The sequence below is a fragment of the Ptychodera flava genome, unplaced genomic scaffold, assembly GCF_041260155.1.
Source record: "Ptychodera flava strain L36383 unplaced genomic scaffold, AS_Pfla_20210202 Scaffold_33__1_contigs__length_2856901_pilon, whole genome shotgun sequence".
Lineage (NCBI taxonomy): Eukaryota > Metazoa > Hemichordata > Enteropneusta > Ptychoderidae > Ptychodera > Ptychodera flava.
The window spans coordinates 1649286-1793464 of NW_027248355.1; the positions used below are offsets into that span (position 1 = coordinate 1649286).

At 38.0% G+C, this 144179-nt stretch overlaps 3 protein-coding genes and 2 long non-coding RNA genes across 6 annotated transcripts in view; 2 read left to right on the plus strand and 3 right to left on the minus strand.

The window, feature by feature from the left end:
• The window catches only part of LOC139127562 (death-associated protein kinase 1-like), a 5383-nt gene extending 5348 nt beyond the window's left edge, over positions 1-35 (minus strand). Inside the window, exon 1 of the mRNA XM_070693467.1 lies at positions 1-35. This exon is cut by the window's left edge and continues 101 nt beyond it. The gene's annotated coding sequence lies outside the window, so the exon portion shown is untranslated.
• Positions 36-16698: 16663 nt separating this feature from the next.
• Positions 16699-79615, plus strand: LOC139127572 (uncharacterized). 2 transcript variants are annotated; one of them, XR_011551052.1, is made up of 6 exons: positions 16699-16797; positions 39356-39551; positions 55336-55470; positions 57888-58085; positions 65853-65959; positions 78831-79615. It is a non-coding gene; the product is annotated as an uncharacterized lncRNA (long non-coding RNA). The 2 variants fall into 2 exon arrangements; XR_011551051.1 differs by lacking the exons at positions 65853-65959; positions 78831-79615 and having other exon boundaries at positions 16701-16797; positions 57888-59632.
• LOC139127571 (uncharacterized) lies at positions 40594-43748 on the minus strand. The gene is made up of 2 exons (XR_011551050.1): positions 43358-43748; positions 40594-42238 (listed from the first exon to the last, which is right to left on the minus strand). It is a non-coding gene; the product is annotated as an uncharacterized lncRNA (long non-coding RNA).
• Positions 79616-136796: 57181 nt separating the features above from the next.
• On the minus strand, positions 136797-137666 carry LOC139127541 (uncharacterized). Its single transcript, XM_070693448.1, has one exon. It carries the CDS (start codon positions 137664-137666, stop codon positions 136797-136799), a length of 870 nt encoding a protein of 289 aa, XP_070549549.1.
• Positions 137667-138071: 405 nt separating this feature from the next.
• On the plus strand, positions 138072-138689 carry LOC139127543 (uncharacterized). Its single transcript, XM_070693449.1, has one exon. The coding sequence runs from the start codon at positions 138072-138074 to the stop codon at positions 138687-138689; it is 618 nt and encodes a 205-aa protein (XP_070549550.1).
• Positions 138690-144179: the final 5490 nt, after the last annotated feature.

Below are 144179 nucleotides of genomic sequence, written 5' to 3' on the forward strand. Positions count from 1 at the left end.
CGTAGTATTCTGGTTGTCCTGCAAAATCCCAAGCGATGTATATTAGGGATATACATCTGAATTGACTCGACTGAAGTTGATGATCTTGCAACATCTATTGAAGATACTATAAAACAAAATTATTGAAAGTCATTAAACTTTTTTTACTTCAGCCAATTCCTAATTTGCATATTTAATGAACTTTCCTAATTAGTGATATTTATCTTTCTTGACTAGACCAAAGTTGACGAATTGCTTTTTACATTAAAGATACTATGATACGACATTATTGAAAGTCATTTAACATCTTTACTTCAGCCAATTCCTAATTTCCATATTTAATGAGAACATTTCAGTCAATTCCTAATTTGCATATTTTAATAAACTTTCCTGATTGGGGATATATACTTGGATTTAGAATTAATCTGTGCTGAATATTATTCATTATGTTGATCATAACACTTTCAATGAAGTTGCAAACATGTGGCAAAGGTTCAAATTTACACATAACTGCAATGTAATGAAACACGTGAGCATTTTCAGTTCATATCTGGTTATCTGTTACGTTACGGTGATTGTTTATTTGTATTTAATGTTGTGTTTCAGTTGTTTGTTATGTGTACGATTTTTGTTATTTCTTTTAAGTGTTTGTGTGTTCTATGTCATTTATGGGGTTTTTTGGGTAGTTCTCTTTTGGAGTATTTGAAAAGGGCCGCTTGGTATGGGTTTTTGTAAGGGCTTGGCGCGTTTGTTTTGGCGATGAGCCTAGCTTTTTTATGCTTCTTTTCGCCGATTTGATGTGCTTGGTGAGTAGGTGTTTGCCGCCTTCTTGTCAATGTGTGTGCGTACATGGATAGTCTGCATAGCCCTTGAATGTGGTCTCAATTTTGATCAAACTTACAATTTAGGAGTATATGTCAAAACTGATAAATGATTTATGTTTTTACATGGTTTCACAAAAAGTTTCGTCCCGGTGTTCATTTTTGGCCCAGGAATTCCATCTACCACCCTTTGCAGAGTAGTAAGCTTATGGGGCAAGTAAACATGGATGCGCCGGTGCGATTCAACGATCAGCCTGTATATCGGATCGAAAGTCAAAAATTTTACGGCTCGTACTATGATTTTATAAGTTTATATAAATAGTATAAGGCGCGGGGTATTATATATTGACTGATTACTGTAGCTATAGATAGGCTACATTCAGGACGGGCTGTGACGTGCAGTAATTAGTAGGCAAATCAGGTGGTTTTCACCGTGGGCAGAGCTCGGTGCCGGCATGATACTGAACTTTAATAGTAAGCCTGTCACCTTGAAGGTAATACTGTAGGTTAAACGAGGACTTCAAACGAACGATGGTACAAACAATACCACAAGTGAAACGTACACATAGAACTACACGCGTTCCTACGTTGTGCCCGCCTGGGCCACGCGATTAAAATATGACTGATACTGCTGGATAGTGTTAACTGGATCGGGAAACAGTCAATTAATAATTTAATTGACTACCTTGGTGATTGGCAACTCCTGTCCAACGACGTCATACGCAAAGCAGGCCAAAAGACAAAAGCCCCCAAAGATATTGACAGCTGGCCAGGGGTCACCATGAATACGTAATGAAGCTTCACTACGCAGAAATCGCGGTGTCAAGCCCTTCTTAACCGGTCAAATCCTCTTGGCATTTCCTCTCATGGAAAATATGGAGAGGAAGAAAGGGGATTACTCAATTTTTTGTACGAAATAAATTGAAAAACCTCTCAGATTGCGCCAACGCACACATCAATTTCTCAACATTTTCTCATGCTCTCCCCCTTGCGAGGAAAAACTGAAATTTTGTGAATTCATTTTTTGTTATCACAGAAACATAGTGCCCCTTTGGGGGAGCGAGTCGAGCGCCCTCAAAGGGAGTAATTAAGTTTTTCAGAGTTGTGACCTTTGACATCAAACTTTCAGTCGAGTTAGCCTGTGTTTGCAGCTCGTCTGAGTTTTGGCAATCTTTGAACCTACCCGTTTTGTCTTTTTTCGGACATTACCACCGAGACACAGTTTGGTGGCCATTCCTCTAGCTACCGATCAAGATCAATACTCATCTTAGTTCTTACAACCACAACATCGACATTTTCCTCAACATGCTGAGCTGAGTCGCGTAGCCGCAGCTAAGAAGCCAACATCACGTGGCAGGCCGAGAGGTAGAAAAGCTTCGAATCCACCTCCTGACGGACTGGATCAGCTTGTTTCATCGGACATTGCTTCCGAATTTTTGTCAGAGTTCCGAGCATTAAGAGAAGAAGTGAATAGCATCAAGACCGACATTCATTCAAGTCGGAATTTATCCACAGACGCTGGGACTGAAACTCAAACTACCACGCCAAATCAAGACGGGAACAGTCATGTTGCAAATGCTACAAACTTGCAACATTCTGGCGCCAATGAACCTGCCGCGCCAAACATCGATCAGCTGAGAAGCATGATGGCAGCAGACACCCAACTTCACCGTGAATTGCGAGAGGCACAGCACAGCTATGTTCCCAATTTTCTCAACACAACGCAGGACATTGGTTCTAATTTTAAGTTGGGTAAGTCTCAACGTTTTCTCACGAGAAAAGACAAAGCTACTGTGTCGGTTTCACGGCCCATATTACGGCACAACCACGACCATTCGGGGCCGGCAAGGAAATCAGTTACGATTCTATGACTATGAACGAATTCGTTGAGGGCTGTACATCGATTTTGCTTTCGGACACGATCTCAGACACCGAGAAGCCGGTACGCTTACGACATTTGAACATGCTCATGCGGTTTGCATCAGTCTATCCATGGGACGCAGTCTTGAAGTTCCACGGCGCCTTTTTACAAGATATCGAGTGTGGCCATCGGAGTTGGGATAGCGATGGCCACGACCTAAAAGAACTGTACCTGTACCCCAGGGCATCTGAGGTCAAACATAAGTCCCACACATTAACGAAATCAGGCGACCTAATCCAGTTTTGTTGGGCATTCAATCAGGAAGGTCGATGCAACGATGGTAATTCATGCAAGTATAAACATATCTGCAGTGCTTGCCACAAGTTCAGAAAGTCGCAGGAGACTCACCCTAAGCTAAAATGCCCGTACAATGACCCTAAGTTCAGAGAAGAGCGGTCAAAGCAGCAGCCCGAAAAGAAAACCAGGTTAGAAACAGAAGTATTTTTAGCCAGAGACACGACTGCTTGTCACAAGTTAATCCACAGGTCGTTTATTTCTGTGAGTTGTGTATCTTGTTGATTTTGTGGCCATTTTGCGGGTCACCTACAATAAATGAGGTGTTCCCGCCTCAGACTGCCAAGCTCCCTGTTGTCTCATTTGTTCTACAAGTAATTAATTCATGTTAATTGACTTGAGGTCAATACACATTTTGACAATTAACCATACCATATCCAGGCTCTTTAGAAGGTGGCAGCTGAAAAAAATGACACAAGAAGATCACTGATTTTCTGTTCCTGCATATTCTTTGGTCTTCAATATCTGGCAAACTGAGAATTGTTTTCACAAATTGTATTCTCATTGTTTGGTTGTTGAATATTGTGACTCTAACAATGATCATGCAAAAATGTAATTAAAATATCAGTGATAAATGTCATTTTCAAACGCTTTACTGAGTTTAAAATAAATTAAAACATCTTTCATATTGCACCATTACACACAAACACCGATTTCTCAAAGGTTTTGATATGAGTGATAACCCTCACGCTTGCTTTCCCCTTGGGGTCTTCTACTAAATGTAGCTAGTAAGAAAACAAATTAAAAACACTTCTCAGATTTTACCAGACTGCAGCATTGCACACATCAATTTCAGGACAAAGGTCATACCTTTGATTTGGAATACTGGCATTTATTTCGTTCATATGGAGAATAAAATCATGATAAATTATCAAAAGATACAGTTGTTGTCCCTTAAATATTGACATAAATCCATGTCCAACAATTTCGGACAAGTGTTTATGCAGACAAAGTGTGAAATACATTTGCACATAAACAATATATAAAAGGGAAAACTGTTTTCTTAAAAACGTTACTCCTAGACACTGTGAACATCAGATTTGCCTTAAACTTATACAGATAGCCTCCTAGGCTGGTAAAGAAACGTATTGGAACCAAACAAACGATTTCTTTTCTTAGCTCTTACCATTGTTTTTGTCAGGACGTGACCTGCTTAAATGATACAGATAGTGAGAGTTTCCTTTATTTCGAATGCAATTAGGAACATCAAGGCGGAACAATTCAAAATCAATACTTAAGAAGCCGCTACAAGGACAACGTTTTTCTTGTTCCAGAAAACAGAAATTATGCCTAGTCACTGAAAATACACTTGAGAGAGTGAGAGAGTACAGTGCGGCTCTGTTTTCAAACACCCTCACATCGTATATCACTAGAATTCAGTGTTTGGTTTTCTTAGACCATAATACAGCTCACGAGAACTTGGTACGGTAATACCGTTTTATCCTCATTCATCTCTTCATAGAAGGTGGCATATGGCGGGACAAAGATGTATAACCATTAAAGTGCGCATATCGACAATGCTCTATGATGATTGGCTCGTGACGGACATGTTTTTGTGATCTTAGTTGTACGTGTACACATCAAGCCTGTTACAACGGGAGATGTTCATGTAAACTAGTGAAATTTTCTAATTCGAAAGACTCGGTTCAATTATCAGAATTATTTGCTCCGATTTTTTAAAATCAGATTAAATCGCATTTCTTATTAACACTGGCCATTTTCATCTGTATGTGATACCTTAATAAAGGTAATTTCAGAAAAGTTTTTTTCAGTGTACACGACTTTGCATGTTTCAGTTCCTGAGATACAAGTGAGAAGTCAATGACTGAGAGGAGTTGAATTCTTAACACTAAATCTACAGATAATAGTTTAAATTACAGTAAATTCTTATCGGTAGAGCGATAAAAAGAGTCGTAACAATGCGACAAAAATCTGTGGACATGAAAACACACTCCTTCCAATGGGGTCATGCTAGGGCACCCTTTTGTTCGAGTTGTCATTGGAATGTGAATTGCTGTCGTTTTTCAAAGCTTAGATGAGTTAGTTCAAACCAAAATTCAAAATGTGTTTTAGGGTGATACTTGTTTCGTCGAGGGTCTTGTTTCTTACTTTTATTATCAAACACACAAATATCGTCTAACTTTAAATGCATAAACCGTGCAGAAGTCCGACCATTGAATGCATGTCAAGTCCTGGTTAGGTCAGGTCGAGTAGGCAGCTTTGTTTGAGCTTTCAACAGAATTATTCATTACAAGTCTTTTCTATTTCGTTATTCAGTGCCTGGGTGTGGACCTGTCAGGTTAAATTCAATGCATGCTGTCTGAAACAACCTGGCAGTACAGTAAAAAAATTCAAGGCCGACTAGCGGGAAATACAACACTCGTTAAAATAAAGACTGCAAAGTTAAAACAAAAACATAAAAAACTAACCGACCAGCGGGAAATACAACACTTGCAAAGCAGAGACTAAAATGCGCAGACGTTTCGGGTGCAACCCTTCGTCACTACTAAAACTCGCTAGAGAAACGTGAAGACACTAGAAAGAAAAAACAGCCAATCAAAGCCAATCCAAGCGTTAATTCATACCGGCTGGTGCCAGAGTATCGAGTTTGAAAATAGTGGCCTATTCGAGTTTATGGCGGGTAGAGTCGGTGGTGGAAATTATAGCAGACACTGCCATGTCAGACCGACCGCGGTGGGGTGGTTGTAAAAAAAATGCTTGGCCACCGGGTATGCGAGCTTGTTGTCGGTGACAGTGCGAAGGTGCTCAGCAAAGCGATCACCTAGGCGACGCTTTGTTTCGCCAATATATAGCATGCTGCAGCGTCTGCATTTGATGCAATAGATGATATTAGCCGACGTGCATGTGAACACGCCGGAAACATTGACTCTACCACGCGGGCCCTGAATGAAATTGGTTGAAAAGTATACGGGCAGGTGTTACACACTCGACGGCCAAATGATTATGTTCCATTAGCGCTGTCGCGATTAGGTAAAGTGGCACGCACCAGCCGGTCTTTGATGTTCGTGTCACGTCGAAATACCATGACGGAAGGTGCGGAAAAATATGCTGTGTATTTAGGGAGTTGGTTAAGATGGCAAAACCCCTCAAAGATGATTTTACTGATTCTATATGGTTAAAAGGATGGTATGTAAATACAAGAGAAATGCGATCGCATTGAGGAAGAGTGGTTGACTTAACGGCATCGGGGTCCAGACACTTCGCACCAAAACCAGTTCGCCCCACACAACTTCGTCCCAAAACCATTTCGTACCAAAACCACCTCGTCCCAAGTACTACTTCGCCCAACCCCACTTCGCCCTAAGTACCACATCGTACTAAAACCACTTCGCCCAAAGTATGGTACCGTCAACTCGTCCTGAAACAACGATGTTACGACGTATCATAAGGTTGTTTTTACCTGCAACTTGGAAGCATTAATGTGTTAGGACATTTTGGCTACCACGAACCATTTATTGTTGCATGAAACCATAAACGATAGAATAAGAAAATAGAAACACGCAAATGCTACAACTCAGGTGCCTTGCGCGGAATTGCACGGTGTCAATTTCGCGAAATGCGTACACTTTCAAGATTTCAGTCCCAGGATGACAGAAAGGTGGTTATTTGCAGCTTTACCAGTGGCGATAAGTTTCGGGCAAAGTGGTTTGGGGACATGACTTTTGGGGCGAAGTGGTTTTGGTACGAGGTTGTTTTGGTGCGAAGTGGTTTTGGTGCGAAATGGTATGGGACGAGATGGTATGGTGCGAAGTGGTTTTGGTGCGAAGTGTCTGGGAACCAACGCATCTCCTGTGTTAGTGGTTCGACGCGCTGTTTAGCCTGTCCACTACCGAGCGGGGATAACCCCGAGCCGAGAACTAATGATAATATTTTTCCTTTCAGTAAATTCTTATCGGTAGAGCGATAAAAAGAGTCGTCACAATGCCACAAAAATCTGTGGACATGAAAACACACTCCTTCCAATGGGGTCATGCTAAGGCACCCTTTTGTTCGAGTTGTCATCGTAATGTAAATTGCTGTCGTTTTTCAAAGCTTAGGGACTGGTCAGTTTCTTCGGCCTGGGGGGGGCCGGTGGATTATTTTTTGCCGACGTCAAAAAGTGGCTGACCCCCCCTATTCCAAATTTTGAAAACAGGGTGACCCCCCCTATTCCAAATTTCGAAAACAGGGTGACCCCCCCCCCTGGGGCGCGACATAGGTAAAATAAAAGGTGGACATAACGTCATATATATATATATATAGGTAAAATAAAAGGTGGACATGTCGTCATATATATATATATATATATATATATATATATATATATATATATATATATATATATATATGTATTATATTTTACATTTTACATACCGGTATATTTATATTTTAAATAGTCATTCTATGTTTTAATGAAATTGTTGACATGTCAGTTGTAAGATAGGACTTTCAAAGTGTCAATCTTAAAGTTTGAATACAGTACATTTGAATGAGCTGTATTTTGAATGAGCTGTGAATGTATTTCACACTTTCTATGCTTAACCAGATGTCCTGAACTGTTGTACAGAAAAGGATGTCAATCATTAATATCAAAGAGGAAAAAGCAGTGAATCAAAAACTTTGATGGGTGTTAAGACTTGCCAACCATCCAATTAGATTTCCTGAGGAGCCATAGAGAGCTTTTTTAGCCAAATCTGATGTGTACAGTGTCTGAGAGGACCTTTTCTTGTAACATTGAAACCATAAAAGCACAGCTAATAATGACAAAAACTGCCTTTTTTAACTGTTATTTTGTTCATAAAAAAGCATCTTTCTACAGAAAACCTGTGAAACAAAGGAAATAATTGTATCAATGAGAAGGAAAGATATCTTGTCATTTTTGTATCTCTAAAATAAGTCACTGTATCAAATATATATATTGTGGAAATATTTGTGCAAGTTGCTTTCTCATACTGAATTCTCATAGAGAGAACAGAATTTGTCATCCTTTTCATATGAAATGCAGATTTCATAATGGTACACTTTCACTTAGCAAACATCAAGATATCTCTGATTTATTCAAGTATGGCGCCCGAAGGGCGCGCCGAAAAATATGAAACATCCTGATATCTCTGATATATATGCCTGGTATATTAAAGTCATGCACCTGAAGGGCATGCTGAAAAATGTCTGATATATTAAAGTAATGCGCTTGAAGAGCACGCTGAAAAATATTGAACATACAGATATCTCTGATGTATGTATGCTTGATATGTTAAAGTTGGGCGTGCTGAAAAATATGACTGATTATTATAGTTACGCGCCCGAAGGGCGCGCCGAAAAATACAACTGAATGATGAAATTTGTGGCTGACACTAGCATTTTAGGCAATGATGAGCCTGTGTCAAATTCAAAAACACACTGACCCCCCCTATTGGGCATTTCAAAAACATGGTGACCCCCCCTATCACCAAAGTCAAAAACAGGGTGACCCCCCCCCCCATGAATCCACCGCCCCCCCCCAGGCTGAAGAAACTGACCAGTCCCTTAGATGAGTTACTTCAAACCAAAATTCAAAATGTGTTTTAGGCTGAATCTTGTTTCTTACTTTCATTCTGAAACACACAAATATCGTCTAACTTTAAATGCATAAGCCGTGCAGACGTCCGACCATTGAATGCATGTCACGTCCTGGTTATGTCATGTCGAGTAGGCAGCTTTGTTTGAGCTTTCAACAGAATTATTCATTACAAGTCTTTTCTATTTCGTTATTCAGTGCCTGGGTGTGGACCTGTCTGGTTGAATTCAATATATGCTGTCTGAAACAACCTGGCAGTACAGTAGAAAAATTGGCCGACAAGCGGGAAATACAATACTCGTTAAAATAAAGACTGCAAAGTTAAAACAAATACAGTAAAAAACTAACCGACCAGCGGGAAATACAACACTTCCAAAGCAGAGACTAAAATGTGCAGACGTTTCGGGTACAACCCTTCGTCACTACTAAAACTCGCTAGAGAAACGTGAAGACACTAGAAAGAAAAACAGCCAATCAAAGCCAATGCAAGCGTTAATTCATACCGGCTGGTGCCAGAGTATCGAGTTTGAAAATAGTGGCCTATTCGAGTTTATGGCGGGTAGAGTCGGTGGTGGAAATTATAGCAGACATTGCCATGTCAGACCGACCGCGTAGGGTGGTGTGAAAAAAAAAAAAGCTTGGCCACCGGGTATGTGAGCTTGTTGTCGGTGACAGTGCGAAGGTGTTCAGCAAAGCGATCACCTAGGCGACGCTTTGTTTCGCCAATATATAGCATGATGCAGCGTTTAGCTTTGTCCATTACAGGGCGGAGATAACCCCGAGCCGAGAACCAAGTTCTAATAGTGTTTAGCTGCTGCTCAAAATCCTTTTGGCCATAGCAATGCGCCTAGCGCGTAGAAACTGAAGATGGAATGGATTCCTTGCACGACGGGGTGAGATGAGCTGAATAGAACGTAGGTATGAGAGTCTGTGGATTTATAATGTATGGAGGTAGACAGCGAGTCCCCATTGATCTAAACTGATATGTCGAGAAATGCAACCGATATGTCTGAAACGGTGGAAGTAAATTCCAGTGCGGGGTGAAAACATGAAACAAAATCTACACAATTATCCAATTCTGTAAGTAAACAAGATGCTGCACCACAGCAGTCATCAATATACCGTATAAAGAGCTCAGGAATGTGACCAGTATATGTTTGTATTATCTGTTTTTCGATGTAACCAACAAAGTCAACCACTCGTTCTCAATGCGATCGCATTCCTCTTCTATTAACATACCACCCTTTTAACCATAGAATCCGCAAAAACCCTCTTTGAGTTTTCCTGTCTAAGTGACTCACCTAATACCCAGCATATTTTCTCTGTATTCCCATCATGACTGTTCGACGTGACTCAAATATCAAAGACCGGCCTGTGAGTTCTAGTTTACCTAATCGCGACCGCGCAACAGGAACGTTATCCGTTGGCCGTCGAGTGTGTAACACCTGCCCGTATACTTTTACATCCAATTACATTCAGGGCCCGCGTGGTAGAGTCAATGTTTCCGGCGTGTTCACATGCACGTCGGCTAATATCATCTATTGCATCAAATGCGTACGCTGCAGCATGCTATAGATTGGCGAAACAAAGTGTCGCCTAAGCGATCGCTTTGCTGAGCACCTTCGCACTGTGACCGACAACAAGCTCGCATACCCGGTGGCCAAGCATTTTTTTACACCACCCGACCGCGGTCGGTCTGACATGGCAATGTCTGCTATAATTTCCACCACCGACTCTACCCGCCATAAACTCGAACAGGCCACTATTTTCAAATTCGATACTCTGGCACCAGCCGGTATGAATGCATATTTTAACGCTTCGATTGACTTTGATTGGCTGTTTTTCTTTCTTGTGTCTTCACGTTTCTCAAACGAGTTTTAGTAGTGACGAAGGGTTGCACCCAAAACGTCTGCGGATTTTAGTCTCTGCTTTGCAAGTGTTGTATTTCCCGTCGGTCGGTTAGTATTTTACTGTATTTGTTTTAACTTTGCAGTCTTTATTTTAACTACTATTGTATTTCCCGCTAGTCGGCCAATTTTTTACTGCATTCAGTTACACTTGCTGCAGTTTTATTCCTCTTTTGAGGTAGTTTGTAACTTTTAACCTGGCAGTAATTGTTTGCGGTCAGTTGTGGTCAACTCTTGTGAGAGAATATAGGGCGGGTCTGTTTGCAAAACCCCGTAATATCGTCTATCACCAAGTACAAGCCTTTGTTTTTCTATTAACCATAATACAGCTCACGAGAACTTGGTACGGTAATACCGTTTTATCCTCATTCATCTCTTCATAGAAGGTGGCATATGGCGGGACAAAGATGTATAACCATTAAAGTGCGCATATCGACAATGCTCTATGAAGATCGGCCCTTGACCGACATATAATTGTGACCTTGGATGTCTATGTACACATCTAGCCTGTTGCAACGGAATATGTTCGCGTTAAATAGTGTAAATTTCTAATTCGAAAGACTCGGTTCAATTATCAGAATTATTTGCTCCGATTTTTAAAATCAGATTAAATCGCATTTCTTATTAACACTGGCCATTTTCATCTGTATGTGATACCTTAATAAAGGTAATTTCAGAAATGTTTTTTAGTGTACACGACTTTGCACGTTTCAGTTCCTGAGAAACAAGTCAAAAAGAGTCGTAAAAATGCGACAAAATCTGTGGACATGAAAAACACACTCCTTCCAATGGGGTCATGCTAGGGCACCCTTTTGTTCGAGTTGTCATTGGAATGTAAATTGCTGTTGTTTTTTAAATCTTAGATGAGTCAGTTCATACCAAAATTCAAAATGTGTTGTAGGGTGATACTTGTTTCGTCGAGGGTCTTGTTTTTTACTTTTATTATCAAACACACAAATATCGTCTAACTTTAATGCATAAACCGTGCAGACGTCCGACCATTGAATGCATGTCACGTCCTGGTTACGTCATGTCGCGTAGGCAGCTTTGTTTGAGCTTTCAACAGAATTATCATTACAAGTCTTTTCTATTTCGTTATTCAGTGCCTGGGTGTGGACCTGTCTGGTTGAATTCAAATCCTGCTGTCTGAAACAACCTGGCAGTACAGTAGAAATATTGGCCGACAAGCGGCAAATACAATACTCGTTAAAATAAAGACTGCAAAGTTAAAACAAATACATTAAAAAACTAACCGACCAGCGGGAAATACAACACTTGCAAAGCAGAGACTAAAATGCGCAGACGTTTCGGGTGCAACCCTTCGTCACTACTAAAACTCGCTAGAGAAACGTGAAGACACTAGAAAGAAAAAACAGCCAATCAAAGCCAATCCAAGCGTTAATTCATACCGGCTGGTGCCAGAGTATCGAGTTTGAAATAGTGGCCTGTTCGAGTTTATGGCGGGTAGAGTCGGTGGTGGAAATTATAGCAGACACTGCCATGTCAGACCGACCGCGGTGGGGTGGTGTAAAAAAAATGCTTGGCCACCGGGTATGCGAGCTTGTTGTCGGTGACAGTGCGAAGGTGCTCAGCAAAGCGATCGCCTAGGTGACGCTTTGTTTCACCAATATATAGCATGCTGCAGCGTCTGCATTTGATGCAATAGATAATATTAGCTGACGTGCATGTGAACACGCCAGAAACATTGACTCTACCACGCGGGCCCTGAATGAAATTGGTTGTAAAAGTATACGGGCAGGTGTTACACACTCGGCGGCCACATGATGATGTTCCAGTATAGCGCAGTCGCGATTAGGTAAACTGGCATGCACCACCAGCCGGTCTTTGATGTTCGTGTCACGTCGAAATACCATGACGGAAGGTGCGGAAAAATATGCTGTGTATTTGGGGAGTTGGTTAAGATTGCAAAACTCCTCAAAGATGATTTTACTGATTCTATGGTTAAAAGGATGGTATGTAAATACAAGAGAAATGCGATCGCATTGAGGAAGAGTGGTTGACTTAACGCATCCTCCTGTGTTAGTGGTTCGACGCGCTGTTTAGCTTTGTCCGCTACAGAGCGGGGATAACCCCTAGCCGAGAACTAATGATAATATTTTTCCTTTCAGTAAATTCTTATCAGTAGAGCGATAAAAGAGTCGTCACAATGCCACAAAAATCTGTGGACATGAAAACACACTCCTTCCAATGGGGTCATGCTAGGGCACCCTTTTGTTCGAGTTGTCATTGGAATGTAAATTGCTGTTGTCTTTTAAAACTTAGATGAGTTAGTTCAAACCAAAATTCAAAATGTGTTTTAGGCTGAATCTTGTTTCTTACTTTCATTCTGAAACACAACATATCGTCTAACTTTAAATGCACAAGCGTGCGGAGGCCACAGAGATCCAATTAGTCATCAGATATCTTTTTGCCAAACAAAGAAACTAACTAACAAATAAACGAGCCAACACATAGCATGAGCACCTATTCTTTTCAGACGATCAATCAGTGCCAAGACCACATGCGCATGTGTTACTCTCTTGTTGGTGATTGGATGATAGTTGTCAGACTTCTAATTGACTTTGTGAAATAAATTTGCGATATAACCGGTAAAGCTTTTTAGGTAAGAAAGCATCCAATGAAAATACATTTGTACATGTAAACATTATTCCTCCAATCAAGTGTCGGTGAACTGTACAGATGAACAAATACGAGAGAAATGAATAATTTGTTAGAGCTGTCCTTTTTGGCCTGAGAAGTCAGTTAGTGGGGACTGCGAGGGCTTGGCTATGGCTGTGTGTCGCAATCATGAGTCACGCGACCTTTTGTGTATTCAATTCAAATCAAATAAATTTAATTGAATTCAATTCAAATTATTGTATTGTCAGTTAATGAAATACGCACAATGGAAAATTTTCTGTAGGCGCCACAACACTCCCGACTAACATTATGCGCCCTCTGTGTAATTGTTGAAAAGAAGGATATTGCAGATGAGTGGTAATTTTATTTCTTTAAAACCATTCCGGGCTAGTGTTGCGGAACATGTCATAAATGTGCAATTGTCAGATAGGAAATACACATGTACATGATAAGTTAAAAGCATTCTCACAATAGTCTTGTAAATCTATATATAACTACAAATTTGGTTAACTGTCATACCTATGTGCACTGAAGTTTTTTAACCAGTAGTCATAGCTTATGCTTTAATTTTGAACGATCCTTGCATTGTCATGTTGGCAGAGGTACTTTGTTTCCTTTGAAGTCACAGTCTTCGAAACGTTGCAAGGGCATTATACTTTTTTCAAAAATAACTTTGGTGAACTTTGACCTAGGTTTCGAACTTTGACCTACGGTTTCCATGTCTGAGTCCTACTTCATAACAAGGTAGGGATCTACCTTGCTGGCAGTCTTGTGCATGTGTCCTTTCTGAAATTTCTTTCACAGTATTTTGTAACTTCATACAGAAAAAAAATGGTGAAAGGTTTCAAATAAAATAGCTTGCACTAGCTTTAGTCTAAATGTTTCGTTCTCAGTAAATTTTATGAGAAGAGAGTAGTGGCGAGACTGACAGCAAAAGGATTTTATTTTAATACTACTGAGTTGGCAGAAGTAGCAGTTTGTAGATGAGTACACCAATAAGCAAAACTACCGAGAATGATACTGTTTTGCTCCCATTTGATCGAAATTAGTACATACTAGTATTGGTACCAAACATCAAAGATGAATGTTTTTTCTATCTGTTGAGTGAAGTAAATTTTAGATTGAAATTATGACAATGATTTGTACACAGTACAAATCTGCACTTTCTACAAAAAATTTGTACACAGTACAGAATAACAAGAATGACAAGAGAAAATAAGGTATGCAACTTAGGTACTGAAAGTCAACTTTAGAAACATGCATATCAACTTCTATAGCAATGGGACAAGCAGATCCTACATATATTAGCAAATGTCAATAAAGATAATTTGCCAGAGAAGGCTTAACAAAAGAAAAGGTGGGAGAGTGGGAAAAAATAATGTACAAAAGATAAGGTTAAAAAAAATAATGCTACCTCATTAATCTTCTGCATCTCTCCCTCCCCCCCTTGGATATCAAATTTCCACCCCTTGGTATTGACCGTGTTACATAAAGAGATACAATGGCCAGATGGCAGGAAACCTAAAGTTGGTGAGCTATTAACAACCTTGGGGTTTTTTTTTAATGTTATCAGTGCTGTCATTCGAATGTAAACAACACTTAAGTTAGTTTGTAACAGATAGTGAAATGTCTTCCACTTTTCGGGTATTATGTCATCTGGAATTATTCAGCATCCAATTCTTACCATTTCATGTGTGTCTTACATCGAAAATTTGCAAAAATTGATCCGCAATGAAAAAGTTAACATTAGCTTTGCTTTCTGGAACACATTTTACTAGAAATTGATACCGACAATGACAAAATTATGTTCACAGCCTTAACCACTGTCTCACAACATATCCTAGGTTGTTATATGTCATTTACGATCATAGACTGAGAAAATTACCTAAATTTTACAAATTTGGGGTTTCCAAACACTCTCAGAAGAAGGTTTATCTAACTAATAACATCCTCCGGGACTTTTATACTAAAATTACAAAGCTATCATACAAGTAGTGCTGTGAACAATTTTTTCTTGACCAAAAATGGCAAAATTGTCTTAGAAATATGTTTTCTTGGCCGAAAATGACAAAATTTTATTTAAAATACAAATTTACATATTTCAGGACAATTTCCACATATCCAACTATTGTCATCCCTTGGCATCTGTACACCAAATTTAAAAGCTATCTGTCCAGCAGTTGTAAAGAGAAAATATTTTTTACGATTTTTTGACCAAAAATGACAGAAATCGCCCCAAAACGGTAATTTTGCCAATTTTGTCGTAATTTCAATAGATTAGAACCCTAGCAAATATCCAACCCAAATTTGAGGGCAATTGGGCCGGCGGTTTCAGAGAAGATTTTTTACTTATAATGAAAAAAATAACCAAAACATTCAGCAAATATACAAAATTCAAGATATCTTCACGATATACATAAAAATTTATAAGGTCTAGTTAGAGTACTAATTTTCAAAGCATTTAAAAAAGCGCTTCTTGAGTTATTAATTTTTGACCATTTTCACATTTTTAAGTTCATTTGCATAATCTGGGCAATGCAAAAGTATTTTAACATGATCCTATCTATAGCCAAGGATGCATCCGCATACCAAATACGAAGCTAAGTTGTTGATGTTGACGGACATACTCTACATACGTACATAGATACATACACATATACATACAGACACCATCGCCTTCAGCTTATGCGATAACCTCACATTGGTATACTAAATTTGAGCTGAAAAGGGAAATATCGATAAGTTTCTGACATTGGGACAGGCCGTATAATGTTTGAACACTGGTTCTATTCTTATTACCAGATCATTTATCAATGCTGCATTTTAATTTCATTAAATAGTTTAACGGTATTGTGATACATCGCATATCAGCTGTTTGCAATTACTTGACTTATGCATATGATAACTTTTGGGATGACTAAATTAAAATTACTCTGCAATGTTTTTTGATAATGAAAACAACGGTCCGAAGCCTTAATATAAAGCTACTACCATAGTGCAAAATTTACAGAGCCAATATCTACAGATAAATGTCTTTTCAAGAGATAATGCGTATATATATATGAACATTTAGAGGTTATTTTTATATCTTTGAACATCACATTAATTCCTTATATATCTTTTACAGCAATTATTGGCAAACTATGATGCACGCATAAATACTGCTCGTTTCAATATAAATGTACATGTTACAAAGGAACTCAAATATTACCAAACCTTCAAATGTTACTCCAAATATTACCGCTGGTCGAGGGGTCATGCTATTAATTATGTGCTACCAAGGTGACCACAAACTGTTGTTTGGTCCGGGGAGACGGGACCGATGCACGGAAGACTTTGTCGTCCCTTCTTGGCAATGATAACAACGTTCGCTTACATGTCGACTTACCGTATTTGAGCCGTTGCTAATGTACATCAAGGATGGACTATATGCCATGTCACCGTATAGAAAATTGGGTGTAATGGCGTACCTACATTTCAAAACAGATCCAAGCGCTTTTGAAAGTGCACCTCATATTACTTGCTGCGAAACAGTTTAGCGCATACGTGTGCATCGCGATCACTTGGCGCAGAAACCAAGGGAGTGGCCACAGTGCGACATTTGGTTTACAACCACGCCAGGAAACTACATGGTTGTCTGTTTTACACGGGTAGAAGTAATCAGTCATAGCCATATTGGTAAGTTTATTCAGAGTCATAACCTTTATCCTAAAAAAACCGTCATCCTAGTTTGTCCAATGCATACGTTGATAGGTCACCCATAAAACTGACGCTCACTGCCCATAGCATAGCCATTTATAGTAAGGTTGCAAGTTGACGCTAAAATCTGTTAATGGAATGGCAAACTTCCCCGCTCACAGTGGTACTCATGTACGGTTTTTCCTTTTCATTGTTTGTTTGTGAAATGAGTTTTGGTGCAGTTTTGGTGCAATTTTCACCTGATGCTCCAATTCACCAGTAAATACCGACAAGCAACCGGCATCAGTACTGCTAATTATCAAATGAAGCTAACGATGCCATAAAGGCTCACAAATAGTGTTTCCACCTTCATTTTAGTAACTGTATGGGCAACATTTCAACTGGCTTCCATGTGAGCTTGAAAATAATCTTCGACAATTGACCGTCCAGCATTGTGCTCATAGTATCAAGATTGATTGTATGGTTGTATACTTTACTCAAACACAGTAAGACTATTGTTTCTTAGTGAAAAGAAGAAAGATAGCTAGGTTACCGAATATGTCAGCTGAACTTCCACCTTTAAGGTTGACACTGTTGGAAGTGTTCATTACCATGAAGACGGGTATAGCTTGGCATCAATCTCCATTAAGCTAGGGAGTTGTCAGGATTAGGAATTTAATACAAAGCTAGGGGCCATGAGAAAAAGCCATTATAGTGTACTCATTTGTGTGTGTACAAATCACAAATTATGGCCACCCTACAAATATTCCTTTGTAGCAGGTGTCTGATGCTCTTCTAACAATTGTAAAGTTAATGTAACATCACTACGATTAAGGTAAATGAACGACGTAAACATTTGCTCAAACTTTCTCCAGTGAAATTTTAACCGTACTCTTATCAAATCAAGGATAAAAATCACCGGCCACAGTGCAAAGATTGGCACTACAGAATCAAATTACTTAACGTTTATGTGTATTTGAATCTTAATATAGCCACCATCTCAGTGTTAACTCAATGGAGATAATATCTTTTTCGATTTTCGAAATAAATAAGTAAATATTATCTTTATCCAAGATCTTTAAATGAACATGCGGTAGGAAAAAGTACTGTAAACATTAGGTAGTCCGAGTATCTGTCTGTGAGGCGCCTTCTTCCTCAGTATATGAAGAACAATTACTTCAATTGATAAAGAAACCAATATCTAAGATCTAGTCAAAGATCCGGTCTTTACAATTGGTGTATTCATAGGGGGCTGCACAAAATGTCCGTCCCCAGGCAATAGGCTAGCTTAGGTTATATAATTATTTATTTACTCCGATCCTTAAGAAAAGGAGAGGAACTGATAGAGAAAGTAGTGAGGAAAACTCAATACGTCTGGGCTACCTGTGGGGATATGTGGGTAGAGGGTCAAGCACAGCGTTATTTATAAACAAGGACATGACAATCTATGCCTTTCATGTGACGGCGGCCGGTCAACGTTTGAGGGGAATAACTAACAGCTTGTTGCATAAAAACTGACAAGTCGGCAAAAGTACTTTAATGCTCAATATTCCATCCTAGTATGGCTGATAAATACCCTAAGTTAATGTCATTTGTTTCTGACTAACAATTAACCTGCAAGACGTGGCCCATGCACAATGCGAACAGTTGGCGAGATGCTTTGTAAAGCTGTGAAGACACATTTGAAACACAGCCATACCCAAGCATGCCAATCTATGCATTGGGAGATCTTGTCTTGGGGCGATAATGTCTTTTTGAACAAAAATTGGGAAGTTTAGACGATAGACAGTACGTTAAAATCAGTCAAATGAATAAAGCAAAAGTTTTTGGACATTGTATCATTTTTATGTCAGGTTTTGAACCCGCCTGAAACCCTGCGTGACAATATAATAACTATCTATAAACAACTATTTTGGACATATCTTTACATGTCAATGTTTGGACATCCATTAAAATGCATGATATAACAGCTATCTACTGTATCATGTCTGACTATACTGTCAATATATATACTATACTTTCGCCCCCTGTTGATCTCAGTCGCGGTGTATTTCCCTTGCACGCTCGCTTTCTCGAAATGTGTTTTTTGTATAATAACAACTTTACAGTGACAATGTAAAACTTTGAGGGAAATTACTGATACACTTGTCGATTTGATGTGAGAGGACGCACTGTTGACCAGTTATTTTATTAGTTCTCAAAACTAGTCAAAACATTCTGCCACACTCGATTATGTCTCCTCGTCGCAAACGCCACAAGAACTTGAAAGCGACCCCTGCTTGATGCGTTAGGTAATTGAGTATAAGAATTGATAGATTAAATATAGAAATATAGACAGATTCGAGCGACTAAACTATCAAGTTCTTGATAGCTCACTGACATATATTGCCGAGAGGGCGAAACTCTCAGGCCCGAGGGAGCATAAGCAATGCAATACATTGAATACTGTCTGAGAAAGAAACGCCGGTTTCCTTAGCTACCATGCAAAATCCAGCTTGACTAATGTTATAGCCCTGTTTCTGAGAATAACCTTTTAGCTGCGTAGCTAGGAATGTTGAGGTCAAGATATCCGAAATGCTTCTTGATTAGGCCGAAAAAGACATGTTTCTGGTTAGGCCTTTCTTTAATAAATGTGCGGCGACGCGATTTTTTTTTCGCAAGAGAGTTTGCAGGGTCAGTTTTACTTTGAAAAAGTCTGCTGTAAATGGTATGGTGCGGCTGCATTCACATGCAGTAATAGGAATGTCTTTGTCTCTCGCCCTTATTTCCAACTTGCCTCACTCCTGAAAAATAATATGGTCCAATTTTTAAATTCAAAGTGTTTGATGAAATGTCCATATGTCCAAACTGTTAAAATCCCTTCTCTTTTGATCATGAACATTTCATTGTTTGTTTTTAGTCCCCACGGACAACCATCCGGGGGACTTATAGGTTTGGTCATGTCCTTGCGTGCGTGCGTGCGTCCGTTCGTCCGTTCACGCAGATATCTCAGAGATGCCTGGAGCGATTTCATTCAAACTTGGTACAAGGATTACTTAATATGTTATAGAGATGCACTTCGATTTCTTTTCTGATACGATCCAATATGGCCGCTAGGCGGCCATTTTGTAACGATTTTTTCATGTACAGAGCCATAACTCAGACATGTTTCAACCGATTTTATTCAAAGTTGGTACAAGGACATTGACCAATGTCATAGATATGCACGTCAATTTGTTTTGTGATATGATCTAATATGGCCGCCAGGCGGCCATTTTGTTACGATTTTTTCATGTACAGAGCCATAATTCAAGCATATCTCAACCGATTTTATTCAAACTTTGTACAAGGACATTGACCTATGTCATACATATGCACATTGATTTGTTTTGTGATACGATCCAATATGGCCGCCAGGCGGCCATTTTATTACGATTTTTTCATGTACAGAGCCATAACTCAGGCATGTTTCAAACGATTTTATTCAAAGTTGGTACAAGGACATTGACCAATGTCATAGATATGCACGTCAATTTGTTTTGTGATACGATCCAACATGGCCGCCAGGCGGCCATTTTTTTACGAGTTTCCATGTCATGAACCATAACTCAGACATGTATCAAGCAAATTTATTCAAAGTTGGTACAAGGACATTGACTTATAGTGTACATATGTACGTCGATTTGTTTCTCTATATGGTCCGATATATCCACACGGTGGCAATTTTGTTATGGTCTTAACTGATGTTATTCAAAGTTGGTACCTGGACATTGACTTATGTCGTACATATACGTATTGATTTTTTAAACAGTAAGATCAAATATGGCTGCGTTGCGGCGATTTTGTTACGATTTTCTCATGTACTGAGCCATAACTCAGACATATTTCCACCAGTATCATTCAAAGTTGGTACAAGGACATGGAGGTATCTCATACATGCTCATCAATTTGTTTCAAGTCATTTAGCAGTATCATTTTAATTATTGAAGTTTCATAATTAGGCTGAAATGTCAAGAAATACTGCATCAAATTTCATGAAACTTTGTACAGATGTTAAGCTCACATTCAGGGGTTTCATTAAGAGCTGGCAGCCGACGAAATTGACCGGTTACTCTCACGATTTCGCCGGCTACTTTTACGGAAATTTGAACTCTTTCATAACTAAAATATTGTTTAACTTCTGAAATGTTACGCACATGTTTCACAAGCTGTGCAATCAAACTTTTCAACGGCTTTTATGTGAAACAAAGTTTAGAAGACGAGCGGCTACTACGATCGCCTTTTACTACGATGGAGCACGGTCTTGTGTATACTGCCGCAATCAAAATCGGAATTGCAACGGACGATTCTATTGACTACCTGAATTGCTGATTCCTATGTGGTGACTTCTATATACGCCAATGAAAACGGGCATACTACACCTGTCGGCCATCGTTAGCTCGACTCAAAATGGTCGATGAACAAATGAAGACGGAAGCGATCTCAAGGTCAGGCTTCACTGTACGAACCTCGGTTTTAAAGTGGACCAAGAAACAAGAGAAGGATAATTACGTGGATTTAAACTGTTTTCGAAGGCAATGACCTGATTTTTTTCTCACGAAAAAACTTCCCGATTACAGTTCTAATTTAGTAAGCCGACGTGCGTTGCACTGCGGTAGGCTTGAATGTGAAGGTATATAACCAGCTGGACGTATGATATGTACTGTATGTACTGCTTTTCGGTCTATCGACGCCAATAAGAATGTCGCCCAGAGTGGTTAAAATACGATCAAGCCTTTAAATCACTTCAAAAACGGTCGTCAGGTTAATCCAAATGTGAGTTTCTGAACGTACAAATTTTCAGATTCTATATCAAGGTTCTTCTTTGCATGCCCATATAGTCAAATAACCTTGAGGGTCATTGATTCTATTTGCGGAATATGGTAATGATTGTCAGTTTCTTATCATTATCGTTATATAAATTATCCTTTTTACCTCCCCAGTGGTATAAAAGTTCTTCATCTGCAGATTTTCATACCAAACATCATGGTTCTAATTTTAAGCATGACATTATACATTAAAGGGACATTAGCTGTATCAACTACAGAATTTACTATAATCCGACCATCATGCCTAATGCCCGATGTCCTTTTGCCAACACAGTCTGTATACGTGAAATGACTATTGTTACTGTTGATAAATGTATTCTAGTCCGGACCTGAATACAAAATTTAAACAATAACAATGCAGATTATGCTCATATAGGGTATATTTATGAGCTAAATATTAGGAATTTCTCCATGGTTCAGGGATTCAAACCAGAAACTGCAGAAGATACACAGAACAAAGAAAATGAAAAAATGACCAAAAGTTACAGCAAATGGATCTTTAATGAAATGTTTCTCATTTACTGTGCTTAGAATGTGAGTGTTTCATCCAGGATGGCATCACACTGGACAAAATGCTTGATATGCGCTTAACATTCCAATACGTTGATATGCGTAGCGTATTTCTAAGGAGATCATGAGTACACGTAATGCAGATCTTGCACACTAAGTGTACACTGTAGTTTTGCATTTTATTAGAATGCGTATGTGCATACCTAACATATTTGACACATATACAGCATCACTAGTATATGTGTATATAATGTTGTATATCATGCATTTTGCCCAGTGTCAACAAGGGGAATTCCCCTTTACCAGAAAATTCGGGGGCATTTCACTAGTTCATGTGTTCTACTTGTACCTCTAAGGTGTGACTGGCACCATTTCCTTGGGGGAGTGGTCCCCCTTGACAAATAAATGGGGGTGCCAACATTTCAACAGAGGGGAAATTTATATCATTAATAATAGTGAATTATTATAGTTTACCTCCTAAAAGCATAGAGGCTCTAAATACTTCAGTTTTCTTTGTTCAAAGTATTGTCAACATTACCACATTTTATCATTTTTAGCTCACGTGTGTAAACACGTGGGCTATTGTCATAGCGATGTCTGTCTGTCTGTCCGTGTGTGTGTGTGTGTGTGTGTGAGTGTGTGTGTGTGTGTGTGTGTGTGTGTCTGTCTGTCTGTCTGTCTGTCTGTCTGTCTGTCTGTTTACACGATAACTCAAAAACGCCAGAACGGATTCAAGTCAGATTTGGTACACAGGTACAGTATGCTACTTGCAAGAACTGATTAGATTTTGGTTAGTGTGGCTTGCATATTAATGAAGTTATGCAATATCGTTTTTTCCGTACAATGGTTTCCCTATGGAGACAGTAATGACAGTGTAGACATATATCAAGAAATACTGCACAAAATTTCATGAAACTTTTCACAGATGACAATCTCAGAACATTATGATGATACTGTGAGTGTCATGTCAATTATCTTCTCATTTGCATATTTAATGAACTTTTGTTATATGAATATTTGATTGTAGATAGCTCTGAAATTCCTGCACCAATTGTCATTTGCATATTTTATGAAGTTTTGTAATTAGTCATATAACTCCAATATAACTTGACCAAATGTGATGAAATCTGCTGCTGCAGATACTGATCCGACTGATATCTAACTGTAGTGTAAAGCATTAAGTAGTGTGAAATTAATTAAGGGTTCATTTGCATATTTAATGAAATTTATAATTAGGTATATAACTCTGAAATTACGGCACCCAAGTCTTTGAAATTGGGTACAGATATTGTTTTGATAAATATCTAATTGTACTGAGAAGCATTTGGCAGTGTCAAGTTAACAAATAGGTCATTTGCATATTTTATGAAGTTTTGTAATTAGTGATATAACTCCAAAATAACTGCACCAAATGTGATGAAATCTGCTGCAGATACTGATCAGACAGATATCTTATTGTGGTGTAGAGCATTTACTTGTGTGAATTTAATTAAGGGTTTATTTGCATATTTAATGAACTTTGTAATTTGTAATATTACTCCAAAATTACAGCGTTAAATTTGATGAAACTTGCTACAGATTTTGATCTGATAAATATCCAATTGTACTGAGAAGTATTGAACAGTGTCAAGTTAATAATAAGCTCATTTGCAGATTTCATGAAGTTTTATAATAAGTCATATAACTCCGAAATAACTGAATCAAATGTGATGAAAAATGCTGCATATACTGATCTGACAGATATCTAACTGTGTTGTAAAGCATTTAGTAGTGTAAAGTTAATTAAGGGTTCATTTGCATATTTAATAAACTTTGTTATTAGGTATATAACTCTGAAATTACGACACCAAATTTTGTGAAACGTGCTACAGTATTGATTTGATAAATATTTAATTGTGCTATGAATCATTGAATAGTGTCAAGTTAATTTAGGGATTTTTCGCATATTTAATGAACTGTGTAATTAGTGACATTACTCTAAAATTACAGCATTAAATTAAATGAAACGTGCTACAAATGTTGATCTGATGGATATCCAATTGTCCCATGAAGCATTGAGCAGTGTCAAGTCAATTAACAGCTCATTTGCATATTAAATGAAATTTTGTAATTAGCGATTAAACTCTGAGAGTACTGTGCGAAGTTGAAAAAACCTGCTACATATAGTGATAACATATATCTTATTGTTCTGTGAAGCATACTGCTATTAATGAACCTGTTGTAAAACACGTGAGCATATTCAGTTCATATCTGTAATTATGAATTATCATATTTAGGCCTAATCTCCAAGGAAAATGGCTTTTATGATATGAACACAAATTGCCCTGGAATACTACTGACAATTCTCCTGAAAATACCAGAAATTCAAGTGACTGCGAGCTGTGAAAAATGAATTTTAGCTCATTTTTGGGTTTCCTGCCTTCAGCCGGGAGGGAGAACACCCCCTCCCGGACCTCCCCCCAACGACGACCGCTTTGTGGTAATGGCAACTGCAAACTGCCTACTTTGTCATTCTGGCCCCCTACTTCAAAACTTAATGAAACCCCTGACATTGCTTAAACAGTGAAAAAAGACATTTATCAGTGTCATTTTTAGCTCACGTGTGTAAACACGTGGGCTAATGTCATAGCGATGTCTGTCTGTCTGTCCGTGTGTGTGTGTGTGTGTGTGTGTGTCTGTCTGTCTGTCTGTTTACACGATAACTCAAAAACGCCTGAACGGATTCAAGTCAGATTTGGTAGACAGGTACCATATACTACTTGCAAGAACTGATTAGATTTTGGTAAGTATGGCTTGCATATTAATGAAGTTATGCAATATTGGTTTTTTTTTTCCGTACAATGGTTTCCCTATGGAGACGGTAATGACACTGTAGATATATGTTAAGAAACACTGCACGAAATTTCATGAAACTTTTCACAGATGACAACATTATGATGATACTGTGAGTGTCATGTCAATTGTCTGCTCATTTGCATATTTAATGAACTTTTGTTATTAGTGACATAACTCTGAAATTCCTGCACCAAACTTGATGATACTTGCAACAAATATTGATCTGATATATATCTAATTATACTTAGAAGCATTGGGCAGTGTCAAGTTAATAAATAGCTCATTTGCATATTTTATGAAGTTTTGTAATTAGTCATATAACTCCGATATAACTTCACCAAATGTGATGAAATCTGCTGCAGATACTGATCCGACTGATATCTTACAGTAGTGTAAAGCATTTAGTAGTGTAAAATTCATTAAGGGTTCATTTGCATATTTAATGAACTTTGTAATTAGGTATATAACTCTGAAATTACGGCACCAAAGTCAGTGAAATTGGTACATATATTGTTTTGATAAATATATAATTTTACTGAGAAGCATTTGGCAGTGTCAAGTCAACAAATAGGTCATTTGCATGTTTTATGAAGTTTTGTAATTAGTAATATAACTCCAAAATATCTGCATCAAATGTGATAAAATTTGCTGCAGATACTGATCCGACAGACATCTAATTGTGGTGTAGCGCATTTAGTTGTGTGAAGTTAATTAAGGGTTGATTTGCATATTTAATGAACTTTGTAATTAGGGATATTACTCAAAAATTACAGCGTTAAATTTGATGAAACTTGCTACAGATGTTGATCTGATAAATATCCTAATGAACTGAAAAGCATTGAGCAATGTCGAGTTAATAATAATTAGCTCATTTGCATATTTCATGAAGTCTTTTAATTAGTCATATAACTCCGAAATCACTTCACCAAATGTAATGAAAACTGCTGCATATACTGATACGACAGATATCTAACTGTGTTGTAAAGCATTTAGTAGTGTAAAGTTAATTAAGGGTTCATTTGCATATTTAATAAACTTTGTAATTAGGTATATAACTCTGAAATTTCGGCACCAAAATTTTGTGAAACGTGCTACAGATATTGATTTGATAAATATTTAATTGTGCTATGAATCATTGAACAGTGTCAAGTTAATTTAGGTTTATTTGCATATTTAATGAACTTTGTAATTAGTGACATTACTCTAAAATTACAGCATTAAATTAAATAAAACGTTCTACAAATGTTGATCTGATGGATATCTAATTGTTCCATGAAGCATTGAGCAGTGTCTAGTTAATGAACAGCTCATTTGCATATAAAATTAATTTTTGTAATTAGTGATTAAACTCTGAGAGTACTGTGCGAAGTTGAAAAAAACCTGCTACATATAGTGATCATCGGAAAGTTGCTCCCGTCGATTTGAAATTTCATGAACTAGAAATGTTTTTTCCTATGAAGTTTTTTTGTTGATTTGCATTCATACGTGTATCTGAAACAATTTTAGCTTCGTTGCCTAAAATTAATGTTGGGCAACTCTTGTAATTTGCATAATCCAAGATGGCCGCCAAATTATCTTTAAGGTTTAACTTTTGACCTAGAAATGCATTTATTCCTTTGAGGTTTCTTGTTGATTTTCATTCATTTGGGTTGTTAAAACAATTTTAGACTGGTTGCACACAAAATGTAATGTTTGGCAATGCTTTTGATTTGCATAATCCAAGATGGCCGCCAAATCATCACTAAATTTTTATTTCTAACCATTAAATGTTTATCGGTATGAAGATTCTTGTCGATTTGCATTCATTTGGGTATCTGAAACAATTTTAGCTCGATTACCTGAAAGTAAATGTTGGCCAACTATCGTAATTTGCATAATCCAAGATGGCCGCCTACATGACCTCTTAAATTTCACTTTTGGCCCTCATGTCCTTATATGATGTGTAATACCTCTCTTCTAGGGTATTTATTGGTGTAGAAACCATTTTTGATGTTCCTTTGTTAGTCAAAGATCAAGTTCACAGGTTAAAGGTCAGGTCAAGGTTAAATTTGACATTTGGCTCGGCAACAGTAGGAAACAAAAACTTTATGAACGCCCATGATTCTCTTTATCGGATTTTCTTTATGTGAAAACTGTTTTCAGGTCATAAGAACCAATACTCAACATTACATAGGTGTGAGTACACAATAAATGTTATTTTTGGCAATGAATTTGAAATATTTGTGTGCTCCCACGCCTAGTCAGGATCAGAAAAAACAATCCCTTATATTGTCCTGGCTATTAACATCCACTCCGGCATCCTCATTATTCTCTTCTTCAACATTATGTCAACATTATCCTCCTGGTCATCATTTGTAGCCTCCCCAACACCCTCCTTGCCAACATCCTCGTCATTTATTGCTTGATGAACTAATCTGTTCATGAATGGATTGTAGCAGTCATCTTCACCAAAGCAGTAACAGAACGATGTGCATGAGCGATATTTTTGTGGCAGCAAAACACCTCAGTGATAAATTTCTTAGCCTGTGCGTTACATTGACACTGTATCAACTCTGGCAGTGCTGGGTAACCCTTGTAAATGACAGGAACATAAATACTGGCTAGCAATTTCCATCAAAATCTATACCAGTTGACTCTTCTGGTGAAGGTTGATAGCCTGCTGCTATCCACAACATATACTTGTAAATGAACCCCAACACATGCTGCAGCAGGATGGCGAAGCGCAATAACTTTAGGCTTACTTTTAGATGGTGAATAGATAGTCATGGACAGTGCGCTCGATATTTGATTCAGTACTTGTTGGAGATGCATAGATTCCATGCCATAGAGGCTAAGCTGGACCTTGTTGTCATCACCATGACCGGGTTACTTGAATGCTGTCTCTGCTGATCAGTTTGGTGAGCAGACTTCCATTGAGATCGGAAAAGGAGTTCTCAAGGGCATGACACTGTCTGCAGAGCTTGTATGTGACTGGATCGATGCCGCCCCTATCGCTCCACACGTACGAGACTGGATGGACCTTTTGTACTCTGTATAGGGCCTATACACAGGGTCAAAATGCCCAAAGACGGCACAAAGACGAGTTGAAGCAATATGGCATGTATTGGATGCAAAGGATCTGGGTCTAATTGATGCAGAGATGGAGAAGTATGCTCACCTACTTGAAGATTCTTGCCCCCATATGCACAAACCTCATAGCTAGCAATCATACCCATCCATTATCGAACACTAGGTCAAAATTCGTAATATATAGTCAATTGCTATAAACATAGACACAAAACAGCACAGACAGGCAGCAAACCACCTGTGCAGACAACAAAGTCAAATTCGTGAAAGATATATGGACCTCTAGCAAAGACCAAGAAGTGATGTCAGGTAATTCGAAAAAAGTACGCACATCTTGCCCCACATATGACACCCGCCATACTGGTATATCAATCTCAAAGTCAAATAGGTAGTGGTCACCAACTATGGACCAATGCCACTGATGCCATCAGCGATAATGTGTTGAAGAGAAATATCATACTTATCTAGCAGCTTGTGATACCGGCCAAAAGAGTTTAAATGTTAAGACAGGTCTTTCTGTAGTGTACCCTTAATTAACTTGACACTGCTCTGTCTTTCATAGCACAATTAGATATTTATCAGATCAATATCTATAGCAGGTGACACGAAATTTGCTGCCGTAATTTTAGAGTTATATACCTAACTACAAAGTTCATCTAATATTTAAAGGAATCTTTATTAACTTCACACTACTAAATGCTTTTTACCACAGTTAGATATCTGCCGGATGAGTTTCTGCAGCAGATTTCATCAAATTTGGTGCAGTTATTTCGGAGTTATATGAATAATTACAAAAAATCATAAAATAAGCAAATGAGCTATTTATTAATTTGACACTGCCCAATGCTTCTCAGTACAATTTGATATTGATAAGATCAGTATCTGTAGCAGCTTTCACCAAATTTGGTGCCGTAATTTCATGGTTATATACTTAATAACAAAGTTCATTACATATGCAAATGATCGCTTAATTAACTTTACACTACTTAATGCTTTTTACCACTGTTAGATGTATGCCGGATGAGTTTCTGCAGCAGATTTCATCAAATTTGGTGCAGTTATTTCGGAGTTAAAGGACTAATTACAAAAGTTCATAAGATATGCAAATGAGCTATTTATTAACTTGACACAGCCCAATGCGTGTAAGTGCAATTAGATATATATCAGTCAATATTTTTTTCTTGTATCATCAAATTTAGGGGCAGGAATTTTGGAGTTATATCACTAATAACAAAAGTTCGTTGTATATGCAAATGAGCAGAAATTGACATGACTCACTGTATCATCATAATGTTCTGAGATTGTCATCCGTCAAAAGTGTCATGAATTTCGTGCAGAATTTCTTGTTTCTCTCCGATCGTATGGATCTGCTGCAATTTGTATATAAAGCTAAGAGTGGAGTAGAAGATGCTTGCTTAACACTTCTCAACTTAATTACGAGTCACATGGATTCCACTGGAAATTTCGTTCGAATCTTGTTTATGGACATTTCGTCAGCATTTAACACAATACAGCCTCAAGTTCTGTCAAGGCATTCCACTTGTTTAAAACTTTATAGAATCAGAATTAGCTTGCCTTACACATTATCCCCTATCAGTAACCTATACAATGTAGAATATGGAAAGCAGACATTTCTCATTAATGATCAGGCAAGTATATCAATCTTTAATAATATAATAATAATAATCTTTATTCCAAAGCACTATAGGCCACCGGCCCTTAGTACAATAATAACCAATTACACAGAAAACTAGTGAGGTCAGGGGTTCACCTTAAAAGAACAAAACGGTGAACTTTGAACTTAACATCATGCAATATCATACAAAAAGTACCAACAAGAAATTTAGACACATTCCTATTCATTCATAGAGGAAGCCCTCTTTTGAAAAGCATAAAACAGATATCGAGCACAGTTTCTGATGATGTTTGGCTTTGTGTTTATTCATGAGTGCAATAAATTTATACTGTGACAAAGGTTGTTGCGTGTAAAAACTAGGAATGTACTGAGTTCTAAGGTCATTATACAGTGGACAAACAAAAAGAAAATGGAATTCGTCTTCAACAGCATCAAGACATACTGGACATTTTCTCTCATTGAACTGTAAACCAAGGTGTCTACCCTTCTCTACCATCAACGGGTGAGCGGAAACTCTAAATTTGAACAGTGTCAAGCGGAAATGGATTTCATTTCAATCTTAAGATATTGTTCAGCAACTAAACTTGTTTTAAATAATTTATAATTACTCAATTTAGTATACGAATTTATTTCGTCACTCCAATTTTGGAAGTCAATATCTAAGCAACGTTGACGAAAGCTATTAACAAATAAAAGTTCATTTCCAACCCCTTGATTATACCATGCTTCAGCAAACCCGTATGAAAATAGAATTGCTTTCACATGCTTTACCCTACACTCCTTATTTGAATCAGCTAATTTACATTGGAGATGGTAGCAATGAAAAACATAACGATTTGTGATCATCTTTAAGATTCTTAACCAGTATTTGATAACTCTAGTTAAACGGATAGCTCTCAAAGTTGAACGACCCATTTCTCCTCTTATCGAAGCATGAATATATAATGACTGCGATGAAAGCAAAAATTTACAAAACTTAATGTGAACATTTTCTATTGCTGGCGCTTCAATATAACCCCATATCTCACAACCGTAATGTAGAATTGGTAGAATTTTTGTATCAAATAACTTAAAACATAAATTTAAGGGTACATGACCTAATTTCTTTACATTTATCATCAGAGCATGGAGAGCTTTTGTTGCCTGATCGGCTAGCTGTTTCACAGCTCTTGACCAAATACCTCTTGATGAGAGCTTTAAACCAAAATATACATAGTATGGAACGGTTTCAACGACACAACTTCCATAAAACCATTTTTCGTAACTTCTAAGTATACCACCGTTCCTGAAAACTACAACTTTGGTCTTACTTAGATTAACCCTTAATTTATATTTATCACAATAAGACTTTAATTTTGAGAGTAGTCTCTGTAATCCAATAGCGTTATAAGATAGTAAAACAAGATCATCGGCAAATAATAAATAGAAAAGTTTGACAAGACCAATTGAACACCCAACGTCATCACCCAAAATATGATCTGCACGGAGTTCATTATGTAAATCATTGATGAAGAAAGAAAACAGAAAAGGAGACAGGATGCAACCTTGTTTCACATCGACAGGACAATCGAAAAAATCTGTTAAACCAGAGGGGGTTAAAACGCTTGCCTTCACTTCTTGATACATAGAATGTAGTATACGATACATGTTCCTTGTAATACCGGCATTGCCAAGTTTGAAAAACATTGCTATTCTATTTACTCTGTCAAACGCTTTTTCAAAATCTACAAAAGCACAATAAAACGTCCCCTCTTAGTTGTTAAATATTTTTGTATGAGTGTGTTAATTATAAAAATGTTGTCTATTGTACAGTACCCAGCTCTGAAACCTGCTTGTTCTTCCCTTGTATATTGACATGTCGCATCCCATTTACAAAGCCTATTGTACAACATTCTAGCAAAAATTTTGCCTGTTACAGAGAGTAAAGAAATACCACGATAATTACAAGCTGAATCACGTGCCCCCTTTTTGAATATTGGAAAAATAATGCCTTCCCTCCAAGCCCTCGGAAATTTTCCTGAACTGAAAATGCCATTGAAAAGAATACAAAGTAAATTACACAATTCATCACAACAACACTTAAAAAACTCTGGTGGAACACCATCAGAACCGGGTGACTTTCCTGACTTCAAACTTTTAATACTTTTCATCACCTCCTCAATGGTAAACGGTGAATTTAAAATATCATTATACTGGTCCATTGAAACTGATCCAAAATTACCCCGGTTAAAATTGTCAACAGTGATATCAAAATGGTCCCACAATTCAGTATACTCTGAGTTTTCATAAAGGTCATTGGGTGGATTAAACAAAATTTTGAAGTATTCCAACCATTCAGATGAATTAATTGATTTAGGAATGGATACTCTAGATGTACGCATAAAACTCCAGAATTTTTTACTATCATTGTTTTGGGCTGCATTCACAAAATCTGTAATTCTCTTTTGTCTAAAACGTTCCTTTTTCTTTAATAACACTTGTTTATACTCTTTCTTTTGTATCTTTAAATTGATGAGGTCCTGTGCAAGTCTGGTATGCCGAAATTTTCTCAGAGAAGTTTGCAGCTTTGCTCGTTTAATTTACATTCATTATCAAACCAACCATTCTGATTTTTATTGTGTGAAGTGTTACCTGACTGCAACCTTGGCGGTAATAGTGCATAGAAAAGGTCATTGAACTTTGTTACCGCCCCATCTATATTTGTATGATCTAGATCGAGATAAATTTCTCGAAATTGAAAATCATAATGACCAGACAGAAAATTTGTCTTGAAAGCAGTGCCCATTTCATCTGTAAATGTGTATCTCGAATATTGTTGCATTTTCTGTTGTTCATCATCAGCACTTCCGCCATTGTCTGTATGTACCTTTGTTTTTAGTACTGCCTCTAGTGGCATATGGTCGGATTCTATTCTGCAACCAACATTAAGTCTTCAATATCATTGAAAATATCTTGTGAAACTAAAATATAATCTACAACACTAGCGCCATTGTGGGTTATACACGTAAAATTTCCATCTTTATCGGAAGATTTGCGGCCATTTACAATTCGAAAAGACACCGCTTTACACAAGCTAAGTAAATTGTACCCGTACTCATTTGATTCCTTGTCACAATTACAACGATTACCGATATTAAAATCAACGCTATAGTATTCACCAACTGGTACATACATTCCAGTGTCATTGTCAATAAAATCGTTTAACTCTGCAGTGCGGGCGTAAAATCGCCCATTAACATAAATTTAGCATTTGAATATTTCTCTGTCAGGTTCACAATGTCATTCTCGATCTCAGCAAACATGTGTCCACTTGAATAGGGTGAATCAACAGGTGGTATGTATAGAATTCCAATTATCAGTTTCTCTTGACCCGGAAAGTCAAATTTCAGCCAAAGAATATAATCTTTGGATAAACATAAACGCTGAGTAAAATTTGCGAGAGTATTTTTAATATAGACTACTATACCACCTGATTGTCTTCCCTTATTTTAGTACGTTGTCTACTGACTGAATTTACAAAACAACCATCCAGAGGAGGAACTTGCGATTCGTTTGTAAAGGTTTCGATCAGAGATATAACATCAAAACTTCTAATGTACTCAGTAAAATCGTGATTTTTCCATTTAGACAATAACCTCTCACATTCCACGTTAAACAATTAAGAGTCTTAAATACTGGATCAGACTTATCAGTAGTTGTCGCACCCTCGTCATGAATTATATTTGAGCCTCGGCCAAAACCCTATTTATTTATTTTGATTATTTTATCACTTTCCATATCGTACGTGAAAACTTCCCCTCAATTATCAACTTATCGTATGATAGAATGCATTTCTGGTCCCTTTTTCTTGCATCATCAGATACGGTTTAATTTTCTTCTCACCGCTCTTACTCTGTCCGTGTAATTTTCTGATACGCCAATTTGTGAGTCACTCTGAGAGTCCCTTTGCTTCATGTGCCTAGCAGACTGAAGGACCATGTCTCGTTGCTTAAATCTTGAAAATTTAGTGATGATTGGACGAGGTGACGATTTCGTTTTCAGTCTGTGCGCTCTCTCTATTTCTATGTCGTCTTCAATATTCAATTCATCTTTAATATAAGCTTTCACTTTCTCTTCAGATTCTTCCCATGTTTCTCGCCCCGTCTTTTCGGCAAAACCGTAGAAAACAAGATTGTCTCTCCTAGATTGGGCTTCCATGTACTCTGCTCGTTCATCCACCATTTTGAGACGTTTTGACAGAGCGTCATTTTCTTTTCTCAGTCGTTCGTTTTCTTCCTTCAACTCGTGTACTTCATGACCTATATGTTCCATTTTCTCACTAGAATCCTTAAACTGTTGCGACATTGAACTTTTGAGACTTTCGACACAACTGTTAAGTTGCTCAAGTTTCCCATTGACGTCCTGTCGGAGCGCAGAAAGCTGTTCCAAAATTGCAGTAAATTCAGGATTCTGGCTCATATTCGGAATATCAATGCCAAGTTCATTTAGCTTACTTTGTCTTGTAGTTGGTCTGCTGGTTGTAGTGCTTGATTTATTAGGCCCTGGGTTCGCCTCGACATCACCTGCACTCAAGAGCAGCATGCACAGCACCAGTCTCAGTATGAATGACACGTAGCCTCTTCTCATTGTTATGCATGGTACTCTACCCGGCGTTTTCCAGCGCTGCAGGAAACATCCAATTTTAGCTCGCCACTGCTCCAAGGAAACACCCATCTTTTACAATTTCAACAGCACTCTGTACTTAGTGTTGTAAAACTTGTAAGAAAATTTTGTGGCGGAAATCTTGCGCAATTAGGTAGAAAATATCAGACAATTTTCGGAGCTTCTGCAAGGACAATCGACCCCAGCAGGTGACCCTTGAGTAGCCCCCCTTTCTTGTTCTCCACTTTTGAGCAACCCCCCTTGTAGCTTTCGATTTTTTGAGTGACCCCCCCCCCTCAGATTCCTCCGACTCCCCAGGTCAAAAATATGACGGCTCCCTTAGACTGCAAATATATCAAATTCAACTTAAATTATGGGGACACCTGTAAGTTTTTGGACGAATCTATTACTTTGTAGGGGAGACTCTCTAGAGTTGAGCTCACCACCAAGCAAACTCTGCTTGATTATTTCAGATCCGAATGAATCTCTGTTAGTTAACATTAGTTAACTTTATTAGTTTACTTGTGAGAAAACACACCTACTACTGTAAAATGAACGGTGCTAAGGCAAGTTTTGCAGGATTGATGTCTTTCATCGACGGATATATCAGATAGAGAACTTCATTGCAAAAAAGAATAACAAGATGCACTTGGACAAGTGGTCTCCTATATTATTATTTGTGCGATAATTGATGTATTTACAGAGAAAAACTAGTACAACCAGCATAAAGAATTTTAACATTTTAAGGAAAATACCCAATAAAATTCTTTCAATATAAAAAAAGTTCAGGGACACCATAGAGCTCTGAACAATGTCTGCACAGCTTATATGTCGTTTCATCCAATTGTCTTCCGCTTTTCGTCTGTTATGTGTAAATTGTAACAGGCTGGATGTATACACGTACAACAAAGGTCACAATGACATGTTGGTCAAGGACCCATCGCCATAGCGAATTGTCGATTTTCGTAGTTTAATTATTCTATATCTTCGTCTTTTCTTCATATGCCATAACCTATGAAGAGGTGATTCAAGTATAAGTAATATAACCGTGCCAAGTTCAATATGAGTTGTATTATGGCAATTTGAAAACAAACACTTTCCCATGCGATAGATGATCTTATTGGGGTTGTAAATAGCATCGCCCTATACTCTTTTAAATGTGCTGACCAAAGCTCATGCCAAACCAAGCCGGCACAAACATTGTAGGTTCATATCTCGCCTAATCCCCCAAACGGCGGTGAAAAACCGCCGTTTGCCGGATTACAGCCAAAGGTGAGAACGAGTTGATCAACATAACGAACCTCCCGGAGAGAAATTTTGTCATGTACACCCTGATAACGTAACAAAAGATGGTCACACTTGACGATGGCTATGTTGTTAACACCTTGTCATGATTGACATGTTTAATGGGATGCGCGGCATGCGTCACAGAATGATGGTATATTCTACGCGTGCCGACAAAGGGAAAAACGACACAACGATGAATGATACTCGTGAATGGATAAAATTCTGTGGCAAGCAAATGCCTGAAAAAACATTTACAGCACCATACCAACTCTCTCCGTATTTTATCTATCGCACATCGCTGTTTCTTGTGTGTTATGTTTTGCGTGGCCTATTATTTGTTACATTACCCAGGCGCTTGTTTCCAGATACACGCTGGCCAGCCGCGCTGCAGTAAACACTGTTATGCACGCCGGTCGGTTGGCGGCTTTAATGTAGTAAATACGGTGTTTACTTCAGTACGGCTGGCCAGCGTGTTTCGGAAAACATGCGACGGGGCTACTTCACAATTGTGCGAACCCATCATTACTTAATTATTTGGTAAATGTACGTTATTAATTGTTATCAGGCAGTTTTACACTGCTATCCAATTCAGATATTTACTATCACTTTGTATCACTTTGTAATATATTTAATTGGGGTAATGCGTATAAAATCAGCGGAGTCCGGGTGGGTCTCCCTTGCAGGTTCAACCCCGCCAAAGCCAGTGCCTTTGCAATGATTTCTGGAGAGCCTTTCGTCTAGTTTTCTGGCGCTGCAATATATATATTCATGACCAATAGAACTCAGTTCTTATTTACTAACAGATTGTAGTGCAAAGCGTTTAAATGGGCATTCCTTGAAAATGGGAACTCCACAGGAAAAAAGAAATATATTTACATACTTTTTGATAGCTTGATAAATACATAGAACTTTACTTCAAAATGGATCAAAGGCTACGGTGTGAAAGTGTTATTCACATGGAGATCCGGCCACCGGCCGGCATAAGGTATAAAAAGGGAACACCAACAGTTTTTGCCACTTTTCATAATGAATTCACCGTGCGACTCACTTTGCGAAGCTCTCTGCCTAGAATATGGCCGGTGGCTACTTAATCACAAATGACGTGAACACCAAAGTTCATTTCCAAGGTTGGTTATCGAAGAATGATGACTGGGTTCCTTAACCTCGTACGCAACATACAAACAAGAGCCTTACATCGCATCACAAATAAACTGTATCTAACGAAAGTTGTACCTTTTCCAAAGTTTAAGAATTTATATAATTTATATCACATGAGTCAGAAATAGCCCCATTAGAGACTGGATTCTTGTAAATTTGAGTGATTTCTTGACCTAATACAAGAAATAAACCTTTGAACGAGACAGTGCTTTAAGAGTCAGGGGGCATGTGTACCAAGAATAGCCAGACCAACCATTTCACACCTTGAGTAAGTGCACTCTTGTTGTCATTGTAAAGTTACTCTAGCTATCAACACTCTCCTGTACAAGTTTGTAAACATGCTTCTTTATTGACAGAAACACAGAGTGTTTGTTTGATAACAATCACTGTCTAAACTCCTGTATTGTTATAGTAATGAGTGTCTAGCAACAGAGTTTGTGCACAGGGGCTCATAAGTGACTATATAAGTCAATATTACAGCGTTTTTCTTTCTTTTTCAATGTTACAAATAAACTAGCTGAGCCTGAAGAGCTCAACACTTGTGTAGCTGTCTTTTGTGTAGCTTGTATTGGCATGTATAGTGCGCCCTCAATAGGGAGTGTGATCATATGTAAATGCGACCTTTAGTTCCGTGACCTCTAGCCATGCCTACTTCCCTCTCCATATGGCCGGCCATGCGTACAGACGTCGCTGTGTCTACTGACGTCGCTGTGTTTACTGTACTAATTTATTTTACAGTAAGCATAGCGAGGACAGGAAGTAGGAATGGCCAGAGGTCACGGAACTAAAGGTCGCATTTACATATGATCACACTCCCTATTGAGGGTGCACTATACATGCCAATACAAGCTACACAAAAGACAGCTACACAAGTGTTGTGCTCTTCAGGCTCAGCTAGTTTATTTGTAACATTGAAAAAGAAAGAAAAACGCTGTAATATTGACCTATATAGCCACTTATGAGCCCCTGTGGTTTGTGCTAAGGGGTTTCTCATACTCACCACATGCAATAACTGCCGGGTTGTTTCAGACTTCTTGAGTTGATTTCCACCAGACAGGTCCATACCTAAGCACTGAGTAACGAAATAGTAAAGACTTGTGATGAATCATTCTTTTGAAGGCTCAAACAAAACTTCTTTCATAGCTTGACTGACCAATACGTGACATGAATTCATTGCTCGGTCGTTGCCGATTGGTTTGAGAAAGATCAAATGCGCCAGGCAATAAGATCATGGTACAAGTGAATGCATTTGTCAAAAATGACTCTTACAACAGATTGGTACTAAGAACGTCACAAAGTTCTACAACTTCATATCAAGATATCAATAAACAGTTCATTATACTGCCAATCAATCAAGGTCAACTAAACTTATGGGAATACATGTGAGGTCAGAGACACCGTATGGCTCTTAACAGACGTCTGTACAGCTTATATGTCGATTTCTTCCAAATGTCTCCGACTTTTCGTTCCATTATTTGTGAATTGTAATTGATTAAAAAGACCTCAAGTTTATGAGACCAATTGACGTGATTCTATCAAGATAGAAATTGTCACCATTTTACATGATTATCTCCCCTTTATAACAGGCCCGATGTGTACACATACAACCAAGGTCACAAAAACATATCGGTCAAGTACCCATCATCATATACAATTGTCGATGTGCGTACTTAATTATTCTATATCTTCGTCCTGTCCATATGCCTTTTTCTAAGAATAGCTAAAAAGAAGTAAAACAAATATGAAAGTGCCGAGTTCTTGTGAGCTGCATTATGGCCATTAGAAATTCAAACGCTGATCCCTGATGATAGACGTTGTTGAGGGGTTTGTAAGTAGCAACGCCAAATACTCTCTCACAAGAGTTGACCTCAACTGGCCACATACAATAACTGCCCCCACTGCTCCTTCGTGCTCCTTCTACTCCTCACAGCCAAAATCAGCCTGTTATCATGCAATCTATTAATACTTCCTATAGTTCAGACTTAGAGATGAAAAAGAGCATTTTTTTTAAATATCCAATACTTTAAACTGATGCCTTCCATACACCATTACTGTCGCTTGCGTTAACATTAGGTGACCTTCTTATTGTCACCATGCCGACTGCAAGTCAGACAGTGAAGACCTCTTCTAACAAAAATCTAGGTCAAATTGTGCATATGGATCAGACTTGAAAGCAAAGAGTGGAGAAGGAGGCTTTGTCAACAAAACAAATTGACAATTCTTCAAAACTTTAAACCCATTGGACTGTGTGATCACTTGATTTTTTCCGTTGTTTTACTTTTCACTGGGTGATGCTATGCCTCTACCTATTGGCTGTTCAAAAGTTTAACAGCCGTAAAGAGGTTGCTTTGCAACACATAAAACTCAGGCACAATGACAACCAAATGACCACAATGAACTCTAGTACTACTTAGAAGGTTAGATGAATAAAAAACAAAGAATTTTTTGTCTACAAAGGCATTGTTTATTGTGAAGCAGTCCGACTTTTATCAGCACAATTGGTCTCTATTTCTGTTACCAACATTTATTACGTTCTGACATAGACCTTTGCTCCGATATATTGTTTTGTTCTCACTAGGCTTACCTACAATATAGTGGTTGATAGCCTCTGACCTTGAATCTTACCTGACTACAAGCTTTTGTTGCCTATCATAACACTTTCCGTGAGAAAAGTGAACGCTACATGAACGTAAGTTGACACATTTGAACAACTCACTGGCGGGCTCACTGTCAGCTAAAGCACAGAATTTGCCCACTCAGCCTCAGGAAATTAGGTAAAGTGTATTCTATCTTGTTTTCTGTGCATTAATGTTGTCTTCTTTTATGCCACACCCAATGTAACTTCATTTTGCATATCACCAAGTGGCTTTAAGATTTTTATACACCTGGGACAACAACCATCAACAATTTTTTTTCTTCAAGTAATTCTTTCAAATATTATTTTGTAATTCTTTCAAATTTTGACACACCTGATATGTTACTTCAAGGCGTTTTGATCGGATAAGAGGGCCTTCAGAGCGCGATTCCTGCGTAGCGAAGGCTCATTATGCATTCATGGTAAACTTTAGTCGGTGGTCAATTTCTTTGAAAGGTTTTTGTTTTAAGCCTGCTGTGCATATGACATCGATGGAAGCAGCCTGCCAATCACCCACATAGTAAATACATAATCAACTGAATGTTAATTGACCCTATTAATACTATCCAGTATCAGTCACATAGTTTATTTGGCGTGTTTGTTACAGTTTGTCTAGTGCATGGAGCTGTATTCCGTTTCTACTCTATATTGAGTCTAAAGTCACATCGAAGCAAATAGCAACAACTTTTTCAGTGTTACCGATTTCTTTACATTTCTTATTTGAGCGATGGGCAATCAATCCAAATATACTACCATTAACATTAGCAACTACATATGAATCCTGCACTGGGCTACGTATAATTAGGGCTTTTCTGGAATAAAATGCTGCATGCAATAAAATGTGCATGACGGAAAGGCTACATTAAAACTGTGCCTGCTTTTCAGCACTCGGGTATCAGCAAATTATCAGGGGATTATATCTCATATCTTGATAGTGGTCATCTACACTATCTATAGAGTACACAGTTCTCTCAAGGACCGGACTATTTTCAAGTTGATTATCTGTGACTCACTCACATCCTGTACACCGGTGTGCCATTGTGTCACTAGAGATGTGGAGGGACGGTGATCTCCTAAATCAATCTTTTCAGTATGACAAAAGAACTACTGCTTAGGTTCTCCTTTCACAGTGAGAATACCAATCAACACATTCTCCGCGCAACAAAAGACCAAGCATGTGCTTCATTTTAAGCCATGTTTATTTCAATTCATTGAAACATGCAACTTTGAAAATGTTGCAAAATTTGACTTGAGTACTGAAAATCCTGAATCCAAAATAGCGATAGAGTTTTGGTTGTTAAATACTGAATATTCAGAGTACAAAAAATGGCAGTTTGTCAGTTGTTAAATACTGAAAATGCTGAGTAAAAGGTAATTATTTATGTTAACTACTGAAAAACTTGAGTTAAACAAATTAAAGGAACAGGTTGTTGCCTGTTATGTACTGAAAAAGACGAGTACAAAAGACAGCATATCAGTTGTTACATATTAAAAATGCCGAGTTATAAAGGGAGGCATTTTTTAGTGTCAATTAGCATTGAAAATCCTGAGTTGAGAAAGAGGTACCTCATTGTTAAGCACTGAAAATGCTGAGTACAAATTGAGGTGGTTTATCAGCCATTCAGCTGTGAATGTGAATCACTTTAATTGTTCATTCAAAATCTGTAAATTTTACGCAGAAGACGGTGATCAAGTTAAAACATTGGGACTTTGACAATATAGGAAAATATAACTAACTTCTAGACTACAAAAGCCACTAAACTTCAACCAATCTACACCTACATCAGAATTGTTGAAAAGTTAGCAAAATTACAGCAGTCTTTTAGCCTTATTAAAATCAGGAAAATAAATGTAAGAACATGTTTGGTGATGATGATGATGATGTAGAAATACAATGCAAACATGTTAGACAAAATAGTAATGACAATGTTGATCATTAATGTTCAACAAATAATATTAAAAATACATCCTAAAATGGATATGAAAAATAATGAAGTGTTGCAAAATACAACACAACCTGTAGCACTCCCAAAAAGCACACTGAACAATGAACGACAAAACAAAACCTTTGATTTAAAACCTGAGATAAATTGCACAAACAAGAGTAAATAATACTTTGAAATAGAAGCAGACTGCATAGTACAGTTCTATCTTGCTATATTAGGCAACATAACTGGTAAGCACACAAAGCATGCCTTTTATATTGTACAGAAACATGGGCGTGATAAAATTGTCAAATTTTGAAAAGGTGTGTGCTTCCATGTTGCTACCATAACTGAATTGTTCCTTTTTTGCTATACCATATACCACTCAATCATATAATTGGCATACCACTCAATCATTTAAAACTTATATTTGAAATGTTTTTCTTGTACATTAGAGAGCTATCCATATTGTACTTTTTTAAGATGCGTGAACTCCTAACAAATGTGGAGTAGTTTTTATCAGTTTCTACTTGCAAAGCTGCTATTACATTCTTCGATTCATCTTTCTTGATTTCCGCAGCAATATTGTGTTTGCTGTTAGCAGTTGTATGATGATAAAACAACTGTTGACTCTGGAGTTGTGATGGTAGCCGTTATCCAGAACAGGAAGGGTCATCTTTCCCGGTCTTGATACTTTTACATGAAAATGTAATTCCTACCGTAGTGTATAGAGCTTGCCACACTTCATCACTGTGCCATTTTCACTGATTACTGCCTCCAAGATTAGACCATCTTGGATGACCTCTGTGACCTCAGGAGACTGATTTGCAATGTTTTTCCATACAGCTCTGTGCTTGGGAAAACATTGATGCTTTCTTTGGGGTCAGTTGCTCTGCAGCCACTGCAAATTGTAAAGTGTACAGAAATTGTTATTGATCATAAACAATTAGAATTGTACAGTCATACAGTATGTAAGCCAGTATTGCGAGTACTATAGGTGTTTATTTTCATAAATATCAAACACAGAGATTAACATGGAGTGATGTTCTAGGTCATTCTATCAACAAGCAAGTCTAGTACTCTACATGTCGGGTCTGAAAAAATTGCCGCCAGTATATATTGCTCCGACAAGTATGCTCTTCATGTAGTGTACAGGTTTGTTTCATCAAGACAAAAGTTTTAAGGTCAACTTAGCGAGGGCTGGTGCAGTTCCACTAAGATATATAGGTATAGCATATAGGTAAAAATTTATGATGTAATATTGTAATGTTTGATGAGAATGACTAATTATGCAATAATGACGACCCCCTCGAAAGAGAAGACTCAAAGTAATTTATAGTAAATTGAATCATACCAGTTAGAAATAAGCTTATGTGAAATTAAACACATCCCCTCCCAGAAATTTCAACCACCTCCAGCCTCTAAGAAAATGGTACTAGCCCACTGTTGAATGTCAAACTACCATTGAATAAATGAGATTGCCAGCACATTCTTTACATTGTCACTATCGGGGTCACTACACTTACGGCAGTCAATTGGGAATGAAGGTTTTCTACTTAGGTCAAGAATACCGTGATTTAAGTAACCAGTATATGAGTTACAAACTCATTTTGAAAGGCAAACTGCAACCGCTGAGTCAGGCCATGGAGGTAGGAAGAGACCATGGTCAGGCCAATGCCCGGCAGTCAGGCGCAATATTCAACATTGTCACACTGATTACATAACTAGTCAAACATCAATGCTTAGGATCGACACACTAGTCTGTAGGCAATTTTGCATTTCAATACTTTAATACTACATTTACTAACCAGCTAGCCGTGTATCTTTGTCAACATGGGATTAAGAATATGCACAATCCTACCATGCAAGGTTTGATGTGATTACACAGTCACAAAGCAGGCTACTAATACTATTGTCAGGGTCAGCTATAGTCAGCTGGGGTTGAGTGAATGTCCCATCCACATGTCGGTGTCAGATAAATCAACACGAAAATACAAAAAATACGGAAATATGTACTTACTGTCTGAAATACTGCAATGGTTGTTTGTCGAACCATGTCTGGAGAAAGCGCAAGGTTTAACTTGTTGCTCCAGCCAGGAAACGTTACATAAAAATATCTCTTCTGTCATTTAAGGTCCAAAACTCGAGCAACCTGCCATCGATAAGCATGGTCGATTGCCTCGATCATTTCCCCTCGTTGAGTATATGTGAAAGTGGCCATACTGGTATAGTTGACGAAAACACTAGCAATACATGCGTTGTAAGGGAGACTAAACAATATTTTGCAAAGAGTATAAGTGACACACTTGGTAACTGGCTGCCCATGCCGTTGTATTTGAAGCTGAATTACAAGTGGTCAAAGGTCAAATATGTATAACAATGCGCAGTGAAGAGGTCGATCACAAGTCAGTGTGAAGATTATCATACATCAAAATAATCATCATGGTATATTCCCTATAATTGCCATTGATTAATAATACACAATTATTTTAAGAAAGATTACTTATTTTTATATCATTTAGGCCGATTTTCTGTCCAACCCAGGGTGTATAGTTCTATGTGCAAGCTTTTGCATGAGTGATTAGTCACAGGCATGAGTTCGTATCCCACAATATCTTGATTAGGACTGATCAAGTGTACACAGATTAGTAGATCAAACGTCAATATTTAATACCCGAGACCGACAAAGAGCTGGTCGGGTTTAGCAAGCTGTCTGAATTAGCGTAGCCTTTCCGTAATGTAACGTATATCTCATTATTCTGTGAAGTGCACTACTATTAATGAACCTGTTGTAAAACACGTGAGCATATTCAGTTCATATCTGGTAATTCATTTGTAATTGCATGTGTAATGAACTTTCCTAATTAGAGTGATATACCGGTATCTACAAATACAACGTCAAATTTGATGAAACTTGATACAGATGTTGATCTCATAGTGTTGTAAAAACTGTTGTAAAATCACTAGTGAGTTTTAGTACTGACGAAGGGTCGAACCCAAAACGTCTGCGTTTTTTGTTCTCCGCGATTTGCAAGTGTTTTTTATTTCCCGCTGGTCGGTCAGTATTTTACTGTATTTGTTTTCATTGTTGCAGTTTTTATCCTCTGCTTTTTAACAAGTATTTTTTCTCTCGCTGGTCGATCTAACTTTTTACTAATTCCCAGTTGACTCATTTAATGACCTTTAGAATAGTGGCCTACATTGGTTTTTATATTTTCATCACCATGGAACTCATTCTTGGCCATTGAGTGCCAACCGTATCAAATTATTTTTATCACAGATCTGAGAGGACTCTATCCTCTCTTAGGACCTGTTATCAAGTACCATTAACAAGTAGGGACTGTGTCATCAACGATGACTTGTTCCACTATTAACTCATCAGATTGGAATGCTGTTTACGCTGGATATTTGTGCATTTTCCATCGGTATTTGATATATTCGGAATGTCTTCTCATTCATTTTGTAATTTCCTTAAAGTTCAGATGCATCTTATTTGTGTCAGTTAAGCTTTCCATAGGCAGGACATTCGACAAGCATCAGTGTCTTTTTAATTGTAAATGTCTGCCTCTAGATGGCGGGCGTCACAAACCGTGTTTGTTAGTAATTTCCTTCGCCTAAGTTTCTACAGGGAAACGCATGTGTACTCCATTCCAATACATTGGAAAATTGACGGAAATCGATAATGAATAAAAAATCATCAGGTCACGTGATGCTCGGACTTTTTCATAATGCCTCACAGCCTACTTAATTGATAAATTGTTGATCGCTTGCTGTACATTATCAGTGGTTTTCTTGGTAATTTTAAAACTTACGAATCGTGAACTTTAAAACTGTGTATAACCAATTATTCACACTCTGGTTACGTCACCCATACAGCATGTTCTTCACTTGTCTTAGGCCTTAAACTGTTCAGTAACTGCAACCTTACACACTGTTCAGCATTGTCGAGCATACATAAATCATTGGCAACAAATTCTGCAAAACATCCCCTCAATTTAAGAAAATAGTTTCTGATTAAGTACAGCAATTAATCTGAACGGGTTGTTTACCAACAGCACAGCCTCGGCGATCTAAACATGGCGATTTTAATCGCATAATCATAAATTGGGATGAGACAGAATTGTCTAAACATACCCAAACACGAGGCCGCGGGCAGCGCATTAAAGGCAAAATGTCTGGTTTCAGAAACAGGTCCGCGAAATCACTATTTCTGGTATTTTCACTCTAAAACTTAGAGGAATGGCATAGACAATTCAACCCTAGTTGCTGATTGGTTCCCATGTATAACTCACTGGTGCCCGAAATCAGCTAAAATCAGCAGCCCTAAAATGGTTCGCTCACTTCATGTCGTCTGTGCTGTGACTCCCGGATCACTGTATCTCAGAGCAACGTCATCGTGCATATAGGGCTATTACATTCAAATTAGGAGAAACGATAAATTTTCTGAACAAATAAAAGTTATGATGCATCTGATCACTAACAATAATTGAAATTCATTTTAGAGCAGAGATATAATATCACGAATAACTAAACTAATAGTTACTATGGAAATTATTTCGTAACGATTTTCCTGTGCCCGCAAAGTCAATATAAGGGATTTCTCACTCATCGGGTTGCAAGGACGACCTGTATGTAGCGCCAGCTGTAGCGACATAATAAATTTCTGATTTTTATCACCACCGATGACCATAACACACGTGACTATATGTCAAGCCAAAAGACAAAAGTGCTACACAAGTACACATTCAAAGATACAGACAAAAACATACAAGTCAGACGCGGACAGCTAGCCAGACAAGACAGATATAGAAAGACAAACAGACATAGACAGAAAGACATGCAGACAGACACAGATAGATAGATAGATAGATAGATAGATAGATAGATAGATAGATAGATAGTGGGATAGACAGGTAGATAGATAGGTAGGTAGGTTGGTTGGTAGGTAGGTAGATAGATACTGAGGGAGGGAAAGAGAGAGACTTTAGAGGGCGCTGTGTTCTGCAATCTACGGAAGCAGATTTTCGTAACGAGTTTGCACCAAATCTTTATTCATCCGTTACTATAACGCTCCAAGAGCAACCTTTTGGTAACACAGAGATCGTTTTGATCATATTGGAAGCAGAAATCGTTATTTTTGTACCAGTCAACTCAACATGGCCATGGAGAGTCGAGACAAAGCCTTGTACGCACAGGTGGTTGCCAATACACAGAATACCAAAGGCAAAGAAGACAAATGCCAAGTCCTGCCGATCTTTCTCAAACAATCAGACGTTGTACCAAGAGAAAGTGATCACTGGCTACAAGGGGAAGAGGTCCTAGCAGCCATCGCCGAAGTTGTCACGATTGACAGCCTTGGAGGTTTGCAACGTATACGGGGCCTATGGCGGATATATCTGAATGACGAAGCCGATAGAACAATATTGCTTCAACACGGGCTAGCACTTCGGGGTAAGTCTGTTACGCTATGGGGAAGAAACCCATTTCGTAAGGAATTGCATGAAGATCGGTTAAGATTGACCATTCAAGATTTGCCTTTATCGCTTGATGATAGCGCGATCACTGCCACTCTTACCAACATCTGAACATGGGTCTCAAGTTAAAAACAGACATTACTCGTCTGAAGTGGAGGTTCGGTGGCAAACTGACTAACATCTTGAATGGAGATCGCTCTGTTTATGTTGAGAAGCCGAAATCACCATTACCAACTTTCGTCCAAATCGGAACTTTCTCGGCTAAGATTGTATGTAAACAACCCACGGCGAGCTATCAACAACGCTGTGGTAAATGTCTTTGTGAAGGACATACCAGCTCTACTTGCACAAAACCAGTGAAGTGCAGAAAATGTTCGCGAGATGGTCACCTTGCAAGAGACTGCCAAGCGAACAGGAAAGTCGCAGCCGATGATCTTTTGACCAGGCAACTTCAAAACAGGTAGATGCGGGCCGGCAGAGGCAGAGAAGAGAAAACTACAAAAAGTGTAACTCAGAAATCATCCGATGGAAAGGCACAAAGTTTCATACTTGCTTTTCTACGGGAAAGCAAAGAAAATCAGTCGGAAATAGCTTCATCACTGGAAAATCAACAAAACGATCAAGACGAGACAGATATCGATGACGGAGACGCAACAGACGTCAGCGGGGAAGATGAGCGATACAACACGTCAAGAGAAGAAGTCTCAGAATTATCGGCAGAATCGCCGCGGTTAATCACATCAACAGCGGTTAAGACAACAGACAAGAAGAAGAAACGGAAAAGACGACGAAAGTTACGATACTAATGAGTAACTGTTTAAACTTTGTTACCCTGAACGTCAGGGGTTTCAACGAAAAAGTAAGCGACAGCATATTATTCGTTGGCTGAAATTCCAGAAGGCAGATATTGTGGTTGAAGTTCACGGATTGAAAAAAGACACTGAAAAGTGGGAAAAAGAATGGGGCGATAAAATCTTCTTTTCTGAAGGGGACAATTACAGCAGAGGCACAGCAATATTGATCCATCGTAATTTACACTTAGACATTGACACCGTGTGGAATGACAGCAGTGGCCGCATTATCATAATAAACGGCAATCGCAACGGTTTCAAAATGTCAATCTGTGGTATTTATGCCCTAATGTCATGAAACAAAGAAGAGAATTCTTTGTCAAACTCAATGATTACGTCAACGATAACTGTTTGCATGAGAACATAATTTTGGCAGGTGATTTCAACTGTGCGTTGGACAAATCCAAAGATAGAGAATCAACGACACGCCAATCAAATGACAGCTCTACAGTTATTCTACGGAAATTTATTCAACGATTTCAAATGTGCGACGTTTGGAGAAAGTCACACCCGGCAAAACGCCAATTCACGTGGCGCAGACTCGCACCATCGCCAGTTCACACCGCCTGGACTACGTTTTCCTTTCAAAACACCTTATCCATCAAGTCATAAAGAGTGACATCAGACCTGCCGTCCAGACAGACCATATGGCTGTGTTCATGAAAATTCGGTCAAGTACTGATAAGCGGGGCCCGGAACGTGGAATTCAACAATAAACTGTTAGAAAATGATGAATTCGTGGAAATGTAAGAGAAATCATACAGAACTGCAGGCGTAAGAACTTTAGCAGCAACCAAATAAAGTGGGACTATTTAAAGGGTGAGGTGAAAGAATATGCTGTTGAATTTACAAAGAACGCGACAAAGAGATGCAACAAAGAAGTACCAAACCTTGAAAAGCAGCTAGAAGAATATGAAAAATTAATGATAAACAACCCATCGGATGAAAACATACAGAGATACAGTGAAACAAAGCAACGGCTGGAGAAATTATATACACTACTATCGGAAGGCGCACAAATAAGATCACGAGCAGCGTGGATAGAAAAGGCAGAAAGGAGTACGAAATACTTCTTAAGCTTGGAGAAACGCAATGCCGCGAAGAAAGAAATCAGAGAATTGGTAACAAGAGAGGAAAAAGAGTGTCAGATACAGAAGGAATTCTTCGTGAACAACGGGACTTTTACAGGGAACTCTACCAACAAAAGCAAAATGAGCTGACACTAGATACGTTTCTGGCGGACACGATAATATCACAACTATCAGATTCACAACAAGAACAGTGCGAGGGACTTCTTACGGAACATGAATGTTTCAATGCCCTAAAAAGTATGCCAGGGAACAAGTCTCCAGGTTGCGATGGACTTACAGTCGAATTTTATCGTTTCTTTTGGAAAGACATAAAATCTTTTGTTATTTCGTCATTGAATGAAGCCTTTACTACTGGGGAGCTTTCAACCCTACAAAAGCGTGGTATTATATCACTTTTGTTTAAAAAAGGTGACGAAAGTGATTTAAATAATTGGAGGCCTGTGTCTTTGTTGAATCATGATTATAAGATTGCCACGAAAGTATTGTCAAATAGGCTGAAACGGTTTTACCCTTTCTTATTGGTCGAGACCAAACGGGTTACATGAAAGGTCGTTTCATTGGCGAAAATATTCGTCTCATCTCCGATGTCTTACACTTTACGAAAAAGAAAAATACAGGCGGTGCTATTTAGTTCATTGATTATGAAAAAGCCTTCGATAGTGTGAATTGGAATTTTATGTTCGATGTTCTGAAGCGCTTTAATTTTGGTGCTAATTTTCTTCAGTGGGTTAAAGTATTGTATAACAATATTTCGAGCTGCATTAGTTATAAGGGATGGTGTTCTGATTATTTTTCACTTCAGAGGGGAGTTCGACAGGGACGTTCCCTGTCAGCTCTATTATTTCTACTTGTCATTGAAATTCTTGCATGTAAGGTGAGACAACACAAACATATTTCTGGCATTTCTGTTACGAATAATAACTCTGCGAAAATTTCATTACTTGCTGATGATAAAACTGTCTTTGTTAAAGATAAGAATTCTGTTAAAACTGTTCGACAGATTATGTATTGCTTTTATAAGTGCAGTGGATTAAAAATGAGTAGAAGAAGTCAAAAGCAATGTGGGTGGGGAAAAGCAGAAACCGTACTGATAAAGTTGACGGCATTGTGTGGACAATGAGCCAGTGAAAACTCTTGGTGTCTATTTTGGGGATGATGTTGATAAATGCAAAGAATTGAATTGGGCCAATAAGATTGATAAGTTGAATTTTTTTTTAAATGTTTGGAGAAGAAGAAATTTAACATTCTATGGGAGAACAGTTATTGTAAAAGTCTTTGGCATCTCACAGATCATGTTTTTAGCTTCTGTAATCGGGATACCCAATGATATAAAGTCTGTAGTTGAAAAACTTGTCGATGATTTTGTCAAGAAAAAACGCCCAATTAAGCAGGCAGTGCTTGAAAGAGATTATTACAAGGGCGGTGTTAAGTGTCTTAACATCGACAAACAGATTCGTGCCATCAATGCAATTTGGGTGAAAAGGCTGGTTTCGGGTAAAGACAGCACTTGGGCTGCCATACCATGGCATTACTTCAAAATCGATGAGTCATGTGATCTACTTCAACAAAATCTGTGTTGGAATTCATTGCCAAAACAAGTTTTATCATTACTTCCTGTTTTTTACGTCAATATTTTGAATGCTTGGTACACAGCAAGCGACAACACTAATTTAAACAGACATGTAACACAAAAATGGTGTAAGAAATATCACATTTTTTACAAGTCGCCGATTGGCGATAATTCACAATACGGGCTTTGGACAGAAGGGCAATTTATTCCACTGGAAAAACTTACTTGTAAGATCATTTACTGTACCCTCTTACAAAATCAACGTTTAGATGCTGATAACGCTAATAAGCTTGATAAATGGTATACTTCACTTGGTGCAAACCATTTAAAAACCAAAGTCTACAATCAGGCAATCTGGGAAAATATTTACTCGTGCACAAAAGAAACAAAATTGAGAGAATTTCAGTGGAAATTGCTGCACCGGTTATTACCATGTAATAAATATTTGTTTTATTGGAAGAAAATGATTCCATGAACTGTCACCTTTGTCAGGTACCAGAATCTTTAGAACACAAATACCTGGATTGTCAGATTGCTAAAAATCTCTGGAGGAGAATTACAGGGACTATTTGTAATTATTTGAATAGAAATGTAACTTTATCCAATACTGACATTATTTTTAATTGAAACACAAAAAATTTGTTGGCAAAAAGTTTGATGTCGAAATCGAAGTCACAAAGTGTTGATTTTGCTTGGAAAATGGTCAATTCATAAATTTTGGCTCGGTGACAAGAGTGTACCCTTAAATGTACTGTTCCGACACAAGTGTGTTATGAGATGCAAAGTGGAGAAAGTTTCACGAAGAGATGAATTCGTAGAAGCTTTTGAAAAAATAATAGATTTTATTTAGTTTATTTGTATTTCTTGCAAGTGTAGGAGTTGTTGTATAATATGACCGATGTGAAACTTCCTGACAATTTTGAATAAAGATAAAAAAAGAGAGATACTTTTCATGACATGCCCATGTTGCGGCATAGGGAGACAAATGCATAGTTCACATTTAAGCAAGCAAATTTTCGTCACACAAAATTTCGTCCGACAAAAATAATACAACATTATTAGTTGTTTTTTAGTTTTCTGTCTTCTTGCATATTGTTTCTTCTGATAAAAATATTACACAGTAATACAGTCTTATTAATATATACGTGTGTTAAATAACTACTTCAGTTCGACTTTCTGAGAGTGATTAACCCTAACTGCACACATAGACCCTCGAGAAAAACAGGACAGGCAACTGCGGTAAAGATCAAAGGGACTTTGGATTAGCAGAGTACGATCCTTCTTGGAATAATTAAGATGTGTTAATGGGTCGGGGACGGAATGGTGCTTGACGCGATCGACTGCACGACGTCCGGTTCATAGACACTGCATGCGGGTATACGGTAATAATGTTTTCGGATTACAAGTTATTTCGAATTACCCGGACGCCATTTTTTAGAAAGTTATGTGTTACAAATATTTTGAGAAGAATTCATCAAAATGATTTTTTAGTATTTTTTACATATTAGAAGCGAGACTCGATGCAAATAGAAGACTAAAGAGAGTCAGTATGTTGCTGTAAAGTGACAAAGTTTCGAATACAAATCCGAAACACATATCACTGCAGTTCCAGACTTAACAGGAGTTGACATCGCAAAGTTGTTTTCATTCCGTAATCGTCCGTGTATCTCCGAATTTCCCTCGTTTTTGCAGTTTTTTAACCACCGAAATGTTTTCTGTGCGGGGAGTGCTCCATGATTCGGTAAAGTATGTATATTATAGAAATAACGGGCGATCGCGACGCGCTGACTATTAATGTTATTTGTGGGCACGGGCGAGAGGAAATCCAAACCTCGCCCGTTAATTTTCGAGCCCGCGCCCACTTATAAACGTTAATAGTCAGAGCGGAGTCTGTTATTTCCATCATATTATCAGCGAACCCATTAAAACCGTCAAAATCTCCGAAATTTCAGGAGCGTACGACAAGTGGGCCAAAGAAACAGCAATACGCGACGCACTGTCAAGGGCGCTGTGAAAAATGGCAAAACCGGAGATGCTTTGAGAAAAATAGTGTCTCAACTTGACCTACAAGTGCTCCATTTTATTTTGTGATTGATTATGATTTACGTTTGAGCTGTAAAGTTACGATACTCTGAGTTGTTAATCTTATTATTCATATTCACGGGCATGTAAACAAACCATTACTGTGTATTTGTGGTCAGTCACGTGGTTCAGCTCGACAAATCAAAATGCGACGGGCAGGGCATGGTAATATAATAACTAATAAAATGTTGTTGTTTGAAAACTGTGATTTGCGAGGACAGCGTCTAGCTTCGTGTAAATGCCTGTCTACCTTACTGCTTCTTACGCCAGCAACCGCTGTTGAGTACCGATTTATTGCAAGGTTTCGACTGCCAGCGAAAGACAGTGTGAAAAATGTATATTCTAGTACTTTGCGGATGTAAACATGTGTAGCTTATTAGAACGTTGGTGTTTCTTTAGGCTAAAACAGTACCAAAATGTTAGAGGTCGTGTATTTGAGCTCCGATGGAGTAGTCATTTTTAGCTACTATAGACTATAGTCTATAGAAGCTATTGGGATTGGTATCCGTCCGGCGTCCGTCCTCATTCTGTATGTATGTATGTATGTATGTATGTATGTATGTATGTATGTCCGTTTGTGAGGCGTCCGTCCACTCAAATATCTTGAGAACCGCAGTACTTACTGATTCGATATTTGTTGTGTAGATTAAAAATATGATTTTGAGAAACTATTTTTTTTAATTTTTTGATATTGTTGAAAATAGGCAAATTAATGCCAAAAAAGGTGTTTTTGGTAAAAATCTTCTTCTTCATAACCGCTGGTCAGACAGCTTTGTTATTTGGTATACAGGTCCCTAGGGGTAACCCAACTTAGACTTGTTCAAATTGTGATGAAATATACAAATCTGTATTTTTAAGGAATTTTTTTGTCATTTTGGTCAAAATTTGACTTACATTGTATGTAATTCTTGTACTGTATAAACCCTATCAATTCACCCAGAAAAAAATAATTAATATGATTTTAAATAATTAAATTAATTAGGAAATCATCAAAGCCAAAATAATTTTAGTGTAGAATTATCAGAAAGTTCAACTTTTTTTGACAGTTCATAGTGAAATGCTTACCATCTTGGAGGATTAAAACCTGTAAAGGCAACTTTCCTGAATCCCAACTTTGACATATTCTGAACCGTCATTTATTGTGCCCTGTATGTTATCTAAAAGAAATTGCTCAAAATAGTCAATAGAGATAGAGATAGAGATAGAGATAGAGAAAGTTCTAATTTCCATTTATGGTTGACTTGGTAAGGATAAAATAAAATTACTTTTTGAGGAAAAAAATAGAGTGGTCAATTAAAAGAGTGGTCAAAGTGATAGGGTTTTTATGGTAAAGCTGGGCTGTATAAAGATTCCTCATGTGCTATTTATAGCAATTATGCAATCTGTGTAAACAGTGCAATGAAAGTGTAACATGATTCCTTATAATGCTTTTGATGACCTTGAACTTCTTAAGTTTCAAACCTTTGTCTCTTCAGTGTGCTTTCTCTGAGTATGTACAAGTCTCAACTTATTAAACAGAACTCACAATGTTAATCAAAGATATCCACCTTCTTCATCAATACTTGTGTCACAAAAGGTTATTCTCTACATAACTCAACAGAACTCTGTCAACTGTTGAGTTGCTTGTTCTTTCAAAACCGCTGGTCAGACAGCTTTAATATTTAGTTTACTTGTCCGTAGGATGACCTTAGTGAGATAATTTCATACAGTAAGGAAATACTTAATTTTGTATCCATGTCTATAGTAGCTTCAGGGACTTTGGCCCTATGTTTGTATACCCTGATTTGCGTCAAATTTTGCGTGACAGATAAAATCAAGGTTAGATCTTCGTTTCTCAGGACTGGGGAAGTGTAAACTTGTTTACCTTGTAAAGGTTTGTCGTTATCAGAAATTTTCCTGGCAGGGAATGTAAACTTTAAATGTCGATACCTAGCAAGAGTTTTCTGTAGCGTCTATGACTAAATGTACACTTTTTAATCATCTGGTGTTTTCCTGTTGGCTTCGGCTAGAATCGAAAGTCGGATCTTTATCGTTATCAGAACATTCACCGTGACTGGTATAAAACAAAACCGTCAAAAATCTTACTCGGAACGTGCCGTACAAGAGCAAAAGTGTATATATTCACAACCTCAGTTTGATCGTTGATGAGATTAAATGTACGTACGAAGTATTGTTTTCGGGACAGCTTGGCAAATAAACTTAATGTATTCCTAGATAGATCGTACAAAGAAACAACAGCAGTTTCCTCTACCGTTTCCTCTTGGTCTATGCTGCACACAAATGTCTTTTGTCTAGTACTTTGCAAGTGTAAACATGTGTAGCATATCCGAAATTTGGTGTTACTTGAGGCTAAAACAGTACCAAAACGTTAGAGGACGTGTACTTGAGCTCCGATGGAGTAGTCAGTTTTTTGTATACCCTGATTTTCGTCAAATTTTGCGTGACAGATAAATAAAGGTTAGATCTTTAGAAATTTGCCTCTACCGTTTCCCCTTGGTCTATGCTGCACATAAATGTCTTTTGGCTTTTTGCAAACCGAGATACACATGAGGTAATCGATTTCATCAAAATGTCTGGAAAAAGCTATATCTAAGCCTAAATCACATCAAACAGCAACCAGTCGACCATTGTTTCACATTAAGGTTACCTTAATAAATAAAATGATGGGCTTACTGGCGGAAAAAAAATATCACACATAATGAATATTTCGCTCAACTGAAAGAAAGGAAACCAGCTCACGAACAAACGCCCTCACACTGCAGTAATATGGCTCAGCGAACAGCCGCGAATGAAATTGTGCTCAGCTTATTTCTGTGGTCACAGACTTAGAGTAGTAAATGTGACATCTTTATTCGTTACCCTCTCCGTTCGTGCTTGCCTATATTTACTGACAATTCATGGTTATTCCATCTTTTTTCATTTCTTAAAAGAATACCTGAATCAGCATGGCCGTTACAAATCGGAAGGCGTTCCTGGGCTTCACAGTAAACATCACTTTTTGTTATGGCTTTTTGTATTGCTCGATTAAGGTCTTATGCTCCAAAATATGGCACACATCTTGGGAGGTAAGTATTTCTTATGAACTGTGTTAATTGATTGGTCGATGAACTTTATATGTGTTTATATGAATTTAAATCAAACAGCAATGAGTGAATATCAATGATTTAAAATAAGACAGCATTGAGTATCCGTGTGGAGTACAAGTGGGGATCGGAAGCCTCAATATTAGAAAGATTATAGTCAATCGACAATCCTATAGCAGTCTGCAATTTAAGGTCAATTAGATAGATAGATAGATAGATAGATAGATAGATAGATAGATAGATAGATAGATAAGGTCCTTTATTCATGATTGGCCTTGTCTGGCACTGTGCAGTCAGTGTTGTAATGTCATTTAAGCATGCTTGTTTTGATCTGTAGCAAAAGTAAAAAAAGCACTGAGACGCATGATTTTTTGGTTCTCCCATAGCAAAACAGAGTGAAAAATGTCCTGCTACTCCATATGATACACAATATACTTCCGCCGATTCCTCGTTTGCCATCTTAACATTGGATGAAATTTATATATCAGAATGGGAGAATACAACCCTATTTTAATATAAATTGTCCCATCTTCCTGGAATATGTAAAGGAATAAGCAAAACGAAATGTTTATATCACAAGCAATCGCGGAATTAGTTTACTTGAAATGCAGAGCTTGATGACTTAAAGATTTGAAAATTAATCAGGGTACAAAGATAGTAAAGCACGATTAAATTTTTAATAAATATTAAGGCACAAACATGAATAAAACGGTTTATTCAAGTATGCATTGCGTCCAGAATATATTTGTTTCCATAAAGTATTGATAAGTAGCGGTAGAATGATTGCCACTTTGTTGAGGGTTTGTTTGTTTTTTGGGGCGAGAGAATATTGGTGCCTAGATATTCACTGTTAATTCATGGAACAGTTTGTATTCCAAGTAAATACAGATATCATTGCAGCATTACAGGCAATCATATAAATAGAGACTAGGCATTGTGGTGATGACCGCCATGTTAACAAGCATCAAAAGTGGTTAACGTTGCCAAAGGAGTTCCAACATGAATCTATAAAGGACATATTGAAGACAACGGAAAACAGTGAATATCTAAGCACAAATATTCTCTCGCCCCCAAAAACAGCGACAAACGTTGCATTAGGCAACGTTTGTCGCTGTTTATATTGAGACTCAAAACACATTGTGGTCGAGACTAGGACGCTCAATGAGCTAATTAGAGGAAGAAAGGATGGCATTACAAGCTCTAGGTATTCTCATACCTTAATGGCTTATTATAGCTTAGTATAGTTTGCAATTATGAATTAATGTGATACAAAACATCAAAAGAAATACTCACCTACTAGTTTTGATGAAAATCTACCATGTCTAGTAACACACTTTGTTGACCTAGTTGTAGGCTGATTCCAAATATCGAAATAGCTCGAATCCTCAAATAATTAGCTGGGGAATACAGAAAGCTTTAGAAGTAAATGTCATAATTCAATTTTCATAGTTCGCTATGTGATACGAGTTGATGTTGTTTTTGTCACAACAAGTTGCCTACGGTGGTCCCTTCGACAATTTGTCTGCCCTTGTATAAAACCCGCATGTTGACTTTACGGTGGCCCACAGGCTGAAGTGTCGACCACTACCCGTCGACTGTCGACTACTTCGACCAGCTCTCTTGAAAGGTGGATAGTACTTGTAGTTCAGCCTTTGCTTGCATACCTAAGCAAAGATTGGTAAGGACAGCACTGGTTCGTCTGAAATATGACTCTTTTCACACTGACTTTGTACTCTATATAATACAAGAGACGTAGTGACGAAAGTTAAGCCGTTCGGCACTATAAGCGCTCAGTTTCAGTGCTGACAACAGAGACAGTACAGTGATAAAAAACATTGGAATCAAACACCAAAAAGTCATGACACTGTCACTTTGTTATATTGCTCGCAACTTGCTGTAAACAGGCCAGGTCCTCATGTTACATGTATGATGCCATACTTGCAGGTTTGGTGCTCTTTTGTGTCAAGTGTAGAGGTGCCGTTCTAAATTTATGTAGGTCAGAATTTCGCCCATCGTTGATGGCTAGACACAATCAATGTGCAGTATATCAAATATGCTTAGACGAAAACAACTATCTAAATAACAAGTATGATTGCTTTACATTAAACCTTGAAGTAAATGTTCTCTTAAGCAATCAGCAATAAAAATCAAGAAAAACATTGACACATAAAAGCACAATATAAAAAGGGTAAAAGGGTAATAGTGTGCAACACAGCAAATGTGTAAAGGCGAAACCAACTGTCCAGATAACAAGTGCCCTAAATTGCTCACATTTCCCCTAAAATTCAATGTTCTCTTAGCTAAAATTTATTAAAAACACAAAAAAACATTGACACACAAATTTAATCATATAAAGACATTGAAACTGTTTTAAACATTTTTTTTTTCAATTATTGCAGGTTTTTTTCAATAGCGTCCGGAAACTCATCAATCATGCATGGAAGAGAGCAAGCTTCCGTGTAAGGAAATAACCCAAGTAGTATATATTAAGACTCACAAAACAGCCAGTTCTACACCAACTCTGTTGTTCAACGTTTCGGCTACAGTCGTAGTTTGGCATTTGCCTTGCCAAAGCACGGACACAAATTTGATGAAAGGTATCTTTTCTCACGCAAACTTCTACAATATCAAAAACCGCCAATTAATCAGAGCACGCATTTTAACATTATAGCAAGTCACTTTAGATACAACAGACCTGAACTTGATGTAGTTGTTCCTAATGCAACCTTTATCACCATAATACGAAGTCCTGTACAAAGGTTCGAATCAGCATTTGGCTACTATAATTACGCACGTACATTTAAGCTTACTAAACGTAAAATCCTCTTGAAGAGTTCATGAAAAACCCTGACAAATATGTCAAGAAAATAAGAGGAGTATCGCGAAGTCTCCTCAGGAATGGTATGTCCTTCAATTTAGGATTTGATCATCGCTTTGATGACAATGATTCCGCAATTAATGAAATGATCGATAAGTTGGACAAGGAACTTGATTTAGTGTTAATATCAGACTACTTTGAGGAATCACTTGTCTTGTTGAAAAACGTTTTATGCTGGAAATTAGATGATATATTGTACATCAGCAAAGGAATAAGGAGTAAGAGCACACGTTACATGATGTCAAAACCAGTTGCTGATAGAATTTGGAAGTGGAACAAAGCTGACGTCAAGCTGTATGAGCATTTCAATTATACATTTTGGAAAAAAGTAAACAGCTACGGGACAGATTTCTACAAGCAATTACGACAATATCGAACCCGCCTTCACAGTTCCATGAAGAATGTGTCGACGCAAACCATACGAAACTAATTGAGGACCGTGAAGATGAAGCTGTTATGAAGGTTAATGCAAGCATTCAGTGCCAACTGGCTTTCATCCGTACCTCAGAATTTCATGTCATACTACAGAAGGAGGCTGCCGAAAAATATGATAATAGCGCGAAAAAAGTTACAAAGCACGCATGACAAGAGATATATAACGGAGGAAGTATACCGGACAGTGATTTTCCTTGCAAAGAATAACCGTTTAATCTATTTAACATGATATTCGGAATACATGTGTGAAAAAACTCGGTAGAAAGCAATTTTATGTTTCACTCCAATTAACACGTTGATGTGGGTCTCCTCTATTCAATTTTCACAAGAGATACAAGCATTCTAGTTTTATCTGTGGTCCTAAGACCAACAGACACAATACAGCGCCTGGTTCTCTCATGCATTTGCAATCTTCTTACCACCGTCTTCGAAAGACGTAGCTGTCATCTGGGAGAAATAAAGTACAAATATTGCAAGATGTTTGCCGGCGGTAATTTGCCATTACTACAACGTTGAGAGGGCAACGGGTCTACTGTCACAAAACAAATATATTCCGTTTTCATTCTATAAAGTTTGTCATGCATACCTCTCAGCATAAAAAGTTTTCAACTAAAATTTAGAGTCAATCCTTTTTACATGTAGCACAGAATGAGAAAAGTATGTATTTTGCATGGAGTATAATTTCCATTTTTAACCAATGAACCACATTTAGCTATGGTATACGGTGAGACTTTGACCAGTAAACAACATATGTGTGTACGAGCAATAGCGAATGCACAATAAAGTATTCTGCGGTGTATTGCCGTTATAATAACATAATATCAAATTGAAATGTGTATATACATTTGTGTGTTTTTCAAGGAGCCGTACAACTTCGAGCCGAAGGCGAGAAGTTGTGCGGCTCGGCGAAAAACACGAGTATACGATGACTTCAAACAGAGAAAATACCATGGGATTATATATTTATCACATGAACAGTCTTCTTTTTTTTCTTTCATGTAGATGGATCAAAATTATTGTAACAAATTGCATGATTGTATCGCGATTTTGTGTTTTATTTATGCGGATTACTTTCATTTAATGAGTAAAGCGGCCCGTCACAAAGGAGATGTGCATATGTTTACAGGTATACTTTCATTCATAATCCGATTGAGCCTAAATTTTGATACATCGAATGGTATATCCATCAATCAGAAATACGGATTCGGTCACGGACGCGTGTCAATCATTGTCTCGCACTGGACCGATGCCAAGGCAAGTCTGCCATCGGCGGACATAGCTCTCGCCGCGCTACCCGGGCCGCACTAGCGACGGATAACCATGTATTTTGAGTCATTTAGAATATGTATGAAGTTAATGCAATGACACGATCGATACAGTAGTTATCATTCTTAGAGATTCTGTGGCTTTTAAAATATCACAAGTTTATGACCTTTGCGAGCCCTAAAGATTCAAATCAATCAGCCTGAACGGAGGGTACCTAATCCTAATTAGCATATATTTATGAGAATTACGTTTGCATTCTGACAGCGCCCTCTAGTCGGAGATTGACCGTTAGGGACCGAGCACAATTAACGGCGGGGGGGGGGGGCGGAAGAGAAAATGGGGGGGGCCATGAAAAAAAATGAGTGTTCTTGGGGTGGGCCATGAAAATTCCAGGGAAGGTAAGGGGTGGGCCACAAAATTTTTTACACCATGACAGACAGAGAATAATTTTCAGCATTTTCGTTCCTTGTTGAAGCTGGAGTTCCTTGTTAAACTTCTTGTAGCATGATGAAATACCAAGTCTTAAACCTCACAATGCAGTTGTTATGTGTAAAATGAGCAATATTATTATTGAAAATTGACTTCATTTGTCAACAATAATAATGGTTGGTAATGATACAGAGGCTAGGTTGAAACTGGTGATTTCATCATACTATAGGAAGAACTAGAATACGTAGTGGACACACAGGAAAAAAAATCTGAAAAAAGGAGAAAAATGGCATTAATGGGTCTTTTATAGTTAGCCCTATTCCAATGGCAGACTGTCATTACAGTGGAGTAACATTGAATATCTTGGGTAGTCATAGAAAGGCAGACACTGGGATGTGGAAAGTGCATTGAAATCATAATGGTCATGTTATACATTTTTCCCCAACATCTGAAAACATCATACAGATACTCAGTTGAAGTAAAGCATAGACATACCGGTAATATGAAATGCTAAACATGCATACCAGCAAACAGACTCAAAAATAATTATGCAGTTCAGTTCAGTCTTCTCAGTGACAAAATTGTCCTAAAATTCTTACTCTTTGCTGTATCATACTTTGGAAATTAAAAAGACAATGCATTCATTCTATATACCATGGGTAATATGTACATGACCCCTGTGTGACCATTTGTTCGGATGACTTTTGAGTAAAGGGTTAATTTAAAACTATATTAAACTGAATGGGGGAAAGTTGCATAGAATTTTGCTCATAAAACACATATCTTTAGGGTTGTGCAGGAATCTGTCAAAATGTCCTCCACATGTCTTTTGTTTTCAGGTATTCAAACTAAACACACAACACACCGCATAATAACTGAACATTCTTATATAGGGCTGGTTAAAGGTACAGTAGCTAATTTCTTAATTTCCCTGGTATTTAGTCTCGGTATAAATTGACAGTTATTGTTCAACTCCCTAAAACATGTGGCATTGTCCAGTGAATCAGATGAATAAATCTTGATGTACAGACTTCCTGAGAAGTCTAATTTTCAGAAAATTGTCTGTGACCTTAAATAACCTATATGAACCAAGAAAGTGTTTTAAACGGTATCATAGTCATAATGTAGTTGTATTTCCTATCAGTTTGTAATGAAATTTGATCCAGAAAACACAGTTTAGGTTATTTTTGAGACAGCAGACCATTTTCAGCCAATATTTCTAGTATGAGCCACACTAAAACTGTTATTCTGTCATAGTAAACAAAAGACCTTTGTACTTGGTATCTGCTTTTATGCTGTGTACCTCTTCCAGACCATTCATGTTTATATTTGCTTGAGTGACAATTGTTGCTCTTTTTGTTCAAAGTGTGTTCTATTTTGATCTCCTGCCTTGAAGTATGCATCATTTGGAAAGGTATTGAGGGTCAGTAGCTGTACATAATTAGGCTATTTTTTAGTATTTTGTGTTCTGTGTGTTTCACTTGAAGTTCTTATTTTACTCAGAGTATGATGAAATGCACGATATTGAGCTTGTAGACTAACTTGGAGATGTGCAGTGAACACTGTCATCATTAAAAAAAATTCATGTCTAAATCAATGCATCAACTATAACAACTATAACAGCACTGAATGAACTTGCACGCTGTTGCCCGTATGCAGTGATTTGTGTAAATCATGCTCAAATTTGCTGCCTCCGATATCTCCTTCATCATAGACCCCAATTTATTTTCACCAAGTGGTGAGTTTATAGAACAAACGTTGTTTGAATATTCGACATTTGTATTTGGGCGCTGGAACAAGGCAGACTGCATGGGATGAAGTTTCGATATGTATAATTCAAACGCAGCAACTGGGCAATTTTCACAACCGGTTGCGTACATTTTGGCTTGTGATTCATAGCTGTCGTCAGGATGATTTTTTGTTTTCTCTGAGAAAGTACTCTCTACATACTTATGCCCATGATTTTCCCTCACTCTATAACTTTCTCTGGTTAAACTTCGAAAGCCCTCGCGACCTCGTCGGCCGAAATGGAGAGTAAGGTCAAACCAAACTTTACGTACAAGAGACAGTGGATTTTGGGTAGACAGTACACCGCTACTAACCAGTTTCAGTAGATCATTTCGTGAAATTGGAGTTTTGTGATTTACTTTATCCTGTCCATCCGATTTCAGCTGCTTGATCAGTGCCTTGAAAATATTGTTGGCCGCTTGAAACTCTCTATCATGGATGATGTTGATGTTTCGGTGATACGAAGGGGAATTTAGGTGGCGGTTAAGGGCTGCTCGAATGCCGGAGAGAGCGGATTTCCCGTATCGGTGACCATCTGTACTTCTCGCCTCTGCGTAAAATCTCCGTAATGTAGATGCCAAGTCCGTCGTCGACAAAACTTCAAAATCGGGGTCCAGGCCCTTCTCTGACAGCCATGCTGAATGAATGAAATCACATGAAAATATTTCAATAAATGCACAGGAAAGTCGTCAAATTTGTTTTCATTGCAAACAGACTCTGAAATATTGCGTTCTAAATATATCAGCGTGTGACATCGATCGTAAGTCGTAACTCACCTTTGAGAATTTTTACTCCCCACAATGTTTGTTTTATGGTAGATTTCTCATTTTTGTACGCTTCTATCCTGTCGAGGTCAGACTCTGCAAAAGTTGCAAAACGGGTTCCACTAGTTGGGGCGACTAGGTCTGCCGTTTCGTTGAGGAAGTATTCCTCCGTCAGTTCATGCAGGCATTCAGCCATAGCGTCAGGAGATCCGTGAAGCAGACGACAAAAAGTGGCAAGGCAGGCCTCGCTATGGCAAAGTGCCAATTATATTCCCATAGCTTCATAGAGCAGTTCTAAAATAAAACTACCATAAATCCAATAGCTTTTTTATTTTATTTATTTGGTTTAACCCTACATTTTCCCTGTTGTTTAAATGCACTCTCCTTTATTGATTTCCGCATTAACATTTTATGCTAGTTCAGGGGCCCGTTTTAGCACCGCTAGCAGTGCTAAAACAGTATTTTAGCACTGCTGTCGTCCAATCAGAATGGCGCATGGTAGCATGATATATATAATAGTTATTATTGTATGACAACGGAACATTTTGCTTGCCTGAATAGTTACATAAAGTTTGGTTAACTAATTATTCAGATAGCGATATAGTTTGATGCACAACTTAATTGATAAATTGTTAAATGACTGGTAAGTATGCAGACCACATCCACAAAATATATATATACTGTAGATCTCCAATAATGATGCTCTATGCCAAATTGCATGACCCTGGATATAGGCAGTGACATGAACAAAATATTTCTATGGACGGATGAACAGACGGATGGGCATATACACAAAGACAGATATTGTGGCGGCTTTAGAGAATGTTTAGGTCTCCAACCCTAGCTGTCCAAAAATAGGGGCCTACACAACGATTCTGGATTTCGAGGTCGTTCGTCCGACCCTCAGGCCGTTAATAATGACAGCTCCCTTGCTACAATAAAGTCCTCTGCCCTCAAAATCCGAAAGATTGCAAACCAAGTTCACTTAAGTTTGCTCACATAGGTGTAACAGCATACACAGCGCTTAGAGTTCGAACATGGCTGAATGTTGTATTGGTGCTTCATTGGCATCCGGCTATCAAAGCCAGATCTCGTAATGCGCGTATGTATAATTCCATGATGCGTTCATTAAACTCTCTAAGCAAGTGAATAAAACTGACGCACAGTTCGGCCTGGTTTTTCAAGATAACATGCAACGTGAATTAAAAAAAAACACGATAAAAGTGAATGCATTCGTCAAAAACGACTCGAACAACAGACCAGTTGTTAGGACGTTACAACGTTCTACAATTTCATACATACATAGGATAAAATTTAATTAAAACTGCAAGTTCCAACTGTAAATATGGGGACACCTTCGGAGTCAGAGAAACCCTTTAAAGTCTTCGGAGATATCTGCGATTCATGTTTCTTGTTATGCTTAGTTTTTTTTGCCTAGTTTTTTGATCATTTTCTGTTAAGCTGTGAAACGTACAGTACTCAATTTAAAAGTAAATTTACTGTATTTGAGCCAAATCTGCTGCACTTATTACAAAACTCTTCAGTGTGTCAAAATGCCACAGACAGTGGAATAAAACAGCAGATTGGCTTAAATGTTTTAATCAGCTGAAGATGTGCCTTAAAGGTGATTTATACTGAGTTAGGGGACCATAGTACCGGCGCCTGCATCCCCTCACCGCCATCTTTCTATAACTAATCCTAGGGGCCCATTTTTCACTTTAGCTCCAGATAAAGACCGTAGACAGCTAAAGTAATAAATTTGACCCGGTAGGGGGGTCTAAAACAAAACAGCTTGGGGTCCAAAACATCAGCAACTGCTCCTTACTGCAATCACAGCCTTCTCCTCACGGCCACAGGGCTTCACATTGCTCCTCACTGCTCATTGTTATTTCTCACAGCTATTTATTGGTTTTGACTGCGAAAATCTGCCCTTTACGGTGCTACCTGTTCTTTAAGACTCCACAGGGTTCTCTAGGTTTGCCCTACTGCTGATTTTTAGTGAGTTAGGGGGTCTAAGATACCGGCGAATGTGACTCTTCACTGCCGTCTGTTTATAACTATCCCCTGGGACATTTCTCACTGTGTCGCCAGATATAGAGCAATCGACAGACAAACTACCAATTTTGGCCGAGACAGGGATTCAAAACCCATGCAGCTCTGGGTTAAAAACCACACAGTTAGGAAATCCAAAATATCGGTGGCTGCGTCTCCTCAGGTCTCCTCAGGGCTCATCAGTGCTCCCCATGCTCCTCACTGCTCCTCACTGCTCCCCTTCTCCTCACTGCCAAATCCGCCTGTTATGGTGCCATCTATTACTACCTCCGATAGAGCTATTTGGTGAAAAAGACTGTTGATGTCTGTCCTTTGTTCTATTTCCAACTTTGTGATACTTTGCCTAAAATAAATGGCTGTTCAAATGTTTAACATATGTAAAGGTGTTGTGGTGCAAGACGTAAAACTCGGGCACAGTGCCAACAAAACGGCCTCAAATGAACTTTTGATGCAAAGCGAAAGACCTACAGTACTTATGGAGGTTAGATGAATCAAAGACAAAGAGTTTCATGTCTACAAAGACATTGCATATTGTAAAACAGTCCAGCTGAAATATCTGCACAATAGGTCTATTTTTCGGTTACTAACATTTATTACTTTCTAACAGAGACGCTTAGCTGCGATGCATTGCTTTCTTCTCACTGGGATTCCCTACGATAAAATGGTTGATAACCTCTGACATTTGACCTTCCCTAACGACAGGTTGTTGCCTTTTTCTGATCATTTCCTTGTGATTACTGCTATTTCGTTAGAATAGTGGAAGCTACAGGGACGTCTGTTGACACCTTTGGACGACTCACAGCCCGAGTTCACCGCCGGCTAAAGCACGGAATTTGCCAACTCTGCAACAATAAATTCGGTATGTTGGATTCTATCTTGTTTTCTGTGCATTAATATTGTTTTTTGTTATGCTCAATGCAACTGTCAACAATCTATTTTTGGTAGCCCAACATTCTGCGATGCGGATAGCCGTTGTCCGCAATTGTCCACCGTATGTCGGCAGCAACGGCGTTCGTCTACTTTTCTCGTTCCAATATTCTTCTCCAGAGTAGCTTTTAAATTTTATAGTCAGGTATCTTTGGGTGACCTCTGTGGGATTTGTTTATGTCGAAATTTGAATATTTGTATGTGATTGCATTTTTCTGACATAACTTTTCTCATGTACTAAAATTTAGCACAATCTTCTTCAATGTGATCTTTTTCAGATATGTGTAAATTGAATGAAAAGCTGCATATGTGTTTTTGAGGCAATTTTGCCCATTTTTGGTCGAAAGAAGTTCTTATTTCTTCTCTGAAACTTTTTGCCTGTCCTTCTTGCATACAAGTTACAACATGTCTCGAAGACTTTGATATACCAGGGAAACACAGCCATCAACAATATTTTTCTTGTGTAGCTACAGTCATTTACAATTACACATTCCAACGTTTTCCCTTATGCAGAAACTGAACAGGTTTAACCGGTCACATCTCTCTTAATCCTACTGTTTTCATTTTAGTTTATCTCGTACATGTATCTATCACACGCTTTTAGCATCTTTCCGAGATTCTTTGACCTAATTAATCAAAAATAGCTGTTCTGGCCATTCTGGTTGGGTAGATGATTTGGAAAGCAACATTTTAAATGAAAGTCACATTAGCAGTTTCGCGAAACACAGGAAAACACGACACATTACAAGTAAAATAAGGGAACGCGGCTCCACACATTGACTATTAAGTCATGTTGGAGTGGCTGTGGTCTAATGTAGATTATCTTATCATTATACATCTGGATAGCAAGCAATGACAAATAGATCCTCATTCTGCTGTGGCGGCCATTTTAATATGGCAGTCAGTAATCACAGTAACTGTAAAATCCCATAGTAGTTGACGTACAGATGTTTCTCTTGTGAATAGTGGATGCATTTTCCATCATAAATACGTATTAAGATAACTATTTGCAGTTTATCGTTTTGTTATTTCATTTGAATCAAATAGCAGATTCTAATAATACAATTTTCGTCAAAAATGAGAAAACGACCTTAAAAGAGGGGGATAAAATTACAGCAAGTGTAAATGATACAGTGAAATACTAGCCGACCAGTGGGAAATAAAATGCTTTTCAAAAGGAAAAGTATAAAAACTATAACAAATTAAAACCAATACAATAAATACTGACCGACCAGCGGGAAATAAAACACGTTCAAATCGAATAAAACACTTTCAAATCGCAGAGAATAAACACCCAGACGTTCCGGGTGCGACCTTTCGTCAGTACGTAAAGTCACTGGAGAAACAAGGAAACACAAGAAATAAGAGCAGCCAATCAAACAAGAGAACGATCAAGTGCATTACAGTATGTATTTATTCCGGCTAATGCCAGAGATCGAAGTTTAAAAATTGTGGCCTGTTCGAGTTTATGGCGGGTAGAGTCGGTGGTGGAAATAATAGCAGACACTCCCATGTCAGACAGACCGCGATGGGGGGGGGGGGGGGGCGGTATACAGAAATATTTGGCCACCGGGCATGCAAGCTTGTCGGTCACGGTGCGAAGGTGTTCAGCAAAGCGATCGCCTATGTGGCTCTTTGATTCGCCAATATATAACACGCTGCAGCATTTGCATTTGAATCAGAAGTAATATTAGCCGACGTGCATGTGAACACTCCGGAAACATTGACTCCACCACGCGCGCCCTGAATGACATTGATAGTAAAAGTATGCGGGCAGGTGTAACACACTCGACGGCCACATGATGATATTCCGTAGACGCTACCTGGGTGACAGATAAACTCAACATGTTTAGTTAAACTCCTTCAGCTTCCAAATTCGGAAATATTCACAGTGGCTTGTTTTATGCATCTACTGCAGTAGACTCTCTCACAGCCCGTTCGTTGGCTACGCAGTTATGCGCCCTCAACGGTCTTTCTAACAAGCGACGCTAATCGAGCCAGCCGTGCTGTAAGGGTAGCGAAACTTGGGGCTGTTAACACTGTTTTTTTTTGGTTTTTTTTTTTGATTTTTTCTGATAGGCCATATGCTATTACATGTTAGGCGCCGTCGAGGCCCAATCTATGTCTCTGTTTCCACCCCTATCGTAATTGACAGGCTGCGTTATCTATCAAACATCAGTCTGATGCAGCTGCGAAGTTAATTAATTAAAGAAGGACAAACAACTCTGTCCCCTTATCTAAACGTAGGAGCTTTGTACTTGTCAGTCAACGTAGTCACTGTTCACTGTGAACTTGAAGAGCAGCGCATAGTTATACGTTACAGTTACTTCTCCTCAGAGATGGAAATTTTAAATTGGCAATGATGACATGATGTACACGTCTTGTTTCTTCAATGGAAGTCTTTCTATATGAAATCGTCTACTGAACTGTAAGTGTGGGTTATAATACATGATGTTTTTACTGTTTGTCTGTAACCGATGCATAACATTTCCTTGCAAATTTTGACCAGTTACTGAGTGAAACAGGTCCAAGGTTCAATTCTCTTACACAACTTCATACCAGTCCGAAAGTATGCAGTAATTCATGTTAACATTACTATTTCATGAGTCTACAGCCCAGTACTTAACTGTCTAGTCATCAGCAATTACTGTCAGTGCTTGATTACTAAATTAGTATTTCTGTCAAAACTCATTAGATTCTGTATCACATAGTTATGTGCCTAACCAGTCATTCAGTCTTTAGTATCTATTTTGGCAATTGCGTAATACAAGCCTAAGGTATTTGAGCTGTGGGGTATCAACACTGATATCCCTTGTTATCTCATAGGGAACAAGTCTGTCTCGATAGCATGGTCAAATGGCAGGTGAAATGGAAAATATGGGTGGAGTTGTTCTAACCAATCAAAAAACTCGAAAATAAAATCGAAAAAACAATTGTGAACAGCCCCTCGCCGGCTTCGCCGGCTCGCTGAGCCGAGCAAACTGCTGAGGGCGCCAGTATGGTCGAAGGCGTAGCCGGCGAGGGGCTGTGAGAGAGTCTACTACTGCAGTATCTTGTTCTCCTCCCTGAAGCGTCATGAAATGTCAAGTATTTAGCATGTCAAACACAAACCATACAGTGAATAGTCAGGGTTGTTTTTGTTGAAAAGAGATCTCGGATCAAGTCCAGACTAGAATTCATTTGTCAACAATAACAATGGTCATTTATGTTCACACTGGTATGTTGCTAAATATGGCATTGGGTGTTCTATGTAGTGACAGAATAACAAACAAATGCTGATACACAGAGATGAACATTGACAAATGCTAAAAATTACAGCAAATGTCTTTTTAAGGTTGGGTTTACCTTGTAGCTTGAAAGTTGCATGATAAAGAAGTGTTAATTTATGCAAATGTATGCAAATTACCCAATTTCTTGGCTTCTTTTTCCTCCCAATGTCAAAATTTCCAAAGAATTTAACTTCACTTCAGCTTGGTCAAATTTTCTGAAATTTTCACATTATGTTTTTTAAATGCTATATAACAAAACGACTATCAACTGGTTTTGTTTGTCAATAAAGCTCTTACATTTTGAATAAGAGGCATTTTGAATAAGAGGCGTTTTAATTTTGCTGACCATTATTTTAATCAATTATTAGAGTGCCAGTCTTTAAACCCCTATAATTTTAAAATGAGGTTGGATTATGCCAAATAAAGTATCTGTTTTTTTTCTACATATACTCTCTTTTCAAATGAAATATTACATTTCAGAAAATACTTTCAAGTTTTTGACTTAAATAAATTTTTATCATTAATACCAAAATTGAGGATTTTTACCCCAAATATACACCCACTTCATCCTGTTGAGTAAACTACTGCTACCATACTAAACTTAAGAGTCACTGCTTTTTGAAAATATATGGTATGAGGGGATTTTCTTGTCATCTGTGATGAGAAATATTGTTTTGAAAAAAACTGTTGGCAACATGCAGCTCCACCTTAATTCAAAACAAAACGACTTGCTTGTCTGCCACTTCTTAAAGTAACATGATCACGTTGGTTCTCTTGGATTTTGTCAGTGTCAGTGTCTGTGTCACTATCATATTCAGTACCAACACCATCATAATCACTCTCAATGACTCCAATGACAGAGGTTTCCATTAAGAGTCACTGCTATCTGACTCTGACTCATATGTGACCATCAAAATGTAACTGAGCAAACGGGATCGGTAAAAGGGAATCCCGAAACTGCAATACTGCGCTTTCGACTGTCACTTCATGTGGTTATTTTTTTAACACACGGGTGCTGACAGCGGCCTATATAGCAGTTAGCAGTGTGGTCTGATCGCAGGTCAACCTGCCAACTCTGAGGTTAACAGTACCCTCCATAAACCTCAGAACCAAGGTTTTTATTTACAGTCTATGCAAACGGGATGGAAGTTGTCTATGGTCGACCGCTTTTTAGACATCTTTCAGTAAGTCGAATAACATTATCAACTGCTTGTTTGCAACAATATGAGGTCAAAAGATACAAATAATGTCCCTTTAATTGGTCATGTTTTTTAAGTGGTCATGTCATGTTCGGAGCTTAGTATTTTGTCTCTCTCTGCTTACAGATCCCCAAGAGTTTTGCTTGCAAGGGCTAGCTTGTCTTTATAAAGTACTTATTCGGGGTTGAGGTCATCCAATTCAGCAATTCTCTCCTCGATTACCTAAATCTTTCCTGATTGCCACTGGCGTCCTGTTTGAGCCTGGTCAAGTGATCTCGCAACTGGCCTAGTTCATCAGGGGTGAGTCTATTGGCTTCTGTTCCAGATTGAGTAGTTGCCTTTCATTGGGGTAATGGCTAGGAACTCAAGTAAGTCATTGTCGTCAGCTTGGGCCTTTCCCTCGTCAGCTTGGGACTCTCTAAGGTTATCTTTTTAAAAATTCTCATCCACCCACACGTCCCTTTAATGTCGACTCTACATATTGTTTATTTCTTCCATTGTATGTCAGCTAAAACCTCTTTTAGTACAGCTCTCAACTTTTAACCTTTGCATTGAGCTTCAAGCGTACTTCACCTGCTGGGTTGATGCCCATTTGCTTAGCGTAAGCATTTATTGCCTGTTTTTTTTCCCAAAATCTACTCTCTGTCTTGTCAGTCTATCTACCAGAGGAGTAGCCTCAGTGCCGGCAAGGCCTTCCCCCAAAAGCAGTGTCTTCCTCAAACGTCTCGTTCGGATCATTATCATACAGCTCTTCCCAGTTCTTGATTATTCGGCATTTTGGTCTGCCGTTTTGTCATCATATAATATGCGAAAATGTTATACAACACATCTCTGACCCCCCTGCCTAAAGCCACAAGAATCCTCAAGGAACAAAAGCAGTTAGGACTCATCATGTGATCACTCATAATCCCAACAAAGTGCAGCTGAAGGGACAGGAATTTTTTTCCCCAAAATATATTACTGTATCAAATAAATTGGGATTATTAGTGCATGTTGCTTTCTTATGCTGAATTCTCATATGGAAAGAGGAAGAAAATATGGCTTTACTTTTCATTACGCTCAAGGGAGTAGAACAAGAAATCATAAAAAATTAGCCAATGTTGCTATGGCTGATATTGACATCCAAACAAACATTTCATATAAATCAAATACAGTTTTATTTTTAGTCTCCCCTTGAAGACCAAAGGTTCTTTCTCCAACATACCCTATTTCCAAGTCCCCTCCCGTCATTTTCGCCCCCAAGAGGTGTTTTGTGAATGCAGCCTAATGTTGACTTTCGAAATAACTATATTTGAAGGGCTGGTTTCCCTTAGCCTTTTTGCGTGAGTGCTCATGGGTGAATGGGAACAAGCGACCTTACAGCCGATATACCTCCGCTGTGTTTATATGTAGAGAATAAATATTTTGAAACAAGTTGATGAGGGTGGAAGTCTTTGATAGCTTATTTCAGTGGCCAGAAAAAAAGTAACCGCAAAAATACACAATTGAAGATTTCATCATAATTTGAATTTATCACATTGGATCATCCCTAAGAACATGTCAACCAAAGTTATCTGACGAGTAGTTTTTTTGAGAATGAAATTTTCTGACCAAAATTGCAAAAATTGGCCCCAAAATAAAAATTGCAGATTTCACGATAATTTCAATATGTGATATATTAACATAATCCCTTGAATCTGTATACCAAATATCAAAGCTCTCAACTTGCAGTTGTTGAGAAACAAATGTTTTGACCAAAATGGCTAAAATTGCCCCCAAAACACAAAATACAGATTTCATCATTATTTCAAAATATCACATTAAGTTCATCTGTAGGAACCTGAATATCAAATTCCAGGCCAGTACTTTTGAAGAAACACATTTTTTTGGAACAAAAATTGGAAAAAATTGGCCCAAAATGCAAAATGGCAAATTTCATCATTATTTCAATAAATGTTATTCAGGTCATCTTTAAGAACTGATTACCAAATTCCAAAGCTATCAGATGAGTAGTTTTGGAAATACACATATTTACCAAAATGGCAAAAATTGTCCTAACATTACAACGCAGATTTCATCATAATTTCAACAAATATAATTTAGTTATCTGTAGGAACCTGTAAACCAATTTCAAAGCTATCAGATTAGTAGTTTTGAAAATACACATTTTCTGACCAACAATGGCAAAAATTGCCCCAAAAATAGAAAATTACATATTTCATCACAAATTCAATATATATTACTTAGCTCATCTATAGAAACCTGTATACCAAGTTTTAAAGCTATCAGACCAGTACTTTGTGAGAAAAACAATTTTTGACCAAATATGGCAAAAATTGCCTTAAAAATGCAAATTTCCACAACTTGTTCAAATCTAAAAAAGATCATCCCTAGGGACCTATGTTCTAAATATGAAAGCTATCTGACTTGTAGTTTTGAAGAAGAAGATTTTTAAAAACAATTCTACCAAAAACGACAAACATTGCCTTAAAATACGAATATGCAAATTTCACCACGATTTGAAAAAATCTAACGGAAGTCACCCTAATTAAACTACATATCAAATTTCAAAGCAATCGGACACTTGGTTTCAGAGGAGAGGAGAAGATTTTTTTACCAAAAACAGCAAAAAATGCCCAAAAATAGAAATATGCAAATTTCACTACGATTTGAACAAACTTAAGTGAGGTCACCCTAGTGTGAACTGCATGTGGAATTTTAAAGCAATCGGACTTAAGGTTTCAGAGGAAAAGGCAACTGTTGACGGATGACGGATGACGACGGATGACGACGACGATGGACGCCGACGGAAAATCAACCTTTCTGATAAGCTCCACGTCGACGAGATTCACAACGACAGTGGATACGAATGCTTCCCTTACATACAGATAGAAAAGTTGGCTTTGCGTAATTTTCTTATATTTTTATCACTTACATAACAAGGCTATGTTAGTCCCAATTTCGGTAGCCAAGGATGTTCATTTTTGGACACCGTGGTGCGAAGTACCAAAGGTGTCCTTTGTCGCCACAATGTCTGTGTGTGTGTCCGTCTGTCCGTCCGTCCGTTTGTCCGTCTGTCCGTCCGTCCGCCTGTCTGTAGACAGATTTTGTTCCACTCATAACTTTAGAACCCTTAGGTCCAATGTCATGCAATTTGGTATTTGGTATTATCATGATGAGACTTAGATCTCATTAGATTTTGGTGGGTGTGGCTTATTAATTAATTGCTCATTTGCATATTTTATGAATTTTTCGGTCAGGCAGATATCTCAGAGACGCTTGGAGCGATTTCGTTCAAACTTGGTACAAGGATAGTACTCTACCTCATACAGATGCACGTTGATTTGTTTTCACAATGCTAACAAATTTGGCCGTGTAAGAGGACTTTTTAGTTTTCACCTCCATAGACTCCCATGTATAAGGCAGTCCATAGACTCCCATATTTAAGGCAGTCCATAGACTCCCATGTATAAGGCAGTCCATAGACTCCCATGTATAAGGAAGTCCATAGACTCCCATGTATAAGGCCAAGAAAAATAAAAATTTAGTTTCTCATCGTATTCATATTGCAAAAAGGATGCAGTGACACAGTTTTTAGTCCCCACAGATAGAGTCCAGGGGGCTCATAGATTGGGTCATGTCAGTCCGTTAGTCCATCCATGTGAGTCCATCCGTTCACGCAGATATCTCAGACGCTTTGACAAAATGTCACGTGACCTTTGACCTCGAATATACATATTTGTCCATAACTCAGTAACCACAAGTGCTAAACCTTTCATATATGGTATGATGGGACACCCTATGACGCCACATATTGTACCTCATTAATTATGTGCATATCTAATTTTGAGCAAGCCAATAGAGCTAGAGGTCTGATTTTTGGTATATATGGATAACTTAGCAATACAATTTTTTTGACAAAATGTCATGTGACCTCAGTGACCTTTGACCTCAAATATACATATTTGTCCAAACTCAGTAACCACAAGTGCTACACCCTTCATAATTGGTATGATGGGACACCTTATGAGCCACATATTGTTCCTCATTAATTATGCACATATCTAATTTTGAGCAGCCAATAGAGCTAGAGGTCTGATGTTTGGTATATAGGGATAACTTAGCAATACAACTATTTTGACAAAATTTCACGTGACCTCGGTAACCTTTGACCTCAAATATACATATTTGTCCATAATTCAGGAACTACCATGCTACACCCTTCATATATGGTATGATGGGACACCTTACGATGCCACATTTGTACCTCATCAATTATGTGCATAACTAATTTTGAGCAAGCCAATAGAGGTAAATATATGATTTTTAGTATATAGGGATAGACTATAGGATAGAATTTTTTTGACAAAATGTCATGTGACCTCGATAACCTTTTACCTAAAATACACGATTATGTCAATAAATAAGTAACCACAAGTGCTATGTCCTTTATATTTAGTAGGATGGGAGACCTTATGACAACACATGCTTTACCTTGTTAATTATGCCCATATATAATTGTGGGCAAGCCAATAGAGCTAGAGGTCTGAATTTTGGCATATATGGATTAATTAGCAATACAATGTTTTATTTTCAAAATGTCACGTGACCTTGATGACCTTTGACCTTGAATATGCATATATATGCATAACTCAGTAACCACAAGTTCTTTACGCTTCAATTTTGATAGGATAATAGACCTTAAGATGTCACATCTTGTACCTCATTTATTATATATTTCTTGGCTGGCCAATACAGCTAGAGGTCTGATCTTTTTTCCCGATTTAGAACCATAACTTAGACATGCCTCTTGTTTTCAAATTGGGAACAATGACATAGACCTATGTGTCCATAGATCTGAACATATACACTCTAGTGATACTTCTTAATGACCTCATTTCCCTGCCCCGTCAATACTAATACTCCTATTACAAGTGGGGACTATGTCATTGTCAATGACTTGTTACCCTATAGCATAACTATGGTAAAAGTTTAGTAAGTTTGGTTAATTAATTCTAATTTGCATATTTAATGAATTTTTGTAATAAGACTACCAGTATACTCAAGAACTTCTTAAGCAAATGTGATGGCCATACTTTATCAGCTTGTAGAAACATCATAGTTAAGAAACAATTATTTTTAAAATAATGCTACACCATGAATACTGTTTTATGTGTGATTATTTTTTTTCAATAAATAAAAAATGTGTTCAGTGGGTTTTCTCATAGGAGTGTACGTTAGCAGTAAGGGGTTCGTAAAGTTGTGTTTGCGGCGCCATCTAGTGGTCAGAACCAGTAAGGCCTTTCAACCTCGCTCTCATGCATCGAGCAGCCATACTTTCTGTGTGTCGCTACGAGATTCAGTTCCTGCTACGTCTATCTACAGTCACACCAGTGGAGCCAGTACGACATTCGGTAAGAGGTTTATTTTTGTATCCGTATTTAGAGCATGTGTTAACTTTGCGTGTACCGATAATATCTGTGAGTGAATGAGAGTTGAGAAGCTGTGTGCAGAAAGAAACGGCCTCGAAAGTTATCCAAAGCACGTCACTGATAAGTCGTGTCAAAACGTGTGGCAACATCTCACCACACATCGAGTATACAGTATGGGCCCTAATTATGGTCTACTTTAAAAGAGTATCTAAATTTACGAGGGATCGACTGTAATTGTGTTTTCAATATTCACGGAGTTCATTCGAAAAATGTTAGTTGCGTGATGACGACGCCATTGTTTTACAATTAGGGCTTGGGCGTGCATTAAAAACAACCGTTCCCCTGATTTCTACCACACTTGGGATTCTTATATTGGAAACTGAAAGTTCAACCCCGATTTGCGAGAATTTTGGTTGTTTTTGGTTGTTTTTGGGCATCGTAACTTTTGTGGAGTACGAGTCGGGGGCCCCTGTAAGGTTGTGCCGTCACAGACATAGCGGAGTAAGCGAAATGTGGTGTTTACATGGTTCAAACTAGGATGTATTTTCATTTTAGCATACCTAGTCTGAAAACAAATGACCCTCCTGGTTTCACTTTAGTAAATTACTATATCTTGTATTTTCACTGATATCGTGAAACTTGCCAAAATGTCCCGATAGAACTTGTAGACCACGCCGTTTTCCCGTTGAACACAATTCCCCGAATGGCGTCATTTGTTATGCCCAATCAGATTGAGCGTTCTTCCGCACGCTTTCCAATACATTCGACATTACATAGTACAAGATATCGTAAGACGTAATCGTTGCTATGATTGGCGGAAGCGCTTTCATGCCCTTCGCATGTCGATAGGGGCCATTAGGTAAATTTTCTCAGTAAACGCAATATCAAGAGAAATACGAGCGTGCGGAAGTGGGGCAAAGAATATGTAAAGACATTTAACACTTCTAAATAAACAACAATTATCAAACGTTTATAACCCATGTGTTGCAAAATGTAACTGGCGCATTTTCTTTCCGACCATTGTACGGCGGTGCACGGACAGTGGGCTATCGCCACCGGAAATATTCACAATATAGCAAGGCATTTCTGTGTTCAAGATATGACGGTCGATGAATTTCATTCGGTTGTAAAACGAATTTTAAAATTACCCCTCTGTGTCATAGTGTGGCGTTCAAATTATGGCTAAACATTTCAGTTTAAAATGTTGAAAAATAAAGTGTAGTCCACAGTTTGTTTCAACATATGCATATTTATTACTGGTATGTTATTTCATTTCAATAATTTAGCCCATCTTTAGTGTGTATTTTTTATTTCTTTAGTCCATATTTGTTTAGCAGTGTTCTAAAATTTCAGAACAATTTGCAAATTATTCTGATGATATTTCAGATGCATATATTTGTGGTGATGATAACATAGTTGGTACTTTGTACAAAGATTGTAAATTTTGTGCGGTCCTGCTGCAATTAAAACATCAACTGATAATGGTGTATTAGTTTCCTATTGGATTTATATGTCAGAATTGCACAAATCTGTGCTGAATTAGAATAATGACACTGATCAAGAATCCCATCTGATTTCAGTTTTACAGTGGCTATTGGGAGAATGTTGTTCGCAGAGGAAATGCATAATGTGCATTGAATGTAAAATCAAAATATTTAATATGAAATTTAAATCATTTTAGTGAATCATAGCTAGACAACCTATCTCTGACATATTTTTCTTTCTTTTGCAGTACTGGTATTCACTGTGTCTTTACTGCAGCTGCTAATTAAAAAAAGAGCCAAAATAAATCAGAATACACACACTTAGTACACAGACATTTGACAACAACATCCAACAGTGACATTGACAATACATACTAACAAGCAGAGCTTGTTAGTTCTAGAATATACAGAATATTATCTCACATAGTGAGTGTCTGAATATTATTCTGAATTGTATTCCAAAGCACATTCTGAAAGGACTCTTCTGGAATATACAGAATATTATCTCACATAGTGAGTGTCTGAATGTTATTCTGAATTGTATTCCAAAGCACATTCTGAAAGTAACTCTTCTGAAAATTTCACAGTCTTTGCCACTGCACCATCTCCCTAATACATACTGATGACCACGGTGTCCACTCAAGTCTCACTTTGATTGGAAGGAGACTTTACTACAGACATTTGGTCCATGCTAAGTCAACGATGATGACAGATTCCAATGCAACAAGTAACGTAGTTAAGGATTGGCCCCAGTGGTCAAAGTAGACAGTGGCATTGTTAGCAGATGAACTTGGAAACATTGTCTGAACTATGGAAAAAGTGTTGCCGTTACTTTGTTCGGACACATCTAATTGACAATCTATATCGCGATGAAACACAAGAATTCCATGTCTGTTCCGTAATGTTGATATAATCGCGATTTTCTATCAAAATGAAAAACACTTTGTACATTACCCCCGATCATATTTTGCATTTCATGATGTTTGTTTCATGTTGTTTATCTATCTATCTATCTATCTATCTATCTATCTATCTATCTATCTATCTATCTATCTATCTATCTATCTATCTATCTATCTATCTATCTGTCTGTCTGTCTGTCTGTCTGTCTGTCTGTCTGTCTGTCTATCTATCTATCTATCTATCTATCTATCTATCAGTCTGTCTGTCTGTCTGTCTGTCTGTGTCTGTCTGTCTGTCTGTCTGTCTGTCTGTCTGTCTGTCTGTCTGTCTATGTTTTTATCCATCCATTCATCCATCCATCCATCCGTCCGTTCGTCCGTCCATCCAACCATCCATATATCAATCGATAGATCCATCCGTCCATCCATCGATCCATCCCTCCATCCATCCATCCATGCATGCATCTATCTATCTGTCTATTTATCTTTCTAAAAGCTATCTATGTATAACGTTTATAAAAAGAAATGTCTTTTACAGATTTACAGATTTGTCTAAGTTACCATAAAAGCCATTGGTGGGAAGCATCTAACGAACTCCAACTAAAAGGTGGTGATCCATAATGAAAGTCTCACAACGTTTCTTTTTCTACCTGCTTGCATGTTCGTCGTTAACACTGCTGTGCATGTTCACGTTTTGGAAGGGCGTGACAAGCGGGAAACCTGCATGTAACGGTGGTGCTTCAACCCGAGAAATGATATCAAAGCCAACAAAAATCCAAGGAAATTGCCAGAAAACAGAAGTTTCTCAACCTTGCTCCAGATATCTCGATTTGTATGTTCAAGCAGTGAAGCCTAAAAACTGTTCTATTCTCGTGGAGTATTTATATGGATGTCTGAATTTTTCAGATGGCGGAAGAGAACCTCTACACAATTTTTTCTTGACTCGTAACAAGACCTCAGCTGATGCTCTGAGTGCTTACAGGAAGGCTAATGTGGCGTTTGTTCATCTGCCTAAAGTCGGCGGAACATCAGTTGAAAGAGTTTTGTCCAAGATACCCGCTATCAGAAAAAGACCTGTATCTCACTGCTCATCCCTTTATCAACAGGCAATAGATTCCAGGAAGAATAAAAATCAAACCTTTTTCTATTCGAAACGCACTTTCGGTCTCCATAAGTTCGCATATCCACACCGGCCCTTTGCCTATGTCACGTGGTTTCGGGAGCCTATCGCCAGGATGATATCAACTTACTATTACTCAAAGAAAACGAAGTGCGCTGGCATTCACAAAGTATGTATTCAGTACGTTCTTAAGTCTAAAAATCTGACTGATTACTTGATAAACACAGAAGACGTTCATTTCCAAGATATGGACAATTTCTACACCAGACTCTTACAGTTTGGCGATTTTCCAGAGATTGACACAACATTTGAAGACGGTGCTGGTGGAGTGGATCTGAAAGAGGCTAAATGATTCCAAAAATAGAAGAAAAACACTTCCTAGTCGCGCGGAATAACCTTCTCACGAAGATGGCGTTCGTCGGCCTGACAGAAGACTTTAAGACTTCACAAGACATGTTGAGTTTCATCTTTGGTATACCTGCATCTGAAAATGCGACGCATGTGAATGCCAATCCTCACAGTAACAATATAACTGAATATGAGCAGGAAGAGCTGACTCGGAGAAATATTTGGGATTTAAAACTGTACGAAGAGGCTAAGCAGGTATACTATCAGCAGAAAGAAAAATATCTTTGGATGAAAAGAAACTTTAGAAAGACATAGATTTTTCTTAAACTTTGCAATCAGTTGCCGTACCACGTCAGGATTGACTCATATTAATGTTTGTTTTAAATAAAACTAACCTTTTACCTCAATTGTGTTTTGTGAAGGTCAGATTTTAAGCAATAGCAGGGCCACGTTAGCTGTCTGTTCTCTTTTCAGCGTAAAACTGATCCACAAACAAGCATGAAGCTGGCTATTTTTATAGAAGTATTTAACATCTTTGAACGATGACTGACCTATTTTCTTTTCATTTGCTTTGATTGATTACTTGTGCAACATATAAGAGGTCATGATGACTTTTTCACGTAACTCGTGAATGAATATCGTAAAATAGGATATATGCTAGTACGGAGTATTATTTTCAATATCGTTAATTTTTCGGTCTGCTACTTTAAAAAAAAATATCCAATTGCAGAAAGGTTGCAAACCTATGCTAACACTTTCATACTGAAACTTTTCGGCATTCAGAAATCCAGAATACAAACAGGGAATTCCTTGTAATTTTATGTTAGAGAAACAAATTTGTGAATATACCAATATCTTAAATTCAAAGTTGTGGCTAAGCTTGTTAATTCGGTTTTTATACAAAGAATATTTATTAACGCGTTCATTAATGTTAGTCAAAACAAGCGGCACACTGGTAAGCGTATTGTGAAATTTTCACGAGCCTGAAAATTTACGCCAAGACACGTCCCTTAAAGATTTAGATGAGGATTTGCTTGGTGAAATGTATCAAATTAACATTCGTTAAGACGAAATGAAATCAAATGGTGTAACATCTAGCTGGTAAATTAAAAACGCCACTACATTTGCAAAGTGTACAAGACTTTAGGTCAATACCTGATATATTTAAAGTGTCGCCATTCTATTCAGAGTTCTCACACGGCAAGCGTCGTCTAAAAGAAGCTTACCTTTCCTCTGTTAACCGAAAATTTGTCCAGTTGTGTCACCTTGCCATCAACATTTTGCGAAGATGATCATATCATCGTTATTAGAATAAACCTTCCACATTACCCAGGTTTCACCAAAGAAGCTCTTCGTGTATAAGGTGTTTGTGCCCAGAGCAGCGGGTTGGAAAGGCCAGTCTAGCAGTCCGGTAGCTGTACACTGAAACACATATATGCATTTATGCACCAGCGCAACTCACAGTGGGGTTTAAAATTAATGAATTTAATATACATGTGGGAATATGTACATTAGCTGGCAATGGAGAATTTCAGTGGTGAGGAGAGGGCAGTGTGGAACTATAAATTTTTGGTTGGCGGGCAGCGGGCAGACGAGAGATGCTCGAGGGGAGCATGCATTATGATTGAGTGGGAGGATATATTTTTCCCATACGTCAGCGTGAGTGCAACTGCAGAAAGCTCTACTTTTCCCTCAAAATTTACGGCTCTGGTTAAAATATGTGTGACACTTGACAGCAGATGGATAGTAATCTGGATTATCTCTGAGTAGGACACATAAAGTGTTTTTTTCTATTTCACCAGGACTATTCGTTTGTTAACGTGCAAGAACAATATGAGTGGCATCACGGGAAAAGGTACCTATTCGTAAAAAAATATGGATTTTGAGATTTTTACATATCATGAATTCAACATTTTCAGCTCTCAAATGATACCTTGCTTAGTCGGATGTGGACTCCCTAAGTTGCTGAAAGTGTATTAGAAGATGAGACCCCCTAGAACAACATTTCAGCCGTTAGATATTACAGATAATCAGCTGAAAACTATGGAAGACCGGCCACGACCTGCGACATGCGACCTGCGTCTTTAACCTGTGATCTGCGACCTAACCCTAACCCCTAACTCTAACCTTACCCTAACCCTAACCCTAACTAACCCTAACCCTAACCCCTAACCCCTAACCTAACCTTAACCCTAACGCTAACCGTAGATCGCAGTTTCAAAAACTCACATGTCGCATGTCATGACCGGTCTTCCATAGAAAACTGTCACTGATCAAAATAGTGGACTGTATTTTTCTCGGTGTGTGGATTAATGCTATATAAAGTAAAAAAAATACAAACTCATCCATAACACGTTTGTTATTTTAATGGCTTTGAAAGCACAGAAAAATATGGTTTTACCTAAGCTGCTATTCATTTGCATTTCTCCAATACTTTTTATTACTAAAAATCTGCAACATGTTAGTATTTCCTTCCTTCAATTTCAAACATTTTATCCATTGAGTTGGAGAAGTAAAGTCAGAGTTATAATAATGTTGGGGAGTGGGGAAGGTGTGTTTAGTATTGGGAGATTCCATTTTTCTTGGAGGGTGGAAAAAGCTGTAAGATTATCATGCATCCACCCATACCAATACATAGATACATAGATACATAGATACATACATAGCATACATAGATACATAAATACATAGATACATAGACACATATACATACATACATACATACATACATACATACATACATACATACATACATACATACATACATACATACATACATACATACTAAGTACAACGTACGTACATACATCATCCATCCATCCATCCATCCATCCATCCATCCATCCATCCATCCATCCATACATACATACATACATACATACATACATACATACATACATACATACATACATACATACATACATACATACATACATACATACATACATACACACACACACAAACACACACACACATACATACATACATACATACATACATACATACATACATACATACATACATACATACATACATACATACATACACACATAGATACATACATACATACATACATACATACATACATAGACACATAGATACATACATACATACATACATACATACATACATACATACATACATACATACATACATACATACATACATACATACATACATACATACATACATACATACATGCATACATGCATACATACATACATACATACATACACATACATCCACCCATCAATAAACCATTCATTCCTCCAATCCATCCGTACATTATTCCATCCGTCTATTCCCTCCATCCATCCGTCCATTCCTCAATCAATCCATTCCTCAACCATCCATTAATCCAGCTATACATACAAACATACATTCATCCACTTATCCATCCACTCAATACTTTCCCACATACGTCTACCAATCAATGCATCAATCCATTCCAATCCATTCCAATCCATCCATACACTCACAAATACATTTATCCATCAATCAATCATAAATACATACATACATATTACATACATACTCACACACACAGCACCCATCCATCCATACATATATACACACACATCCATCCATCCATCCATATATACATGCATACATTCGTCCATCCGTCCATCCATACACACACATACATCCACCAACCCGTCCATTTCATTCCAGCCATCATTGTTTCTGTCTGTAGGTTTATTCACTACATTCACTACATTGAAATGACCTTGGTAAGAAATGTTCTGATATCAGTAAAATGTGTACACTTTTCATTTGGTCCAATTTCTGTGTGTGCTTGCATTGAAATTCATAATGTGTCTACAAATGATGGTGAAATTTTGCGTCTTTGTGTTTGGGGAGAAAATTCACATTTTTTGGTCTAAAGGTTTCCTTCGTAGAAACTGCTTACCTGACTGTTTTGAAATTTTGGTGTGCGGGTTCTTTGGTTGACCAACTTTTTGAAGTACAGTGTATGCTTAGCACATGCATAATGGAGCTGTTTTGACAACTAGGACTAATGTTAATTTAAAATTTCCCACAAACAGTTACACATGATTACAGATTTTTTGGAATTTTTTTTTGTTCTACACTGCATAATTTGGCACCACACGCTTCAAACCCGAACCTGAGTTAGAACGCGATTGAAAACTAGCCGTATATCTTATCGTATAACATGATAATTTACACTGTAATACTATGTATCACCCAGATAGTGTGGCTAAATGAGAAAGTACATGTATTATATTTGACCTAAATATCAAGTGAATGGGTATTGGAATAATGAGGGTGGAAGAATTTTAGTAACTAAGACCACAGCTATCATTTGTATTCAAAAGAAAAGACATATTTAATTATTTATTTTTAAGTTTGACTTGTATATTGATGAATAAGAGAGTAACTTGTCTGCTCATTGACACAAACATGTGTGTTTTTTAAACAATATAATAGTTCTAATCACAAAAAAACTGGTCTGTGGTATTTCTTTCACTTATCTGTGTTGAATATGTGTATATATACATATATGTATCTATATACATATACATATATATATATATTATGTATTGGATTGGGTGGGTGCGTGTTGAGTTTGTGTGAATTGATGGATGGATGGATGTATGTGTGGGTATGGATGGATGGGAGGATAGACAATTAACCTATCTGATAAAAATTTGCATTTCTGATAGCAGAGCTAAAAAGGAAATGACTAACATTAAAATGGCATTATTGTCAATGATTTCAGCAATCACAATCTGGCCGCACCAGCTAACATCTTTGAAATCATCAGTAATGTATGGTCTGACTAATTTATACAGGTATCGTTTTCTCTGAGCACTCAAACCAGGTAAGCTGAGAACCTTTGGCAATCAAGGGCAACATGACCCCCGCCCCTTCTAAATCAATTCTTACATCATCATCATTTAACTGCTCCTTAACTACTACATCCCATGTTTCTGACTTGAAAATCTAAATAAAATATATTTGGATATTCCTCTCAGAGGCATAAACAACTCATTAAAAAACCCAACCCAATCATACCATTGAAATCTTGGTGCTTCATCTGCTGGTAGTTGATACCCATCAACTGTTTGTATTACATTTGGCAGACTTTCTATGATGTCAACAAGGCCATCAAGAGAATATACATTTGAATGCCTGTACAATTTCTTAATTAAACCAAAACATGTATCATTAATACATTTGGTGTGACCAGTTTCCATGAATGCAAGTGTTACATTTTCATGTAAACCTACTGCACACCACCACAAAATATAATGAATGGTAGATTTGTTTTTATTTTGCCCTGGACAGTTATCACAGCGAAATACAACACCCTTCTCACCAACACTGTATGAACTTAAATAATGATGGAGCATTATAGAAATGACAGCATTTGGCCCATGAGACTTTGCGCCAACCAAACCTATTGTTTGATCTTCATTAATTAGATAATTAACCTGCTTTGACATGCCTTCATTATTGATGCCAAATAAATGGATCTTTCTCAAAGAGAGGAAAAACATGTAAAATGGACTAATATGATTTGAATATGGAACTGATATACTCTGGGCAAAATCAAATGTGTAATGAACTTTATGTAAATCAACAGAACATGGCTGTGCATTAACAGGTAAATTAACATTACTTTCCAGCTCTTCTTTGGCATCTGTCATAAATTGTAAGTAAAAAATCATGTTTATGTTTAGCAGTTTCAAGGTGTCTTGCAAATTGAGTCACTGCTTCAACTTTTTAGTCTCTGTCCCTGCATAAGACACCGTCTGCCTAAAACTCAAATTTATGAGAGGTATCAGTTCTTGGTGTCAAGATTTAATGTGTGGCAAACAATCATTCCAAATATCTTTGAAAAGAGTCAGTCAAACACATGCTTAATTTCAGCCCAACAGGATTGCTTGTAAGTATAGTGTATGTCTTCTTTTGTTGAGCTAGCTGGTAAGTAAATGCATGGCTGGGATTCACATCGACTTATTGCAGCTGCCACAGGGATACATTGATTTAGAATAGCTTTGAATGAACTTCACTGACTTGCGTAAGTCTGGATAGAAAAAGATAAGTTAATTTATTAAAGTTGAATTGTAATATGTTATGGAATGACTGCGCAAATCATTATTTGAGAATTTATATGTAAACAGTAAAATATCAATTCCTTGGAACACTTTCATTTAAAAAAAAACGACAGCGAGATGCATCAACAAAGGAAAACATCGAGATTAATACAGTCTGAATGTAGGAAATGTTGAAACTGAGGGTAATGAATTTTCTGCAGAGCTAATTATTAAATTGTATGAAAGCCAGTAATCATTTGTTGTACTGCAGGTGGATCAACATATACTGACAAATGAAGTCACAAAGTCCATATTTTGCTTTACAGACAGATCGTGAACTGAATGTGAACTAAATAAAAATGACTGAAGTACAAATAAACTGTATCACCCACCTCAAAAGAATATGCATTAGGAAGTCGCCTTCCTTTATTACCGTGTCTCCGAGGAACAACTCCATTTTCACAGTAGTGTTTCTTCAAATTCCGGAAATGTTTATTACCTGCACATCATAGAATAAGTATATTAATTAATCGAATAATACACGTCAAGCTAAATGAAACAATGACAGGAGCAATTTGCTGAGATCAAAGCTGCCTGGGAAGTTTAATAAACCTGACAGCCATCAACCTGCACTCCTCCATCTCACCCCACTCATCCAACCCCAGTCAACATAAAGATATTTCTGTTTCCCTTGTAGCTTTGGCAGCAGATTAAGTGCATCAAAAGCTATGTATAAAACGGTAAGAAACTACAAATAGATTGCAGAACTCGTCACGCTATGACTATCGGACAAACAAATCAATTCGGACTCGACGCAACAGCGCAACTCAGCTAAGAGGTCACCTCAGGTCACTTTTATTTCTCTTATCACATGCCGCACCAGACATATGCAGGTGCGATCGAACAGACGCTGCTAGAATTAGAAAATGGTATTGAACAAACCAAAACGGCACTACCTCTTTCAACTTGGTGATGTAGATGTATCAATTGAGGATGTAGTCTGGGTGCGTTTGAGACGGGCTGTGGTTGCAATAACCACTGCTATCGTAAGCTGAACGTCGACCTTGTTTACGACCACCGCCTTCAGATGCTCGAATTAGAAAAAAGTGAAAAGGAAATATTAGTTCTTTCTAAACTCAAACATATGGGGTATGGATCTGAGGAGACGAGGCGAGGAAAAAGGCAAAAATCAAGATTTCGATATGACTTTGACGGCGCGGAAAATTGCTGGACGGCGTGGCTGTTTGTTTACGTTATTGGTAAGTAGATATATACGAGGGCTAAAAGTAGTATTACGTCAGAGTTTGCTTTGACTTGTAATTCAAGGGTGACAAATCGATGTTTTACAGCCAACTATATGAGTCATAATGGCCATCCAAAGAACACAAGAAATTTTCAACAAGCTCCTGTGAGCTCGATTCGTTGGTATCGATGACATTTTCGCCACCACCTTCGCCATTGTAATCTTCGACCTCTGACACCACAGTGTCACCAGCATTGCTTTCAACATCTCTCTCGATGTCCTGCGACCCCTCCAAAATTTCTTTAGAATACCGATCAACTGTCTCTTGAAAATCTGAATCAACAGTGAAAAACTAGCTACTGTAATTTCAAACATTTAACTGGCCGCAAACAGTGCAAACCCTGCTAGTGCCTTGCGTGCAGTTAATAGCGTAAGATGTCCGTCAAAACAGGAAATCGGCAGTTGAAACATTTGACCTTTTATACTTTGTTTATATATTGGCAAACTTGTAAACACATTTCCCAGGGACAAGTCATATTTTGACTGGGGTAATAGTTCGTGTGTTAAGCATGGTTCTCTCAATCGGTGGTGCTGCTAAGGTTTTGTCTACCATACAGTTTAGCTGTGCGTTCTCGATAATTTTGCTGTATTTTTTCTCAGAAAGATGAGAAATTCGTTCAAATTTTAAGAAAAATTAATTTCTCTTTGAGAGGAATATTCTAGCTCGTATCCTGGAATTAAATCGGCCGATTGTCTGTAATACAGTTATTTATGAAGTTTGGAGAACTCTTTAGGCGGCGTCAGATAACATGTGGAATGAGACAATACATTTCGTTCTTTAAGGAAATCATCATAGCAAGTACTTCTTGCACTGGTGCAAACTCTAAGAAATATTTTGATATCAAAGATATTTGCAATGATAGTTTACAAGGTGTCCTTCTCAATTCGCGGAAATTATCAAGAATATATAAAAAATACTACACGTAATTATGACTACATGTTGTATGTGAAGAGGTGTTGTTTGCCGTTTCCGAACGTCTGGTTATCACGTGAGAAAGACACTACCGTACTGACGATGGAACGTAAATACTTGTAACTAAACTTCTCTATAACGATATGTTACCAGCAGACATGGAGATAATAACAAGTGAACAGAAATAACGGTGACTGGTTTAAAAAAATTCACAGTGCTGGCAAAAATTCTAAAGGCTTTTAACGTAGTGACCGACTTCATCGTGATGTCAGTTTGTGTTTCGAAGTTGCGAGGTCACTGCTCACGTGACTTTAGTGACGGGCTGCACTGAGCCTCGTCCATCGCCAGAAAAAGAACGGTCTGCCAGTAGTCATGTCGGAAAAAAGCTGGAAAACGGCGATAGTTTGGAGCGGATTTCTGGTCGTGGTAGGCCCCTAATAACCAAACTGTCGATGAGTGTTGGCAATTGCAATTTTGGTGAAAACTTTCCGAAATATCGACGAACAAAAATTGCAACAAACGTGCTGTCGTGCAGAACATGGACGTTCTCATGGCTGTGGTGGCGGGGTTAAAAACGTAAAAGTCAGAACCAGCCGTAAAAAGGCAGAAATCCCGCCCGAAAACACAACAGCTATGGACACACAGCTAGCCGAACAGTACAAACGAAGTTTTATAGCCCGTGCGCCGCGCCGCTTCTTTCGGGAAGTGGAGACTAACAGCATAAGGGGCGATTGAAAATCGCTGAATTCCTCAGACTAATAGCGACAAAGGAGCTAGAAACTAGCTCTATGTAGCGATCAATCTCTCTTGTATTAGGCGAAAAAGTAATCGGCGAGATTAACTCTTTGACGCCGTAGAGTCATTCTAGTCATAAGCTTGGTTGCTTCAATATATCAGAAACAACCAACTTTGACGTCAAAGGCCTGTTGCTGGTAAGTAATTTCAAACAGAATATAACGATATGTTACCGACAGACATGGAATTAATAGCGAGTGCAGAGAAATGTCGGTGACTGGTTTAAAGGACTCACAGTGTTGGCAAAAATTCTCCAGTGCGTGCTGCTGCTAATGTGTCACCCGTGCCTTGAATCACAACGCGGTTTTTAAATTATGCTTGGTCTATAAACTTCCAGAAAACGACTACGTGAAACATACATCTATATAATTTTGTTACAAAACTAATAAAAGGCCACTCAGGCGATCTTTTTCTGCTTGGTCGGTCGATACTTTCTGGGTGGCATTTGTTACATGGAGCAGGGCCATGTCTGCTTAGTTATGTTTGAATTTGGCGCTTGGCAACGAAAAAGATGCGCGTTTCTAAAGTTCCTTTCGATCCAACTTACCGTTTATTGTTGAATAATGAGCAGTGTTTGTTTGCGCATATCATGAATATATAAGCATCCCTTAGGTTTACTGACGTCCTCGGGACATGTTTTCTAAGATCTTCCTAACTTCTCCTTTTCATTTACATCTCTATCTTTCCAATGTTGGCCGACACTTGAAAAGTCCACGGATTAGCATAATTAGTTGCGTTGACGAATTAATTACAAGATATACATATGAGAGATAAACGTCCTTTTTACAGGCTGGATGTATACACGTACAACCAAGGTCACAATGACATGTCAGTCAATGACCCATCATCGTAGAGATTTGCGATGTGTGCACTTAAATGAGTGTATATCTTCGTCCTTCAATAAGCCTCTTCTGTGAAGAGGGGATTGAGGTAAAAGTAAAATAACCGTGCCAAGTATTTGTGAGCGATATTATAGCAATTAGAAAATCAAAAGCTTCTCCAATGCAATAGACGATGGTATTGGGTTTGCAAATAGCATCGTCCTATTCTATTATAAGAGTTGACCTAAGCTGACCACATACAATAACTGCCGGGTTGTTTCAGACAGCAGGTGTTGAGTTCGACCAGACAGGTCCACACCAATCACTAAGAAACGACATAATAAAACTTTTAATGAATCATTCTTTGAAAGATCAAACAAAATGCTTTCACAATATGACCAAACCAATACGTGACATAAATTCATGAGTCGGACGTCGCCGATTGTTGGTTTGAGAAAGATCAAATGCGTCTGGCAATGAGAACATGATAAAAGTGTATGCACTTGTCAACCAGATGTGAACTGAATGAGCTCACGTGTTCTACAACAGGTTCATTAACAGTAGTGCGCTACAGAGAACAGTCAGATATCTGTTATATCATTTTATGTAGCAGGTTTCATCAACTTTCGCACAGTACTGTCAGAGTTAAATCACTAATTATATAACTTTATTAAATATGCAAATGAGCTGTTTATTAAATAGACACAGCTCAATGCTTCATGGGACAATTGGATGTCTATCAGATCAACATATGTAGCACGTTTCATCAAATTTTACACTGTAATTTTGGAGTAATATCAATAATTATAAATTCATTCAATGTGCAAATAACCCACAATTAACTTGACACTGCTCTGTCTTTCATGGCACAATTGGATTTTTATTAGATCAATATCTATAGCAGATTACACGAAATTTGGTGCCGTAATTTTAGATTTATAAACCTAACTACAAAGTTCATTAAATATGTAAATGAATCCTTTATTAGCTTTACACTACTAAATGCTTTTTACCACTGTTAGATATTTGTCGGATTAGTTTCTGCAGCAGATTTCGTCAAATTTGGTGCATTTATTTTAGAGTTATATGACTAATTACAAAACTTCATAAGATAAGCAAATGAGCTATTTATTAATTTGACACTGCCAAATGCTTCTCGGTACAATCAGATATTGATCAGATCAGTATCTGTAGCAGCTTTCACCGAATTTGGTGCCGTAATTTCATGGTTAGATACCTAATTACAAAGTTGCCAAATGCTTCTCGGTACAATTAGATATTGATCAGATCAGTATCTGTAGCAGCTTTCACCGAATTTGGTGCCGTAATTTCATGGTTAGATACCTAATTACAAAGTTCATTACATATGCAAATGAACCCTTAATTAACTTCACACTACTAAATGCTTTTTACCACTGTTATATATCTGTCGGATTAGTATCTGCAGCAATTTGGGTGCAGTTGTTTCAAAGTTATATGACTAATTACAAGGCTTCATAAGATATGCAAATGAGCTATTTATTAACTTGACACAGCCCAATGTATTAAGTACATTAAGATATATAACTCAATATTTGTTGCATGTATCATCAAATTCGCAGCAGAATGTCAGATTTATATCACTAAAAACAAAAATTATTAAATATGCAAATGAGCAGAAAATTGACATGACACTCACAGTATCATCGTAATGTTCTGAGATTGTCATCTGTCAAAATATGCAAGACATAGTCACCAAAATCTAATCAGTTCTTACCATTAGCATAGGATATCTTTCTGCAATATCTGATATAAATCCGTTAAGGCGTAATTGATTTATTGTGCACACACACAGACAGACAGACAGACAGACATCGCTATGACATTAGCTCACGTGTGTGAACACGTGAGCTAAAACCACTAAACCAACAGATAGGTACTGTGGACGTTACTAAGTTCTAGAACTTTTACCAAGATATAAATTAACAGTTCATTAGACTGCAAAGATGTCAAGTTCAACTTAACTTATGGGGATACCTGTAAGTTCAGGGACACCATAAAGCACTGAACACATGTCTGCACAGCTTATATGTCGTTTCATCCAATTGTCTTCCATTTTTCATTCTGTTATGTGTGAATTGTAATTTTATTAAAAAATCGAGCTGATGAGGCCAACTGACCTGATTCTATCGAATAAGAACTCTTCACTATTTAACATGATTATCTTCCATTGTTACAGGCTGGATGTATACACGTACAACAAAGGTCACAATGACCTGTCGGTCAAGGACCCATCGCTATAGCGAATTGTCGATGTGCGTACTTTAGTGATTCTGGATCTTCGTCGTTCCATATGCCATAACCTATGAAGAGGTGATTCAAGTAAAAGTAACAAAACCGTGCCAAGTTCATGTGAGTTGTATTATGGCAATTTGAAAACAAAACACTTTTGATAGACGATCTTATGGGGTATGGATATAACATCTGCCTCTACTCTTTTAAAAGTGCTAACCAAAGCTCATACCAAACCAAGGCGGCACAAAAATTGTAGGTTCATATCTCGCCTAATCGCCCAAACGTCGGTGAAAAACCGCCGTTTGAGGGTCATAGCCAAAGGTGAGATCGAGTTGATCAAGACAACGAACCTCCCGAGCGAAATTTTGTCATGTACGGTACACCCTGATAACGTAACAAAAGATGGTCACACTTGACGATGGCTATGTTGTTACCACCTTGTCATGATTGGCATGTTTATGGGAATGAGGCATGCTTCACAGAATGATGGTATATTCTACGCGTGCCGACAAAGGGGAAAACGACGCAGTGATGAATGATACTCGTGAATGGATAAAATTTTGTGGAAAGCAAATGCCGCGAAAAACATGAACAGCACCATACACACTCTTACCGTATTTCATATCGCTGCTTCTTGTGTGTTATGTTATGCTTGGAGTATTACTTGTTACATTACCCAGGCGCTTGTTTTCCGATACGCTGGCCGCCGTGCTGCAGTAAACACCGTTATACACGCCAACCGGTCGGCGGCTTTCATGTAATAAATGCGGTGTTTACTTCAGCACGACTGGCCAGCGTGTTCCGTAAAATAAGCGATGGAGCTACTACACAATTGTGCGAGCCCATCATTACTTAATTATTTGGTAAATGTACGTTATTAATTGTTATCAGGCAGTTTTTACACTTCTATCCTATTTCGATATTTACTATTACTTTGTATCACTTTGGAACAGATTAATTGGGGTAATGCGTATAAAATCAGTGGAGTCCGGGTGGGTCTCCCTTGCAGGTTCCACCCCGAAGCCAGTGCCTTCTTAATAATGCCTGGCGAGCCTTTCGTCTCGTTTTCTGGCGTGCATTAGATATATTCATGACCAATAGAACTCAGTTCTTATTTACTAACAGATTGTAGGGCGAAGCGTTTAAATCGACATTCCTTGATAATGTGAACTCCACAGAAAAAACAGATATATTTACATACTTTTTTGACAGCTTGATAAATACATAGAACTTTACTTCAAAATGTGACCAAAGGCTACGGTGTGAAAGTGTTAATTACATTGTAGATCCGGCCGCCGGCTGGCATAAGGTATAAAAGGGAACATCAGCAGTTTTTCCCACTTTCCATAATGAATTCACCCTGCAACTCACTTTGCGAAGCTCTCTGCCAAGAATATAGCCAGTGACTACTTACCTCAAATTAATCACAAATTACGTGAACACCAAGGTTCATCTCGAAGGTTGGTTATAGAAGCATGATGACTAGTTCCTTAACCTCGTACACAAGATATAAACAAGAGCTTATATCGCATCGCAAATAAACTCTATCTAACGAGTTGTACCTTTTCTAAAGTTTAAGCATTTACATTATATTGATTAGGAATAGCCTCATTAGAGACATGAATCTAGCAAATTTGAGTTATTTTTCGACCTAAGAAATAACCTCTTGAACGAGACTGTGCTTTAAAAGTCAAGGGGCATGTGTACCAAAAATAGCCAAACCAACCATTTCACACCTGATTCAGTGCACTTTTGTTGTCATTGTAAGTTACTCTGGCTGTTACTACTCCCTTGTGCAAGTTTGTAAACATGCTTGTTTATTTACAAACACACAGGGTGTTTAATAGATAACAATCACTGTCTAAACTTCTGTATTGTTATTGTAATGAGTGTCTAGTTACAGAGTTTGTGCTAAGGGGTATTCTCAATCTCACCACACGCAATAACTGCCGGGTTGTTTCAGACTGCCTGAGTTGAGTTCGACCAGACAGGTCCATACATAATCACTGAGTAACGAAATAGTAAAGACTTGCAGTGAATCATTATTTTGAAGGCTCAAACAAAGCTTCCTTCATAGCTTGACCGAACCGATACGTGACATGAATTCATTGGACAGTCGTTGCCGATTGGTTTGAGAAAGATCGAGTGCGCCAAGCAATAAGAACATGAAACAAGTGAATGCATTTGTCAAAAATGACTGCTAACAACAGTACTGAGAACGTTACAAAGTTCTACAACTTCATACCAAGATATCAATAAACAGTTCATTATACTGCCAATCAATCATGTTCAACCAAACTTATAGGGATACTTGTGAGGTCGGGGACACCTTAGGGCTCTTAACAGACGCCCGCACAGCTTATAGTCGATTTCTTCCAAATGTCTCCGACTTTTCGTTCTGTTATTTGTGAATTGTAATTTGATTAAAAATACCTCAAGTTTATGAGACCAACTGAAGTGATTCTATCAAGATAGAAATTGTCATCATTTACATGATCATCTCCCGTTATTACAGGCCTGATGTGTACACATACAACCAAGGTCACAAAAACATATCGGTCAAGTACCAATCATCATATAGAATTGTCGATGTGCATACTTTAATGAATCTGTATCTTCGTCCCGTCCATATGCCTTTTTTAAGAAGAGGTAAAATGAAGTAAAACAAATATGAACGTGCCAAGTTCTTGTAAACTGTATTATGTCAATTAGAAAATCAAACGCTGATCACTGTGCTTGACGTTCTTAAGGGGTTTGTGAGTAGCAACGCCAAATACTCTCTCACAAGAGTTGACCTCAACTGGCCAAATACAATAACTGCCCCCACTGCTCCTTCCTGCTCCTCCTCCTCCTCACAACCAAAATCCGCCTGTTATCATGCAATCTATTAATACTTCCAATAGTGCAGACTAAGAGCTGAAAAGAATATTATTTTAAATATCCAATAGTTTAAACTGATGCCTTCCATACACCATTACTGTCGCTTGCGTTAACCGTAGGTGACCTACTTATTTGACACCATGCCGACCGCAAGTCAGACAGTGAAGACCTCTTCTAACAAAAATCTAGGTCAAATTGTGCATATGGATCAGACTTGAAAGTAAAGAATGGAGAAAGAGGCTTTGTCAAATAAACAAATTGAAAATTTTTCAAAACTTTAAACCCATTGGACTGTGTGATCACTTGATTTCTTTTCGTTGTTTTACTTTCCACTGGGTGATACTATGCCTCTACCTACAATGTAAAAATAGCGGACGCCAGACGCGTCTTTACGTGTTCAAAATGTAGATGTCGGTGTTCAAATTTGAACGGCTAGTGTTCATATTGTTAACGCTAGTCTTCATATTATTAACAATGATGTTCTAAACCTGAACACGTAGTGTTAACAACCACCTCCTTCAAGTGTTCAAAAACTCAGCATTACAGAAATTTGCAATACTGTAAAACAATTAACAATCTTAAGTGGTTTTTACTTTACTAGGGCTATATTAAATTTACTACTGCATCGCTGTAGGCAAAAGTACATGGATTTTGATGTAACGAATTTCCCACTAAGTGAAAAATTCTCCGGTCTAAATTGCTGAAAGCATGCTTTTTCTAAAAAAAAGTATACAAAATAATTTTACATGTTTATTGCTGGTTGAAATTTTGAAATTGGAAAAGAAAATCAGATAACCATCATGAACGTTTTAATTTCAACATCGGCGTGCAAGAGGCGTTCTACTCCGTAACACTTGGTGTTCAGGTTTGATGCCTCTTCTTATCCCGTCATGCATCAAAACGGAAGTTGCGACATTTTTCTTGTAAACGCACGCTGAAGTCGTGATCGTGCGGAAGCAAGACCAGAAAGGGTAAGTTTTTCTCTCTAAATAGTAAAATGTGTTGAATTTTGAAGCATCTGTATTATTATCCTTTGAAATTATTTGTGTAGTAATTTGGGATAGCTAAAATACGTGAAGAAACCTTTTTTCTTTCAGTGGCTGGTATACCATACACTAGCTGTGAATACGCGTGTTTTGGGCCATGGCGTATCGATCGCACTCGGGTCAAGGGTCATCACCGCAAAACTGTGGCGATGACCCTTGACCCGAGCGCGATCGATATGCCACACCTGCTGCGTGATCACAGCTAACAAGTCTTTTAGTAATCACAATCGTATATAAAACATTAGTTAAACATCGCAGAGTGTATACTATATTGTTTCAAGCATATGTGAGTTGGCCTTTTTTTACTTTTTATCAGTTGATGACAAGAAGAAGCCAATATTTTGTAACAGTATCGAAAAGAGGCACTTTATACCAAAGTCACCCCTTTTCCTTAACCTCATAAGGCCACCTTGTCTTTCATTTAAAGTCTCATGTCGCCACATTACCTATTGTTGCATTATTTTTAGGATGTGAAAATTGGATTTACCTGGTAATCGAAGAGTAATTACAGAAAATGATGGGACAGAAATTGAAGAAGATGAGTGTACAAGTAGCTGCCTGGAAACAATCTTTAAAACCTCAGTTCATCTCTAATGTAGATTTAAACTTCCGAGGGTCAGTAACTGAATTTTGATAAGTTTCTGTATTTTTGTTCTGAATTTATCTAAGCTTTGGTAGATCGCTATGATCAACTAAATGTTACTGGAGAATAAGTTTTAAAATACGTGTAGTCTCCCTTATCAGATGCAATGGTGGAATGAAGAATTAAAGCAGAAAGCGACAGAAAATTCAGAGTGAAAAATGTACACTCTGAATTCTGAATTTTCTGAAATTTTCACTCTAAATTTTCTATCGCTTTCTGCTTCAATTCTTCATTGCACCCTTGTATCTGATGAAGGACACGTCACGTCTTTGAAGGCTTATGCTCCAGTAACATTTAGTTGATCATAGCCTGCTACCAATCTTAGATTATTTTGTACTGTAGATCAACACGTCTTTTGTTCTCGATTTGTTACTTTTTTTAGCTTTGCTTTTAGCGACGCAGAGCTTATCTAATAGGTGAATGTGAGGCATCGTCCTCAAATTTTTACATCCCAAGCTTTTCAAGTTTTCTTCAAAACGGCTAGTACGATTCCTTTAATATTTGGAGTACAGGTTCCCAGAGATTACCCTAATCATATATGTTCAAGTTATGGTGAAATACGCAAATTTGTATTTTTGAGGCGAATTTTGCTATTTTTTGGCAAAAATCTTCTTCTCTCTTACTGGTGGTTCGACGTCTTCAATATTTGGTAAACATGTCCCTAAGAATGACCTTCGTAAAATTTGTGCTAGTTGTGATGGAATATTGAAATTTTTATTTTCAAGGCAATTGTTTTCCTTTTTGGTCAAAAAATCTTTAAAATCTTCTTCAAAACTACTTAATGAACAGCTTCTTCTCTGCGGATAGCTTTTCAGATGGTTCAAATGATGCAGAAATATGCAAATTTGTATTTTTGAGACATAAAAGACATTTCAGACATTTTTAAGACATAAGGAATTATCAGAATGTGATATATTCGAGTTATGATGAAATCTGCAAGTTTTTATTTTGGGGTCAATTTTTACCATTTTTGGTCAAAAAATTTGTATCTTAAAAATTACCCGTCTGATAGCTTTGATATTTGCTGCACATGTTTTTTGGGATGATCTCAATTTGATATGTCCAAATCATGGTGAAATCTTCAATTGTGTATTTTTTGCAGCTATTTTCCCATTTTTTGTGAGGCCATCCCGAAGTGAGCTGTCAGAGATCCTTTACATAACACTGCGAGCTCTTTCGACGTCTAAGTCGCTTGTTGTATTGCTATATTGGTGTTGGAATTTCTATAGTATTTAGGTTGTTGCCATTGGTTTTAGACTGCAGTTTCCTTTTACAAGTGAATTTTAGTAAGGACTGAAATTTCCAGGTTCAACAGCAAATGCTTATTGACATACAGAACAAAACTTATGAAACGAAGTCAAAATTAGTTAATGTGTTTTTAATTTCTGAGAAGTAGAGTTTTGAAATGTCACTGATTTATTTCAGAGTTTATTTAAATGTATTACAAACAAACAAATCTTTTCGTTCATGAAGGACTTTGTTGGACAAGGAAATGGGTTTTACACCTCCAAGGACCCCTTTACCCACTTTCTGCATGTTGTGTCTTACTGTGACACTTTGTGACAACTTGACATGTTGTATTTACTTTAGTGTAGACAACTATATACCATGTGCACCAGAGAAGCCTTGACTAACCTTTTTCCAAGTTTGCAATTGTCTATACAAGAGGAAATTTGAAAACGATCAACAGTCTTTATTAAGATTTTCTTTTGTTTATGTTTTGATAGGAAGGTGTTTACACCGTTGGTGTTTTCCTCTGACAAACTTTACAAAGTGGCCGTGTTTATTTTCCCATTTTACACTAAATAATTGTATTTTACTCAACTAATTTTTGTGTATTTTAGAATAAAATAATTTTACTGAATATCAGTGGTCCGTTATGTTATTTCCAGGCTTGAACACCCCCTGAACGCCAAAAGTTAATGTGTTCAACAAGTGCATATCATGTGTTCAATCCTTTAACACACTTATCGTTGAACGGCGTCCATGCGTTCAAAAAGTGTTACAGCCCTTTGAACGCGTAAATGCGTTCAATTTTTTGACACATTTCATGTGCAACGTGTGTTCAGATATGGAACACCATGTGTTCAATATAATGTCTGATAAACACATAGTGTTCAAAATCTGCACACGTGTGTTCAAAAATTGAACGTTGGTTGAACACGTAGTGTTAAATTTCTGAACGTCTAGACGCGTTCAAAAAGTGTTACAAAAAGGCGTTTAATTGGTGTTCTATCCTTGAACACTTAACTTTACAGTGTAGTGGCTGTTCAAAAGTTTAAAATATGTAAAGAGGTTGTTGTTCAATAGATAAAACTCCGGCACAATGACAACAAAATGACCCCAATGCTCTTTTTGCATACCTAAAGACCTCTAGTACTACTTAAGAAGGTTAGATGAATCAAAGACAAAGAATTTTTTGTCTACAAAGGCATTGTTTATTGTGAAGCAGTCCGACTTTTATCAGCAAAATTGGTCTATATTTCGGTTACTAACATTTATTACGTTCTAACATAAGGCCTTTGCTGCGATATATTGTTTTGTTCTCACTAGGCTTCCCTACAGTACAATGGTTGATAGCCTCTGACCTTGAATCTTACCTGACCACAAGGTTTTGCCTTTGTAACTTGCCTATTATCACCTGTACTTTCCGTGAGAAAAGTGAACGCTACATGAACGTCAGTAGACACATTTGAACAACTCACTTGCGAGCTTACTGTCAGCTAAAGCACGGAAATTACCAACTCAGCCTCAGGAAATTAGGTATAGTTTATTCTAACATGTTTTCTGTGCATTAATGTTGTCTTATTTTTTGCCACACCCAATGTAACTTCATTTTGCATATCACCAAGTGGCTTTAAGATTTTTATACACCTGGGGACAACAACCATCAACAATCTTTTTTCTTCAAGTAATTCTTTCAAATATTTTTTGAAATTATTTCAAATTTTGACACACCTGATATGTTACTTAAAGGCGTTTTGATTGGATAAGAGGGCCTTCAGAGCGCGATTCCTGCGTAGCGAAGGCTCATTATGCATTCATGGTAAACTTTAGTCGGTTGTCAATTTCTTTGAAAGGCTTTTGTTTTAAGCCTGCTGTGCATATGACGTCGACGGAAGCAGCTGCCAATCACCCAGACTGTAAATACATAATCAACTGACTGTTAATTGACCCAATTAATACTCTCCGGTATCAGCCACATAGTTTATTTCGTGTGTTTGTTACAGTTTGTCTAGTCCATGAAGCTACATTCCGTTTCTACTCTATGTTAGTCTATAGTCACATCGAAGCAAATAGCAACATCTTTTTCAGTGTTACCGATTTCTTTACATTTCTTATTTGAGCGATGGGCAATCAATCCAAATATACTACCATTAACCTTAGCAACTTCATATGAATCCTGCATAGGGCTACGTATAATTAGGGCTTCTCTGGAATTTAATGCTGTATACAATAAAATGTGAAAGACACTCCCCACCTTTCTATCCTAAATTTTGTGTTGCGTTCGTGTTTGTTTCCTTTCGGATGTGTCTGATTTAGGATCCCTATATAAAAATCCGATTGTTTGTGTTACAGTAGTATTTGTTTCGTTTCGGATTTGTGAAGAGAAGATTAGATTAATGTGTACAGGAATGCGTTGTTTGTATGGGGAAAGCTTATGGCAAGACGCAGCCGGACCTATGGTGTTACAAACGTTGGTAGAGTGGCCATGTGACGCTTGCGTTTCGAAACCCGAGTGTGGTTCCTTATCGGTCGTGGTGTAGATTCTTTCCTCAGTTTGTGTTTGTGTTTTTATTTTCTTAATCTATTTTAGTGTTCTTGCTCTTTAAATTGAGCCAGACTTTGGATAAATTGAAGCATGGGTTGCCACAAAAATGGGCCAATCACCAGTGTCGTTGCAAATTCCCCTGTTACCTTTTTTGTTTTGAAACAGCTTTCTTTGCTTGATATCGGTAAATCCGTAGGCTTTGACAATGTCTCCCCAAAGCTCTTAAAATAGGTCATTCGACAAAGCATTGTTATTATAATTCTCTGCATTAAATAAACAACTGAGTTAGCCGGTCAAATCGTCTTGGGAATTTCTGGCATGCTCGTTAGTGCCACTGTCTGTGATGCTGAGCTTCTCACATTTGTGGTTGTCTGAAATTGTCCGTCGTATGTCAGCAGTGACAGCCTTGTCCATCAACAAGTTTCTTCTCCCAAAGCAGCTAGTTCTATTGTTTGAAATTAAATAGCCATGTGTCTTAGCGTGTAGGATCTGTTAGTGTCAAAATTTGATTTATAAAGGGGGCGCAATTTTCGCCAATATTTCCAATTGTTTTCCTCTGAAATAGCTTTTCTTTAGAAAACGTAAAAGAAAACGTAAAAGTAGCTGGGTATAGCATTAGAAGCATATAATCGTCCGAATTATTCGGATAATCCATCAACTAGTCAAACATCCACTATATATGCACGTGTTCAAATTCAGAGTAACCAGTTTTGATATGTACTTTGGAAATCTGATAAAATCTACTGATATGACAAGCCCATGAACTTCCTGTATGACTAATTGTTAGCATTACTTTTTTTCCTTAGATGTCTGATCAAAGTCACTCGATTCACTTTTTACATGTAGCTTAGACTTGGTTCAAGTCTGTGATTTGTGAATGTTTGAGTGAAGTGAACTCAATGATTTGTATTCTGCTTTCATGTGAAACGCGCGCGTGAGTGGACGCGATGAGTAGGGTGAACGCGATGAGTGGAGTGAACGCTATACAGCGGAGTTTCACCCGGAATCACAGACTTGGCTTTCTTGCACGATCTGCATTGCTATAAATTATTCATGAGATGACGTTTTCTTTATCATATATTATTCATAAGATGACATCACTAAATTTTACACATTGGGAGGAGTTACCAATTGACCCAAACGAGACGTGCATAAAACTCACATGGCGTTGTTGACAAAATGTCGAGTGCGATCACTTCCACAAAAGTCAGCACGACCTCTGTTGTATCATCGAAAACGCGTGAAAATATATGTGTTGTTGGTAGGGCCCATGTTGCAAAATGCGAAAATCGTCGCCTGTTATTCAAGGATTGAAAAAGACACCGTCCTTACAGTTGTAGCCTGTTCACTTACGTGCCCAAAGCGATGGAAATCAAAAGAATGTGGGGCGACTTCGTATGTCAGTGATTTTCCGCTGCCGGTCAGTGCGCTGACGAACATATCTTTTCCCTCAATGTAACTCTCAACAAGCTTTCTTTGGTAATCTCGCATGATTAGCGATGGCCAACCGAATAGTTGTAAAACACGGTTGATGTACAAACTTGATGCCATTATTCGCCCAGATATAAAACGTAATCGATGTCTAGCTTTGCACGGTAATGACAACAAACTTTTTAATGTATGCAGAGGTTTATTAGCATGGCCAGAATAATGGCAGGGGCTGTCAATCATTTTGTATTTGCTCCACGTCACAGTGTACACAGTCCGTCTCACCGCCTGTACTTTGCAAGAAGTCCAAGTCGGTGAATCCGGCAGGAACTAACTCACTACTGCGCAGACTCAAACGTGACGCCTTCAATCGCTGGGAAAACCTGGCGTAGGCTGCCAAATTCCGGATAGGCTTGTACGAAATAGGAGAGACACAAGAGAAACTTTATAAATGATATTTTTTTAAATTCACCGACTTGAACCAAGTCTACTTGTAGCTTTGAAAAATAGGCTAATTACATATATTCATATACTGTGTGATTGTGATAAATGTGAAATATCACACAAATTAAACTTGAGCAAAAATAAATCTCAGTAAAACTGATGTATTCAAACGTTCTATCAAATGCAGCCACTACGTTTTAACGAATGTACTAACTGTAGCATTTCGTTATTATGCAAAAGATTAAGATGTCATGCATATCAAACATTCGCGATAAATTCGACTTTGTATGACAAAAACAAGCAGATGTACAAACCCAAAATCTGTGCATCGAATATGTATACAGCCTAATAACGGAAATAATTTAAATATGCAAATGAGCTAGAATTTAGATTAGCGTATGCATGAAACATTTAGCATCATAAGCCTGAGGTATGAACAGTAAATTACATAGGTCTGTTGCAGTTTGTACACTAAATATTGACATATCCTCATTCAAGAAATTCATTGAATATGCAAATAAGCTAATCATAAGAACACCTTGCTTATAAAACTTACATCATAAGATTACCTAATGATGATCAAGTTTTTAGTCTCGTCATAATCAGTGCACTCAGTATTGATATACAGCCAAAATAATATAAATTCATTAATATGCAAATGAGCGAATTTGTAAGACAAATTAAATAGTTAGCATTGTATGACAACGGAACATTTTGCTTGCCTGAATAGTTACATCAAGTTTGGTTAACTAATTATTCAAATAGCGATATAGTTCGATGCACAACTTAATTGATAAATTGTTAAATGACTGGTAAGTATGCAGACCACATCCGCAAAATATATAATTAACTGCAGATCTTCCAATAATGATGCTTTATGCCAAATTGCATGACCCTGGATATAGGCAGTGACATGAACAAAATATTTCTATGGACGGATGAACAGACAGATGGGCATATACACGCAGACAGATATTGTGGCGGCTTTAGAGAATGTTTAGGTCGCCAACCCTAGCTGTCCAAAAATAGGGGCCTACACAACGATTCTGGATTTCGAGGTCGTTCGTCCGACCCTCAGGCCGTTAATAATGACAGCTCCCTTGCTACAATAAAGTCCTCTACCCTCAAAATCCGAAAGATTGCAAACCAAGTTCACTTAAGTTTGCTCACATAGGTGTAACAGCATACACAGCGCTTACAGTTCGGACATGGCTGAATGTTGTATTAGCGCTTAATTGGCGCCCGGCTATCAAAGCCAGATCTTGTAATGCGCGTGCGTATAATTCCATGATGCGTTCTTAAACTCTCTAAGCAAGTGAACCAAACTGACGCACAGTTCGGCCTGGTTTTTAGTCCCCACGGACACCGTCCGGGGGACTTATAGCTTTGGTCATGTCCGTGCGTGCGTGCGTGCGTGCGTGCGTGCGTGCGTCCGTTCACGCAGATATCTCAGACATGCCCAGGTCAATTTCTTTCAAACTTTGCACAAGGATAGTACCCTACCCCATACAGATGCATGTCGATTTGTTTCACAATGCGATCAATTTGGCCGTGTTAGAGGACTTTTTAGTTTTCACCTCCATAGACTCCCATGTATAAGGCAGTCTCCATAGACTCCCATGTATAAGGCAGTCCATAGACTCCCATGTATAACCGCAGCATCCATAGACTTCCATGTATAAGGCATTCTCCATAGACTCCCATGTATAAGGCAGTCCATAGACTCCCATGTATGAGGCCAACAAAAATAAAAATTTAGTTTCTCATTGTATTCATATTGCAAAAAGGATGCAGTGAGACACACTTTTAGTCCCCGTGGATGAAGTCCAGGGGGCTTATAGATTGGGTCATGTCCGTCCCTGAGTCCATCCGTTCACGCAGATATCTCAAATATTTTGACAAAATGTCAGGTGACCTTGGTGACCTTTGACCTCAAATATATATATTTGTCCATAACTCAGTAACCACAAGTGCTACACCCTTCATATATGGTATGATGGGACAGCTTATGATGCAAATTATTGTACCTCATTAATTATGTGCATATCTTATTTTGAGCGAGCCAATAGAGCTAGAGGTCTGATTTTTGGTATATAGGGATAACTTAGCAATACAATTTTTTGACCAAATGTCACGTGACCTCAGTGACCTTTGACCTCATATTTATATATATATGTCCATAACTCAGTAACCACAAGTGCTACACCCTACATATATGGTATGATGGGACAGCTTATGACGCCACATATTGTACCTCATTAATTATGTGCATATCTAATTTTGAGCGAGTCAATAGAGCTAGAGGTCTGATTTTTGGTATATAGGGATAACTTAGCAATAGAATTTTTTTGACCAAATGTCACGTGACCTCGGTGACCTTTGACCTCAAATATACATATTTGTCCATAACTCAGTAACCACAAGTGCTACACCCTTCATGTATGGTATGATGGGACAGCTTATGACGCCACATATTGTACCTCATTAATTATGCGCATATCTAATTTTGAGCGAGCCAATAGAGCTAGAGGTCTGATTTTTGGTATATAGGGATAACTTAGCAATACAATTTTTTGACAAAATGTCACGTGACCTCGGTGACCTTTGACCTCAAATATACATATTTGTCCATAACTCAGAAACCACAAGTGGTACACCCTTCATATATGGTATGATGGGAGACCTTATGATGCTTCATACTGTACCTCATTAATTATGCATATATCTAATTCTGACCAAGCCCATAGAGCTGGATGTCTGATTTTTGGTATATAGGGATAACTATAGATAGAAATTGAATTTTGACCAAATGTCATGTGACTTCGATGACCTTTGACCTGAAATATACGTTTATGTCGATAAATATGTAACCACAAGTGCTATGTCCTTTATATTTAGTAGGGTAGGAGACCTTATGACAACACACGCTTTACCTCATTAATTATGCACACATCTAATTCTGGGCAAGCGAATAGAGCTAGAGGTCTGATTTTTGGCATATAGGGATTAATTAGCAATACAATTTTTTTTCAAAATGTCACGTGACCTCGATGACCTTTGACCTTGATTATACATATATATGCATAACTCAGTAACCACAAGTTCTATACCCTCCAATTCTGATAGGATATTACACCTTAAGATGTCACATCTTGTACCTCATTATTATGCGCATATGTATTTCTTGGCTGGCCAATACAGCTAGAGGTCTGATCTTTTTTCCCGATTTAGAACCATAACTTAGACATGCCTCATGTGTTTCAAATTGGGAACAACGACATAGACCTATGTGCCCATAGATCTAAACATATACACTCCAGTGATACTTCTTAATGACCACATTTCCCTGCCGCATCAAGACTAATACTCCTATTACAAGTGGGGACTATGTCATTGTCAATGACTTGTTCAAGATAACATGCAACGTGAATTAAAAAAAAACGATAAAAGTGAATGCATTCGTCAAAAACGACTCGAACAACAGACCAGTTGTTAGGACGTTACAACGTTCTACAATTTCATACATACATAGGGATAAAATTTAATAAAACTGCAAGTCCAACTGTAAATATGGGGACACCTTCGGAGTCAGAGACACCTTTAAAGTCTTCGGAGATATCTGCGATTCATGTTTCTTGTTATGCTTAGTTTTTTTTGCCTAGTTTTTTGATCATTTTCTGTTAAGCTGTGAAACGTACAGTCCTCAATTTAAAAGTAAATTTACTGTATTTGAGCCAAATCTGCTGCACTTATTACAAAACTCTTCAGTGTGTCAAAATGCCATAGACAGTGGAATAAAACAGCAGATTGGCTTATATGTTTTAATCAGCTGAAGGTGTGCCTTAAAGGCGATTTATACTGAGTTAAGGGACCATAGTACCGGCGCCTGCATCCCCTCACCGCCATCTTTCTATAACTAATCCTAGGGGCCCATTTTTCACTTTAGCTCCAGATAAAGACCGGAGACAGCTAAAGTAATAAATTTGACCCAGGTAGGGGGGTCTACAACAAAACAGCTTGGGGTGCAAAACATTGGCGACTGCTCCTTACTGCAATCACAGCCTTCACCTCTCTGCCACAGGGCTTCACATTGCTCCTCACTGCTCATTGTTATTTCTCACAGCTATTTATTGGTTTTGACTGCGAAAATCTGCCCTTTACGGTGCTACCTGTTCTTTAGACTCCACAGGGTTCTCTAGGTTGCCCTACTGCTGATTTTTAGTGAGTTAGGGGTCTAAAAATGCCGGCGAATGTGACTCTTCACTGCCGTCTGTTTATAACTATCCCCTGGGGACATTTCTCACTGTGTCACCAGATATAGAGCAATCGACAGACAAACTACCAATTTTGGCCGAGCCAGGGATTCAAAACCCAAGCAGCTCTGGGTTAAAAACCACACAGTTAGGAAATCCAAAATATCGGTGTCTGCGTCTCCTCACTGCCAAGTTTTCTGATCAGCCTCAGGTCTCCTCAGGGCTCCTCAGTGCTCCCCATGCTCCTCACTGCTACTCCTTCTCATCACTGCCAAATCTGCCTGTTATGGTGCCATCTATTACTACCTCCGATAGAGCTATTTGGTGAACAAGACTTTTGATGTCTGTCCTTTGTTCTATTTCCAACTTGGTGATACTTTGCCTAAAATAATGGCTGTTCAAATGTTTAACATATGTAAAGGTGTTGTGGTGCAAGACGTAAGACTCGGGCGCAATGCCAACAAAACGGCCTCAAATGAACTTTTGATGCCACGCGAAAGACCTACAGTACTTATGGAGGTTAGATGAATCAAAGACAAAGAGTTTCATGTCTACAAAGACATTGCATATTGTAAAACAGTCCAGCTAAATATCTGCACAATGGGTCTATTTTTCGGTTACTAACATTTTTTACTTTCTAACAGAGACGCTTAGCTGCGATACATTGCTATCTTCTCACTGGGATTCCCTACGATAAAATGGTTGATAAAATCTGACATTTGACCTTCCCTAACATCAGGCTGTTGCCTTGTTATGATCATTTCCTTGTGATTACTTGCTATTTCGTTAGAATAGTGGAAGCTACAGGGACGTCTGTTGACACATTTGGACGACTAACAGCCCGAGCTCACTGCCGGCTAAAGCACAGAATTTGCCAACTCTGCAACAATAAATTCGGTATGTTGGATTCTATCTTGTTTTCTGTGCATTAATATTGTTTTCTGTTATGCGCAACTGTCAACAATCTATTTTTGGTAGCCCAACATTCTGCGATGCGGATAGGCGTTGTCCGCAATTGTCAACCGTATGTCAGCAGCAACGGCGTTCATCTACTTTTCTCGTTCCAAGTTTCTTCTCCCGAGTAGCTTGTCGTCTTTAAATTTTTATAGTCAGGTATCTTTGGGTGACCTCTGGGGGATTTGTTTATGTCGAAATTTGAAAATTTGTATTTGATTGCATTTCTCTGACATAACTTTTCTCATGTAGTAAAATTTAGCACAATGTTCTTCAATGTGATCTTTTTCAGATATGTGTAAATTGAATGAAAAGCTGCATATGTGTTTTTGAGGCAATTTTGCCCATTTTTGGTCGAAAGAAGTTCTTATTTCTTCTCTGAAACTTTTTGCCTGTCCTTCTTGCATACAAGTTACAACATGTCTCGAAGACTTTGATATACCATGGAAAACAGCCATTAACAATATTTTTCTTGTTTAGCTACAGTCATTTACAATTACACATTCCAACGTTTCCCTTATGCAGAAACTGAACAGGTTGAACCGGTCACATCTCTCTTAATCCTACTGTTTTCATTTTAGTTTATCTCGTACATGTATCTATCACACGCTTTTAGCATCTTTTCGAGATTCTTTAACCTAATTAATCAAAAATAGCTGTTCTGGCCATTCTGGTTGGGTAGATGATTTGGAAAGCAACATTTTAAATGAACGTCACATTAGCAGTTTCGCGAAACACAGGAAAACACGACACATTACCAGTAAAATAAGGGAACGCGGCTCCACACATTGACTATTAAGTCATGTTTGGAGTGGCTGTGGTCTAATCTTTTCTGGTGTTGTCTGATTGAATGTGTAATTGTCTAGTGACAATTTAAGTGTAGTATAATCACATTGTGCACTGTTGTTCTGCGTCAGGTTTTTGGTCTCAGAAATTAGTCATGGTGAGACGAAGCCGGATCGGTTATGTCTAAGACACTGTGATCCTTTGACGCTTTCGTTTCGAAACCCTAAGTAGTTCTTTCATCAGTCGCTTAAATTGATGTGTCATGTTTGAGTCATGTTTGATTCCTTTGCTCTTATAACAGTGTTGTGAAGACGCTGTTACCGCGTCATTGCTGTTTGTTTGTTTGGTTTTGCTTTAAATAATGTGTCGTTTATGTTTTTGTTTCTTCTGTATGCGATGGTTGTTATCTTGTTTCAGCAAGATTTGTTTCAGTGTTTCATGGGGTATCTTGGAATGATATCCTCACTCTTCCATCAAGTCCAATGTAGTTCTATTGAGTTAGTGAGTGACAATATATTTTCAAAACAGAAGATTGACAGTTCAGTTGCTGTGGTTTGCTTCAGAAAAAGAAAGACTTTTTACGTAGGAAAGTTCAAGGTATAGGCTACTCTTGGTCTTTTCAAGTAACCGTGTGCTATCGTCAACCTAACTAATGAACCATAGGTACGATGCTCTGTTGACCTCTGTGTATATGCCAACTTTACCACATTACCCTCCACTACAATCAGCAAAATGGAGGAAACTGTGAACGAACACAAATTACCATTCATAGACTTACATGTAGATGGCTGCGAATTATGCCAGGACCAACTACATGTACAATATGAGACTAATGGCGTTGGCTACTACTCTGGCATCTACCAGAGCCATAGTCTTCTCTGTGTTGCAGGGCTATAATATAGCTATGACACAGTCACTCTTGACTGAACTCATACTCGCCGTAGAGCTAATTGCTAACGATCTGTTTATACCGTGACGGAAAAATACTTGAGTAAACACAAGTAGCCACCTCTGCGGTTTGTTTTCGGTCACGCGTACGTTAGTCCATGAAGGTAAAAGACTTTCCCTCAACTTCCATGGTCATTAGCTCGTTAAAATCCAGGAGCGGAGCTAGTACCTCCATGCAATACGGAAAGCATTGTGGAAATTCTTAGTCATTACATACTTATTGTTTTTCGAATGTCGTTACTAATGGCTTTGCTATGTTTGCATAGTTCTTCCTGTCTAATTAACGTTAGTGTTGTATTTGTAAGAAAATGTGTGAAAAACAAATTTGCGTTGCTATATTCAGAGTCATGTAACTGTCTTACAAAGAGGCAAATCGGCCGTACCCGTCACATGTATTTCTGTGTGAAGAAATTTGTCAAGAGTCAATTAGGAAAGGACAAACAGGAAAAGAAACTTAACGTATCGCGCAGTTCTGCTTATATGGCATAACCAAAATTCCCTTTGCATTTCTGGATAAAAGCATAACATTTTGTGTGAATGTAGATTATCTTATCATTAATACATCCGGATAGCAAGCAATGACAAATAGATCCTCATTCTGCTGTGGCGGCCATTTTAATATGGCAGTCAGTAATCACAGTAACTGTAAAATCCCATAGTAGTTGATGTACAGATGTTTCTCTTGTGAATAGTGGATGTATTTCCATCATAAATACGTATTAAGATAACTATTTGCAGTTTATCGTTTTGTTATTTCATTTGAATCAAATAGCAGATTCTAATAATACAATTTTCGTCAAAAATGACAAACGACCTCAAAAGAGGGGGATAAAACTGCAGCAAGTGTAAATGATACAGTGAAATACTAGCCGACCAGTGGGAAATAAAATGCTTTTCAAAAGGAAAAGTATAAAAACTATAACAAATTAAAACCAATACAATAAAATACTGACCGACCAGCGGGAAATAAAACACGTTCAAATCGAATAAAACACTTTCAATCGCAGAGAATTAAACACCAAGACGTTCCGGGTGCGACCTTTCGTCAGTACGTAAAGTCACTGGAGAAACGAGGAAACACAAGAAATAAGACCAGCCAATCAAACAAGAGAACGATCAAGTGTATTACAGTATGTATTTATTCCGGCTAATGCCAGAGATCGAAGTTTAAAAATTGTGGCCTGTTCGAGTTTATGGCGGGTAGAGTCGGTGGTGGAAATAATAGCAGACACTCCCATGTCAGACAGACCGCGATGGGGGGGGGGGGGCGGGGGTTATACAGAAATATTTGGCCACCAGGCATGCAAGCTTGTCGGTCACGGTGCGAAGATGTTCAGCAAAGCGATCGCCTATGTGGCTCTTTGATTCGCCAATATATAACACGCTGCAGCATTTGCATTTGAATCAGAAGTAATATTAGCCGACGTGCATGTGAACACTCCGGAAACATTGACTCTATACCACGAGCGCCCTGAATGACATTGGTAGTAAAAGTATGCGGGCAGGTGTAACACACTCGACGGCCACATGATGATATTCCATAGACGCTACCTGGGTGACAGATAAACTCAACATGTTTAATTAAACTCCTTCAGCTGCCAATTCGGAAATATTCACAGTGGCTTGTTTTGTGCATCTACTGCAGAAGACTCTCTCACAGCCCCTTCGTTCGCTACGCAGTTATGCGCCCTCAACGGTCTTTCTAACAAGCGACGCTAACCGAGCCAGCCGTGCTGTAGCGTAGCGGAACTTGGGGCTGTTAACACTTGTTTTTTCGATTTTTTTTTTTATTTTTCTGATAGGCCATATGCTATTACATGTTAGGCGCCGTCGAGGCCCAATCTATGTCTCTATTTCCTCCCCTATCGTAATTGACAGACTGCGTTATAAAGTCTGATGCAGCTGCGAAGTTAATTAATTAAAGAAGGACATACAACTCTGTCCCCTTATCTAAACGTAGGAGCTTCGTACTTGTCAGTCTACGTAATCACTGTCCCGACTGTGAAGAGCAGCGCATAATTATATGTTACAGTTACTTCTCCTCAGAGATGCAAATTTTAAATTGGCAATGATGAAATGATGTACACGTCTTGTTTCTTCAATGGAAGTCTTTCTATATGAAATCGTCTACTGAACTGTAAGTGTGGGTTATAATACATGATGTTTTTACTGTTTGTCTGTAACCGATGCATAACATTTCCTTGCAAATTTTGACCAGTTACTGAGTGAAACAGGTCCAAGGTTCAATTCTCTTACACAACTTCATACCAGTCCGAAAGTATGCAGTAATTCATGTTAACATTACTATTTCATGAGTCTACAGCCCAGTACTTAACTGTCTAGTCATCAGCAATTACTGTCAGTGCTTGATTACTAAATTAGTATTTCTGTCAAAACTCATTAGATTCTTTATCACATAGTTATGTGCGTAACCAGTTATTCAGTTTTTAGTATCTATTTGGCAATTGCATAATACAAGCCTAAGGTATTTGAGCTGCCGGGTATCAACACTGATATCCCTTGTTATCTCATAGGGAACAAGTCTGTCTCGATAGCATGGTCAAATGGCAGGTGAAATGGAAAATATGGGTGGAGTTGTTCTAACCAATCAAAAAAATCGAAAATAAAATCGAAAAAACAATTGTGAACAGCCCCTCGCCGGCTTCGCCGGCTCGCTGAGCGAGCTTTGCTCGGTTCAACTGCTGAGGGCGTCAGTATGGTCGAAGGCGTAGCCGGCGAGGGACTGTGAGAGAGTCTTCTACTGCAGTATCTTGTTCTCCTCCCTGAAGCGTCATGAAATGTCCAGTATTTAGCATGTAAAAACAAACCATACAGTGAATAATCAGGGTTGTTTTTGTTGAAAAGAGATCTCGGATCAAGTCAAGACTAGAATTCATTTGTCAACAATAACAATGGTCATTTATGTTCACACTGGTATGTTGCTAAATATGGCATTGGGTGTTCTCTGTAGTGACAGAATAACAAACAAATGCTGATACACAGAGATGAACATTGAACAAATGCTAAAAATTACAGCAAATGTCTTTTTAAGGTTTGGTTTACCTTGTAGCTTGAAAGTTGCGTTATAAAGAAGTGTTAATTTATGCAAATGTATGCAAATTACCCAATTTCTTGCTTCTTTTTCCTCCAAATGTCAAAATTTCCAAAGAATTTAACTTCACTTCAGCTGGGTCAAATTTTCTGAAATTTTCACATTATGTTTTTTAATTGCTATATAACAAAACGGCTATCAACTGGTTTTGTTTGTCAATAAAGCTCTTACATTTTGAATAAGAGGCATTTTGAATAAGAGGCATTTTAATTTTGCCAGTCTTTAAACCCCTACAATTTTAAAATGAGGTTGGATAATGCCAAATAAAGTAGTTGTTTTTTTCTACATATTCTCTCTTTTCAAATGAAATATTACATTTCAGAAAATACTGTCTAGTTTTTGACTTAAATTAATTTTTATCATTAATACCAAAATTGAGGTTTTTTACCCCAAATATACACCCACTTCATCCTTTGAGTAAACTACTGCTACCATACTAAACTTTAGAGTCTCTGATTTTTGAAAATATATGGTATGAGGGGGTTTCTTGTCATCTGTGATGAGAAATATTGCTTTGAAAAAAATGTGTTGGCAACATGCAGCTCCACCTTAATTCAAAACAAAACGACTTGCTTCTCTGCCACTTCTTAAAGTAACATAATCACGTTGGTTCTCTTGGATTTTGTCAGTGTCAGTGTCTGTGTCACTATCATATTCAGTACCAACACCATCATCATCACTCTCAATGACTCCAATGACAGAGGTTTCCAATTAAGAGTCACTGCTATCTGACTCTTACTCATATGTGACATAAGTTGTTACAATATCTTTCCCTGACAGTTTTCTTAAATTGAATGAAGGTTGTGCATGTATATGTGCGGTTATACTTGAACTTTTTCAGCTTTCAATTTTTTTGTTTTGGTAATTTATGTTTATCAAGGTATTTATCTAATTATTTTACGTTTAAATTTGAAGGTTCCTTCTCAAGAGCAACTTAAACCAGTCATAGGTCTCGTATTTTTTTATCCTCTCTTCCTTTTTGAACCTTTTTTTATGTTTCATTCTTATCAATTTTTCCCTTTCTAAATTTTTTAATGTTCTACATAGCTTTTTACAGTGCTTACATCAACTATAAACTTTTTTGAAAATAAATTTACGGCCGTGTCATCTTCAAGTTGCTTTTCAGCGAATAGTTCCTTAATGGTGAAAATAAAAATATTATGTATTACTGTCAAAAATATATGGTGAAAAATTTACAAAAGGATTGATTTTCCAATAATCATGTATGTGCATTCACAAGATCAAGTGGCACTGCATCAATGCTATTGTGTCGGATTGTTGAAATATTGTATATACAAGAAATTTGCTGAAGTCCAAGAAGTGATATCAGTGTGTATAAGGCTAGGAGAAATGTGGATAGGCTTACACATTGTGTATTGATGCTAACACCTTTGTGTCCCATTCATTCTGATGTGTATAATCAAATATTTCTCAGTGACGGCTGGCAGAAAAGCAAAAAAACAAAAAAACAAACAAATTAACATGTATTGTTTCGTGTCATCTGAAAACATGCGCATCATGACTATTTTAAAATTAAAGTTTGTTAAAAAAATTTGAAATATGAATGTTCTGCCAATTTTGAAAAATACTGCTGACAAAATGTGAACTTTGACTTACACAGGGTTATCTGTATTTTAATATGAACATTGGATTGTGAATGGAATGAGCAGAATAATATGTGAATTCATGTTTTGGATAAGGTGTTTTGTTCAAGGAATGTTCTATAATATTCCTCAGCATTTGTTGCGTTCAGTTTCAGTAGCAGCTACTTTGTTTTATGACAACCAAAGTAGAAAAAAAGAGAAAAGTAAAAACAAGTTGGCTTTCACCAATTTTAATTCCTAATGTTTAAAACTTTCACCGTGAGTCTGCAAATATTAAGCATCATCAAATGAAAATGTTATGCTGAACTTGTGCATATACATCTCACTTTCCAGAAATATCTGGATATCTGCAAATGACATACCATTAAACTTAAAGATAAGTATCACTTTGCCAATTATCTGCTCCTCTGATGCATCATATGTATCAGTGAGACATAACGAAAAAAGTATTCATATTTAGTAATTAACTTTTCTTCAGAAATTTACAACCAGATATTTATTGCTACCCTTTCCAAAGTACACCACTTGCAGTCCCTGCAAATCATTCTTTTTATAGTCACATGACCCTGAAATGATATGTTATATCATCGATTAAATGTCCACTACAGTTCCTGCAACTTGTTAGACTGGATATGTCTATAGTGTGTAAGCATGCATGTATATATTTGGGGGGGGGGGCATGAAAAGAACCCAGGAAAGATGAGGAGGGCATAGATTTTTTCTATAATTTACTAGGGGGGGGGCGTGGAAAATTCTCCCAGAAAATAGAAAATCCCTACCCTCCTCCCCCCTGGAAGTAAATTCTAAATCGTCCCTAAAGCACGTCTTTCATTGCAACAGCCACTGCAACAGCTCCCCAAAGCTTGAGGACTCTGTTCAAGGTTGGTTTACCAGGGTTGCCCATCTCTGTCTTCAAAATTTTTTCCGCGCCCATCGAGTAGACAACGGTCAGCCCTGCCAGAAAAGCCCCTTCCTACAAAGTTATGACAAGTGATATCACTCGCACCATGAATATATAAATATATAAATTGAAAGGTGGAGTCAATAAATTATTCAATTTTGTAAAGAGTATGCCACGGCGTAGGAGTGCCGCCTTATTTATTTTTCTTTTGAGTGACTTTGTGGTGTGGAGAGCCAAAAAGAGCCACCGATGGCATGCCCACTATTTTTACAAAGGCTGCCAGCATTAGCAACTAAGCTAGGACATAGATAAGGAGAACATTGGTGGCTAACACTCCCTGGCCAACGTATATGCCGACCTTGAGCCAGTATACCAAATTGCATGATTTCTCATACTCCACCAGTATGTCCTCCAAGGATGCAACTAGCCTGTCTTTGTCCATCGCCCTATAATGACGGAGGCATCTTAGGCCATCCAAGAGCCACTTAAACGACCAACACTCCTGTCATTTTAGCTCACGTGCTAATGTCATAGCGATGTCTGTCTGTCTGACCGCGTGCCCTTACGGAAAATTGAGATCTACATCTAGTCCACATTAGATCTACAGTAGACTTTATTTTAATTGGGCAGTAGATGAACTACTTCATCTACTTTTGTGCATACTAATGAGGTCATAGTTCAGACAGTAGATGAAATGTAGACAAAATGTGGATGAAAAATTAGACGAAATTTAGATCTCAGGTCGATGAAATGTAGACAAGATGTAGATCTATTGCTTCGTCTACTTTTGTGCATATTAATCATCAGGTCATAGTTTAGAGAGTAGATAAAATGTAGATGAAAGGCAGACAAGATGTAGATGGAATAAACTACGTATAAGATGTAGCTTAGACAAAGAACAAGAAATTAGTGAGGCATGGAGATCTTGCAAAAGTGTTGGAAATGAAAATGTAAGTATGTTAACATGTCAATCAATTTTTAGACTTTAAAAATTGACCGATGGCCATGGTGTAGCACAGGCTAGGGCTGCCACAATTTATTGCATATCACAACAACATCCTCTTGATGTAATTTGGTGTCAACTTCACTGAGCACCATGGTATCAGTGGACCTTTACATAACATGAGATATCTCACGCTGGAAAAATCAATCATTCAATGACCGATCATGAGTGGTATTCAGGTCGAAATAGAGAGTAGAACATTGTGCATGCTTAGGCCTACTCAAATTTTTCAAAATCTTTCTCAACTGTACATACCATTACATGATTAACAGAACAAACTGCATACAAAGCATTTCAGTACATTCAACGACACTTTATTAAAAAATTTAGAACTGAAATATTAGATACATGTTACACAATCAAAATTCATATGGTCGTGGTATTAAAACAGGCGATCAACAAACCTTGCCTACCTCACGGGCCTACCTTACAAGTTGCATTACAATTACCGCAGTACCAGTACAGCTGTATACTGGCAGTGTAGAGGCACTGCCATCGTCAAGTTATCGATGCCAACCTATGTCTCAACCCGATGTAATTCTCGATCGGAACACTTTCTATGCATATCAGAATTGATGTCACATTGTTTCCAAGGTGTACAGATGACGAAAATGTGCTTGAAAAATAAGATTTGTTGAAGTACGAATGGTGAGCAGGCTGGCTTCTCTCCCCGATATGCATTGATATGCTGAACCGTTAAAAACATGGCGCCTTCTGATTGCGCATGCGCATAAGGTCAACTCTCACAGTTGACCCGGAAATCGAAGCCAGTTACAGGTCATTTGCTCTAAAGAGCAAGAGGTGGAGGCTGAAAGGTGGAGGCTGAAAGGTGGTGGGGAGATCAGTCCATGCGCGAACTCTCCATGAAAATGCAAGAAAATAAGTCACTCGCAGGTGAAGAAATTACTTAAAGCAGTACTGGTGATTTTTAAAGCTGACTCGTTTTATGCATGTTTACTGAAATGCCATTGCCAAAATAACACTGTACTGTATACAGTTACGTACGTGGCAATGATAAGAATGTCAATACAATTATTTGTAAGTTGACTGAGAGATAGGGCCGTGGCTGCTGATTTTCACACGATTCAGAAGTGACTTAATGATACTCAGAAAGTTTTATACGAGGATAGTTTTGATTTTATTTTTTACAATTAAAAGCAGCTGGGATATCAAACAGGTTCGTTTGATTGTTTGTTGGATATGAAGCCGAGGATAAAAGTTATCAGTTAACAAATAGCTCACTTGCATATTTATGAAGTTTTGTAATTAGTCACATAACTCAAAAAAAAACAACTTACGAATTAGATCAGGGTCCGGCCTGTGGTTATGCTACTGTATTGACCCATCTGAAGAAAGTATCAATGAAAACATTGATTTTTTTATTGATTTTATTGTGATTCACTTTAAAGTCACTTTTTCAAAAATTAATTACTGGATAATCTTTACATTTTTAACTTTACCACAAAATTGTAGTTTGATCCCTGTGATATTTTGCATTTGTGTTCTTCGAGTTAAACAGGAGTGCCTTAGGATGAAAAGAAAATTAATTCACTAATTTCTTCTCTCTATTGTTGTACAGTATATATTCAAATGTAAGGTAAAATGTCTTGTCTTTTACTGATGCCTTCTCGCATAGAGCCTGCAGTTTGCCAATTATAGAATTTGATTGTTGGACATAGTATACAGCAAGAAACAGTACAGATTAAATGTAGACAAGATGGTGATTTTTGAAGTAGAAGTAGATGAGTCTTTGTTTGCCTAAGTGAATTTTGTAGATGAAACTCCCTTAGATTGGATGGTAGATCAGTGTAGATCAAGCATAGACGAAGTTAGTGCAAAATGTAGACATAGTCATGTCTGGTGTGGACAATATCTGTAGACAAAGCTTCATGTAGACAAACTGCTGTGGCTGTTCATCTACAAAACCCTGATGTAGATCTACATAAAGTCTACTGCAGACGGTCCGTAGATCTACTCTCATCTACTGTGGACATAGGTTTTCCGTAAGGGTCAGAAGGGGTATGAGTGTCTGTCTGTGTGTCTGTCTGTCTGTCTGTTTACACGATAACTCAAAAACGCCTGTACAGATTCAAGTCAGATTTGGTAGACAGGTACCATATGCTTCTTGCTAGAACTGATTAGATTTTGGTTAGTGTGGCTTGCATATTAATGAAGTTATGACGTATCATTTTTTCATATAATGGTTTCCTTATGGAGACAGTAATGACAGTGTCGACATATATCAAGAAATACTGCACAAAATTTCATGAAACTTTTCACAGATGACAATCTCAGAACATTATGATGATACTGTGAGTGTCATATCAATTATCTGCTCATTTGCATATTTAATGAACTTTTGTAATTAGTGACATAACTCTGAAATTCCTGCACCAAATTTGATGATACATGCAACAAATATTGATCTGATATATATCTAATTGTAATTAGAAGCATTGGGCAGTGTCAAGTAAATAAATAGCTCATTTGCATATTTTATGAAGTTTTGTAATTAGCCATATACACTGCATAAAACCCTACAATACTTTCTGTATTATCATGGATTATTGCCTGTATTTTATCTGAATAGTGGTTATACAGATGAATACAGTCAAGAATCCATTTTTTGTATTCAGCAAGCCTGTATTCATGTGGATTCACGTGAATTCACGTGTATTATTCTATGATACATGCAACTCATTAATATATGAAATTGTATGAAATTGTATATGAAATATGAAATTGTATTATAATGCAGTGATAACTCTGAAATAACTGCACCAAATTTGATAAAATCTGCTGCACCTGCTGATCCGAAAGATATCTAACTGTGTTATAAAGCTGTTAGTAGTGTGCAGTTAATTAAGGGTTCATTTACATTTTTAACTATCTTGTAATTAGGCATATAACTCCAAAATTGCGACACCAAATTCAATGAAACCTGCCATAGATATTGATCTGATAAATATTCAATTGTACTGAGAAGCATTGGACAGTGTCAAGTTAATAAATAGCTCATTTGCATATTTTATGAAGTTTTGTAATTAGTCATATAACTCCGAAATAAATGCACCAAATTTGATGAAATCTGCTGCAGATACTGACCCAACAGATATCTGACTGTGTTGTAAAGCATTTAGTAGTGTGAAGTTAATTAAGGGTTCATTTAAATATTTAATAAAATTTGTAACTAGGAATGTAAATCTAAAATTACGGCACCAAATTTGGTGAAATTTGCTACGGATATTTATCTGATAAATATCTAATTGAGCTATGAAACATTCAGTAGTGTCAAGTTAATTGAGGTTTCATTTGCATATTCAATTAACTTTGTAATTAGTGATATTGCTCCAAAATCACAGTATCAAATTTGATGAAATGTGCTACATATGTTGATCTGATAGATATCCAATCGTCCCATGAAGCATGAGCAGTGTAAACTTAATAAACAGCTCATTTGAATATTAATAAAGTTTTGCAATTAGTGATTTAACTCTGAGAGTACTGTCCGAAAGTTGATTAAACCTGCTACATAAAATGATATAAAAGATATCTGATTGTTCTGTGAAGCGTACTACTACTAATGAACATGAGCATATTCAGTTCACATCTGGTTGCTTCTTGTTCAGCATCAGGCTCTGCTGTAGTGTTTCGAGCACCCCCTTGTTTTCAAGTGTAGGGGTAGGAGGTGGGATGTTGTGAGAGACGGGTATTCTTCTGCAGGGAGCTTGTCACCTGTGATCCTGTCTGTCCAGGCAGGGAGGCCTTCCATCTCGTTGGCCATGTTTTTTTTCCCTTCGGCATCGACACCATCATTTTAGCCAAGACTCATGTTGGCAGTGGTGTACGGCAGCCCAATGTTGTACCCTGTGATGCTTCAAGTAATTATCTTGCTTGGCATCAGCAACAAAGCTGTCGAAACCGAAATGTCCTGCTTCACTTTGACAGTGTCAATCGTGTCTTCCCACCTTCAGTAGCTAGCTACTTTCTCCAGGTTGGCGTTCTAATCTGCAAGGAGAACACTAGGCTTTTGCGCTTCTGTTTTGAGCCTCCTGTCCGACAAATCAGGTTCCCCTGATGCTGACTTGGGCCCAAGAATGCCTCGATGCTTTTGTTCAGTCTGGCCGTGCGTGCCTGTGTCAATCCATTGCCTGCACCCTCGCAAACGCCCGCACAGACAAACCAGTAATACTTTCCTTCTGCCCCATCGTGTTTTGACGAAATAGTAGTCTCGCTGTCCGGCCTCGTATGTTTTTTTTTTGTTTCCGGCCAAACATGTCCTTGGTGTTATAATATGCTGTTATCTGTATTCCTGTGAGCAATGGCATTGTTCTTGAATATGTCTTTGGGGTGGGTGACAAACTTTTCTGTCCTGGTCACATAGACATTGAACCCATCAGTAGTGCCTTGTGATCACCCACAGGTGCTGTCCACACCTCATCTACCACAGGGGCCACTTGGTTCCTTGCCATCCTGCCTGTATATATTTTAGTGTATTTTCCTCAGGTGGCCATGGGCTACTCTTCCTCAGTATAGCCGTTGAGCCCGTACTTCCGCATATACCTTTCCAGAGGCGGGGTGAAGCTCTCTCCCTTCTGAATCTTGAGCGCCTTCGAGAAGATTTCCTTGATAAGGCCAAGTTTGGGTCGTCCGGCCGCTTGCTGGCTGGGCGCGCCACTTTCTGTCTTATTTCTGTGAGCAGCTGCTTGTACCAGATGTAGAGCAGTTTGTATCTTTCTCTTTTGTTTGCTACTCCAGTGCTTGTCTGGATGACATTGATGACAACTCTTGAAACTGCCCAAAAAGCCGCTGGTAGGACAGGAATGAAAACAACCAGCGTGCTTCTTATGAGCATGCCGTTTTCGATGTTTAGGTCCATGTTGATTCAGCCAATCAACTTCTAACTGCGCCGGTATGCAGTGGCTCTTCTCTTTTAACATGGTTAGCCAGCTTGGTGGCATATATATAGACTGGGACATGCACCCTAGTGCCGCATATAATTTTACATGCAAATCTCCCTGTGATTAAAATATGCATCTGTTCTGTGTGTCATGGATCAGGTTCAGTACCCAATATTCCTTCGGTCTCTTCTGGGTCTTAGAACACATCTTTGAACTCCAACCCCTTGAAAAAGTGGGCGTTCTGGCACTCTAGCACTTAACAGAGGATGGTACAGTATAGGAGCTAACACGTCAGCTGTTTGCCAGGGCTTGCCTTGCTCTCTCCAGGCTGTACCTTTCTAGATCGATACTAATGTTACGCTCGTAGTTAGGGGAATTACGAGTTGAGGTACCAGTCTGGATCGTAATGCTTTTAGTAACTGAAGCTGACACACCAAGATGTAGACTTACACCTGTTACACAACCTTGTACTTTATTGCAAGATGGCGACCATGTCGTTCACTGTCAATGGTCTGATCTCAAGTGTATCTAGTCTAAGCTCTCTACAAAGTTAAATACATATCTAAACTTACATAATTACAAAAGTTATCACCTGGTAATTTTCCCGCCAGTCTTTGATTGTTTCTTAAGATTAAATAAGATCACACCATGGAATATCCCGTTCTCGATTGTACTCATTGAAATCTTAACCAATAACTAATAAAACTATCACACTATCTCTTATCTGCTTCTCGTATGATCTGAGTAAATGACCTTCACACGACTTGGCCATGTGAGGGACGCTTCAAGACATAACCTCTACAGGGAGGGGCATTACACTAATAACAAAGACGTCTCTGATTTTCTGAAGACATTCTTCTTTTTGCCTAACATCTCATCTTACTCTCTCAGTCTATTCATGAAAATACACAGCTGTTCGCCCACAAAGCCGATAACTGACAATGGTGCCCACCAATGCTTATTTACCTGCAGCACTTTTTAGCCACTGTCTTCAGCCACTCGCAAGTTGTTTGACTGCTCCTTTAGCAAAATCGCATGATTTTCCCCATTGGGCCATCACCTGGGCTGCAACTTTTCACACCTTGTGGACTGCCAACTTTTCGTAGACTGAGAGTAAGTGCCGTGACCGGCAGTCTAATGGTGGTTTGCAGTGCTCAAATTGTGAGCCCTTTCCATTTGAACACCTCTGTCGACTTCGTTTGCAGCCCCAATCTGGAACCTTGAGACTTCTTTAAAGGACATTATTTGTATCTTTTGACTTGTTTTTCATTTTTTCGATGACTGAAATCCCCGGTCAAATCAATGGGAGACCTAAATTGTGACTATGGACGGCTTCAAGGATATGTAAAACTACCTTCTTGCTCATTACGGCAAGGTTCAATGTTGGTAAGGGCGTCCGCGCTATTTGAACCAACTGCCATGATTGAACCCCTGCACATAACCAATAATACTACGCATACGTCAACCATCAAAGTACAGCTGGAATGTGAATGGCCGGTGACCTACACACTAACTTCAGTACAACGGATATCGAGGAGCACACGGCGCATAAACAAATGCACGTATCACAAACTACTGTCAAATCTAAGCAGGGCATTTGCTTGTAAGTTTGATTTTAGTATCGATGACACGTGAAATAAATACAACCATAGTCGCAACTGATTCAATGGTAAAACTAAAACGATGTCAGATTGCTGTGGTGATAGTGAAACAGGTACAGAGTAATGCATTTCCTGTGCATTTGATCGTTAGCAAATCTTCGTCAACTTTTAAGAAATTTAGGGCATTTTCTTGCCATTACGTTGGTTTGTTTTACAAACACCACATGATCACTTGTTGAACCTGGAAACATCGCACCCGGACTGAACACTGCACCATGTGTAGCATCGGTGACATTGTGACACCGCACCGGTGAGTAGTGTCATTGATACTGCTCGTGATTGGAGTCACCTCTGGACACACAAGATCTGTTTGAATATTATTCTCTGTGCATCGTGTAATTAGTCCCCACGGACACCGTCCGGTAGGACTTATAGTTTTGGTCATGTCCGTCCGTGTTTGCGTCCGTCCATGCGTCCGTCCGTTCACGCAGGTATCGCAGACATGCCCAGGTCAATTTCTTTCAAACTTTGCACAAGGATAGTACCCTACCCCATACAGATGCACGTCGATTTGTTTCACAATGCGATCAAATTGGCCGTGTTAGAGGCCCTTTTAGTTTTCATCTCCATAGACTCCCATGCATAAGGCAGTCTCCATAGACTCCCGTGTATAAGGCAGTCCATAGACTCCAATGTATAAGGCAGTCCATAGACTCCCATGTATAAGGCCAAGAAAAATAAAAATTTAGTTTCTCATCGTATTAATATTGCAAAAAGGATGCAGTGACACAGTTTTTAGTCCCTACGGATGAAGTCTAGTGGGCTTATAGATTGGGTCATGTCCATCCGTGAGTCCATCCGTTCACACAGATATCTCAGATATTTTGACAAAATGTCACGTGACCTTGGTGACCTATGACCTCAAATATATATATTTGTCCATAACTCAGTAACCACAAGTGCTACACCCTTCATGTATGGTATGATGGGAGAGCTAATGACGCCACATATTGTACCTCATTAATTATGCGCATATCTAATTTTGAGCGAGCCAATAGAGCTAGATATCTGATTTTTGGTATATAGGTAAAACTTAGGAATAAAATTTTTGTGACAAAATATCACATGACCTTGGTGACCTTTGACCTCAAATATACATATTTGTCCTTAACTCAGTAACCACAAGTGCTACACCATTCATGTATGGTATATTGGGAGAGCTTATGACGCCACATATCGTACCTCATTAATTATGCACATATCTAATTATGAGCGAGCCAATAGAGCTAGATATCTGATTTTTGGTATATAGGTAAAACTTAGGAATAAATTTTTGTGACAAAATATCACATGACCTTGGTGACCTTTGACCTCAAATATACATATTTGTCCTTAACTCAGTAACCACAAGTGCTACACCATTCATGTATGGTATATTGGGAGAGCTTATGACGCCACATATCGTACCTCATTAATTATGCACATATCTAATTTTGAGCAAGCAAATTGAGCTAGAGGTCTGATTTTTGGTATATAGGGATAACTTAGCAATACAATCTTTTGACAAAATGTCACATGACCTCTGTGACCTTTGACCTCAAATATACATATTTGTCCATAACTCAGTAACCACAAGTGCTACACCCTTCATGTATGGTATGATGGGACACTTTATGACGCCACATATTGTACCTCATTAATTATGTGCATATCTAATTTTGAGCGAGCTAATAGAGCTAGAGGTCTGATTTTTGGTATATAGGGATAACTTAGCAATACAATTTTTTTGACAAAATGTCATGTGACCTTGGTGACCTTTGACCTCAAATATACATATTTGTCCATAACTCAGTAACCACAAGTGCTACACCCTTCATATACGGTATGATGGGAGAGCTTATGACGCCACATATTGTACCTCATTAATTATGCGCATATCTAATTTTGAGCGAGCCAATAGAGCTAGATGTCTGATTTTTTGTATATAGCTAAAACTTAGGAATACAATTTTTTTGACAAAATATCACGTGACCTTGGTGACCTTTGACCTCAAATATACATATTTGTCCATAACTCAGTAACCACAAGTCCTACACCATTCATGTATGGTATATTGGAAGAGCTTATGACGCCACATATCGTACCTCATTAATTATGCACATATCTAATTTTGAGCAAGCCAATTGAGCTAGAGGTCTGATTTTTGGTATATTGGGATAACTTAGCAATACAATTTTTTTGACAAATGTCACATGACCTTGGTAACCTTTGACGTCAAATATACATATTTGTCCATAACTCAGTAACCACAAGTCCTACACCCTTCATATATGGTATGATGGGAGAGCTTATGATGCCAATTATTGTACCTCATTAATTATGTGCATATCTAATTTTGAGCGAGCCAATCGAGCTAGAGGTCTGATTTTTGGTATATAGGGATAACTATAGGATAGAAATTTTTTGACCTAATGTCATGTGACCTCGATGACCTTTGACATGAAATATATGTTTATGTCGATAAATACGTAACTACAAGTGCTATGTCCTTTATATTTAGTAGGGTGGGAGACCTTATGACAACACACGCTTTACCTCATTAATTATGCACACATCTAATTCTGGGCAAGGGAATAGAGCTAGAGGTCTGATTTTTGGCGTATAGGGATTAATTAGCAATACAATTTTTTTTTCAAAATGTCACGTGACCTTGATGACCTTTGACCTTGATTATACATATATATGCATAACTCGGTAACCACAAGTTCTATACCCTCCAATTTTGATAGGATATTAGACCTTAAGATGTCACATCTTGTACCTCATTATTATGCACATATGTATTTCTTGGCTAGCCAATACAGCTAGAGGTCTGATCTTTTTTCCCAATTTAGAACCATAACTTAGACATGCCTCATGTGTTTCAAATTGGGAACAACGACATAGACCTATGTGCCCATAGATTTCAACATATACACTCCAGTGATACTTCTTAATGACCACATTTCCCTGCCCCATCAAGACTAATACTTCTATTACAAGTGGGGACTATGCCATTGTCATGACTTGTTATTTGTATAAGTTGAATTGCATTTCGAACCAAAAGTGAGTACATCGCAATGACAGTTGCCTATATAGACCCGTTCGCTTATGGCCTCTGTGCCTCTGACCCACTCCCAAAAGTGGGCTTTACTTAAGAAGCGCAGCTGAGCACATCGTGTACCTGAAGCCCTGCGTACGGCCTCCACGCTGTATAGCGCCGGGAACACACAGACCTGTACGCAGGGCTAATCGTGTACCCAGGCGAGGTGGGTGTACTTGAAAACGAAACTCAATGCAAGTTTGGGATTAAAAGTGGTTGCTTTTGGTGGAGAAACTGCACGCCGCAACCGAGTTGCTGCCAGCGGTTTGGCACAGCCCTGCCACGCAGTGTTAGCTTTCACCCAACAATGTACACAATATACGTGTTAGTCGCCAAAGTACATTGCTCAATTTCGCGATCACCTCGACAATAACGTGACTATCTACTGAAGTTAAATATCCCTTCATTTTACTCTGTTTTCACATTTCTATGCCCAAAGGCTTTGGGCAAGTCTACATATGCATATGGAAGAACAAGCGAGATGAAAATATCCGCAATTATAGGCCTTAATTGTCGTCGACAGCTGGTACTGGTAGGCATTTGAAATGCCCATTCTAAAATGTGCTCTGTAGCAGCAAAGAATGGTGTATCTAAGAGCAGGATTGGTCGTCAATATCTCCATGAAAAACTTACGATCAAAATGTAACTGAGCAAACGGGATCGGTAATAGGGAATCCCGAAACTGCAATACTGCGCTTTCGACTGTCACTTCATGTGGTTTATTTTTTTTACACACGGTGCTTAGAGCGCCTATATAGCAGTTAGCAGTGTGGTCTGATCGCAGGTCAACCTGCCAACTCTGAGGTTAACAGTACCCTCCATAAACCTCAGACCCAAGGTTTTTCTTTACGGTCTACGCAAACAGGATGGAAGTTGTCTATGGTCGACCGTTTTTTAGACATTTTTCAGTAAGTCGAATAACATTATCAACTGCTTGTTTGCAACAATATGAGGTCAAAAGATACAAATAATGTCCCTTTAATTGGTCATGTTTTTAAGTGGTCATGTCATGTTCGGAGCTTAGTATTTTGTCTCTCTCTGCTTTCAGATCCCCAAGAGTTTTGTTTGCAAGGGCTAGCTTGTTTTTGTAAACTACATATTCCGGGTTGAGGTCATTCCATTCAGCAATTCTATCCTCTATTACCTGTATCTTTTCTGATTGCCACTGGCGTCCTCTTTGAGCTCAGTCAGGTGATCTCGCAACCGGCCAATTTCATCAGGGGTGAGTCTATTGGCTTCTGTTTCCAGATTGAGGAGTTGCCTTTCGTGGGGGTAATGGCTAGGAACTCAAGTAAGTCATTGTCGTCAGCTTGGGCCTTTCCCTCGTCAGCTTGGGACTCTCTAAGGTTTTCTTTTAATAATTCTCTCCTACCCACACGTCCCTTTAATGTCGACTCTACATATTGTTTATTTCTTCCATTGTATGTCAGCTAAAACCTCTTTTAGTACAGCTCTCAACTTTTAACCTTTGCATTGAGCTTCAAGCGTACTTCACCTGCTGGGTTGATGCCCATTTGCTTAGCGTAAGCGTCAACTGCCTGCAGTTTGAGATCTACTCACTCTATTGTCAGTCTATGTTGTACAGGAGTAGCCTCAGTGCCAGCAAGGCCTTCCCCCAAAAGCAGTGTCTTCCTCAAACGTCTCGTTCGGATCATAATCATACAGCACTTCCCCGTTCTTGATTATTGGGCATTTTGGTCTGCCGTTTTGTCATCATATAATATGCGAAAATGTTATACATCACATCTCTGACCCCTGCTTATAGCCACAAGATTCCGCAAGGAGCAAAAGCAGGGACAACTCATCATGTGATCACTCATAATCCCAGCCGAGCGCAGCTGAAGGGACAGGAATTTTTTTCCCAAAATATATTACTGCATCAAATAAATTGGGATTATTAGTGCATGTTGCTTTCTTATGCTGAATTCTCAAATGGAAAGAAAGAAAATATGACTTTATTTTTCATCACGCTCAAGGGAGTAGAACAAGAAACCATAAAAAATTAGCCAAATGCTGCGTTGGCTGATATTGACATCCAAACAAACATTTCATATAAATCAAATACAGTTTTATTTTTAGTCTCCCCTTGAAGACCAAAGGTTCTTTCTCCAACATACCCTATTTCCAAGTCCCCTCCCGTCATTTTCGCCCTCCAGAGGTGTTTTGTGAATGCTGCCTAATGTTGACTTTCGAAAGACTATATTGCGTTGTTTTTTTGAAGGGCTGGTTTCCCTTAGCTTTTTTGCGTGAGTGCTCATGGGTGAATGGGAACAAGCGACCTTACGGCCGATATAGCTCCACTGTGTGTATATGTAGAGAATAAATATTTTTGTAACAAGTTGATGAGGGTGGAAGTCTTTGATAACTCATTTCAGTGGCCAGAAAAAAAGTAACCGCAAAAATACACAATTGAAGATTTCATCATAATTGAATTTATCACATTGGATCTCCCTAAGAACATGTCAACCAAAGTTATTGACGAGTAGTTTTTTGAGAATGAAATTTTCTGACCAAAATTGCAAAAATTGGCCCCAAAATAAAATTGCAGATTTCACGATAATTTCAATATGTGATATATTAACATAATCCCTTGAATCTGTATACCAAATATCAAAGCTCCCAACTTGCAGTTTTTGAGAAACAAATGTTTTGACCAAAAATGGCGAAAATTGTCCCCAAAACACAAAATTACAGATTTCATCATTCTTTCAAAATATCACATTAAGTTCATCTGTAGGAACCTGAATATCAAATTCCAGACCAGTACTTTTGAAGAAACACATTTTTTTGGAACAAAAATTGGAAAAAATTGCTCCAAAAATGCAAAATGGCAGATTTCATCATTATTTCAATAAATGTTATTCAGGTCATCTTTAAGAACTGATTACCAAATTCCAAAGCTATCAGATGAGTAGTTTTGGAAATACACATATTTACCAAAAATGGCAAAAATTGTCTCAAAATTACAACGCAGATTTCATCATAATTTCAACAATATAATCTAGTTCATCTGTAGAAATCTGTAAACCAAATTTCAAAGCCATCAGATTAGTATTTTGAAAATACACATTTTCTGACCAAAAATGGCAAAAATTGCCCCAAAATACAAAATTACATATTTCATCACAAATTCAATATATATTACTTAGCTCATCTATAGAAACCTGTATACTAAGTTTCAAAGCTATCAGACCAGTACTTTGTGAGAAAAACAATTTTTGACCAAATATGGCAAAAATTGCCTTAAAAATGCAAATTTCCACAACTGGTTCAAATCTAAAATAAAACATCCCTAGGGACCTATGTTCTAAATATCAAAGCTATCTGACTGGTAGTTTTGAAAAAGAAAATTTTTAAAAAAAATTCTACCAAAAACGACAAACATTGCCTGAAAATACGAATATGCAAATTTCACCAAGATTTGAACAAATCTAACTGAAGTCACCCTAATTAAACTGCATATCAAATTTCAGAGCAATCGGACACTTGATTTCACAGGAGAAGATTTTTTACCAAAAGCAGCAAAAAATGCCCCAAAATAGAAATATGCAAATTTCACTACGATTTGAACAAACTTAAGTGAGGTCACCCAGTGTGAACTGCATGTGGAATTTTAAAGCAATCGGACTTGAAGGTTTCAGAGGAAAAGGCAACTGTTGACGGACGACGGACGACGACGGATGACGACGACGACGACGGACGCCGACGGAAAATCAACCTTTCTGATAAGCTCCACGTCGACGAGATTCACAACGACAGTGGATACGAATGCTTCCCTTACATACAGATAGAAAAGTTGGCTTTGCGTAATTTTCTTATATTTTTATCACTTACATAACAAGGCTATGTCAGTCCCAATTTCGGTAGCCAAGGATGTTCATTTTTGGAAGGAGACTTTACTACCGACATTTGGTCCACGCTAAGTCAACGATGATGACAGATTCCAATGTTACAAGTAACGTAGTTAAGGATTGGCCCCAGTGGTCACAAGTAGACAGTGACATTGTTTGCAGATGAACTTGGAACATTATCTGAACTATGGAAAAAGTGTTGCCGTTACTTTGTTCGGACACATCTAATTGACAATCTATATCGCGATGAAACACAAGAATTCCATGTCTGTTCCGTAATTTTGATATAATCGCGATTTTTCTATCAAAATGAAAAACACTATGTACATTACCCCGATCATATTTTGCATTTCATGATGTTTGTTCATGTTGTTTATCTATCTATCTATCTATCTATCTATCTATCTATCTATCTATCTATCTGTCTGTCTGTCTGTCTGTCTGTCTGTCTGTCTGTCTGTCTGTCTGTCTGTCTATCTATCCATCCATCCGTCCGTTCTTCCGTCCATCCAACCATCCATATATCAATCGATCGATCCATCCGTCCATCCATCGATCCATCCCTCCATCCATCCATCCATGCATCTATCTAACTGTCTATTTATCTTTCTAAAAGGCTATCTATGTATACGTTTATAAAAAGGAAATGTCTTTTACTGATTTACAGATTTGTCGAAGTTACCATAAAAGCCATTGGTGGGAAGCATCTAACGGACTTCAACTAAAAGGTGGTGATCCATAATGAAAGTCGCACAACGTTTCTTTTTCTACCTGCTTGCATGTTCGTCGTTAACACTGCTGTGCATGTTCACGTTTTGGAGGGCGTGACAAGCGGGCAACCTGCATGTAACGGTGGTGCTCTCAACCCGAGAAATGATATCAAAGCCAACAAAATCCAGGAAATAGCCAGAAAACAGAAGTTTCTCAGCCTTGCTCCAGATATCTCGATTTGTATGTTCAAGCAGTGAAGCCTAAAAACTGTTCTATTCTCGTGGAGTATTTATATGGATGTCTGAATTTTTCAAATGGCGGAAGAGAACCTCTACCAAATTTTTTCTTGACTCGTAACAAGACCTCAGCTGATGCTCTGAGTGATTACAGAAAGGCTAATGTGGCGTTGTTCATCTGCCTAAAGTCGGCGGAACATCAGTTGAAAGAGTTTTGTCCAAGATACCCGCTATCAGAAAAAGACCTGTACTCACTGCTCATCCCTTTATCAACAGGCAATAGATTCCAGGAAGAATAAAAATCAAACTCTTTTCTATTCGAAGCGCACTTTCGGTCTTCATAAGTTCGCATATCCGCATCGTCCCTTTGCCTATGTCACGTGGTTTCGGGAGCCTATCGCCAGGATGATATCAACTTACTATTACTCAAAGAAAACGAAGTGCGCTGGCATTCACAAAGTATGTATTCAGTACGTTCTTAAGTCTAAAAATCTGACTGATTACTTGATAAACACAGAAGACGTTCATTTCCAAGATATGGACAATTTCTACACCAGACTCTTACAGTTTGGCGATTTTCCAGAGATTGACACAACATTTGAAGACGGTGCTGGTGGAGTGGATCTGAAAGATGCTAAAACGATTCCTAAAGTAGAAGAAAAACACTTCCTAGTCGCGCGGAATAACCTTCTCACGAAGATGGCGTTCGTTGGCCTGACAGAAGACTTTAAGACTTCAGAAGACATGTTGAGCTTTATATTTGGTATACCAGCATCTAAAAGTGCGACGCATGTGAATGCCAATCCTCACAGTAACAATATAACTGAGTATGAGCTGGAAGAACTGACTCGGAGAAATATTTGGGATTTAAAACTGTACGAAGAGGCTAAGCAGGTATACTATCAGCACGAAAGAACAATATCTTTGGATGAAAAAAGAATTTAGAAAGACATAGATTTTTCTTAAACTTTGCAATCAGTTGCCGTACCACGTCAGGATTGACTCATATTAATGTTTGGTTTAAATAAAACTAACCTTTTACCTCAATCGTGTTTCTGTGAAGGTCAGATTTTAAGCAATAGCAGGGCAACAATCGCTGTCTGTTCTCTTTTCAGTGTAAAACTGATCCACACACAAGCATGAAGCTGGCTATTTTTGTATAAGTATTTAACATCTTTGAACGATGACTAACCTATTTTCTTTTCGTTTGTTTCGATTGATCACTTGTGCAACATATAAGAGGTCATGATGGCTTTTTCACGTAACTCATGAATAAATATCGTAAAATAGGACATATGCTAGTACGGAGTATTATTTTCAATCTTGGTAATTTTTACGGTTTGCTACTTTAACAAAAAATTATCCAATTGCAGAAAGGTTGCAAACCTATGCTAACACTTTCATACTGAAACTTTTCGGCATTCAGAAATCCAGAATACAAACCGGGAATTCCTTATAATTTTATGTTAGAGAAACAAATTTGTGAATATACCAATATCTTAAATTCAAAGTTGTGGCTAAGCTTGTTAACTCGGTTCTTTATACACAGAATATTCATTAACGCGTGCATTAATGTTAGTCAAAACAAGCAGCACACTGGTAAGCCTATTGTGAAATTTTCACGAGCCTGAAAATTTACGCCTAGAGACGTCCCTTTAAGATTTAGATGAGGATTTGCTTGGTGAAATGTATCAAATTAACATTGGTAAAGAATAAATGAAATCAAATGGTGTAACATCTAGCTGGTAAATTAAAAATGCCACTACATTTGCAAAGTGTACAAGAATTTAGGTCAATACCTGATATATTTAAAGTGTCGCCATTCTATTCAGAGTTCTCACACGGCAAACGATAGGAGTTTGTGCGGTGAGATACTTCATTTTGTTCACTTCCCTATCTACATCTCGATCGCGTCGTCTAAAAAGAAGCTTACCTTTCCTCTATTAACCGAAAATTTGTCCAGTTGTGTCACCTTGCCATCAACATTTTGTGAAGATGATCATATCATCGTTATTAGAATCAACCTTCCACATTACCCAGGTTTCACCAAAGAAGCTCTTCGTGTATAAGGTGTTTGTGCCCAGAGCAGCGGTTGGAAAGGCCAGTCAAGCAGTCCGGTAGCTGTACACTGAACACACGTATATTGCATTTATGCACCAAACGAACGCACAGTGGGTTACGGATAAATTGTTGAGTAAATTAATTAAATATACATGTGGGAATATGTACATTAACTGGCAATGGAGAATTTCAGTGGTGAAGAGAGGGCAGTGGGGAACTATAAATTTTTGGTGGGGCGGCAGCGGGCAGACGAGAGATGCTGGAAGGGAGCATGCATCATGATTGAGTGGGAGGATATATTTTTCGCATACGTCCGCGTGAGTGCAACTGCAGAAAGCTCTACTTTTCTCTCAAAATTTACGGCTCTGGTCAAATATGTGTGACACTTGACAGCAGATGGATAGTAATCTTGATTATCTCTGAGTAGGACACATAAGTGTTTTTTTCTATTTCACCAGGACTATTCGTTTGTTAACGTGCAAGAACAATATGAGTGGCATCACGGGAAAAGGTACCTATTCGTAAAAAATATGGATTATGAGATTTTTACATATCATGAATTTCAACATTTTCAGCTCTCAAATGATACCTTGCTTAGTCGATTTGGACTCCCTAAGTTGCTGAAAGTGTATTAGAAGATGAGATCCCCTAGAACAGCATTTCAGCCCTAAGATATTACAGATAATCAGCTGAAAACTATGGAAGACCGGCCACGACCTGCGACATGCGACCTGCGTCTTTACTTGTGATCTCCGACCTAACCCTAACCCCTAACTCTAACCTAACCCTAACCCCTAACCCTAACTAACCCTAACCCTAACCCCTAACCCCTAACCTAACCTTAACCCTACCGCTAACCGTAGATCGCAGTTTCAAAAACTCACATGTCGCATGTCATGACCGGTCTTCCATAGAAAACTCACTGATCAAAAATTGTGGACTGCATTTTTCTCGGTGTGTGGATTAATGCTATATAAAGTAAAAAATACAAACTTATCCATAACACGCTTGTTATTTTAATGCCTTTGAAAGCACAGAAAAATATGGTTTTACCTAAGCTGCTATTCATTTGCATTTCTCCAATACTTTTTATTACTAAAAATCTGCAACATGTTACTATTTCTTTCTTGAATTTCAAACATTTCACTCATTGAGTTGGAGAAGTAAAGTAAGGGTTAAATAATGTTAGTGGGGTGGGGAGGGGTGTTTGGTATTGAAAGATTCCAATTTTCTTGTAGGGTGGAAACAGCTGTAGATTATCATGCATCCACCCATACCAATACATAGATAGATACATACATAGATACATAGATACATAGATACATACATAGATACATAAATACATAGATACATACATAGACATATAGATACATACATAGATACATACATAGATACATAGATACACACATACATACATACATACATACATACATACATACATACATACATACATACATACATACATACATACATACATACATACATACATACATACATACACATACATCCACCCATCAATAAATCCATTCATTCCTCCAATCCATCCGTACATTATTCCATCCGTCTATTCCCTCCATCCATCCGTCCATTCCTCAATCAATCCATTCGTCCATCCATCCATTAATCCAGCTATACATACAAACATACATTCATCCATTATCCATCCATCAATACTTCCCACATACGTCTACCAATCAATGCATCAATCCATTCCAATCCATTCCATCCATCCATCCATCCATACACTCACAAATACATTTATCCATCAATCAATCATAAATACATACATACATATTACATACATACTCACACCACAGCACCCATCCATCCATCCATACATATATACACACACATAAATCCATCCATCCATCCATATATACATGCATACATTCGTCCATCCATCCATACACACACATACATACATCCACCCACCCGTCCATTTCATTCCAGCCATCATTGTTTCTGTCTGTAGGTTTATTCACTACATTCACTACATTGAAATGACCTTGGTAAGAAATGTTCTGATATCAGTAAAATGTGTACACTTTTCATTTGGTCCAATTTCTGTGTGTGCTTGCATTGAAATTCATAATGTGTCTACAAATGATGGTGAAATTTTGCGTCTTTGTGTTTGGGGAGAAAATTCACATTTTTTGGTCTAAAGGTTTCCTTCGTAGAAACTGCTTACCTGACTGTTTTGAAATTTTGGTGTGCGGGTTCTTTGGTTGACCAACTTTGTGAAGTACAGGTGTATACTTAGCACATGCATAATGGAGCTGTATTGACAACTGGGACTCATGTTAATTTTAAATTTCCCACAAACAGTTCATATGATTACATATATTTTGGAATTCATTTTTTTCTGTTCTACACTGCATAAATTTGGCACCACACGCTTCGAACCCGAACCTGAGTTATAACCCGATTGAAAACTAGCCGTATATCTTATCGTATAACATGATAATTTACACTGTAATAATATGTATCATCCAGATTGTGTGGCTCACTGAGAAAGTACATGTATTCTATTTGACTTGAATATCAAGTGAATGAGTATGGAAATAATGAGGATGAAAGAATTTGTAGTAACCAAGACCACAACTGTCATTTATATTAAAAAGAAAAGACATATTTAATTATTCATTTTTAAGTTTGAGCTGTATATTGATGAATAAGAGAGTAATTTGTCTGCTCATTGACACAAACATGTATGGTTTCTTTTTTAGAAATATAATAGTTCTAATCACAAAAAAACTAGTCTTTGGTATTTATTTCACTTATCTGTGTTGAATATGTGTGTAAGTATGTATGTATGTATGTATATATATATATACATATATATATATATATATATATATATATATATATATATATATATATATATATATATATACATACATATATATGTATGTATGTATGTATGTATGTATGTATGTATGTATGTATGTAAGGATTGGTGTGTGTGTGCGTGTTGAGTTTGTGTGAATTGATTGATGGATGAATATATGTATGTGTGGGTAGGGACGGATGGAAGGATAGACAATTAACCTATCTGATAAAGTTTGCATTTCTGACAGCAGAGCTAAAAAGGTAAATGACTAACATTAAAATGGCATTATTGTCAAATGATTGCAGCAATCACAATCTGACTTTGGCTGCTCCAGCAAACATCTTTGAAATCATCAGGAATGTATGGTCTGACCATTTTATACAGGTATCGTTTTCTCTGAGCACTCAAACCAGGTGAGCTGAGAACCTCTGGCAATCAGAGGGCAACATGACCCCCCCCCCTTCTCAAATCAATTCTTACATCATCATCATTTAACTGCTCCTTAACAAATGCAACCCCTGGTTCTGACTTGGAAAATCTAAATAAACTATACTTGGATATTCCTCTTAGAGGCATAAACAACTCATTAAAAAACCAACCCAATCACACCATTGAAATCTTGGTCTTTCATCTGCTGGTAGTTGATACCCATCAACTGTTTGTATTACATTTGGCAGACTTTTCTATGATGTCAACAAGGCCATCAAGAGAATATACATTTGAATGCCTGTACAAATTCTTAAGTTTGGTAAAGGAGACAAGTCCGGTAGTCTACGGTTAAGCCTTTATTAAAAAACCAACGTTTCGACCACACACAGGAGGTCTTCTTCAGGGTCTAAAATAATAACATGAGCGGATATAAAGGATTAAAAATAAAAAACCAACAACGATACAACACAGTAAAATGAAAAGAGAGATATTGCGTACACGAGATGTAAAAGTAAAGCTGGGCTTTGCGCGTATCATGGGAAATGTAAAATCAAATAAAACAAGTGTAAAAGATATGTAAAATCAAAAGCGGGATTCAAACATGTAATAAAAAGATATTGACAGCAAACTGGTGTCTTGAAAGCAGTATGAACGAAGAAAAAACTTACAATACTGGAGAGCTGTAAAAGCCGATCGCACTATGATGGTGAGAGAAGGCGAATGACAAAGCCTAACAAAGTACTCCCTAGAGTGGAGAAAATGATACATGAAAAGGTGGCTCCATAGGTAAGTGAACAGAGATAAGATGGCGTGCAAATCTGGTGTATATTCTACCAATCTTTTCTGTTAATGCCGTTGGGACATAAGGTGTCGAGTTCTTCAATTATTTTGAGTTCCATTTGTTTTCTGATACTGTCTTTTTTCGAAAATATTTTGCAGAGTGCAGTGAAAAGAAAGTGACTAATGCTATGACCAGGACTGTTAAAATGTTCCGCTATAGGGTATTTTTGTTTGTTCTTATACTATATAGATGTTCGTAGATGCGTTTACGAAGTTCGCGTTTGGTTTCCCCGATGTAAAGAAGATGACATTTTTTGCAAGTAATGACATAAATGAGGTTGCGAGTTGAACAATTCATGTTGCCAGTGATGGAGATTGATTTGTCAGTGAGGTGGTTGTGAATGCGGCCATTGTCTGAAGATTTCATGAATTTGCACTGGTTGCATTTATTGCACGGTTTGCATTGTCCGGTATTATTCTGAGCGGGGTCTTTGATCTGGTTGACTTTAGCTTGGACTAACAGTTTCTTGAGGTTGGCTGATTGACGGTATGCTATGACAGGTGCTTCCTTGAAGACTTTGCTGGTGGCCTGGTTTGACTGAAGTATGTTCCAGTGTTTACGGATAATTGATGGTATGTGTGGAAGGGTAGGTTGTATTCAATGACGAATGGTATCCTTTTGTGGGTTGTGGGTTTGATTGAAGAGGTTGGCTGAATGAGCTTGCTTCTGTTGATATTTTCGGCTTTCTTGATAGCATCGGAGATGGTACGGGGTTTGTAATTTCGTTTGATAAGGTGGTTTTTCAATTTGGTAGCCTCCGTCTGGAAAAGATCATCATTCGAACAGATACGTCTGTATCGAAGGGACTGGCTCCAGGGTATTGCCTGAAATGTGTGGCTTGGATGACACGAGGTTGTCCATAGATATGAATGTTTGTCTGTGGTTTTGTTGTAAACTGTAGTTTCAATCTTGTCCTCGGTGAGTGTCATCAGTGTGTCCAGGAATGAAATCTGTTTGTCACTGTATTCCAGGGTAAACTGTAGAGTGGGGTGGACAGAATTACAGTATTGGTGAAATTGTTTAAGTTGGTCTAGACCATGTTGCCACATAAATCTGACGTCATCGATGAACCTTTTCCAGTTGTCTGGTGCCGGTGTGTAGTTTTCCAGAATTTGCCTTTCTAATTTTCCCATAGTGATATTGGCATATGATGGGGCGACTTTGCTACCCATAGCAGTACCGCATATCTGTAGATAGTATTGACCATTGAATTCAAAGTAGTTTTTTGTGAGAATAAATTGTAGCATCTCACAAATAAGTTCGGGATTAACTGTTATGGTATTGTTCTCTTCTATCATTTCCTTGACTGCCTGAATGCCGTAGCTGTGTGGAATATTGGTGTAGAGTGACACCACATCCATGGTAACTAAAATGGCGCCCTCTGGTGGTGAAATGTGTTGCAGATCTTGCAGGTGGTGAGTGGTGTCTTTAATGAAAGACGGTAGCGAAATATACACAAAAGAACTGCAAACCAAGATCCGACGATGGCTACAAAAAAACTGGATTACTAATGACACGGCCAAGAAACTGTTTCCCAAAGAACCATCTGCGGGACATTTCTATGGGCTCCCAAAAGTTCATAAACAAAACACCCCTCTCAGACCTATCATTCCACAATGCAACTCGATCACCACCCCTATGGCCACCTTTGTCGATTTTCACCTTCAACCTATTGTAAGATCGCTACCGTCTTTCATTAAAGACACCACTCACCACCTGCAAGATCTGCAACACATTTCACCACCAGAGGGCGCCATTTAGTTACCATGGATGTGGTGTCACTCTACACCAATATTCCACACAGCTACGGCATTCAGGCAGTCAAGGAAATGATAGAAGAGAACAATACCATAACAGTTAATCCCGAACTTATTTGTGAGATGCTACAATTTATTCTCACAAAAAACTACTTTGAATTCAATGGTCAATACTATCTACAGATATGCGGTACTGCTATGGGTAGCAAAGTCGCCCCATCATATGCCAATATCACTATGGGAAAATTAGAAAGGCAAATTCTGGAAAACTACACACCGGCACCAGACAACTGGAAAAGGTTCATCGATGACGTCAGATTTATGTGGCAACATGGTCTAGACCAACTTAAACAATTTCACCAATACTGTAATTCTGTCCACCCCACTCTACAGTTTACCCTGGAATACAGTGACAAACAGATTTCATTCCTGGACACACTGATGACACTCACCGAGGACAAGATTGAAACTACAGTTTACAACAAACCACAGACAAACATTCATATCTATGGACAACCTCGTGTCATCCAAGCCACACATTTCAGGCAATACCCTGGAGCCAGTCCCTTCGATACAGACGTATCTGTTCGAATGATGATCTTTTCCAGACGGAGGCTACCAAATTGAAAAACCACCTTATCAAACGAAATTACAAACCCCGTACCATCTCCGATGCTATCAAGAAAGCCGAAAATATCAACAGAAGCAAGCTCATTCAGCCAACCTCTTCAATCAAACCCACAACCCACAAAAGGATACCATTCGTCATTGAATACAACCCTACCCTTCCACACATACCATCAATTATCCGTAAACACTGGAACATACTTCAGTCAAACCAGGCCACCAGCAAAGTCTTCAAGGAAACACCTGTCATAGCATACCGTCAATCAGCCAACCTCAAGAAACTGTTAGTCCAAGCTAAAGTCAACCAGATCAAAGACCCCGCTCAGAATAATACCGGACAATGCAAACCGTGCAATAAATGCAACCAGTGCAAATTCATGAAATCTTCAGACAATGGCCGCATTCACAACCACCTCACTGACAAATCAATCTCCATCACTGGCAACATGAATTGTTCAACTCGCAACCTCATTTATGTCATTACTTGCAAAAAATGTCATCTTCTTTACATCGGGGAAACCAAACGCGAACTTCGTAAACGCATCTACGAACATCTATATAGTATAAGAACAAACAAAAATACCCCTATAGCGGAACATTTTAACAGTCCTGGTCATAGCATTAGTCACTTTCTTTTCACTGCACTCTGCAAAATATTTTCGAAAAAGACAGTATCAGAAAACAAATGGAACTCAAAATAATTGAAGAACTCGACACCTTATGTCCCAATGGCATTAACAGAAAAGATTGGTAGATATACACCAGATTTGCACGCCATCTTATCTCTGTTCACTTACCTATGGAGCCACCTTTTCAGGTATCATTTTCTCCACTCTAGGGAGTACTTTGTTAGGCTTTGTCATTCGCCTTCTCTCACCATCATAGTGCGATCGGCTTTTACAGCTCTCCAGTATTGTAAGTTTTTTCTTCGTTCATACTGCTTTCAAGACACCAGTTTGCTGTCAATATCTCGTTTTGCCTTCACTTTTTATTACATGTTTGAATCCCGCTTTTGATTTTACATATCTTTTACACTTGTTTTATTGATTTTACATTTCCCATGATACGCGCAAAGCCCAGCTTTACTTTTACATCTCGTGTACGCAATATCTCTCTTTTCATTTTACTGTGTTGTATCGTTGTTGGTTTTTTATTTTTAATCCTTTTTATCCGCTCATGTTATTATTTTAGACCCTGAAGAAGACCTCCTGTGTGTGGTCGAAACGTTGGTTTTTTAATAAAGGCTTAACCGTAGACTACCGGACTTGTCTCCTTTACCAACTCAAGATACCCTATTCAAGTCCATGTCTCTGAACTGGTGCATCCTCTTTGTAGTTGGACTGAGTGCAGTTTCTCTCCTAACAAACTCATCAAATTCTTAATTAAACCAAAACATGTATCATTAATACATTTGGTGTGACCAGTTTCCATGAATGCAAGTGTTACATTTTCATGTAAACCTACTGCATACCACCACAAAAAGGAATATGGTAGATTTGTTTATATTTTGCCCTGGACAGTTATCACAGTGAAATACAACACCCTTTACACCAACACTGTAGAACTTAAATTATGAAGGAGCATAGAAATAACAGCTTTTGGCCATTGAGACTTTGTGCCATCCAAAATCATTGTTTGATCTTCATTAATTAGATAATTAACCTGCTTTGACATGCCTTCATTATTAGTGCCAAATACATGAATCTTTCTCAAGGACAGGAAATATAAACGGCTAATCTGATTTGATAAATGAAATGTAGAACTAATATACTCAGGGCAAAATCAAATGTGAAATGAAGCTTATGTAAATCAACAGAACATGGCTGTGCATTAGCACGTAAATGAACAATACTTTCCATCTCTTCTTTGGCATCGGTCTGCATTTCAAGTAAAAATCACGTTTACATTTTACTCTTTCTAGGTGTCATGCAAACCAAGTCACTGCCTCATTTTTTTAGTCTTTGTCCTTGCATAAGAAATCGTCTGCCTAAAACTCTCAAATTTATGACAGATATCAGTTCTTGGTGTCAAGATTTTAATGTGTGGCAAACACTCATTCCAAAGATTTTTGAAAAGAGTAAGTCCAACACATGCTTCATTTTAAGCCCAACAGGATTAATTGTGAATGTCTTCTTTTCTGGAGCTACCTGGTAAGTAAATGAGTGGCTGGGAATCACATCCACTTGTTGCAGCTGCCATAGGGATACATTAGATTTAGTATAGCTTTGAATGAACTGCACTGACTTGCGTAAGTCTGGAGAGAAAAAAGAAGAAAGAAAAAAATGTCATTAAAATTGAATTGTAATGTTATGGAATGACTGCGCAAATCATTTTTTGAGAATTTATATATAAACATTGAAATTTTAATTGCTTAGAACACTTTCATTTATAAAGAAAAACAACAGGAGGATGCATCACCAGAGGAAAACATCATTAGGTTAATACAATGTGAATGTAGGAAATGTTGAAACTGAGGGCAATGAATTTTCTGCAGAGCTAATTATTAAATTGTATAAAAGCCAGTAATCATTTGTTGTACTGCATGTGGATCAACATAGAGTGACAAATGAAGTCACAAAGTCAATATTTGCTTTACAGACAGATCATGAACTGAATGTGAACTAAATAGATATGAGTGAATTACAAATAAACTGTATCACCCACCTCAAAAGAATATGCATTGGGAGGTCACCTTCCTTTTTACCGTGTCTCCGAGGAACAACTCCATTTTCACAATAGTGTTTCTTCAAATTCCGGAAATGTTTATTACCTGCACGTCATAGAATAAGTATATCAATTAATCGAATCATACATTTCAAGCTAAATGAAACACTTACACGAGCAATTTGCTGAGATCAAAGGTGCCTGGGAAGTTTCATAAACCCGACAGCCATCAACCTGCACTCCCCCACCTCATCCCACCGCAGTCAACATAAAATATATTTCTGTTTCCCATGTAGCTTTGGCAGCAGATTAAGTGAATCAAAAACTATGTTTAAAACGGTAAAAAACTGCAAATAGATTGCAGAACTCGTCACGCTATGACTATCGGATATACAAATCAATTCGGACTCGACGCCACAGCGTCACTCAGCTGAGAGGTCACCTCAGGTCACCTTAATTTCTTGTATCACATGCCGCACTTTATGCAGGTGCGATCGAAAGTACGCTGCTAGAATTAGAAAATGGTATTGAACAAATCAAAAGGTACTATTTCCATAGTTGGCTGTAAAACATCGGTTTTGTCACCCTTGAATTACAAGTCAAAGCAAACTAAGTTCAGACGTAATACTACTCTTAGCCGTCGCCAGTTTAACCTCGTATATCGTACATACCAATAACGTAAACGTACAGCCACGCCGTCCTGCATTTTTCCGCGTCGTCAAAGTCATATCGAAGTCATATGTCTTAGTTTGGAAAGAACAAGTATTTCCTTTTCACTTTTTTTCAAATTCGAGCATCTGCAGGCGGTGGTCGTAAACAAGGTCGACATTCAGCTTATGGTAGCAGTGGTTATTCCAACCACAGCCCGTCTCAAAAGCACCCAAGACATCCTTAAACGAAACATCTACATCACCAAGTTAAAACAAGTCATTATGGCCATCCAAAGAACACAAGAAGTTTTCAACAAGCTCTTGTGAGTTCGATTCATTTGTATCGCTGACATTTTCGCCACCATCTTCGAATTCACCATTGTGATCTTCGACCTCTGACACCACAGTGTCACTAGCATTGCTTTCAACATCACTCTCGATGTCCTGCGACCCCTCTAAAATTTCTTTAGAATACCGATCAACTGCCTCTTGAAAATCTGAATCAACAGCGAAAAACTTGCAACTGGACACTGCTATTAGCCATCACACACTGGTTTCCGGTTTCATTTATGAGTGCGGTATCGTTTAACTTGCAGATGACGATCAGCCGAGCCGATCTTGTCCGATGGCGAAGCCGTAAATAAAAATATCCGTAACACGCTTGCCGTATAAAGTTTTGGGTATAAAAATGTAGTCAAAAGTATTGGTCAGGTGATGTGATGTCCTTTCCGAAATATCTATGCATTTTAACTCAGTTCCGTTAACGGGAAAATTCCATACAGACGACAACAAAACAAAACATAGAGTGTGATGTGTGAAAGAATGGCGCAAGCATTTACATGCTTGACTATGCTGTGTGACGTTCAGACGTTCCATACTCATTTGCATAACAATGTCGTTATGTACCTTTTCCCCTAACGCGACTCAAATTATTCTACTTGCAAAATGATCGTAGATCTCGCGTTAAAACCAAGCATCTTGGACGTAATTATGTCAATTATGTCACATCAGAGGCTCACGTAATCACTCTCGTGAAATATAGATAGCATATTGGTTCATGACCTCGAGTAGCACAACCCTTCATAGGGTCAATTAATATATATGTTATATAAGTTATCTTTAACCTATCCCTGTGTTTAAGAGGTCAGATATGAGCTTCGTGATTGTTTTCAAAAGAGTGTTTGAACACGGTCTTCTGTAGACAACACGGTTATTAAAGAATTAATCTATGCTGTTTTTAGCAGGCTCTTTAGGCTGCGTTCACAAAGTCTTCAGGAGGGGGTGGGAGAATCTTTAAAACTATTGTAAAATGTTTAGTACTCCCCTAGCACAACTACTACTGACATTATGTTTCCTACTGGTACGAAAATGCTGCTAATTCGAAGGTATATCTGGTAGGTTGACACTTTGCAAATTTTTGCTAGAAGTCTGTTCACACTCCATGTTGCATGAAATGGGGTGCAATTACAGTATCTTGAGTAAGCATTATCACTTGGATACAGCTACTCTGTTGAGTAAAGTAAGCGACTGGAAAGAAATTACAGTGGGAGCGAGCCTGTATTTTTGGGGTGGGTCGCTATTTTTCGCATAAACATTTTTGAATTAAGGGTCATGAAAGTCCACACATGCCTTTTGGGGAGGGTCATCAGTTTTTGCGTAACTATCGCAACTGTAAGAAGGCAAGATATGGCCAATACAGTGTTTCACCGAAAATAAAAAAAAACTATTAAGAATTTTCCTGCAAGACAAGGTGTATCTGTGATTTTACATATGATTGATGTGAATGTACTTCGCTTGAAGTGGTAGGTTAAAAATGCAAGTATGAACATGAAATTTGACTTTTTGGTTCCATCATTATTGATTCACTATACATTGTAGTCTACAAAACTACAACGATTTTCTTCCGATATAAATCTGGCAATAACTGTGCATTCATAACGTTTGATAATATAAATAACTGTACTTGATTTGACAAGGTCGCTTTAAGTGCATATTTTTAAGGGCATATGTGTACTGAATTGGAAATTTTCAACGGGATGTTGATTCACTGTATATTGTAGTGTGTAAGGAAACTAAATAATTTTTTAAAAGCAAAACTAGCTCATTATGTGTACGTATAGACGTTTAATAACTTATATTTATGTAAATATAAGTATAGTGGGGGTTATATTTTTCT

What these genes read in the sequence shown, in the direction of transcription:
- LOC139127541 (XM_070693448.1), bottom strand. Translation starts at nt 137,666, where the DNA reads ATGGATGTGGTGTCACTCTACACCAATATTCCACACAGCTACGGCATT.
- LOC139127543 (XM_070693449.1), top strand. Translation starts at nt 138,072, where the DNA reads ATGGATGTGGTGTCACTCTACACCAATATTCCACACAGCTACGGCATT.